The following is a 123,576-nucleotide window of genomic DNA, read 5'->3' as shown; positions in this document are numbered from 1 at the left end:
TCATTATAACATAGTGGTAGTGGGCTCTCATTGGTGTCTGTGTGGAAGGCTCTTCCCAGCTACCACTGGGAGTCTGGAGGAGAATCTGTGCTTTTGTCTTAGGCTGATGAATGTCTGAGAATCATAACCAGCTTTACATGCTAAATGTGTAAAGTTAGATTCTAATGTGTAAAATAGCTGGAGGTATAACTTTATTATCGGGATTATGCTTTAATGTTAACTTCTAACCAGCAAACAGCAGAAACTGTAACATGTGGAATTTCTGTCAGCTCCACAGCTGCTACAGATAAATCTGTGCTTGACACGTTTAATGGGACATTTCAGATTAAGGATTAATTTTTAATCACTTATTGTGTGAAAATAACAATCACTGTAATGTATGTTTACTGCTTACATTTATTTATTACATTTAATAAAAATACATTCTTAATTCCAAAGGAACATTAAATGCTGCTATAATTGGAGCTTCTTCAATGAGCTGATTGGCTGCATGCAGGAAGGATCTTATGTAAATCTGAGCTCTAACAAGGCCTCACCAGCAGGTCTATAAAACATGGAACTGAACACTAGTCCAGACTTTTAGATAAAGTTTAAATAAACTGATAAAGCTTCCAGGATGGGAACATCTACAGATTCAGAATAGAAGAAGCAGTTACAGCAGTTAGATACAGCTCACCTCTCTGAGGATGCAGGTCCAGAAGATTTGAAGTCAATAGGAAGATCCTTTGATCTGTTGCTCTTAAAGGACACACAGCTGGGTTCTGGTTCTGGGTGTTGTTGAAATTTACGTATCAGTGTCTTAACACTGCAGTGAGAAAAAAAAAGTATGTTAACACATTTGGAGATTTAAAAAAAATTTTTTTCAAATACGACTGATCATTAAATAAAGAGCTGTGAGACACAACAGAACCAGACGAATCATAAACTTGATGTTCTAAATGGTTCCCATCAGAACCGGTCCAATCCTCCATCATGTTCCTGATCATTGATCCTCCTGAATAAAGTCCAGCCTTGTTTCTAGAGCAGAAAGAGCTGTTTCTGAGACAAACATGTTGATTAGAAATGACTGAGAGGACAGTTTGGTGATATTAGTGTTGAGCTCTGACATGGAGAAGAATCCTGAGTCCTTTTCACTCGGACCATCAAGGAGGTTCTGATGGAGCTTCATTAAGTCTTGGTGTTGTGTTTGTAACGTACTGAGGTGGAACCAAAGCTGATCCACTGCTGAGTCCAGAATAGAGGTTGTTCTAGACACCTGATCAATAATGAAGTGAAGCAGCTGATGCCCACTAGTCAGAACTGACAGTTTTCTCCATTTTAACCAGAATCACTGATTAAAATCATGATGTGATGAGTTGTCAGCTTCATTTATTCACACAATAGAAATTCATCTTGATTTGAATTTCAAACTGCTGATCTGGGTCGTATTCAGACAGAACATAAATATAAAGATTCTTCCATAAATGTCTGATCAGCCGTCCTTCTTTCTAGGATGAATAATGTTGAACACATGTTGGTCATCAAGATCCAGGAAATGTTCTGGAAGTTGGTGAGTTTTTCCAGATGTGTCCTGCTGGAACCCAGAGCTCTAAGCAACAGGCTGGTGTCACTCAGCTGGTTGTGCAACACTGACTTGCTGTTTGTCAGAACCCACTGGTACCATGCTGAGCTGCTCTGTTCAGTCTGGATGAAGCAGCAAAGAGGAACAGCAGCAGCTTCAGGACCACTTGGTCTCTTCTGGCCTGATATAGTGAGAACGCTGTGTGAAAAGGGCTCTGGACACTTAGAGATGCTGATCTCACCTCTGAGCGTGGCTCTGGCTCTCAGCTTCCCCACACAGAGTGGTTTTAGAGGGAGGGACTCCCTCCTCTCTGTCCTCACACTGATCCATGCTGCTGAATTCACATCCACATCAGCTCACACACACTTTCTACCTTCACCTGCAGAGGAAACACAAATCATTCATCTGCACATCAACTCTGATCATCCTTTACATCATTAGTGCTGGAAAAAGATCAGCTGCTCCTCCTCTGATTGGCTCTTCTTCTCTGCTTCATATCAGTGTCAGTTGAATGCAGTCAGACAGCAGTGAGAGGCAGAGGAAGCTGCCATCAGCTGCTGTACTTCTACTATCAGTCCACTAGATGGAGCCATGGAGCAACATTTCATCCACTCACACTGATTCACTCTGACTGAACATCAGCAACTATTTTATTTCACAATCATCAAACTCTACAAGTGGATTATCTGCTGCATCAAAGCTAAACTATTTAATAATCTGACTGAATCAAACACATTTTAACACTGATGTCATTTTATTTTGAAAGGACTCACAGGAAGCAGCAGGAAGCTGTTGTGTCTGACTTTGATGGGAGACCAGAGTTTTGATTTCTGCTCCAAATCTCTAGAAAAGCTTAGATCTTCATATCTTCTCCACTCAGACGTAGAAACATTCAGATCTCTGAAAAACATTTAAGTGTTTCCTTAATCAAAATTATGTTGACACATCTGACATGTTGTTTTTATTTATTGATTTATTCTTATTTATTCAGTGGAATATTTGGTTCCCTTGTTTGGTTAAGCTCTAGAGGACTCAGATCCACTTTTACTGGTTTTATTGTGACTATTAATAAACCGGACCTTTGACTGTTGGACCTCCTGAGTGATATAAGGAGCCGTAATCTGTCGAGTCAGCAGCAAACTGATTGGTTGTTAGAACCAGATGGACTCTGACCCGGCACACCCTCCATATAAAATACATTCACACTGTAAACATCAGCTGCTGGTGCTGAAGAAGAAGATTTGCTCACATTTACCAAAATGGAGCCAGAGCCAGAGAAGTGGAGCCACAGTGAAGTCCGGGCTTTATTGGACCTGTGAGCAGCAGGAGAAAAACAACATGAGGTTAAAACAATGGAGGCAAAAAGTGAGGCACCTGAAGCAGGATCATAAAGGTCAAAGGTCACAATAACCAGAGTGGATCAGATAGGAAGAGCAGTAAATGGTTTATTTCACTGAACTGGGTTCTGAGGCGTCAGCAGCTTTTAATCCCAAAGTCCAACAGAGATAAAGTGGAACCAGATGATTGGACCTGGATCCGTCTCTGATGTTCAGACTAGAAACTAGCTGCACATGAGGATGAAAACAGACTAAATCAGGGTTTACCACAGATGGTAGATGGACTTCTGTCAGCCTTTGTTAAAGGTCCAAACATCCAGAACCACAGCAGGTTCTAGTAGCTATGATCCAGTACAGTGAACTAACTGGTTCTGATGCTCTGCTGCTGTTCACTCATTTCTACATTCAGCCATTTCATCACTGGTCAACATTCACTTCTAGATGAACTGCTTCATTTCTTGGGTTCTGGTCCAAACTTTAGTCATTTAATCAGGATGTTTTATCCAGATAGTTCTAGAGCAGCATCCCGGACTCCTGGAAGGACTTCTGGGTTTAAAATAAGCTGCAACATTCAGCCAGGAGACCCGGTTCCTCCAGAATCATTGATTTTAGCCACAGTTTCTCTCTCTGCTCATTAAAATGATCAGAACTCAGTAATATCACAGTTTTTCTAACAGCAGATTAAACTCAGTCCCAAAGCTGATGATGCTTCTGTGTTAATAAACAGCAGCTCCATGGTCCACATGACTGGTACCGTTGGGTCCAAAGCATCAGGAAGATCTCTCAGCACCAAGAAAAGGGAACTACTTCCTGTTGACACCAGCTCAGACTCCTCTGCTTCATCAGCTGGAGCTGAAGTTCAGAACTTTGGATCAACAGGTTCTCAGAGTTCTGCTAGAAGGAGGACCAGAACATGTTGAGCTGTAGAGCAGATATGAGACCATGCCTCAGCCTCTGCTTCAGAACCGACCCACTAGATCTGGTCGGGTAGTTCAGTGTGAAGCAGCAGGCCTCTCCAGGTCCATTTCTCCATGCTGATCCCTTCCTGTGTCACTAACAGCATTAAAAAGCAAACTCACTTCTTTTAGTTTTTATGCAGAAATCAAAGCATCAGAAGATCCCAGCTGGTGACAGAGTTTAAGAAGGTGGACATCAGAGCCTTGGACCTGAAACTGGACCAGAACCAATAATATTAACTGGATCAGAACCAGCTTGAGCTCCAGATTCTCTGTGGTTTCATGAACAAAGATCTTTGTTTAATGAAACTTTAGTTTGAAACATGAATTTAAGGAAAACAATGTTCCCAACAAGTTCTTAAACTCCTCAGACTCTTCATTTAGGAAATAAAATACTAACTAATAATTGTCCCTCATGGGTCAAACACTGTGGAACAACAGACTGATCACTTTTAGCAGCAAATCAGCCTTTAAGTCTGATTACTGGAAATATTATTGTTTTATTCATAGATTTATTAGATCAATATTAAACTTCTGGATTATCTGACTTTTAATGCATTAAAATCTAAAATATTGATGAAAACTTTAAAGCTGTTAACATTTCCTGGTCTGGTTGGACCCACCTTCAGGTCTTCAGCTGTTCTTCAATCTGCTCTCTGAACAGCAGATATTTTACAGCTGCCATAAACAACAGGCTGGAGAAATATCAGAACCAGAACCTCAGAAGTTCTGCGTCAGTCACTGTGAATTTATCAAACCAACCATCGTTCTTAAAGGGACAGAAACACATTTTAAGACGATCCACAAAGTTTAAGGAGCTGCAGAACCTCTAAAGAGACGGTTCAGGTTTCAAGTGGACCTTTGTAACTTTAGCAGAACAGCAGCAGAACCTTTAGATCACATGTTTTTCTCAGAGTCCAGAGTTTCTGGTTGGAGGTTAAAAGGTGGTTTTAACTCAACATGAAGGACGTTCCTGTCTTTAAGCTCACAGATATTTAGATTTTAGACGGATCATCTGGAGCCGTGAAGCTCTGATTGGGTCGACAGAGTTCTGCTCATCTAAACATCACATCTGAACATCAGCTGTTCATCATGTTGTTTGGTTCCAGTTCATCAATAATCTAATAATCCTGTAGATTAGTCTTCAGACAGCAGAGATGAAACTTTGTGCTGAAATCAGAAGTGAACATGTTCTCCAGACATCAGAGAGCAGAAACAAAGAGGAAAGTTCCTCAAGACAAAGTTCTGGTAGGAAACAAAGCAAACTTACAGTTTGTTCAGACGGTCCAAAGTGCTGAAGAACAAGATCTGAAGCACTGAGACACAGGTGAGCTGCTACCTGGAAGGAGGCGGAGCTTCAGCTGTGATGGAGGTGGGACAGGTAGGAGGGCGGGGCAGCAGCAGGAGCAGCAGTGGAGTTCCTGGAAGCTTCAAGGTTCAAAGTTTCTTTCTTCTCTTCAAGGAGCAGTTTGGTTTGCAGCTGCCAGGAAGACATCAGGACAGAAAACAACAGTCACTAAACACCAGCTTCATCTGCTGGTTCTCCTGCAGAACGCTGAGAGCTGCTGGAAGCGGCTGCTTCTCCATGGTGGCAGTGTGTAGCTGCGTCCTGAATGATCCAGTAGTTTAGCTGCACATCTTCAGCTTGCAGCTGGTTCTGGTGTTTAACAGGAAGTGAGCCGTGCCGGCAGCTCAGAGAAAACCTTCCAGCAGATTCATTCAGATCAGGTCCACATTAAAACAAGGCAGCTCCCAGTCAGAGTGCTGCAGCTTCTGCTTGATGCTTTGTGTGCACGCTGCTTTCTGCACACAGCATCAATGTGGGCTTCAGAGGTTCTGTCCGTCTGGGTCCAGAGGTGTTTCTCCAGCTTCACTCCTTCAACAGACGCATTCTTCCTGAAAACAGAGGAGGACAGTCGGCTTCTTCCTCACATCACTCACAGCTCTTTAGTTTTCACCACATTGATGTTTAAAAAGGAGGAACTGCTCCATCTGACACCTTCCTCCACCAGGAGACCCGGTTCTGATGGATCACTGCTGGGAACGGACACAAGGACAGAACCTCCTGCAGGTCCAATAATGTAGCAGCCTCTGCCATGGCTTTGACCATCATTAGTGTAGAAAACAAAGAACAGAGGAGAAACCACTGTTAAAAAGTCTCAGAGTTAAAAAGTCCATCAGCCACCAGATCAGAACAGAGTCCAAGTTCTAGAGGTTCTGGAAGCTGTCTGCTAAAATGTGGAGCTGGATGGGATTAAAAGCAGAAGAGAAGTCCATAAAAAGGGAACCAACAAGGTCCTCTGCTTCCTCCAGATGTTTCAGAGCAGCTTTCAAAGTGTCCCTGTCTCACCATCCAGTCCTCGACCCGTCCTGGAAGCAAACTGCAGGAGGTCCAAACTGTCCTGACCCGGTTCCATCAGGTCCTCCTTCAGCAGCTTTTCTAATGCCTTCAGAACCAGAGAGCTGAGAGGTTCTGGACTGAAGACAGCGAGTGTCTCTGAGCTTTAGATCTTAGCTCAGGGAACAATTACTGAGGGGGAGTGGTGGCCCAGGTAGTTAGAGCAGAACTCTTGGTTCTGATAAGGCTGCTAGAACCTGGAGCAAACCTGAGCAGTACCCTTAACCCCTGATTGTTCACTGGGTTCTGGAAAAGCTGCCCGCTGCTCCCTAAGGGATGGTTAAATGCAGAAGACAGATTTCATTGTAAAATTGTAACTTCAAATAAAGATTTCTTCTTCTTCTGAACTGGACCAGGTTCTGCTGCAAAGCCGACTGAAAGGTCCAACTAAAAATGTCTGCTAGCTACAAAGAACCATTTTCCACACATTTCCTCGGGTCCCATCTGGACCAGGACTTTTCCTTTCTTTGACTCCTTGGAAAGGTTCCAACTCTATACACTTATTAATGGACCGGTTCTGTTCAGGGTCCAAATCAAAGTTTAGGAAAACAAACATCTCCTCATCAGAATAATGAACATTAAAATGATTCATTGAACATTGGAGACGTTAGAAAGGTCCAGATTGATTCTCCCATTCAAGGAGTGGTTCTGGTTCTTTGGCTGCATCTCCATCATGTTCTTCTCACCATCCCATCCAGAACCGGACCTGTTGGTGTTCAGCAAACACTCAGCTTTGTCCTCATATCTGGACTTTGGAAGGTGAAGCTCCTTTTGGCCCATTTCCACAGTTCCCTGTAGAGCGTCATGTCCTCCTGGATGAAACAGAGATTTCTCTGGTCATTGTGGTTCTGACCCGTTTGGTGAGCCAAACTTCATTATTTGGAGAAGTGAGGATGGATTCCTGGAGGAAGACCATCTCCTCACAGAACCAGACGTCTGCAGATCCGGTTTCTGTCCCTTCACCAAGATCCACAGTGAGATGTTTAAAACCATCCCAGTCAGTGGAAGAGAAGCGGTTCTGGAGACACGGAGTGGACTCCTCCATGAGGTCCAGAACTGTTCTTCAGGTCAGCAAGAACCCAAAAAGATTAGAGAGGCAGTCTGTGCTCCCAGAACAAGTTTAGAACCAAAGGAGTCTCCAACTAGAACTGTTTTTGACTAAATGTCCCAATTCTGCCAAAAAAACACAAAAGCTGAGAAGAAATTGTGAAAGAAAGAAGAAATAATTGATGTCTTGATATAATCAATCAAAAATGAACTATTTAAAGATCCAGATTCAAAGAATCTATATAAACTGAGCCGTTGACATCTGGCCAAACTGTCTCAGTTGTTCCTGCAGCAGCGTCCAGACACTCCCGTCTCCTCCCTGCAGCTGAACACCTGACCCAGATAATGAGCTGCTGGAAGTCTGAAAGTCTGCTAACAGAGACAGAGACAAGATGGCCGCCTGGACAGAAGGGTTTGTTAGAGCTGCTGTGGAATGTGCCTCTAGTTAATGTCGTCTGACTTTCTTCACCTCTGCTAAACCTAAGTTTTACTAACCTGATCATGACTTAGGTACAAAGAAAGCAAGAAAAGAGCCAAAGCCCAGAAGAAGACACAAAGAAAGAGAAAAGCTCAGCTACAAGGACCATGACTATGCATCAGACATGGAGACTGGAAGAGGCGGAGGAGGGAATCGTGTTCTCCACCATACGGCACAATTGATTCAAACTCCTTCCAAGGAGCTCATGCTCACAAAATAACGACACAAAACACAACAATGGAGAATCTACTGGAAGCCATTCAAGCTTTCCACCTGAGATTTGACCCTCAGGATGAAAAGATGGCCGACATGAAGACAAAGCTGAGCCAAAACACGGTCATGATCAGTAGTCTGGCCAAGGCTCTAGAGTTTAATGCTGCTGAAGTGAAAGATTGTAAGGAGAAGATGGCTGTTATGGAGTCGGAGGTGTCAGTTCTACCAAAGGAAGTCAATGAGCTCCAAGTTAACTGGAGAGAACTGGATGGTTCTGAACCAAGATGGAAGCTGAGGATCAGAGGGATGAAGGAGACGATGGGGGAAAACATTCAGCAGGACGTGGTTCACCTCCTGGGGAAGATTGTTGCAGAATGGGCTGAGAGGATGGATGAATACGTTGATACGGTTCATGGGCTGGGGAAGAAGGAGGAGAAGCCAACCCGCCAGATTATTCTACAGTTTACCAAACGGCAGCATAGAGACGGCAAAAGGAAAATGACTAAAACGTCTCCGCTTTGGGAGTCCACTGGTGTCCGTTTTCCAGAAGATCTGATGAAGGAGGAGCGGCTGGAGAGAGAAACTGTGGCCCCAGATTCTTCAGGCGAGGAAGGCAGGGGACCGGGCCTTCTACCACGGCCCGTTAGGATCCATAAACGGGCGACCCATTTATGCCAAGGACTAAAAGATTTAAAGGTGTTTTCTAAACATGCTGCTGAAGATAGTTTTACAATAAGGCTGTCATTTGTTTTGGTTTAGAAACTAGAGGGATATACACCCTATTCCTTTTCTACCTAAAATAGGAACAAAGTTATTAGCTTTACTTTTTCCAAACAGCTGTTTTTTGGTGTGTTCTGATATTTTCTTAAGCTGTTATTGTTCAAACAGCGTTGCTGATGCTTAAAACAAATCTGTCTTTTATTTCTCTGAATGCAAGAGGACTCAGGGACAATGTGAAAAGGAAAGCATTATTTTTATTTTGTAAAGGACAAGGAGCAAACTGCACTTTTCTGCAGGAAACTCACTCATGTGACACAGACGCCACCTAGTGGTCAAAGCAGTGGAGAAAGGATGTTGTTGAGCCTCGGTTCTAAAGGTTCTAAAGGTTCTAAAGGTTCTGGAGGTGGAGCGTCTGTTTAATAGATGTCCTGGAAAGGTTGTTGCCTCCAGAGTTGATGAGCTCAGTCACTGGATGGTAGTTCTGGTAAATGTTGAAGGATATTTTGTTATAATGGGGGAGTGGTGGCCTAGTGGTTAGAGCATTGTGTTCCAGAGGTTCTGGGTTCAATTCCCACAGACTGCCACTCTGGGTCCCTGAGCAAGACCCTTAACCCCAGATTTCTCCCTGGATGCTGTGATAGCTGCTCACTGCTCCCTAAGGAATTAAATGCAGAGAACAAATTTCATTGGAATGTATGTTACAATAAAGATTATTATTAAATATTTATGGATATGCCAACACTAATCAGAATAAGTTGCTAATGTTAAAGCTAACGGATGTTATTTCTGAATATAAGGAAATTTACTCTTCAGGTTTAATTGTGGTAGGTGGTGATTATAACCTGACAGCAGATGACTGCTGATTTATTCAGGAAATCTGAAATGACTGAAGATGACAGACTTAATGAAATTAACTCAAAGAATTTCACATGTATTGTTTTCTAGATTTATGTGGAGGTAAATGTTCTTCATCCAAACACTGACTTCTACAGCCAATCACTTTACTACCTTTGGAACACAGAGAAATGACTTTTAAAAGTCACAGCTGCTTCTTTGATGAAGTTATCTCAGTAATATGTTCATAGGAAACTCTCCTGAAGTAATCCCTGGGGATTTTCCCTCACCACATCATCATTATCATCATTATCTTTTTTACAGTGTATTCTAATTACTGATATATCTATAACAACGGCACATAAAACAGTTGAACACAAATCGCTTCATTTCACATATTCCACTAAAACAGTACATCCAATAACATCCAATTAAAGGTAATATTATTATTATTTCATTTTAAAACCCTTGATGATCTGCTTTCCTTCAATGACTGTTAGACCTGTATTTTTACTTTATGCTCTAAAACTAAGTCAGTTCACAGATTCCCAACGTTCTGAATAAGCATTGTTACTGAGGTACAGGTATACAAATGACTAAATAATTACAAATGCTGATGCGAGTGAGCAATCAGGCCTTCATCTGACTTAGTAGCTGACTAAGCTGGCATTTAGTTACCTGCAGACAATCTGAAAGCCGTCTACTGTTTTCATGCTGCAGATCCTGCTGAGGATTAGCTGAATATAGCATGATCACACGTCCATTATGACACCATGAAATGCTCCACATGCTGAGGATTCAGTTACTAAACGGCAGAAAATCAGCAGCAAACAATACATTTACTCAGCCAGTTTGTAACTGGAGGCTCTGGCTGCTTTTACCATAGAACACAAGGAGCAGTTGTTCCATGAATCAAAGTCTACAATGGCAGAAAATAGGTAACATCACCTTTATGGTTCCATGTGTTCCATCCACTAAGATCAGCTCCATGTTCAGAGGTCACACTACCACATCTTCATAGAAAACAAGCTTCCATCCTTTTCTGTTGCTGCTATGTGTTAAACTACAGGATCATTGTTATCTGTCAACATCCAGATCATATTTATAATGAAGCAATGCAGTTTGCAGACAATCCCAATGAAGTGTGACAGAGTTTGTGAAAACCAAATGATCTGCTGAAGCTAGATGTGGCCAGCAAGGCAACAGGGATGCAGCTACGCTGTTTTTCTCTGCCCACATCATCCAACCTATTGCTGGGACATTTACAGTAAAGCTTAACACTTCAGGGCCAACCTAAAAACCTGCCTTTGTTACACATGCAGAGAATCTTTATTACTACATATAGACCAACATTTTAAGCTCTGCTCATTTTGAAGAAGATTCTTGACATTCTTTGGAAGAGTTAAATGTGATAGTGATGTGTGTTTGAAATGTGAAATAAATGCAGTTTATGTAAATAGTAAATGGTTTCATATTTATGAAGGTGTGCTGTGAATCCTTGAATAAATAGCTTTTTACCTCTTCATGCACCTTTTAAATTCTTTTTTGTCTGGGCCATCTTTTCAACTACCTTAGTGATTTCAACCAGATGTTGACAGTGAACACCTCATGCGTATACGGAGCTCTAGAATGATTCCAGTTGCTTTATGTCGTTGCCGTTGCTCTCTCTAGCTGCCCTTTTGTCTTCTAATGCTCCAGTTTAGTTCAACTCTGGCTAGATTTCACCGTGTTAACTCCAAACTTGTTGCAGTCCGCCCTCATCATTCTTCCTTCAGCCAAGATGCGGCTGACACTCATGTTTGTGTGGAAGCAGAATAATAATCAAATAATAAGAAGAAGCTGCTGCATATGTCTCTATGCTTGCATCCAAAGCCTTGAGTGAAGGCGTATCATGAAGGGGAGAAGTTGCCAGGTTCCATATTTCATAAACTGTTTCTGTTGGGACTCAACTGGATGGCGTAATGCCCAAAGCTTCTGACCACAGATGTGCTTAATGCCACAATTTCTGCCATGCAGTGAGAGGCGTTTTAGTACCAAATGTTTCCCTCCTACATGCACTCTGGACTGGAAACACTGAGAGCTACTTTTTAGGATCTGATTGAATGTGACTTTGTAAAGAGCCTTGAGATGACGTGTTGTGAACTGCCGCTATAGAAATAAAATCTAATTGAAGTGAAAACATTTTAGTGTGGTTATTGTGGAGCATTACCTGATCACTGCTTGTTCCACAGGCTAAAAAAACATTCTTTGGGGATTTAACAGGACATGAAGTTTCTTTTTCTTTGTCCCTATGTAACTATAAATGTCATCAAATAGTCGGCTTTTATCACTTCCATGCGTTTCATATTCCACATGACATAAATGTCTTAATGTGGGCGTGGCCAGCAGATTTTGTAGCATCTCCCTAAACAGAGCTTAGACACTGAAACAAGGTTTACCACTTTGCAATATACTCTAGTTGCATATTCTATATATTAGCTCTACATGGCAATATTTAGCCCTAAAATCCCTGCCTGGTCCTACCTGATGCCGTCAGTATTTGTTCACCCAGAGCAACTCTTTCCTTTTCCATGTTCTTTTTGATGTAGAAAAGCTGATGGCTGGAATATTTGGAAAAGCTTTCCTCACTTCCCTTGTAATCCAAAAAAAGGCAGAATATTAATTTTGTTTTATTTGTAATATTCAATAGTTTGTTTCTGTTGTAGTTCCATATTTCTGCCAGCAGGGAGCGTATTCACAACTACAAGCTCTACGCGCTTCTTCTTTTGTCTTTTTTCTCTTTGCGCTGATGCCGTTACTGCAGTTTAGAGAGAGTTAGAACAGGAGGCGTCAATATAACTAGTTACTAAGTAAATACTGATTAAAACTGTGTTATATCTTGAGTTATTGATCCCAGGAGATTATCTGCACCTGCCAGGAGGGTTTTTGGTTGCGGGACATCACCGTGTTGTTGTGTTTTGTCGAGTGAAAACTGCGGTGAGTAATGATGATTAGCGCTTAGCATAGCATGCTAACTACTGCTGATTCTGGCTGATTGCTCACTGATTTCATGGAGAAAGTATCTTTGTTATGTTGTTATGCTTGGAGACGATGTTTAAAACCAGCTGGAGACAGATGAAGGTATATGAGTGAATTGAGGATGTAAAAAATTGTGTTTTGTGTAAATTATCTGTGTTAATTGAGCTATTGCTGCATGTGATTTGTACTATTACTATATGCCAACTAATGCTATATAGTTAGCGAGCTGGTTTTATGAACTAAAACAAGCAACAGTGTGCTTTTGAGTTATTGAGAGACAGTAATTTAATGAATGATTAACAAATCAAATGTGATTTAAAATAATTCATATACACCATTTTGTGTGTGTGGGCTGTTTAAAAATTAATTTTATAGCTTTATGTGATACTTTGTCAATTTGAATGGTTCACGTTCATTGATTTAAGATTAAAAAGAGGATAAATACTGAACAGTTGATTTGGGTAAATGTATAAAAAGAGAAAGAGATTAATGTAAAAGCTGCTGCTCTATGCAGGTTGTTTTTTTTGTATGAGTCGGTTTTGATCACTGATCTCTATTATACACTGGAGTGCTAATAGCCGCTGTCAGAGCCATACAGTGTTGCCAACTCCTCAGTAAGGAAAGTAGCTATTGGCTGTGCTAAAAGTCGCTAGAAGTCGCTGAATGACATCGCCTAATTTGCATAATGTACCACATGATGTGATGTGCATGTTATTGACGCTGTGGGAGAAATAACGTTTCTCCCACAATAAGTAAAAACACTCAGAACATATATAGAGCTACTTTTTTCTGTCCATTAATGTTTATTTATTTATTATTATTATTTTTTATTTATTTTTATTTTTTATTGATGTTTATTTTATTACAATACTAACCCTCCTCCTTTACCCGGGTTTGAGACTGGCAAAATGAACCATAAAGAGACATTATGGCGGAGTTACAAAAAAAAAAGTTAAACTTTTGTTTAATGTTTTCTTTTTTCCTCTTGTGGTCCACCAAGGAGCCTACAAATCACGGTAAAACACGAACATGTGGTTGTGTGAATGAAATGCCGGGTATTTATTTAGGATAAAATATTTCAAATTCAGTTATTTATGATCAACCTGTGCCGTCAATCCCGGCGCATGCGCGCTTCATTTGCAGTCTGGACGCTGAGGGTAAACATGCTGTGGCTCTGACTGCAGCGCTGAGAGGGACTCCTGCGGGAGAACGGGGTTGGGACGGGGGAGGCGCCCCACGGCAGCACGTGCCGCTGGAGGACAAGAGTATGGAGCGATACGTGCTTTCACCTAAGAGTCTCCAAAAGTCGCTAGATTTGTCGCTAGTCGCTTTTTTGAAAAAGAGTCGCTGGAAGGGGTCTGAAAAGTCGCTAAATATAGCAACAAAGTCGCTGAGTTGGCAACACTGGAGCCATAGAGAGAAGGAGTTGCGACACTCCCATTGGACTCCGTTGTACGCCTTTTGCCGCCTACTTCCGGGGTATGCAGCCTCGCGTAGTTCCAAAAAGCCATTCTATGGCGTTGGACATCATTCACTTCCATTGCTGACTGTCGAGTAACTTCTGAGGTAAGTTGATTAAATAGCTACCTGTTTTGAATTGTCAACTGTCTATATTGTATCAGAAGTCCTTTATGATGCATATACTGATCTTTTGTTGTATGTACACAGCATAATTATATATATTTCTTTTATCTTTGTAGACGACCGATTGCCTGCTAGTTTGTTAGCTTGACTTGCCTTCTGTGAAGGTAACGTTATATCCAGGGGTAAATTGATTAAATAGCTACCTATTTTGAACTGTCAACTGTCTATATTTTATCAGAAGTCCTTTATGATGCATATACTGATCTTTATTTGTATGTACACAGCGTATTTATATATATGTTTTATCTTGGTAGACCACCGATTGCCTGCTAGTTTGTTAGCTTGACTTCGCCCTCTGTAGAGGTAGCACTAACGTTATATCCAGGCATAAATTGATTAAATAGCTACCTCTTTTGAATTGTCAACTCTGTACATTATATAAATAGGCCTTTATGGTGCATATGCTTATATTTATTTGTATTTGCACAGTGCAATTTATATATATATCTTAATTGCGCTGCACTTACCTATAGACCCAAACATATAAGCATAATGCTTTTGATAATATGTGAATGGCTTAATCTTAAAATTATATTCTTAACATGATCATGTTTCACGTTGTGGTCTGCGGGTGACCACTTATCAGAAGTGAGCTAGCTGCTAGGCGAATGCTGAATGGACCACGGCAGACCTAACGCTACCACGAAGGTAAGCTAATGGCTGAATCGGAATTTATAAGCAAAATCACGGTAATCAATAATACAGCCCAGTCACGGTAAAATGAAAATCATGAGACATCTGTCATCACATGAATCATATGGAAAAGAAAACTTAAGTTAGAGCCGTTCTAGCCTTTCCATACGAACATGAACATAAGCTTTTCCCTCCAAAAATGTAAAACATATAAGTAATATACAGCTTTTCGTTGTCACCCTGCCTCTCAAAATGGAAAACTGACATTAACAAATATGTAATCATGCAGCCAGCGTATGTTTTGGAACTATAGCGGTTTACACGAACCACGTGACTGCCCTGGCGGTGACATCAAAGAGTGTCGCAACTCTTTCTCTCTATGGCTCTGGCCACTGTTAGAACGAGTCGCTGTGAAGCCACCAGCCGCCATATTGGTACTCCCTATTTTCCTCCAGTAACTAGGGAATATGTGCGTAATGCATCGAATAACGAGGATTTTCTCATGTTCAGGGGGGGCTTAAAACTTTTAAAATGTCAAATGCCATATACTTTTATGTTATGTTCTAAAACCTTTAAGTACTGAGAAAGTCATTAATAAATGTCACTACACTGAAAAATAAAATCAAATGTTATTGTGTGTAGTTTAGTGCTAGAAATCACATTTCTTTATGGAACAAATTTAGTTTTAATAAAAGCTAAATTATTAAATGTGTTTATGGGGATTATCTGTATTTATGGGGCTGCAGGTTCTGGTCCTGCTGGGCTCCAAGTCTGAGCTTCTGCTGCAGCCACAGCATCTTCTCCATCCGCATCCTGAGAGTGGAGGACGGCGAGCCGCCACCAGTCCACGCCGTCAGCGCGTGAGTAGCCGGCGCCACCTCAGCGTCTCTGAGCGTCTGCTGTGCTAACGGTGTTAACGTCCCGCAGGTTGTGTCTGTGCGACCTGGCAGGCTCTGAGCGCAGCTCCAGGACCCAGAACAAAGGAGAGGACCTGAAGGAGGCTGGAAACATCAACGCCTCGCTGCTCATTCTGGGCAAATGCATCAAGGCTCTGCAGCACAACCAGCACACCAGGTAGGACCTTCATGGTTCTGGGAACCAGTTCTGGTCCTGGAGCGTCCTGAGTGACCCGCTGTCTGCTGCCTCCAGGCTCCTGCAGCACGTTCCATTAAGGGAGAGCAAGCTGACCCACTACCTGCAGGGCTTCTTCTGCAGCAGCAGCAAGGCCTGCATGGTGGTCAACGTCAGCCAGTGTGCCTCCATGTACGACGAGACCCTCAACGTCCTCAAGTTGTTGAGCCTTAAGTTCTGATATCCAATTAGAACATCAGTTCACTCCGAAACATTTAGCACTGCTGTCTTTGTAAAATGAACTGAACAGCAATCTAATCACAACGGGGAAGCAGCCATTATGTGTTTGACTCAGACGATTCATCAGCCTACCTTCCCTAAGATCACCGCTGCATGACTGAAGAACTTCCCCTGGAGCCGCAGCACCAGAGCGCTCTGAGGTCTCGGTAGAGCCGCTTGATGTAGTCAGGATCCAGCAGAGTGAACGCTGGACTTGCTTTGGCTTGAACGGACATCAGCCTCCATGAATACCAGGTCATCCATGTTGCTGTTCATTAACACCGTGCTAACTTTTCCACTGTGGAGGCTCGCCTTGGTACATTCACATAGCAGAGCCGTCCGCACCAAGTGACGACCCAAGATGGTTTAAAATGTCCTGGTAAGTTCTAAGAGGCCACTTCTTCATGTCATCCTCTCAGTCATGAATAGTTTAAGGCTGCGGCGCTGACCTGCCACTTCCATCGCTCTGCAATTATTGGAAATATTGCTGCAACAGTTTATCATTTCAGTCAAGCTAATGTTATTTGGCCGAGGGAAGCGCTGAAACGGAAGTGGAGCACAAAAAAAACAGAAGTTGGACCCAGAGTTACTTCCGTGTTCAAAAATAAGGTGGATAGAACAGAGAGAAATGTGAAAGGTAGTTTGTTGGCTTTGTTTCAGGTGGAGGTTGTGATCTCCAGGCTCCTCCCCGTCGTTCCTCCTGCTTCCTGCAGCAGGAAGACGCTGCAGAGCAGCAGCAGCTCCCTGAGCGGCTGGGAAGCCAGTCTGGAAGACCTTCAGGTGGGAAGGAGTCGCCTTTAGCCGTGTAGCTGCTGACGTCTCAGTCATCCCTGATATCTAAAACATCCGTCCAGCAGGGTGAAGACCAAGACTCCAGTCTGATGGAGGACAGCATGGAGGAGACGGCTGACAAGGTGAAGAAGTCGTCATTAATAAGAGGCTTCACCAGGTCAGTGGTTTTAGCTGCTCCACATTTCTCCTGACATGAATCCACCTGCTGGGTTTCCTGCTGGAGGCGGCGCCACGTTTACCTTCATTCTGACGTCAGAACCGCAGCTTCGTCCCTCCTCCTCTTCATCAGCTGCTGCTGCAGATTTTTGCAGGAAACCAAGCAGCTTGTGGTCGGGTCTGCATGTCCAGGTCCCAGCCTCTGATATTGAATTTACTCCTTAATTATTTACTTAGTTATAATGATGAGAATAGCAACAATAATAAAAACGAGAACAAATCGTATTTAAACTCCATCCCAGTTTTCTCTGGCGATGGATTAAAGCTCCAAACGCAGCTTTGATGTTTGATTCTGTTGCTGCTCGGTTGGAGAAAACAGGAAGAACGATCGTTTTAGTTTAAAATCAAGTTTGACTGTCAAAATAATTTCTTGTTTAAAGGAAGCGGTCCAATAAAAGCCCGTCTCTAGTTCCTAGGCTGTTCCTGCTGGACCCGATGGATGAAAAGAGATTTTGGACCTGACCTTGAACCTTGACCTTTGGCCTCAGACTTCCCTGACCTGATGAGACCGTCAGAGAGCAGTTCTGACGTAACGGCGTCTCTCCTCAGGTCCGACCCGTTTCTCACTGCCGTCTCTTGTCTCCTGTGGGTTCTGCAGAGGCAGGTGGCGCTGTTGGAGCAGCTGAAGAAGGAGCGAGCGGAGAACCTGCTCCTGGAGGCCCGCGTCAGAGAGGAGGTCGGCCAGGAGTTCTCTGAGCTGTTCTCTGACGTGCAGAAAGACTTCAAGTGAGACGCTCCTTCCCCTATTTTTAGAACCGGTCTAGAAAGAGATGATTAACCGGACCTGTGAGATATTAGTGGTTCTGAAAGTGAAGGCCCAGCTGGAGGAGCTGCAGCAGAACCGGGCCCCCAGAACCGCTCCGAGGGAGATGAGCTCCTGGTAAGATCTGGTTTCTGATGGATGCTCTGCAGGTTCTGGATGTTCAGGGTTTAATTATCATCGTCACAGGAGGCTGAGCTCCTCCAGGAGAAGGCAAGGAGAGCAGAGACGCTCGCTGCTCTGGAGTACCAGACGGCGGGGAAAGAGGAGGCGCTGGCCTCTCTGCAGGCGGAGCGAGGAGCCAGAGAGGAGGCCACCGCCGCTCTGGAGGAGCTGAGGCTGCTGCTAGGGAGGTCCTGACCCAGGAGGTCCAACATCAGCAAGAAGAGCAGGAGGTAGGCGAGGTGTGGCTTTAGTCTCAGACCACAGCTTCAGGGTTCTGGAGGATTCTGGTCGCTCCACATGGAGTTCAGTTAAACTGGTTGGTTCTGTGGTTCTGATCCGGGTTTAAAACCTTCAGGCTGAGCTTAAACCAAGCTTTGTTAAAGAAAGATGGCCTCCAGAACCTCTGATGTTCTGCTGTTGACCCGTAAATGGAGGCTCAGCTTCAGGTCCGGTTTCCTCCTGCTCAGCACCGACTACTTCACATCGGGTCCTGATGGTCCGACTCACGTTTTAAGAGGGTGACAGCTGCAGAATAAACTAAGATTATAGCTACATCTCCTGTTTTCTGTGTTTCTGCCCACAGACCAACCAGAACCAGAGTTCTGATCCTGTGGCTGAGGAACCAAGCAGTGGAACCAGAGCCTCACACCCAGAACCGAGGATGACCAGAGCGTCGCTCAGCAGCCGGGTGAGCTCAGCCTGTTTGACCCGGTGTAGGAGAAACGGTACCCTAAACCATCCATGTCTGTGACAATGACGCCACCTCTGACCTCTCAGGGCTCGTCTGGCTTCCTGTCAGTTCTGGAGTCCTCTGAGATCTCCACGGAGGGCGGCAGAACCAGCCGGTTCCCCCGACCCGAGCTTGAGATCTCCTTCAGCCCCCTGCAGCCCAACCGCATGGCGCTGAGGCGGCAGGGCGAGCAGAACCCCGTCACAGTCAAGATCTCACGCTCGGCACGCAAGAGGAAGAGCGGCGAGATGGAGAAGGTAGGCGGCCGACCCAAACCCAGATGGAGAAGGTAGGCGGGCCCGACCCAAACCCAGATGGAGAAGGTAGGCGGGCCCGACCCAAACCCAGATGAAGAAGGTAGGCGGGCCTACCCGAACCCAGATGGAGAAGGTAGGCGGGCCCGACCCAAACCCAGATGAAGAAGGTAGGCGGGCCGACCCGAACCCAGATGGAGAAGGTAGGCGGGCCTGACCCAAACCCAGATGGAGAAGGTAGGCGGGCCCGACCCAAACCCAGATGGAAAAGGTAGGCGGGCCCGACCCAAACCCAGATGAAGAAGGTAGGCGGGCCGACCCGAACCCAGATGGAGAAGGTAGGCGGGCCTGACCCAAACCCAGATGGAGAAGGTAGGCGGGCCGACCCAATTCAGATGGAGACTGAAGGAGGGACGGTACATGAAGGTCGCTGTGAGAAACCATTGATCCACAGGAAGCTGCTGCTCTGCTGTGACTAGTTCAGACCAGCAGCAGAGCAGACGGTCCGGTTCTGAGCAGCAGGTCCGGTCAGGTGTCTGCAGAACATGTTGGTTCTCTGGAGACCCGGGTAGCTGCCAGTCCACAGCTTCCTGTTTCAGATCCTCATTCAGGTATCTGTCAGTGTCCCGACTTCCTGGTTCTGTTTGGTTCTTCCTACTAGAGAAAAAGGTTCTGGGTTCTGAGCGGCGGACCTGAACCCGGACTAGACCCGGTCTGTAGATTTAGGAGTAACCACAGATGGTGAGGTGCAATAAATCACACAAAAACATTTATCAGGAGACCTTTTCTCTTCACAAAGCCTTGCTCTGTAACATAGAAGAGAAAGTTTAGTAATCTGAAAAACACTTTAATATCTGAATAAACTCAAACCTTAAAACATTTTTAATAGTAATGAGTAAATATGTAATAAATGCGATGAATATGGTAAATAAAATAAAACGTGGAGAATAATGAAAATAATTCTAACAGGAAACCAGGTTAGTTTGCACACACAGATGCCAAATTCCTGTAATTCTGTAGTTTTGTATTTCAGAATAAAAAGGAGCTGCTGTTAAATTAAGAATTAATTTTAAATTAAAAATGTTCTTAAGAATTAAATTATTTCTTAAGAGAACAAACAGATCCGTCTGAGCGCCTCTCTGAGCTGTTGGGAGAAAGACGAGCAGCACCAGTTGCTTTTCCTTCCAGCTGATAATTGTACCAATAACTGAACCACATTAGCTGCCTGTCAGTTATTTAGTGTTTTTTATTAAACCTTTATGTATCCTGGGGAGAGACCTGGGGTCTGTTCTTCGTACGTTGCTTAAAACATCCAAGATCAAATGACACATCCAAGATGATTTCATCCGGCTAATTGGGTTCTTCGAACACACCTGTTGTTTACGATTAGTATCACTGGATTGAGTTATCTGAGATAACTGCGCGTTCATGCATTCGTTTAAAAGGGGAAATGTATCGATAGTAGAAACATTGATCAGCAACGCTGCTATTGGCTGTTCAGTTGGCCAAAGAACGCCCACAGTTTTTCTCCCAAGCAGAACACCAGCTTGGAAGGTTATGCCGAATTTGTGTCATTAATTAAAACGAACACCTCAAAGTCTGTTAAAGCCAGGAGAGAGGGCTGGCAAAAAGTAGCAGACAAATTAATGCGTAAATACTGTCCATGGAAGATGTTTCTATCACTTTCTATATTATGTATTTTTTGCATTTTAATTTCATATTTACTTTTACTTTGTTCTTTTTGTCATGGTGCAGCCTTGCCTGCTGCACCATGGACATTTCATGGCACTCTCCACCTTCCATACAGCTCCTGATTCCATGCTCAGTAATCATCTACACCTGTCAGTCACTAATTAGCCAGTACGCAGCACACCTGTCAGCCTCCCTATTTAAGCTCCCTGCATTCAGTCCTCCCCTGTCAGTTCGTTCTGTTGGTTTCTGTTTACTCTTGTGGGTTTTGCTCTTTGCTGCTCACCTCATCTTGTTCTCATCCAGCCTGAGTTCTCCGCCCATCTGCTGTGACTCTGGTCCTGCTCTCACTCCAGTCATGCAAGTATTCATCCAGTCTTGCTGTTGATCAAGTTCCGGTTCTCAAGCCTCCATGCTGCTGTGCTGCTGGTCCAGCTATCTTCATGCTCCGGCTCCGTTCTGCTCGCCAGCTCCAGCCATTTACAGCTCCAGCCTGGTCTGAACTCTGGTCATCTTCCTCCACAATTCATCATCTTCAATAAACTCTCTTTTTAACTGTACTCTGTGTGTGGTTACGTTCGGGTTCATCTAAAAACATGACAGAACGAACTGACCATTTGAACCCGAAACCCGCACAGAGTTTCACTGCAGGAACCGGCAAAATGGATCCTGCTCTGTTCCCGGATAGCAGCGCAGCGGAGCACATTCTCCAGGAGAACGCGGGTCTCCTCATGGAACAGGTTCGAGGTTGTCTGGATATGATCGCAATGCTCAGTCCACCTTCGAGGCGAGTAAGTGCAGTGGCTCAGGTGCGGAACATGCTGAAGAGTAAAACAGAGCTCTTACCATATTTTGAATTCTCGGGGGTGTACGAAGAGCTCGACTGGAATCAACGGGCTGCAGTTGCCCAGCTCTTCAGCAGGCCACTTCCACCCAGACCTCGGCCCTCTAGCCTGTCCGTCTCGGCAGCTGTTTTTGGCGCTGCTGATTCAGCCTCCTCCACGTCAGCGGCCCCTGCTGCACCTGTTGCTGAAGCTGCTGCTGAGTCTGCCGCTGTTCCAGCCACGGATCCAGCCTCTGTACCTCTCGCTGTTGAGGCTCCTACTGCTACTGTCTCTGCCGCAGCTCCTGCTGCCTCATCACCACCCCGTCCCTCCCGGCGCAGACGCCGGGTCCGCCGGCACATGACCTCCTCCGAAGCCCAGCCAGATGCTGCTGTTGCAGCCGCACCAGCTGAAGTTGACGTCACCTCTCTTCCCCTGGTGAGTCAGTCCGACAGCGTTGCGACTGTCCCAGCAAGCCAGAGCAGAAACCATCTTGTTCCTCCTCAGCTCGGTCACCACCTCCACGACACTCAGCTTGCTCCCCGGGTGAAGTGTTCAGCCGCTGCTCGGAGGTCCACGCCTCGTCCAACCAAAGCGCCCCAGATCCATGAGACCCAGCTGTGGGACTTCTTTTACGGGGATAGGGATGACCTGCTTCCCTATCGGGCCAAACCAACACCAGAGGCTGAGGTCTCCGTAACCCCGCCACCGGCTTCATCAGAAAGCCCTGTCCCTGCTCAGCCTGCAGCCAAAGTCTCAGTTCCTGTCCAGCCCGCAGCCAGAGCCTCTGCACCTGCTCAGCCCGCAGCCAGAGCCTCTGCACCTGCTCAGCCCGCAGCCAAAGCCTCTGCACCTGCTCAGCCCGCAGCCAAAGCCTTAGTTGTTGCCCAGACGGCCACAGAAAGCCCTGGTCCTGCTTCGCTGGCTGCATCAGAGGAGCCTGGTACAGAGAATCTGGTTGACGCCAGTACGGCGTCCGACGCGGGCTCAGAGCAAGCCTTTCTGGCGTCTGAGGCGGCTCTCGAGCACGGCAGTCTGCCGTCCAACGTGGGGACCCAGGAGGGTCCGTCGCCTGTCTGCGATGTGGAGACCCAGGAGGGTCCGTCGCCTGTCTGCGATGTGGAGACCCAGGAGGGTCCGTCGCCTGTCTGCAACGCGGAGACCCAGGAGGGTCCGTCGCCTGTCTGCGACGCGGAGACCCAGGAGGGTCCACCGCCAACATGTGACGCAGTAACCCAGGAGGGTTCACCGCTTACCATCAACAAGGGGACCCAGGCATGTCCGCTGCCCGCCGTCGACGCGGGGACCCAGGAGGGTCTGCCGCCTACCATTGACGCGGGGACCCAGGAGGGTCTGCCGCCTACCATTGACGCGGGGACCCAGGAGGGTCTGCCGCCTACCATTGACGCGGGGACTCAGGCTGGTCCGCCGCCTACCATTGACATGGAGACCCAGGAGGGTTCACAGCTTCCTGAAGCCTGTAGCCAGGCGTTTCCTGAAGCCACTGTAAAATGATGTTTGTCTGTTTTATAACAGCCACCAATAAGAAGGCTGGAAAAAAACTGGTTATTTTTACTTTTGTTGCATGAGGCATGTTTCACTGTTTCTTTTTCTTTCACAAAATGACACAGGGTGCCATCCGTTCCCTAAATAAACAGCTTCTTCAACAAACTAACACGCTTATCACGGCTGGTTTTGTGAGGGGTGCCGGTGCCGATCTCCAGCTGTCAATGGGCGAGAGGCGGGGTACAACCTGGACGGGTCCATCGCAGGGCAGAAATAGTCCAGACTTTTTCCCATTTTACTGTGATATCACCAAGACCTGCTGCACAGGTGCCGTTGTGCCAAACGACTTATCCCCGGCAGAATTCGTATCCCCTGCGTCGGGAGCGCATTCAGCTGGAAGAATCCAGTCAACACCGCCTCATTTCCAACCTATTAGGCGTGGAAATGAAGATGTTTTACTTTTCTTAATGAAATATAGCGATGGTGTCGTTACATTATCGTTCAGTTAGTGTGAAAAAACTGAAAATGTAACACTTGTTAGTGCTATCATAAAGGATTGCTATGTCGGTTGTGGAATGTATTAACTTTGAACTGTTTTTATACACTTTTATGAAGGTTTAACATGTTTTTACATGCGTTTATATGCTTTAAAGTAGAATGTGAGAAGATTAGGGTAAAAAGCGCTGTTTGTGAGCAGAAGAGAGGGTTTCAAGGCCAAGTCAACAGTTAGCAGAGCAGAATGTTTCAACGGAGAGAAAAACAAATCCATAAAAGGTAAAAGTAGCTGTGAGGGAGTAGAAACCGATACTGTATACGTCATTTGCTTGTGTGACTCTGTGAAATTATCCTTTGAAAATTAAATAAAACTAGCCTGAACAGGAGAGAGAGCCAGAGTTGCTGTCCGCAGAGTCTGGCTGGTGCATCTCTCCCTTTGCAAAGGCGAACCTGAATTATGCGTCCATGGCTGATTAATTGTTTTAAGTCCTGCACAACGAATCAACGAACCCGGAGAAGCAAGACGGCTTCAACATGGTTAAAACTCAATTGATCACTCAATATAACACGTTATGAGAAAGTGAACGGCTTTGTGGGCATTTCCAGATGTGTCACCAAAATATTAGCTTTATGTTATTAGATTGTCGCATGTCTGTCTGCTGAAAACAAAAATCCACCTTCCTGAGTTCATCACAGCTGTCTGCTGGTTCTTTTTTTTCTTTTTTGGTAGCTAAACCCGCATGAATGGATCATATAAAGCGGATTTCACGTGTGATCAAATGAACACTGAATAAAGGTACAGCCAAAATTATCAGATTTAATAAGATTTTAAGTCAACCAAGAACATATAGAGATATTAACCATATTAAGAAAACGAGATATGTCGCTTCTAAAGCTAGAACAATGTAGGAGTTTAAAAAAACTATTTAATTTCATTAGAATGTGATGTTCTAATAAAATGCTGGAGGTTAAAAGTTTTATTGATTTCAGACACTCTCCCGACGCAGGGGATACAGATTCTGGCGTGAATAAGCCGTTTGGCACAACGACACCTGTCACCTGTGCTATCCTAGTGCAGCAGGTCTTGGTGATATCACAGTAAAATGGGCAAAGTCTGGATTATTTCTGCCCTGCGATGGACTGGTGACCTGTCCAGGTTGTACCCCGCCTCTCGCCCATTAACAGCTGGAGATTTTTAAAGCACCGACTGCTGTTTATCAGCTCATTGTGAACCAAACAATAGTTTTTATCATAAAGTCCTGAATGTAGAAGTCTGAGCTTTAAAATCTCAAGGCTGACGGCAGCAAAGGACATCTGGGAGGAGATCGGCATCCCGGAGGACCAGAGGCTGAGGAGGACTGATGTTGTCATGAACCACATTAAGAACCTGTTGGATATGATGATTAAAGAGGAGGAGTCAATGAAGAAGAGAAGGAGTCAATGAAGAAGAGGCTCCTAAGCAGCATCCAGACCTGACAGATCTATAAAAAGTGATGATCAACAACATAAAGGCAACAATGCTGTTATCCACCCACACTGGTCTGTAAATGTGTAACATTTTCTGAAGCTTGACTGGTATTCTGGTAAAATGGTAGAAAACTGGTTTTTAGAAGTGGTTTTAAAAAACACTTTTTATTTTACAATTTTGTAAAGAACAGCTGCCGATTAAACTGAATGTTACAACCTTGACATGATTATATGAGTTGTTTTACCGAGAAACCGATAAGAAGCGCCGTGAAAACCCGCCTGTCTGGCTGCGATGCGCGCTCCCGACACAGGGGGACAGAATTTAGCACATCACCTGTTTCCGGCAACTTTAATAAGTGTCAGAGTTTTAGTGAAATATTGAAAATTGATCAGATGAAAAGAAGAGAATGAGCAGCAAATGAATCAAACACAGAAGAAGAAAATATGTTTATTGCTCATTAAAACACATGAAGTAGAACTGCAGCAAATCTACAAAAGGAAGATTTAACGTGAATTATTGTGATTTCTGTATTATTGGCCTAATCCTGCTTCGCTACTAAAGGCCCATTTTTACCCCGGTTTAAGATTTGACAATAAATGAGGAATCATTGATCAGAGGTAGAACAGTTTAAATACATATTTAATTCATAGAAATTAAACATGGAGACAGAGTACATACCATTACAAGATGTTTTCTTGCGCGGTGGATAAGTCTGTCTGTCTGAAGTAAGTTTTACCAAGACATTCCTTTTATCAACTTTAAACTCCTCCTGCATGGCTCAGAGGAAGGATGACTGATCTCCTCTCCTTCTGACCACCCCCCTCAGGGCAATAAATCTCTTACGCTGGAGCAGGAAGGGACAGGCCCCACTCTGCTTTCCTCAGTAACCCCAACTAAGATATATTTTTAATTCTCAACAGAATGTAAAAAGTGTTTAGAAAAATAGGAGCGGACAGAAACAGATAATGTCCAGAGATTGAGAAAAACTGGCCAACATTTCAATGAAATCTGACTGATGAATGAAAGTAAAAAACCAAGAGAGAAAGTCAACATGCTGATATTCAGAGTGAAGCTTTGACTGGAAACAGGCAGAAAAACAACATGTGGATCCTGGAATAATCCCAGCTTCCATCTTTAAAGGACTGGAAGAGGAAGAAGTTTCCAAGGAATCATTTAGAAGAGTTTCACAAAGAAACAGATTGAATCCATGAATGTGAAAACGTGTTTCTGAGTGAAAGAGACAGACATGAACAGACTGAACTATCTGTTCAACAGGGAGAGGCTTTCTCTGACAGGAGGAGACTCTTTAGACTCAATCAGCACAAAAACACTGAGGAACCAGAACTGGACCAGAACCCAAAGCCAGGAAGCAGAGGTTCAGTGAATGTGGTGTTGAAGGTGTGGAGGTGGATCAGTGAGTCAGAGGAGACTCTGTAGAAGGACAGAATACCAGCAGGACAGTCCACATACACTGCTACTCTGTTGGAGACGGAGGAGGAGGAGATAGATGTTGGTCTGCTATTGTGATAGACAGAATAACCAATATCAGAGCAGCTCAGACTCCAGGACTGATCATTATATCCAAACACACAGTCAAACCTGTTTCCTTTCCTCCTGATTCTTCTGTAACTCACTGATATATAAACTTCTCCTCTCCACTCGACCTCCCAGTAACAGCGACCAGTCAGACCAGTTCTACACAGCAGCTGAGGCCAGTAATCAAATCTGTCTGGATGATCAGGATATGACTGAAGCTCCTGCCATGTCACCTTCCTGTTGTCTTCAGACAGTTTGATTTTTCTGCTCACTGTGTTTGTGTCGATTGCGAGTTGACAGGAATCTGATTGAGAGAACAAAGACAATCCAGCTGCAGTTATTGATCATTTATTGACACTTTGATGATGACTCCTGAATGAGTGATGGACAGTTTGAAGATGGTTGAATGTGAGCTGCTTTGTTGTCATGAATCAAATGAAAAACACACTTACACTTCCTCAGACCTGGTGTCAACCATCGGACTCCAGCAGGCTCCACCCTGAAAGGAGGAGGGGGGTCAGACCATCAGTCTCTTTCAGCAGCAAACATGGACATTACATGTCTCTCAGACACACATTGTCCTCCACTGAGAAAGGACCAGTCCAACATTTGGACACGTCCACTTGTTGTAAAAATCCAGAGAAAGAAAGAAGGGCTGAGAGCAGATGATGATGATGATGATGATGATGATGATGATGATGATGATGATGATGAAACATTACAACCTGCAGTGGATGTAGTGAGGACAGTTGGTGGCGCTGTAGCACAACTCATTTGTCCAAACAGAGGAAAAGCTCCAACAGAGAGGAGAAAGGAAATCCCTCAGTAACAACCTGAAGAAACAGCCTGAAGCCTAAAAGGAGATCAGGAAACTAAGTCAACATGTCTGGAAGCTCCACCTGATTTAATAATCAGCATTAAGATACAATCAATCTAAACACTGACACCAACTCTGGATCCCTGTTCCATCCACACTCCCACACACAGCTGGAGGAATGATAGACTAAAGAGCCCTGTGGAAATCTGCTGTGGCCACACTGGAAGATCCAGAAATACAAACATTAAAAAGGAGAAGCTGCATCACATTCAACAAAGAGTTCAACAAGAATCAAAGATCTGATCTCTGAGCTCAGACTCACAAACCAGGGAGAGGCTTCCATCATCACAGACCCCTGACAAACACCTCCAACCTTTCAGCTCTTCCTCTACCAATCAGCACCACCAGGTGGCGCTGCACACATTTACAATGAGACCAAGAAGAAGATGCAGCTTCCTGAATCCAGCAGCTGCAGTAATGGCTTGTGAAAGTGTCCAAGGAGCCTCTGGAACAAGGCCCCCAGCAGATAAAACAGTCCAGAGAGTCTTTGTTTGCATCTTTCCACACAGATTTCCAACCTGCTTTGAGAGGGAAATGAAGTCCCGTTCTACTGATGATGACACGCTCTGATATCACAGATCAGGAGCTGCTGGACTTCTACATTTCCAGCATGGAGGACATAGGAGATTTTACTCCTGATGTCACATCAGGAGTAAAATCAGAGCTCCAGCTTCCATTGAGAAGTTCTGATTGATGTTCAGGTAGGAAGAGCAGCAAAGAAATATCTTGGATCTTCTACAGGATTTTTGGGTCCATGAAGCAGCAGAACTCTAGAGCAATTCAGCAGAGATAGGAGGAAGAACCGGGCCCAGTTTGTTCTGAAGAGGACTGGGAGACAATCTGCACTGAAGCTCATCTGACTACAAATTCAGACACATGGAGGGAGTTTAAGTGGAGAATAATGATGAGGTTCTTCAGAACTCCTGGAATTACAGCAAAGATGGACCTAAATAACCCAGTTTATGCTGGAAAACCTGCAGAACCCACATAGCAGATCACAGCCATGTGTTCTGGTTCTGACCCAAGCTGGATGTGTTCTGGTTGTAGCCCTTTAATCCTCCCAAATGAAGTGAGTGGGCTCTGGGTTCTATCAATCTCTTCAATGTTTCCTTCAAAGTATTATCTGGGAGAATTTCAGGCTTTCCTGTGTGATGTGGACGCTGAATACGGGGATGTACTCTACCACTCTGATGTGCTCTCTCAACCAAAATCACGATGCATTCACTGACTGCCTCAGTGTAGGAAAATACACTCCCATTTTACAGGCTACTTTTACTGAAACATCACAAACAGAGGGCCTACTTTTAAAATGTATCATTAGAGCAAATTCATAAACGATTGTTTTCAACAGCAAACAAACTGAGCTAAACAGACGCCAATGTCAAACTGAACTCACGTCAACAAGATCTTTTTTATTACTATTATTTCAGTTGACATCATCTGAATTTAACAGACGTCAACATATTCTATTTTCCTATTTACTTTTTAGGCCAATTATACACAATTTAAACCTGTTGCTATTTTAACAACCATGTTTTAACAAACATTCTCAATGTGAACAATGAGGACGCGCCTTTGATGTGCAAAGCTGTTCTATGTTGGGTTGTAGAGAAGAAAGAAACAGCAGCAAGTCATCCTGCTCTTGTAGCCTTGACCGGTATTAGTTTTTGATCAGGGTGAGAGTGGAAAACCCACATTCACACAGGTAAGTGAAGGTGAAGGGCATCAGGACTCATGGCTTTGGTGGACACATGGGGAAACTCGCTCTCAACACCAGAATCATGTAATTGTAATTTCCACCAGTCTCTGTTTCAAGTCCACATTTGAGCTGAGCTCAACAAGGGCCTCCTCCTCTTGGATGCTCAGTTCATCGCAAACTGTGTGTGTGGGGGGTGTGGGGGGGGTTGGTCGAGAGAGAAAACCACTGATCTAGGCTACATGGTCCTGATCCAAGCTGTATGAGTTCTGAATGGATGGATCTGAGGCTTCAAAGCAGCTTTTAAAGCCAACATATCACCAGAACCCAGTTCTGCATTGTTGGGTCTCACCTCAGACGGTCAGAGGGACCAACAAAGTTCTACCTCTTCAATCTGCTGCTCACTGCAGCCTTGAAATGCAGATCAACTGATTGGTTGAAGGCAGAACCTCCATCCTACAACTGGTGGTGCTGAAAGTTTGGGCCAGGTACCAAATGGAGAGAAGAACCAACCTGACCAGACTTTAAATGAATGTGTTCTATAGGCGTTGGGAACCTGCAGTAATGTTACTGATGCAATAAAACTAAAGGTAGTAATTAATAATTGGATCATTGTTAGATGGAGGATCTGAGACTTTATGACAACACAGCTCTGACCCAAGACTCTTTGATGATCTGGTTGTTCATTTTCTCTTTTTGTTGTTTAGAAAATGAAAAAAAAAACTCAATAAAATGAAGTTTAAAGTTTGTTTAAAGTGTTTCATCATGTGAATCTAAATGGTGAACTTCTCTTTCACAAATCTATTCAGACTTGCTATTCAGCGCCATTAAAGACCCACGACCCTTTAATTTTCCCTGTGAGTCGTTCTTAGTGAGGAGAATATTACAGAAAACTGGGTAATGATCTCTGCCTGCAGACGAGTCGTCTAATAAATCCCATTTCACCACCAGCTGAAATATTCCTGGACACTAGTGTTAAATCAAGGACTGATCCATTTCCTGGATGAACATCTGTTCTGGTCCATCTTCCATTATTCAACAGAATAAATTATTACCCTCTAAATGTTCTTCTACCATTTCTCCATTTCCATCTGTTCTGTTTCCTCCCCATAATATTCCATGTGCATTAAAGTCACCACATATTACTGATTATCTCCACCTTTAATCTGCAGTCAGATCTAACTTTTTACAAGGATTATAATAGTTAACTATAATTAATTAACCTCATTTATTATTCTCTCTATTACTACATATTCTACATCAGTTCCTCTACTATTTCTCTACATGTTAGATGATCTTTTCTAAATGTTGAACGATCTCCTACTGTTTCTTCCTTCCTGTCACTGAAACATCTCCACTTATTTAGAAAACTAGTTACAGATTTAGTCTTTTACTCATTTTAACCATCTGTGCCAACATGTTTTCACCTCTCATCACAACAACCTCCTGTCATCTTGGAGGAAAAGTCACCATGAATGATGTGACATTTTCTCCATAATCACACATGAACTCTGAGCTGCTGGTTTCAGCTCTGTACCTGGATCATCTAGTCTGGAGTCAAAGGGAACGAAGGGAACCAAATCTCAGCAGCTCCAGATTTTGCTCCACAAATGTGATAAAATAAAAACTGAATAAAGTTACGACCAAAATGATTCTCAACTCTGGCTCATCTAGATTTAAAGATATTTTCATTCAACCAAGAAATAGGAAGGAAATGAGGCAGGTAGGTTTCAAGATATAACAATGTATAAGGAGTTAAGGATCTATTTTATTAACATTTTATCAGAATGGCATGTTGAAAATTATTTGTGGACTTTTTAATAATGAATGTTAAAATTTCACTGATTTTAAAGCCCTGGGACACATTTAATTAGTGCTGAGCAGCGTTTTACATCTTTCTAATGTTATTCTGACATTTTTCTTTGGAGCTCAGAGTCCTGCAGGCTGGAAGTCCTCTTACCATCACCATCATTTCCACCTCAGTGTCTGTTCTAACATCAAGTTTTTTAGTTCATTTTTACACTGCCACAATCTGGATTCTGTACTCTACTTGTAATGATGATTTCAAAAATTAATGTCCAGCTCACTGTGGTGGTGATCGCAGGGTGGGCTCTGGTTAAATGCCTGGATGACCCCAGATCCAATGACCAGGCCAAGTGATGCTTTCTGCTTTCTTTAATAAGGAGATTTAGGTCTCTGTATGTGTGTGGTTCTACAAACTATAATAAACTAATAAAAACACAAATTGTAATCTGATGTTATCACAACCTCTCATATTAGTAGATCACACAAATCATTACAGCCACATGCTGTCTAGTAAACCTAACAGGCCTTTATTTGGAGCCCAAAACAGATCTGGGAACAAATGAAAACTGTTTTTTTTTTGTTTTATGTTCTTCCAGTCTTGTGCCTCAATCACTGATAATGTGGAGATCAAGCAAACAAGGAAACTAAACATGATCAGAATCATCAATTGAGGGGGAAAAGTTAGCTTAGTTAGCCATATCTGCTGTCAGCTAAATGAGCTGATAGAAAAGATCCAGAACAATAAACCTAACAAATTATTCTGATTTGACAATAAACAAAACTCAGCAGTCTTAAGGACGCACGCTGTCAGGAAATACCACATAGACTGCTTTCAAACTCAGTTTGTAAAGATCTTCACTGCTTCCAGAAACATCAATTTTACATCTCTTCTAACGCCCCCTGGTGGTGAGCCTGGAAACTGCACCACAGTCCTGCCTTCAGAACATCACTCGTCTATAGCAGCTAGTTTTATTTACAGATCCTCAGATTATGATTAGTGATCTTTGTATTTTTAAATCTTTCCGACATATCTGGTCTGGATGCACCTGCATAACTTTCCCGTGTGAAACAAGCTCACATGCTTACAGATTTACTGTGTTTCCACATCCAATCCAAGCACGTAGACAGGAGTTGAGTTAAGCCCCGCGTACACTGTACGAGTTTTTGCCCTTTTCGGGCCGATTCTTCAGTCGTGCGTGCATTTTTTGAATCGGGACGAATTTCAGCTTGATCGTACAGGGGGGGAGGAGGGGCGATTGGCCTCTCACGACCACCTCGCGGCCAGGAATCGGACGGTCGGTTGAAATCAAACATGTTTGAAATTCAGTCGGCCGTCGTGAGGTTTTCGTGAGCGCATCCTGCTGTTCAAGCAGAGCTACGACAGTTTACGAGCCGTTTTTCCCCCAACCTCGCGCAGTGCGCACACGCAAACAAGTAGATTTAACTGACTATCGTGACATTGTTGATAAACAAAGAGGAAAAGGCTGGGGTGTTAAATGTGCACGGCCGCCAGCTTACCTCAAGTTCTTTCTGTAAAACTGACAGATCGTAGTAATCACGTTTGATCAGCCATGTCTTTGTCCAAATATGTTGTTGCTGTTTCTTTTTAGGGCTTTCTACACAAAATTGCACATATTGCCAAAGCAGCGCGTTTCTCTCCAGTAATGTTTACAGTAGCCATCGACACTTCCGTCTTCTTCTTCGTCGTCTTTGTCTTCTTCTGTCTACGTTCGGACGTACAGTGTGAGCACTCAGGTCACGTCCGAACGTCGCGCCGTACACAGATCGTGAGCGGTGAACTTTTAAACACCGCGGTTCCGTCGAACAGTTTGAGATGTATATAAGTACCACGACTGAAAAACTCGTACAGTGTATGCCCGATAGGAACTGGATCGTACGAGTGCCTGCAGATGGCTGCAATGGTTGATCAGTCTGATCGAACATTGTCATAAAGTTCCACCATACCTTTTTTCCTCCATACCTGAGAGTTTCCAGTCTCCATTGTGGATCCTTCAGTCCAGCCGACAGCAGCTTCACTCCTGAGTCTCCTGGATGATTGTAGCTCAGGTCCAACTCTTTCAGGTGGGAGGGGTTGGAGCTCAGAGCAGAGATCATTGAAGCACAGCCTTCCTCTGAGACCAGACAGCCTGACAAGCTGCAGACAAAAGTGACAATTCAAGACATGATGTAAGTAGTGCTCAAGAAGCTGCTGCTCTGCTGGTTCTAATAAACAAAAAATAGAAATCAAACTGTATTTTTTCAGTAGGTAATAAAAAAGTAACATCTGACACATTCAAACAGATGAATCCTGACTAAAGCTCCACTGAGATGGAAACTCTGCAAATTGATACAAACTCTGCAGAAGGTTCTGGCTTCAAACTGGACCTAAAATACCAAAGATAAACTGGTTGACCCAGTAGAACCATTGTTCTGGTGTCTAGATCGCTTTATTTTTTTTTTTTTATCTAATTGGAGTCAAGAATTGAAGCTGAGATAAAGAATAAAGCAGTGGTTTGGATCAGTGGCATTAGCAGTGTATGGTGAGTACATATTTCACACTTGCAGAATCAGCAGAATGTCTTTGAGAAATCTCCCATCTGAGGTCAGATCCAGTGTTTCAGTTTGCTCTCTTTGTTCCACACTTTATTAAACTTTTCCCCAAATTTTCCCCACTTACTGCCTCTCATTCTCTTGCTGTCTCATCACTAGTTTCACTTTTACTCTGGGCTCTGGCCTGTATGAGTTTAGGATGTCCTGAGTCAGGGTTTATACAGGAACTAGTAACTCTAATTTAATGCTTTTTAATGCTCTTTTAATGCTCTTAGAAATAATTTTAATGCCATCAACAAGTACCCATAATAATAATAATAATAAATTTTATTTCAAGCGCCTTTCATAACACTTAAGGACACTATACAGGTAAAAACAATAAGTGGTAAAAGCAACATTATCATAGTTAAAAGAAACACAAACTACACACAGGAAAGTAAAAGAAAATCATAATGAAAAGGCAATCTTGAACATGTGGGTTTTGAGTTTTTATTTGAACAAGGGTAAAGACTCGGTATTGCAGATGTCAGGGGGGAATTCCAGAGTGTGGGGCAGACCGAGAAAAAGCTCTGGTCCCCATAGTGCTAAGACGGGCGGAAGGAGCAACAAGGTGAGCGGTAGAAGTATGCGAGAGGGAGTAGAAATTTGGAGTAAATCAGAGAGAAATGGAGGGGAGAGATTGTGAATAACTTTAAAAGTAAGTAGGAGGATTTTGAACTGAATTCTGAACCTGACAGGTAGCCAGTGGAGCTGCTGTTGGACTGGGGTGATGTGATGGAAAGAGGGGGTTCTAGAGATAATGCGAGCTGCTGAGTTTTGTACTGACTGAAGCTTGTGAAGGGATTTTTGAGGAAGACCGAAAAGAAGAGAATAACACTAATCGATTATTCTCTTTATCTCTGAATCGGTCAGTCCTCACTCAGATGTCTGCAGCTGGTTCAAACGCTGCTGCACACATTTTAATGGGAAAACATAAAATAAAGCACAATAGCCCATCCTGGCCTCCCTTCACTGGTTTCTGTTTATCTCAGAGTTCAGTTTAAAGAACTTCTGTTTGTTTTTAAGGTTTTAAACAGCTTTGCCCACCTTACCTAAATGAGCTTCTCCTTCACCTGTACACCCCTGCTGCTCATTCACATCTGCTGACCAACTGCTCACAGTCATACACAGTTCTGCCCAGAAGCTTAGAGGGAACAGGGCCTTCTCTATTGGGGCTCATTAAGTTATAGAACGACTTACCTTTGTACATTTGACAGGCCCCTCTGCTGTCTAGTTTTAAAACCAGACAGTGTGATTTTTACTCATTGGACTTCAACCTTACTGAGATTTTATCTTTCTTGATAATCGTATTTCTACTGTGCCGGCTGGTTCTATTATGTTTGATATCAAGGTTTGTTGTTGTTGTTTTTTTATTAAACTGTTTATTGGCTGTTGTTTTTCTTCAATCCCACCGTTATGTTTAGTAATTTCTGCCAAAAGCTGCAGCATTTTGATTTAATCCGTCTGGATGCAGTTTTTGCAAGCCATACTCTGATTGGATGGAAAAAAACCTGTCTGCGATTGGCTGGTGAGGTGGACAGTTTTTTAAATCACGAGCGCACAGAGTCAAGCGAGCGTACAGCTGGTGTTGAGCGTGGAAGGATCAGGTCGAGAGTGCAAGCAGACACGGAACCGAGCGCGAGGATAGTGGGTTGAGAAGAGTTAGCAGATTTGAGCGTGTGCAATGTTTAAACGCTGCATACCTGTCTCACTGCGCGCTCAAACAAAACACACAAATATCGCTCCAGAAGTTGTTACACAATGATGACTGAAAAATAAGTGGGTATACGCCGTATATTGTAAAAACATATGGCTTTACGATCAACCACAAGCAGTTTAGCGTGTTTGGTTCCGTGCAAACACACGGAATCAGTTGTGTCTGATATAACATTTCTGATGTATTTTTTTTAGAAAAAAATAACGCATTTTAAATGCCACAGATAATCACATTTAATGACTTTTAATGTCAATTAAGGCCTTAATTCTAAGAAAAATAATATAATGACTTTTAATGCTTTTTAATGACCCGTGGAAACCCTGTGAGTAAACTCTGTTGGGCGCGATGACCAGGAAACTGGGACATGGAGAGGACAAACTATCTACCACTCATGTTCTGCTTTATTGTGGGGAATTGGGAGATAATTAAAGGGTTTCTCTCTGAAAGAAAGTCAAGCCCAAACAAGCAACTTCGCCATTAAAAACACTGGTTCCTGGTTATGGGAGTAGCTTTTTCCCTTCAGATTGTTGAACTCTAAACTGCACTCTGCATCAAACTTGCACCATTATTTTGCACTACCAACGTTGCCCAACTTTTTATAAACCACTTAAATAGTACACAACTGAACATTTACTGCATTTTTGCATCATATTATTTTGCACTGCACTGAACTTTTCATATTGATGCCTTTTTGCACCATTACTTTTGCCCGATAAACATGGAAGAACATTATTCAGCACATTTAAATAAAACTGTTGTTTCTCCTGTATTACTACATCCCCCCCCCCCCCCCCCCCCAGTGTCCTGTCTAGCAATGTGGCAATAAGAATTGATGTTTCAATGCCAGATAGAGCTCGACAGATTTTGCTTTCACAAGTGGAGCGAACAGCTTTCACCATAATGCTCCACTTGATTTGTGCGTGTAAATAGCTTTATTGTGATTCCTGCAGGGAGAATTTCAAATTATATGGACACTACAATGGGAGAGTAAAGGAAGAACAAGAAGAGAAAAAAAAAGAAGAGGTGAAAGAAAGAAGAGATAAAAGGGAGAGAGTGATAAAACGTTCTCCGTCTGCTCCATCACCTGGAAAGAGAGATGCAAAAAGAACAGCACAACCAACAGACATAAGGCAACAGATACAATCGAATAACACCTAGATGCCATTACTAAATCATATGTACAATTACTTAAGCTGACATGTGTAAAGTGAAACCTGAAAAAAGAAAGAGAAAGAACATAGATAAATAAATAAATTACAGGCTTTCTGTATTTAAGTGAACACTTAATACCTGGAACCCTGCACCTGTGGGAGTTTGTGAGAGTGCACTAGTATTACTACATTCATATCACGGCTGCACTTTATATTGTAATGTTATTTAATTCCAACTGCAATCTCATTACACTGTCGTAAGCTGTATGCAATGAAATTTTGTTTTGTATACACTCTGGACATACAAAATGAAAATACAGTTTGTCTAAGTCTAATGAGATCCGGGGCTGTTTAGAAAACATCCAGGGCTTCAGACCATTGTGGTAAAATAACATATTTTTCTTTTCTGTCCCTTTTTCTGCTTCCAGCTGTGCTTTGATAGCTCTGCTTCATCTTTATATGTTTTCATCTCTGCTGCTGCTCAATCAGCACACTGCATTCTGGGATCTTTATGTGCTGAGACAGAATAGTCCATTTTAGTAAATGGAAAGGGGAGCAGAAGCTGATGATGCATTATGTTACATTTCTGTTACTTTTTTATCATAAAGCTTAATTATTTTATTTAAACATACAAAAATAATTCAGGGGTAATGCTAAATGGCTGGATAACCAGTGGGTCCCATTACTGGTGGGGGACCAAGTGGTTGTTTTACGCTTCTCTGCATTGAGGTAATGAATTGTTGTCTGTAGATGAATAATATAACAGAATCAGAATGTTTATTATTGTCCTTGTACATCATATTCCACACATGTACAATGAGATTAAAGCCAGCTCCAACCAGTGCACTAATATTAAAATGTCAGATAGTCAAAAATATATACAATATATAGTAGTGTTATGTACATTGCAGATATATATTACTCTATAGATTGTTAAATATGTGTGTAAATATTTCACATTCTAGGACAGAAACTGTAAATATTGTACAGTGTCAAAATTGCATCATGAATAATGTCAATAAACTCACATTTCCATCATGTTTTAACAGTTAATGGACATAAATCTGGTTTCAACAGGATGGAGAACTTTGTACCTGAGAGTTTCCAGTCTGCAGTTTGAACTCTCCAGTCCAGCAGAGAGAAGCTTCACTCCTGAATCCTGCAGGTTGTTGTAACTCAGGTCCAGTTCTCTGAGACTGGAGGACTGGGAGCTGAGAACTGAGGACAGAGCTTCACAGCTTCTCTCTGAGAGGTTACAGCCACTCAGTCTGAGGAGACAGGGAGAAAAATCTGTTATTAAACAATTCATCAGAAATATTGTTGGTTTCTTTACAGTCACCAATGTTTTCCTTGGAAAGATTGATGGATCTGTCTGATTTTACACGTCTTTATGTTGCCTTTTCTTGTGAACTGGTTCATTATAAATAAACTACCTTTAGGTGTAATTTAGGATGCTGAGATGGAGAAAAAGTGAGGAGGCTCAGAGAAACTGTGTTAATAAAAACAACAACTTGCTTTTTAATAATCACCAAGGAGGAAGCGTGTAGAACACATTTAACTTCAATATGAACAGTTTTTTTCTAGCTTACTTGATGGAACATTGATTTTCCCGGAGAAAATACATCAAAGAAAGTTTTAAGGTAAGAGCACTCACTATGTCCTGTAATTCAAGTACAAATCTGTACTTACGAAGGTAAGTCTGATTACATATCAAACCCTAAACCTTTTTAACTGTTCTTAGCATTGATTTACTTGGTCTAAATTTAAACTATTTACTTATTTAGTATGTTATTTATGTAATTTATTGACAGCATGAATTTAATGCTGTCTTTTAACAAAAGGCAGGACAATTATTATTATTATTATTATTTTTGTTATTATTGAATGCATTAAAACTGAAAACTATAACAGCAACAATTCTGACCTATTTTGTTGGGATGGGGCTCCTGAGTATATTTCATTCTTCAAAGTGTTCACAAAATAAAACATTTGAGAATCACTCCTATACGGTGAATCTGTGCCTGGTTTCTGTTCATAGGTGAATGAAGGTCAGACAAAAGTTAACAAATCTATCACTGAACTAACATTTCCATCATGTTTTTAACAGGTAATGGACAGAAATCTGGTTTCAACAGGATGGAGAACTTTGTACCTGAGAGTTTTCAGTTTCCAGTTTGGACTCTCCAGTCCTGCAGAGAGAAGCTTCACTCCTGAATCCTGCAGGTTGTTGTTCCTCAGGTCCAGTTCTCTGAGACTGGAGGACTGGGAGCTGAGAACTGAGGACAGAGCTTCACAGCTTCTCTCTGAGAGGTTACAGCCACTCAGTCTGAGGAGACAGGGAGAAACATCTGCTATTAAACAATTCATCAGAAATATTGTTAATTTCTTTACAGTCACCAATGTTCTCCTTGGAAAGATTGATGGATCTGTCTGATATTACACATCTTTATGTTTCCTTTTGTTGTGAACTGATTCATTATAAATAAACTACATTTAGGTGTAATTTAGGATGCTAAGATGGAGAAAAAGTGAGGAGGCTTGTTTGTATTATTTGTAGTATGATTTTTTGTATATTTCTGTTATTTTAAAAAACTGTTTTGTAAAACATCTTTGAGTGTCCAAAAAGCACTTTGTAAGTTTGATGTATTATTATTATTATTATTATTATTATTATTATTATTATTATTATTATTATTATTATTATTATCATCATCTTGTTGTCCTCACAAATGGTGACTATGTGAAGCTAGACAGTCAGCGAACAATATGAAAAAAGTTTTCCACACAAGGCTTGATTTTCTGGAGTTCTCTGAAGAACCTATATTTATAAATTTTGTTTTGTTGTAACTGAAATATACAGAATAAAAAAACTAATTACTGAACAACATCCATACAGACCCAGCGGCATATGCGGGCATTGGTGTGCCGTGCCCGTCCTGGGGCCCGTTGTTCGTACAGTTATCTGAGATAACTGCGCGTTCATGCGTTTGTCTAAAAGGGGAAATGTATCGATAGTAGAAACAATGATCAGCAGCGCTGCTATTGGCTGTTCAGCATGGCCAAAGAGCGCCCACAGTTTTTCTCCCAAGCAGAACAAAAGCTTTTAATGGAAGGTTATGCCGAATTTGAGTCATTAATTAAAACGACAGGGAACACCTCAAAGTCTGCTAAAGCTAGGAGAGAGGGCTGGTAAAAAGTAGCAGACAAATTAAATGTGTAAGTGCTGTCCATGTTAGATGTTTCTATCACTTTCTACAGTATGTATTTTTGCATTCTAATAATTTCATATTTACTTTGTTCTTTTATGTCAGAGCCTCCACGGGACCCACTAAAACATGGGGACAAGTAAAAGTGAAATACAAGAATATTCTACAAAATGGTAGTCTTTAATTATTATTATACTGTATTTTAAAAAGCAACTTCTTCCTCTTTTTTAAAAGCCACTGTTAAATGATGTGTTTGTTTATAACAGCCACCTAGAAAAAGGCAGAAAAAAACAGAAAAATTGCACTAGAGATCGAGTTCATTCAAAAGGACGTTCAGAGTAAGTTCTAATACACCATTTGACAGTAGTATTGCTGACTTTACATAACTATCTCTTATTGCAGGCAAAATAAGACTTCCCTATCTCCTCCGCTTATAAAGCTGCGATCTAATCCTGTTTACATGAAATAAGCCCATGCTCGCGAGCAGGCTTAAGTTTGCGCACATGTTGCTATGACAACAAGTGCAGGATGTCTTTCGAAGAACCAAACGATCCAAGATCATGCCAAATCGTCAACAATCAAATCCAGCAAACTGAGTTAGTGACGTACGAAGAACGGACACCAGCGCTCATGTTTATCAGCGTGTAGCTTATGCTTGACTTCTGAGACCAGACGCAGCACTACAGTTTACTGTATCTGACTTTTAGTTTGCAGCCCAAACCAGCATAAAACCTGCCCAACTTAAAAGAAAAAACAAGCCCAAATCTCAAACTCTCTCATGTTAAAAGCACAAAACTATTAAACACATCAGAACATGCCATTAGCACACAACTACGCTGAAGCAAAGAAAAAAAATCTGCACAAAACGTACAATCAGGCAACCAAATAACACACAAGATCACTTTAACAATCATGATATATCAACCGGAAAAAAACAAAACTTTTATCAACAGCTTCCCAACATGAGTTGTAAATCTACCTTAATATAAACTTTATTTCTCTTACAGAATATAGCTCAATCAAATATTTCTCTTTCACAGCTTTGAAATATTTTAAGTTGATCAGTAGAACTCAACCCCTCTAGGGGGATTTACACTGACCAATACTATTTCATAGTGACACTTGATTAACTATTATTCTTTTCTTGTGTTATTACAACTATTAATCAATATTTTTCATCATAACTATATTTCACTGATGTTAGATTCGACTCATTTCAAAAATAAATTGACCAGTAAAATAAGTTCAAGGAGATGGCATTTTATTAAAATGGTTTTAGTTTTCTTCCAGCCATAGACAACTACTTTGATATATTTTGTTAGTAAATCTTTCTAAAAGCCCAACAAATGTTGTGAAAAGTTTCCCAATTACCTGCCCATAAACTATTTTTGTTCCAGCTCAATGTGTTCAAAAGAAACCTAATTGTCCGTGGTCCAGACTTCTTCAAAGTCGTCACAAAATAAAACCTTTGAGAATCACTCCTATACGGTGAATCTGTTCCTGGTTTCTATTCATAGGCAATAAAGGTCAGACAAAAGTTAACAAATATATCATTGAACTAACATTTCCATCATGTTTTAGCAGTTAATGGACAGAAATCTGGTTTCAACAGGATGGAGAACTTTGTACCTGAGAGTTTCCAGTCTGCAGTTTGGACTCTCCAGTCCAGCAGAGAGAAGCTTCACTCCTGAATCCTGCAGGTTGTTGTAACTCAGGTCCAGTTCTCTGAGACTGGAGGACTGGGAGCTGAGAACTGAGGACAGAGCTTCACAGCTTCTCTCTGAGAGGTTACAGCCACTCAGTCTGAGGAGACAGGGAGAAACATCTGCTATTAAACAATTCATCAGAAATATTGTTAATTTCTTTACAGTCACCAATGTTCTCCTTGGAAAGATTGATGGATCTGTCTGATTTTACACATCTTTATGTTTCCTTTTGTTATGAACTGGTTCTTTATAAATTAACTGAAGCAACATGAATCAATATTTACCTCATCAGATTTCTCACTATCAGAAATAAAACCAGCAACAATCTGTGTCCTTACAGAGCTTTGTTGGAGGCTTTAACCACTGGCAGCAGCCTCAGAAGAACCTCCTCTGAAGCAGAGTATTTCTTCAGGTCAAACACATCCAGATCTTCTGCTGATGACACTAAGATGAAACCCAGAGCTGACCACTGAGCAGGAGACAGTTTATCTGTGGAGAGACTTCCTGAACTCAGAGACTGTTGGATCTCCTCCACTAGAGAACGATCATTCAGTTCATTCAGACAGTGGAACAGATTGATGCTTTTCTCTGCAGACACATTCTCACTGATCTTCTCCTTGATGTACTGAACTGTTTTCTGATTTGTCTGTAAGCCACTTCCTGTCAGAGTCAGCAGACCTTGTAGGAGTCTCTGATTGGTCTGCAGTGAAAGTCCCAGGAGGAACCGGAGGAACAAGTCCAGGTGTCCATTTGGACTCTGTAAGGCTTGATCAACAGCTCTCTGGTGAAGAGACTTTGGTTTAGGTTTAAATAATAAAGACTCCTTAGATGTTTGTGTTTCTTTCATCAAGTTGACACCAGAGGTGATGAAGGTCCGATGAACATGAAGAGCAGCCAGAAACTCCTGAACACTCAGATGGACAAAGCAGAACACCTTGTCCTGGATCAGTCCTCCTCTCTCCTCTCTAAAGATCTGTGTGAACACTCCTGAGTACACTGAGGCTGCTCTGATATCGATGCCACACTCTGTCAGGTCTGATTCATAGAAGATCAGGTTTCCTTTCTGCAGCTGATCAAAAGCCAGTTTTCCCAGAGAATCAATCATCTCCCTGCTCTTTTTACTCCAGTGTGGATCTGTTTCAGCTCCTCCATAATACTTGACCTTCTTCACTTTGGTCTGAACCACCAGGAAGTGGATGTACATGTCAGTCAAGGTGCTGGGCAGCTCTCCTCCCTCTCTGGTCTCCAACACGTCCTCCAGAACTGTAGCAGTGATCCAGCAGAAGACTGGGATGTGGCACATGATGTGGAGGCTTCTTGATGTCTTCATGTGGGAGATGATCCTCCTGGTCTTCTTCTTATCTCTGAATCTCTTCCTGAAGTACTCCTCCTTCTGTGGGTCAGTGAACCCTCTGACCTCTGTCACCATGCCAACACACTCAGGAGGGATCTGATTGGCTGCTGCAGGTCGTGTGGTTATCCAGAGGCGAGCAGAGGGAAGCAGTTTCCCCCTGATGAGGTTTGTCAGCAGAACATCCACTGAGGTGGACTCTGTAGCATCAGTCAGGATCTCCTGGTTCTGGAAGTCCAGAGGAAGTCGACTCTCATCCAGACCATCAAAGATGAACAGAACCTGGAAGTGTTCAAAGCTGCAGATTACTTTGGTTTCAGTAAAGAAGTGATGAACAAGGTCCACCAAGCTGAACTTTTTCTCTTTCAGCACATTCAGCTCTCTGAAGGTGAATGGAAATATGAAGTGGATGTTCTGGTGGGCTTTGTCTTCAGCCCAGTCCAGAGTGAACTTCTGGGTTAAGATTGTTTTCCCAATGCCAGCCACTCCCTTTGTCATCACTGTTCTGATTGGTTGATCTCTTCCAGGTGGGACTTTAAAGATGTCTTCTTGTCTGATGGTTGTTTCTGGTCTGTGTGGTTTCCTGGATGCTGTTTCAATCTGTCTGACCTCATGTTCATCATTGACCTCTCCAGTCCCTCCCTCTGTGATGTAGAGCTCTGTGTAGATCTGGTTCAGAAGGGTTGGACTTCCTGCTTTAGCGACCCCCTCAAACACACACTGGAACTTCTCCTTCAGACCAGATTTAAGTTGATGTTGACAAACTGCAGCAAAATGTTCTAAATGAACAGAAAAAATGAAATCAGGAAGGAAACCAAATGATCTTCTGAAGATGATGTGAATAAATGTGATTCCGTCTCTTCAGACATCAATAAATGTGTGATTTATCCATCAGGTTAAAGCTTTGTAGAAATCCTCTTACTGCTCTGCAGACGGTCAGCCAGCTCCTCCTGCTTCATCCTCCTCAGGAAGTTCACAGTGATCTTCATCAGTGCCTCTCTGCTGGTCCTCCTCTGCTCTTCATCCTCACCTTCCAACACCTCCTCATCATCTCTCTGACTCTCTGAGCAGTCTGGGTCATCTGGACTCAGAACCTTCTGGATCTTCTTCAGCTCCTTCTTCACAAAAGTGACAATGTTGTCCTCCAGCAGCTGGAACAGAATAATATATGAAGGACACATCAGACTGAGATCATGGATCCAAACATCAGAACCATGTTGGACAGACTGACGGTCCACTGGTCCACAAAGTACAGCATGGAGACGACTGAACAGAATCGATGGAAAAGTAGTTGTTGTACATGTACAGACCATAAATATGGAGTCCAGCTGGGTTTGATGCTGCCGGGCAGACGGACCTCTGGGAACCTCTGAGTTCTGCTGGTCCACTCTGTGGAGGAACCAGAACAATTAGGAAGGAAGTAAATATTCATCCAGCAGTTTTCACAGATGAAATCACCAAGAGCTTCACAGTAAAAGTCCATAAAACAGAAAGACTGAGCATCAAATGAACACGATACAAATAAGTTAAAAAGAGGAAGATGAGATAAAAGGATGAAGACCAGAACCTCCAGAACCACCCAGTAGACGTTTTAAAAAGCGGGTCTTGAACTGGGACTTCAAACTGTCCACACTGTCAGCAGATCTGATGCTGGTGGGGACAGTGACCCAGAGCTTGGAGACAGTGGAGGTGAAGGTTCTGTCCACACAGGTCTTCAGGACAGTGTGTGGGACATCCAGCAGGTTCTGATGACTAGATCTGAGGTGGTGTGGACCTAGAGGAGGTCTGAGATATGTGGCTGTGTGTCCATGTAAGGTTCTGTCCTTGATGTGATGGTGAGTATTTTAAAATGGATCCTGTAGGTCCCTGGAAGCCAGTGAGCTCACATTATATCTGTCCACACAGAGACAATCAGAAGGTAAAGGTCCATGAAGGACATCTGGATGTGAGCAGAGAACCAGAGGATCCAGGTAGTTGGAGATGTTTAATGTTCCTGCTGATCCACTAAGAACCAGCAGAACCTCTGATGGTCCACTTCAGCTCAGCTTGGTTCCATATGAACATTAGATAAGATAAGATAGGCTTTATTGATCTCACGGTGGCGAAATTCACTTGTCACACATCGGCTTAATAAACGAAAGAAGGTGTCAAAAAGAGTAAAAGGTGCATAAGGTATAAGGTATATACAGTGTTTAAAAAAAATAAAAAATAAAAGTACAAGGGAAATAAAGCAGATATTTAGGGTGTGTTATGCCATAATAACGCCATGATAAATAATTGATCTCGGATTGAATTCTGAACAAGGGAGAGAGAAAGAGAGCAAGGACAGCCCTCCTCTCTCCCTGGTTCAGACAAAGAGCTCTCTTCACTTCTGCAGACTTCTTCAGCTCTACAACAACTCTCTCAGAGCAGAAAAAGGAAAAGGCCTGGACCATGAGGCCAAATGGCCTTCTCTGCTGGGACATCTGAAGGAATGTAGCTGTGCCAGCCACGCTTGATCCAGGGTCTGCTAGACTCGACTGCCTGCTTCAGCAGAGGACCTGACTGAATCCGGACAAACAACACACAAAATACAAAGCTAAGTCTGCTGTTTAACATCATCACCGGTAGCAGGAGCAAAGATCCCGCATGCGAAACAGCTCTGTGTATTTCTCCTCAGCCTGTAAGGGAAAGCAAACCCCGATGGAGCTGAAAGAAAAAAACCCTGCTCAAATCGGACTTAAACCGGGTCAGAGAACGCGGCAGGGACCAGACCTCTGACCCCGACCACGCTGTTAGCTCATGCTGCAGAGCTGAACGCTCGCCGCCAACAACAACCAATGACTTCCCTCCTTCAACGCTCCTTCCGTATGGCCAAACTGGACAGAACTGACACGAGACAAAGGACAGGTTTGGACAGGGAGCTGAGGGTGAAGTTAAAAGATTTATTTTGTAAACCATGGTGTTTAGAATGTTGAGAATTAAAAATATATCTTAGTTGGGGTTACTGAGGAAAGCAGAGGGGGGTCTGTCCTTTCCTGCTTCAGCGTAAGATAAACATGGAGTTTTATTGCCCTGAGGGGGTGGTCAGCAGGAGAGGGGGTCAGTCATCCTCCCTCTGAGCCATGCAGGAGGAGTTTTAAAGTTGATAAAAGGAATGTCTTGGTAAAACTTACTTCAGACAGACAGACAGATTTATCCACCGCGGTGAGAACAACATCTTGTAATGGTATGTACTCTGTCTCCATATTTAATTTCTAAGAATTAAATATGTATTTAAACCGTTCTACCTCTGATCAATGATTCCTTATTTTATTGTCAAATCTTAAACCGGGGTAAAAATGGGCCTTTAGGAGCGAAGCAGGATTAGGCCAATAATAAAAATATCACAAGAACAAAAGGGCTAACCGGTAGCTCGCGCTAGCTAAACTGCTATTAGCCTTGCTAACATGCGGTTTCGGACATTTCAAAAGGAGTTTGTTTTAAAGCATAAAGCGTAACTGTTCTGCTCCGTCATCCTTCAATGGTGTTATGAGCCTTATCCCCACATTACTATTGAATATTAATGTTGGTAAAGGCAATTTTGATAACTTTATGTTGTAACCTCTTAGCCCCTGATTCGCTGCAGCGACCCCTAGCGCCTGGAGGTAGAATCTTATAAACAAAGGCAAGCGATTCTGAATTAAATGATTTTACAGGACAAACCGGTCCTCAGAATATTATTTCAACAAATAATGTTTTGTTTAACTTGGGCTTTGCATTGTGAATGGATTGAAATACGTGCCAAATGTTTTTAACTCCACTCCATGTTTTTTCTTTTATCAGACCTTCAGTGAACAAGGATTCACTGAGTTATTCTGATCATAATCAACCACTCTTGTTTGTCTTTTGTTTGTTTTTGCATGTAAATAGTTCCTTAGCTTAGCTTCTTTTTATCTTCATTTTGCTTAGTAGTTTAGTTAAGTTTCACTAGTCTAGTAGAGAGGATTTATTAATCGAAATATTGTGTTAATTCAGGTAAACAGCATTACATACTGATGTTCTCTGGATGTTCATTTTATTTCTGTTATTAAATTCTTGAACTTGAAAAGAAGTTGTCACTCCTTTATTCTATGTGTGTGCAGGTTTTGCTGTTAAAAGATCGCTAGTGCTCGAATTCATCCCTTTCAACCGTTGTCTTGATATCAGCTTAAGAGCTGATCATCACCAGACTATACTTAACAGACAGAGAGTTATTTATGAAACATTAAATAACTTTAAACAGTGTATGATTGCACAACAGGTGACTTGTGTACAAATTGAATGACGTTGGAATTAAGCTTTCCTTCGTGAGAGAAAGTATTGTTTTGTGGTTTTCTTAGCTTAAGGTGATGTGAGGACATAACCATTACACGGTTCCTGTTTTTATCCAAACATCTGTCAAGCATTGAGATTAATCGGTCTGTTATTGAGAGTGTTTAGATAAGAGTTTCCAGAAATGAAGAGCATATTGGCCAAAATCTAAAACGTGCACACGATTGTTCCAGAAATGTTCTCCACATACACACCAATAGTATACACACAAACCCCTAATGTCTCACACAGACACACGCACACATGTAGCCTTTAAAAGGAGAAGTTTCAGATCCGTTGTTAGGACTTCTTTAGATGTATTCTGTGGAATGATCATCTAATAAATGAAGGTCCTCCTGTGGCACGCAGAGATACTGGAACCTTCTCCCGAGTCTTACTTTTTTTAAGTTTTAATAAGTTAAATAATCTCCCACACCTTCCCTGCTGAACTGCTCTCACAACGCACACAGGAACCAAGTCTTGATGGGTCAGACTGGCTCTAGCAGGTATTTCCCAGCGGGTCGTGGAAATGTGATCCACTGTTAGTCTGACATGGAGCCAGGAAGCAGCAGAACCTCCTGATCAGCATCAACACTCCAGACATGAAGACATGAAGGTGTTTTCATCAGAACAGGGCAGCTGATTTCTGGAGATAACGGATCAAACCTCTGTCTGCAAATAGAACTGGAACATCTGAGAGCTCACTGGGAGGAACTGGGTTTCTGTTCTTGACTCTTAAAGAAATGTAACGGGTCATTTCCAGAACCTCAGACCCCGACTGAGGAGACCGGTCCATACTAGGGGTGGTGATTGGCTAAAATATCACAACATGATTCCTTGCAGTGAAATCAGGATTTTATTAGTTTCCCAAAGTAACAATAAAACTGTTGAAGAAAAATCTAGAGAAGCATTTAGACCAGAGCAGCGCCATAGAGATTGAAAAGAGTTGCGACACTCTTTGATGTCACCGCCAGGGCAGTCACGTGGTTCATGTAGACCGCTATAGTTCCAAAACATACGCTGGCTGTCATGTTCTTCTATGGGACAGACAGCAGTGATTGCGTTATTTAACGGTAAATATATATATAAACATACACCCTACTACTTTTTCAGCTGTTATTGCATGATTACATATTTGTTAATGTCATTTTTCCATTTTGAGAGGCAGGGTGACAACGAAAAGCTGTATATTACTTAGATACGTTTTACATTTTTGAGGGGAAAAGCTTATGTTCATGTTCGTATGGACAGGAGTACAGGCTAGAACGGCTCTAACTTAACTTTTCTTTTCCATATCATTCATGTGATGACAGATGTCTCATGATTTTCATTTTATGGCGACTGGGCTGTATTATTGATTACTGTGATTTTGCTTATGAATTCTGATTCAGCCATTAGCTTACCTTCGTGGTAGCGTTAGGTCTGCCGTGGTCCATTCAGCATTCGCCTAGCAGCTAGCTCACTTCTGATAAGTGGTCACCCCCAGACCACAACGTGAAACATGATCATGTTAAGACTAAGAATATAATTTTAACATTAAGCCATTCACATATTATCAAAAGCATTATGCTTATATGTTTGGGTCTATAGGTAAGTGCAGAGCTATTAAGATTTTTATCTACGTCTCTGGGTTAATGCACAGAGTAAGAGTAAGGTTAGCTGCAGAGAGAGTGATGGAGAACAGTGACAGGCAACACTCCCATTGGACTCCATTGTTGCTTTTTGGAGGAAGAATAGTCCATTCAGCATTTACACCCACTTTTTCTCATGAGGCACAAGTTGGCCACACAACAATGATAATTTTAATACTAAGCCATGCACAAAGAATCAAATATATTAAAGAATAACAACTCATTAAGCTTGGATGAATGAATAAAATATTGTTTAATAAAAAATACTGAGTGAGACAACAAGATGTGTGTAAATGTGTGTATCTAACTGGAATAACAAGAACAAAGTGAAGGAACAGGGAGGAATATTATAAATATATTTTTAAAAAAAATCATCCACATACATCAGGCTTCAGAGTGCATCAGGGCTGAAGGGAAGGACAACATTAATAATAAAGGTATAAGCTGGCATAAGATAAAAATTAACAATGTGGAACAAAAAAAATGGGAACAAGCATAAATAATATCAACAAACATACGTACAGTATGTGTGAACAAGAACAACAAATGTGTAAACAGGCGTTAAGAACAGGTATCGTAACCATTTTTTTTGGGGGGGGGGGGGGGGGGCGCTCCACTGAAACCTGTGATGGCCACAACAACGATACTGCTGGTCCAGCAAGATCTGTTGAGACAAGGGCACAAATATGTTCATTAAAGCCAGTTCATTCAGGACTGCCTAGAAAAATACTTTTTCTTGCATACATCAGACTCACACCTGTGGAGTTCCAGTAAGCACAATGGCTAACTTACTTAATAAAAGATGTCAGAGATTCACTAATGAACTGTGTAATTTCTGGTGTAGCGATACCTTCTTCACAGCTGGCAAAATCGAGATAAAAGTAGCAGGCAATGACTGAAAATCGGTTGTCTACCAAGTTAAAAATATATTTATAAATTGCACTGTGCACGTACAAATAAATATAAGCATATGCACCATAAAGGGCCTATTAATATAATTTACAGAGTTGACAATTCAAAAGAGGTAGCTATTTAATCAACTTAGGCCTGGATATAACGTTACCTTCACAGAAGGCAAGTCAAGCTAACAAACTAGCAGGCAATCGGTCGTCTACCAAGATAAAAAATATATATATATATATATATATACATATATATATATATACATATACATATATATATACATATACATATACATATACATATATATATATATATATATATATATATAATTACGCTGTGTACATACAACAAAAGATCAGTATATGCACCATAAAGGGCCTATTTATATAATATACAGAGTTGATAATTCAAAAGAGGTAGCTATTTAATCAACTTACGCCTGGATATAACGTTAGTGCTAACAAAACTAGCAGGCAATCGGTGGTCAACCAAGATAAAATATATATATAATTACGCTGTGTACATACAACAAAAGATCAGAATATGCATCATAAAGGACCTCTGATAAAATATAGACAGTTGACAGTTCAAAATAAGTAGCTATTTAATCAGTTTACCCCTGGATATAACGTTACCTTCACAGAAGACAAGTCAAGCTAACAAACTAGCAGGCAATCGGTCGTCTACCAAGATAAAAAATATATATATAATTAGGCTGTGTACATACAACAAAAGATCAGAATATGCATCATAAATGGCCTATGATACAATATAGACAGTTGACAATTCAAAACAGATAGCTATTTAATCAACTTACCTCAGAAGTTACTCGGGAGTCAGCAATGGAAGTGAATGATGTCCGACGCCATAGAATGGCTTTTTGGAACTATGCGAGGCTGCATACCCCGGAAGTGGGCGGCAAACAGCGTACAACGGAGTCGCGACTCTTTTTAGCTCTATGGCTCTGGACCAGAGCATTTCTGGACCCATTTTAATGAGTTGCTGCAGTTCTGCTAACTTGTCTGAAGCTCAACTGAAATGTAATAAATCCATTGAGATATTTAAGAGCTGAAGAACAGCTGCAGCTCTAAACTCCTGCGAGGGAACAACACCAAGTCTCTGGTTCTGATCTCAGTGATTGTTCCAGCTCCAGCTGAGAAGAACTGAAACTCTTCAGTCACTAAAACTGAGGAAGACTTTCAGATACGATGACAAAACGGTTCAGGAACAAAGAAAGAAAGTCCAGTTGGTTCCATGTTGGATTTGATTCAATCACTATGAATATGGGAGAGGGACTAAAGAGTCCAGTTAGCTCATTAACATGGAACAGAACCAATCAGAGTGAGCTCCAGTCCAAACTAAATCTTTGACTTTAAGCAGAGAAAAGTGTTTAATGATGGCGACTAATCAATGAGGCCCAAAAGCAAACAGATCAGAGCTGTTAAACATGATGTAGCAGCATCCAGGACGCCTCCAACAACATCCATTCTTTCCACTTTCACTGCTGTGGTTCTGGAGAACATCCAACACACACCGCTTCACATATGAACATAGAAATGTGGGAAAAAGAGCTGAGCTCACGTTAAACACATGTTGGAATAAAAACATTTCAGACTGACTCAGTTTCCACAGTTACCGCAGTTAGATACAGCTCACCTCTCTGAGGATGGAGGTCCTGAAGATTTGAAGTCAATAGGAGGATCCATTGACCTGTCGCTCTTAAAGGACACACAGCTGGGTTCTGGTTCTGGTTGATGTTGAAATGTATGTATCAATGTCTTAACACTGCAGTGAGAAAAAAAAATATGTTAACACATTTGGAGATTTAAAAAAAATATTTTTCAAATACGACTGATCATTAAATAAAGAGCTGTGAGACACAACAGAACCAGTTCATAAACTTGATGTTCTAAATGGTTCCCATCAGAACCGGTCCAATCCTCCATCATGTTCCTGATCATTGATCCTCCTGAATAAAGTCCAGCCTTGTTTCTAGAGCAGAAAGAGCTGTTTCTGAGACAAACATGTTGGTTAGAAATGACTGAGAGGACAGTTTGGTGATATTAGTGTTGAGCTCTGACATGGAGAAGAATCCTGAGTCCTTTTCACTCGGACCATCAAGGAGGTTCTGATGGAGCTTCATTAAGTCTTGGTGTTGTGTTTGTAACGTACTGAGGTGGAACCAAAGCTGATCCACTACTGAGTCCAGAATAGAGGTTGTTCTAGATGCCTGATCAATAATGAAGTGAAGCAGCTGGATGCCCACTAGTCAGAACTGACAGTTTTCTCCATTCTAACCAGAATCACTGATTAAAATCATGATGTGATGAGTTGTCAGCTTCATTTATTCACACAGTAGAAATTCATCTGAATTTGAATAAAAACTGGACTGTTGGTCTGGGTCGTATTTGTAATGCAACGAGAACTGGATCCAAGATTCAACACAACAGGTCAGTCAAACTTAAAGATTTATTCAGAGACTCGAACAGTCCGCTCCGGTTCTTGTGGCTCGCGCTCACTGGCCGGAAAACTCCTTGTCGCCGGGAGAGCTTGGCAGAAACAGGCGAGCTGCGGTGAGACTTGAATCCTTCTGTGAGGAGATCACAGCTGTTGAGCGGTTGATGAGTAAGTCGGTTTGACTTGGGGTTTTCTTGAGGCGTTTGTCAATAAGCAATCCAGGTCCAGTATCGGGGAATCCAGCCAACCGAGCAGAGAACACGGGGAAAATCCAAGAGGGGGGTCCAGGTCCAAATCCGAAATCCGGTTCACTAGGAGGCAGTCCAGGGGTAAGGGTTCCAGGAGACGGGGACCAGGCAGAAAGACACAGGCTAGGAGAATGCAGGCTCAAAAAACACTGGTAACGGGTCAGGGTCAAATACTAGGACAGGCAGGTAGAAAAACGCTGGAAAGTTACTTGCACGGGGCTCGAAAACGATCTGGCACTGGAGGCTGACTTGGACGGAACTTTATGCAGGTGGAGACAGGTGAAGCCAGTAGAAGCTGATTGCAGAGGGGTGGAGACTGGACAGGGGTGTGAATTGTGAGCAGAATCAGCTCCAGTGCCAGAATCATTACAGTATTCAGACAGAAACTAAATATAAAGATTCTTTCATAAATGTCTGATCAGCCGTCCTTCTTTCTAGGATGAATAATGTTGAACACATGTTGGTCATCAAGGTCCAGGAAATGTTATGGAAGTTGGTGAGTTTTTCCAGATGTGTCCTGCTGGAACCCAGAGCTCTAAGCAACAGGCTGGTGTCACTCAGCTGGTTGTGCAACAGTGACTTGCTGTTTGTCAGAACCCACTGGTACCATGCTGAGCTGCTCTGTTCAGTCTGGATGAAGCAGCAAAGAGGAACAGCAGCAGCTTCAGGACCACTTGGTCTCTTCTGGCCTGATATAGTGAGAACGCTGTGTGAAAAGGGCTCTGGACACTTAGAGATGCTGATCTCACCTCTGAGCGTGGCTCTGGCTCTCAGCTTCCCCACACAGAGTGGTTTTAGAGGGAGGGACTCCCTCCTCTCTGTCCTCACACTGATCCATGCTGCTGAATTCACATCCACATCAGCTCACACACACTTTCTACCTTCACCTGCAGAGGAAACACAAATCATTCATCTGCACATCAACTCTGATCATCCTTTACATCATTAGTGCTGGAAAAAGATCAGCTGCTCCTCCTCTGATTGGCTCTTCTTCTCTGCTTCATATCAGTGTCAGTTGAATGCAGTCAGACAGCAGTGAGAGGCAGAGGAAGCTGCCATCAGCTGCTGTACTTCTACTATCAGTCCACTAGATGGAGCCATGGAGCAACATTTCATCCACTCACACTGATTCACTCTGACTGGAAGCTTCAGTTCATCACATTGACTAAGTTCAACACATGAAACCATTTCAGCTGATGGTTTATGCAGCAGAGGATCATCAGAGCTCAAAGCATCAGATTCATTATTACTGGTTAGTTTTCAGAGAACTTTGGAGAAAGAACTATAAACAGACTTGTTAGATTTTAGGTGCTGGGAGGAGTTTAATAAAGAAGATTAAATTGTTTGTTCTCATTTTATTACTATGAAAATAAGACTGAAAAAAAAAATCAAATGTAAAATCTGGAAACAGAAAATGTTTAACAACAAACAGAAACTAAAGGATGATGTTGAAGGAATGCAGTGATTCCAGTTTGACTGGAAAGACTAAGAGGAGTTACAGAACCAAAGACGACGGTTTAGAACCAGGAACTAAAAAAATAAAAAAACAAACAGTGAATTATTTTTTAATCTAGCTCTTAGATAATTCAGATTAAGACAAATTAAACACCATTTCTCATAGATTAGTCTTCAGACAGCAGAGATGAAACTTTGTGCTGAAATCAGAAGTGAACATGTTCTCCAGACATCAGAGAGCAGAAACAAAGAGGAAAGTTCCTCAAGACAAAGTTCTGGTAGGAAACAAAGCAAACTTACAGTTTGTTCAGATGCTCCAAAGTGCTGAAGAACAAGATGTGAACCACTGAGACACAGGTGAGCTGCTACCTGGAAGGAGGCGGAGCTTCAGCTGTGATGGAGGCAGGACAGGTAGGTTAGTGGGAGGAGTTCAGATCTGACTGCCTTCTGGTTCTCAGACTCATCTCTGCTGTTCTGCTGAAGAACCTGGTGCTACCTAGAAAGCAGGTGATGTAAAAACTCAGTTTAACTGTCTGCTAACAGTGAATTCAGAGATTTAAAGTTTAATGTCTTGTGATGTTATCATATGGTTGCTGTTTATTCATATAGAGTAATTTGGTTCTGTGGTGCTGACAGTGCTCTATAAATAAAGCTGGGATGGTACTGGGTCTAAAAACTGGAGAACAGAACATAAAGCTGGCTGTATCTAAATGTTCCACATTACTTCTGACATGATGGAGCGAGTCTGTTGAAGCTAGATGCCTTTCTCAGGGTAGGGCTGCATGTGAACGCTGCTACTTTCTGCTACATCACGTTGGCTCCATGCACGGCTCTGCTCAAAGCAGCAAAACAGGAACTATTTCTCTGCAAGTTCATGTTTCTAGTTCTGTTCAGTCTAGTTCTAGAGCTCAGAGACACTTTCTACCTTCACCTGCAGAGGAAACACAAATCATTCATCTGCTCATCAGCTCTGATCCTCTGATGACGTCACAGCTCACCTGGTTTGTAGTTTTTTCTTTCAGACTAAAACAGTCAGCAGAGCGTCTGCAGTGATATCAGAGGCAGGTTGATAAAGTCTTGATGAGAAAGGAGAGAAGTTCTGCTGAAAATGTTTCCTGATGGCGTCCTGAGGAGAAATGAGCCCAGAGAACAGAGCTGCTGGTTGCTTCCTGCTGCAGGAACTGCTCAGACTGGTCTGGCTGAGTGGGAGTCAGAGGAAAGTTCACCTGCTGACGTCTGAAGACATGAAGCCTTCTCATGACTCCCAGTGTGAACACAAACACTCTGCTGCTGTTTAAATGGCTTCATTGTTGTTCTGCTGATCCACGTTCTGTTCAGCTCTGATGGAACCACAACCTGCTTTAACTGGGAACCAACTGGACTCTTCATTGCTGGAGATTTGTCTCCCTCTGGTGGTGAAAAGATAAACTGCATGATGTCTGATTATTAAACCCATTTGCTGCGTTTTTAAATGATCCAAACATGTCAGTGATGGTAAAAAGTGAGCAGAACCACAGTCAGTTCTAAGCTTTCATTTATCAGGACATGAATAAAAGATCATGTGTTCCTCAGCAGCTCTTAAAATGAGGGAAATACAACAGCAGCACAGATTCCATTGGGTCATTATTTAGTGAACAGAACCAGAAGCAGAACCCTGAAGCAGTGAGTGAAAAACTAAGTCCATCCTTTCTGCTTCCACAGCAGGTCAGAGGCTCAGTAGCTGCAAGGAGCTGCTGATCACATGACAATCTGCACTTTAACCATTTTTAGCCCTTTAACACTAAACAAAAATTAGTTGATGCTTTGCTGGAATTATGGCATCAAAACAGAAGTAATCCCTGGGGATTTTCCCTCACCACATCATCATTATCATCATTATCTTTTTTACAGTGTATTCTAAATACTGATATATCTATAACAATGGCACATAAAACATGTGAACACAAATCGCTTCATTTCAGATATTCCACTAAAACAGTACATCCAATAACATCCAATTAAAGGTAATGTTATTTTTTTTCATTTTAAAAGCCTTGATGATCTGCTTTCCCTCAATGACTGTTAGACCTGTATTTTTACTTTATGCTCTAAAACTAAGTCAGTTCACAGATTCACAACGTTCTGAATAAGCATTGTTACTGAGGTACAGGTATACAAATGACTAAATAATTACAAATGCTAATGCGAGTGAGCAATCAGGCCTTCATCTGACTTAGTAGCTGACTAAGCTGGCATTTAGTTACCTGCAGACAATCTGAAAGCCTTCTACTGTTTTCATGCTGCAGATCCTGCTGAGGATTAGCTGAATATAGCATGATCACACGTCCATTATGACACCATGAAATGCTCCACATGCTGAGGATTCAGTTACTAAACGGCAGAAAATCAGCACCAAACAATACATTTACTCAGCCAGTTTGTAACTGGAGGCTCTGGTTGCTTTTACCATAGAACACAAGGAGCAGTTGTTCCATGAATCAAAGTCTACAATGGCAGAAAATAGGTAACATCACCTTTATGGTTCCATGTGTTCCATCCACTAAGATCAGCTCCATGTTCAGAGGTCACACTACCACATCTTCATAGAAAACAAGCTTCCATCCTTTTCTTTTGCTGCTATGTGTTAAACTACAGGATCATTGTTATCTGTCAACATCCAGATCATATTTATAATGAAGCAATGCAGTTTGCAGACAATCCCAATGAAGTGTGACAGAGTTTGTGAAAACCAAATGATCTGCTGAAGCTAGATGTGGCCAGCAAGGCAACAGGGATGCAGCTACGCTGTTTTTCTCTGCCCACATCATCCAAACTATTGCTGGGACATTTACAGTAAAGCTTAACACTTCAGGGCCAACCTAAAAACCTGCCTTTGTTACACATGCAGAGAATCTTTATTACTACATAGAGACCAACATTTTAAGCTCTGCTCATTTTGAAGAAGATTCTTCAAAATGTTTAAAATGTGAAATAAATGCAGTTTATGCAAATAGTAAATGGTTTCATATTTATGAAGGTGTGCTGTGAATCCTTGAATAAATAGCTTTTTACCTCTTGGTGCACCTTTTAAATTCTTTTTTGTCTGGGCCATCTTTTCAACTACCTTAGTGATTTCAACCAGATGTTGACAGTGAACACCTCATGCGTATACGGAGCTCTAGAATGATTCCAGTTGCTTTATGTCGTTGCCGTTGCTCTCTCTAGCTGCCCTTTTGTGATCTAATGCTCCAGTTTAGTTCAACTCTGGCTAGATTTCACCGTGTTAACTCCAAACTTGTTGCAGTCCGCCCTCATCATTCTTCCTTCAGCCAAGATGCGGCTGACACTCATGTTTGTGTGGAAGCAGAATAATAATCAAATAATGAGAAGAAGCTGCTGCATATGTCTCTATGCTTGCATCCAAAGCCTTGAGTGAAGGCGTATCATGAAGGGGAGAAGTTGCCAGGTTCCATATTTCATAAACTGTTTCTGTTGGGACTCAACTGGATGGCGTAATGCCCAAAGCTTCTGACCACAGATGTGCTTAATGCCACAATTTCTGCCATGCAGTGAGAGGCGTTTTAGTACCAAATGTTTCCCTCCTACATGCACTCTGGACTGGAAACACTGAGAGCTACTTTTTAGGATCTGATTGAATGTGACTTTGTAAAGAGCCTTGAGATGACGTGTTGTGAACTGGCGCTATAGAAATAAAATCTAATTGAAGTGAAAACATTTTAGTGTGGTTATTGTGGAGCATTACCTGATCACTGCTTGTTCCACAGGCTAAAAACCATTCTTTGGGGATTTAACAGGACATGAAGTTTCTTTTTCTTTGTCTCTATGTAACTATAAATGTCATCAAATAGTCGGCTTTTATCACTTCCATGCGTTTCATATTCCACATGACATAAATGTCTTAATGTGGGCGTGGCCAGCAGATTTTGTAGCATCTCCCTAAACAGAGCTTAGACACTGAAACAAGGTTTACCACTTTGCAATATACTCTAGTTGCATATTCTATATATTAGCTCTACATGGCAATATTTAGCCCTAAAATCCCTGCCTGGTCCTACCTGATGCCGTCAGTATTTGTTCACCCAGAGCAACTCTTTCCTTTTCCATGTTCTTTTTGATGTAGAAAAGCTGATGGCTGGAATATTTGGAAAAGCTTTCCTCACTTCCCTTGTGATCTAAAAAAGGCAGAATATTAATTTTGTGTTATTTGTAATATTCAATAGTTTGTTTCTGTTGTAGTTCCATGTTTCTGCCAGCAGGGAGCGTATTCACAACTACAAGCTCTACGCGCTTCTTCTTTTGTCTTTTTTCTCTTTGCGCTGATGCCGTTACTGCAGTTTAGAGAGAGTTAGAACAGGAGGCGTCAATATAACTAGTTACTAAGTAAATACTGATTAAAACTGTGTTATATCTTGAGTTATTGATCCTAGGAGATTATCTGCACCTGCCAGGAGGGTTTCTGGTTGCGGGACATCACCGTGTTGTTGTGTTTTGTCGAGTGAAAACTGCGGTGAGTAATGATGATTAGCGCTTAGCATAGCATGCTAACTACTGCTGATTCTGGCTGATTGCTCACTGATTTCATGGAGAAAGTATCTTTGTTATATTGTTATGCTTGGAGACGATGTTTAAAACCAGCTGGAGACAGATGAAGGTATATGAGTGAATTGAGGATGTAAAAACTTGTGTTTTGTGTAAATTATCTGTGTTAATTGAGCTATTGCTGCATGTGATTTGTACTATTACTATATGCCAACTAATGCTATATAGGTAAGCGAGCTGGTTTAATGAGCTAAAACAAGCAACAGTGTGCTTTTGAGTTATTGAGAGACAGTAATTTAATGAATGATAACAAACATGATTCAAATGTGATTATAAATAATTCATATACACCATTTTGTGTGTGTGGGCTGTTTAAAAATTAATTTTATAGCTCTATGTGATACTTTGTCAATTTGAATGGTTCACGTTCATTGATTTAAGTTTAAAAAGGGGATTAAATACTGTACAGTTGATTTGGGTAAATGTATAAAAGAGAAAGAGATTAATATAAAAGCTGCTGCTCTATGCAGGTTGTTTTTTTGTATGAGTCGGTTTTGATCACTGATCTCTATTATACACTGGAGTGCTAATAGCCGCTGTTAGAACGAGTCGCTGTGAAGCCACCAGCCGCCATATTGGTACTCCCTATTTTCCTCCAGTAACAAAAAGTTTAAAAACGTCCTCAGGTTGTGGTTTAAAACTATAATTAACATTTAAACGTCCTCAGGTTGTGGTTGTCAAACTATAATTAACATTTAAACGTCCTCAGGTTGTGGTTTAAAACTTTAATTAACATTTAAACGTCCTCAGGTTCTGGTTTACAACTATAATTAACATTTAAACGTCCTCAGGTTGTGGTTTAAAACAATAATTAACATTTAAACATCCTCAGGTTGTGGTTTAAAACTTTAATTAACATTTAAACGTCCTCAGGTTCTGGTTTACAACTATAATTAACATTTAAACGTCCTCAGGTTGTGGTTTAAAACAATAATTAACATTTAAACATCCTCAGGTTGTGGTTTAAAACTACAATTAACAATTAAACATCCTCAGGTTCTGGTCGCTGACCCAGGATGTCTGGTCCAGTTAGAGGAGCTCCTGCTGAGGACTTTAGATGATTTTATGGTATTTATTGCAGCCAGGATTAAAGTAAGATCCTAGTTCCTGTTCAGGCTAACATCTGTGGCTCTGACCTGAAAGTGTAAAGCAGGAACCACTTTGGCTGAGTGATTATTTCATTTATTTTAACAACTTCAGCCTCTGTTACATGATGAGTGTGAAATATTGCCGTCCAGTTGGTGACTGATTCAGGCCTGGTGTTAGCCGCGCTTCATGGCGTCTAAAGGGACAGCATGAGATCAAATGCAGGAAGGTGATGTGTTCATCCAGGATGACAGAGAAGCTGCAGCTGAGGTGGAGGAAGCCTGGTTCTCCTCCCAGGAGAGAGAGGAGGTCCATCCTTCCTCAGAACTCCAAGATGTTCTGATGCCACGGCTGCAGAACAATCGTCCCTCTGAGGCCCAGGTTGCTCCTAACCTTTGAAAACCTCTGAGTTACGCAGCGAGGGTCTGGAAATGTTCAGCGTCAGGGAGGCCCGCTCTGAGGACAACACAGAACAGCTTGGACCGGGTCAGAACCGGACCTGTGTGTCTGCTGGGTTCTCTGAGACGTCTCCCTGCTTTTAGCCTCCATACGGCGACCTTTACTGGATCTGCTGCTTTTATTCCTCCTTTTCTGACTAGTTTCAGCTGCTGCTTCAGTCTGGAGGAAATCCTGAGCCGCTCGCTGTGGACAGAACATGTGAATCAACCCAGTGCAGCTGCTGTGAACATCTGGACCTGGTGTCAGCAGAACCAGGTGCGTCAGAGGCTGCCCTGCAGGGGAAGCGCTGTGTTCAGGTCAGCGTCTCTCTGGATGTGATTCAGAGGAGGAGCTTAAAGCCTCTGCTGCTTCCAGAGGCCCTGCAGAAAAACACTGGTTATAAAACCCGTTAATGTGGTTTAATTACAGCATTTATTCAGCAGAAATGTCGTTTCAACACAACGATGGAGCTTTGATACGTTTCTGTTAGGAAGCTGTGGTTCAGAAGATGAACCTCCACAGATTATTAAAGCCTAACATCCTGTTGTTCTGGTGGAGGAAACGCGGTCGGCCTGTTGACCTTTGAACCTGTAATCTGCTTTTTAGGTGAAACGCCAACGGCTTCATTTATCTGAAGATGGTTCATTCAGATTAGTTACTTCAACAGGCGAGGTCCAACCTGGACCGCTTTTAGAAATTAGAAATGTCAGGTTTAAACGCCTAAAACATTCGTTAAACACAAAGAAGAAAGACAACAGACGTTAGATTTTAGAAATTAGAAATGTCAGGTTTAAGCGCCTAAAACATTCATTAAACACAAAGAAGAAAGACAACAGACGTTAGATTTTAGAAATTAGAAATGTCAGGTTTAAGCGCCTAAAACATTCATTAAACACAAAGAAGAAAGACAACAGACGTTAGATCTTCTCTAGCAAGGAGAACGACACAGGGACACGCTCAGTTACAAACCCCCTATCCGTTCTGAAGTACACCTGCTGTTTGCTTGCTTTTTATTTTCTCAGGCAAGCAAACTGCAATGTGACCTTTGACCTCATAAACTAGCAGTTCAGTTCTCAGGGAAAGGAGTAACCACAGATGGTGAGGTGCAATAAATCACACAAAAACATTTATCAGGAGACCTTTTCTCTTCACAAAGCCTTGCTCTGTAACATAGAAGAGAAAGTTTAGTCATCTGAAAAACACTTTAATACATGAATAAACTCAAACCTTAAAACATTTTTAATAGTAATGAGTAAATATGTGATAAATGCGATGAATATGGTAAATAAAATAAAACATGTAGAGAATAATAAAAAGAAACCAGGTTAGTTTGCACACACAGATGCCAAACTCCTGTAATTCTGTAGTTTTGTATTTCAGAATAAAAATGAGCTGCTGTTAAATGAAGAATTAATTTTAAATTAAAATGTTCTTAAGAATTAAATTATTTCTTAAGAGAACAAACGGATCCGTCTGAGCGTCTCTCTGAGCTGTTGGGAGAAAGACGAGCAGCACCAGTTGCTTTTCCTTCCAGACGCCGACATGCAGCTGATAATTGTACCAATAACTGGACCACATTAGCTGCCTGTCAGTTATTTAGTGTTTTTTATTAAACCTTTATTTATCCTGGGGAGAGACCTGCTGAGATGGAGACCTCTGAGGTTAAGCTGTCATGGCTGTCCAGGTGTCCACCAGGTGAACTGTACCTGTGGTTTCTGACAGGTGAGCCGTTGCCGGATCTCCTTCAGGCTCGTCTAAATGTTCAGGACGGCTCACAGGAAGCTGCTTTCTAGGCTTCTAGGCTCCAGTCTGTCACAGCTTTAGTTCCAGCGCTGTTAAGTCTTTGAAAATTGTTTTTATCTGATAAAGCTTGATGTAACATAGCAAAGTGTCTTTATTTATTTATGCTTCAATCCTTTTCCTGATGGAGATTCTCTTCAATCAGGTTTTTCTTTATTCTCTTTGGCCTTTAGCAGCAAACCAGCCAATAGATTTAACTCTCTTCATGTGTTTGGGGCTAAATGAGCTGCTAAAAGTAAACTTTCTGCACCAAATGTAATCCAAGGTCTACTTACTCTGTTCATGGAAATGAGTTCATCAAGGACGGCACATCAGACGAGGCAGACTCCACCCAGTGGGCCGTCAGGCTGAGCATCGTTTGGTTTAAATGTATCGATGTTAGAGAGCGACATCAACGGTCTACATAGCTAACACGCTAGCTGCTGTTAGCTCGACTCACACTGCGTCAGCGCTGCGCCCCTCCTTCCAGCCTCAGAGCCTGGAGGGCCGGTTCTGAACAGATCCCTGGTTCTGTTGGGATCTGGGTCCAGGAGACACTGGGATAGAATAGAAACGCATGTTTGCATTTCTATTTTAGTGAGATGTTAGCTGCAGCCATCCTCAGATGTCCAGCGTGTGTCTGCCAGAAAAGTCCAGAAACTCTGGCTTAGAGTGAAAACAGGTCAGCTTTTACTCCACTGCTACATTCCTGTGGCTTTAAGCTTTTAGGCCTTTACTCGACTTACTGCGCGGTTCTGTTGGGCTTTTCTGGTTCTGAAGCTCCAGCCTGTCGGTACTAGTCTCCACTTCAAGGTTCATCTTCTCTTTGCTGATGTCTGGAAAAGTAAAACGTAAACATGGTGAGGTTTCTGACGTAGATTTAGCATGTTGAGAAATCCTGACAATACTAAATATAAACTCTACATTCCTGAGAGTTTATTGTACTCAGAGTTTAGGGTTTACCTTGCTAGAATATAGATCATTAGGAGCTCTGGTTGCTTTGCTGTTTCTGTTGTAGGACGTGACCTTTGACCTGTAGGAAATGTTTTAGAGTTCAGAACCTGGAACGGAGGTGACCTTTGACCCCTGAAGCTCTGTATTCAGAGCTTAAAATCAGTTTAATTCTCAGTATGTAACCAAACATTTCAGGCAGCCTGGTCAGAAACTCTTCCCTGAATCCACCAAGGAACCGAACTGGTTCCTAAACCGACTCCAGTCCTCATTTAGCTCTACATGTGAATAAATCTGGACCCAACACATGTCTGTTGGACTTTATGGTCTCAGTGGGTCCATCTTTAGGTCCATCAGGTGAAATTATTTAATGTTTAACTCTTCATTTAACACTGAAGCTGGAGGAGGTTCGGTTCTGGTCCGTTTGAGGACGTTTCTGCTCATGTTCTCAGCTCTGGTCTTCAGTTTCTGGTTTTTACTGGAGTAGAAGAGAAATACTCGGATTCAAAGTTAACATTTAATCTGCAGAATATGACCAGATTAAAGCTGCTTTTAACCAAATTCTTGTTGTTTTTAAGTCTCACATCTTCAGGAGGAGTAAACGAGCAACAACACATAAGGTACCGTTTGCTTTTCTCTAGTTAGAACCACGTTCCCATCCAGAACCCCTCAGAACCATTTCACCATCAGTCTCCATCATCATCTGCCATGTTTGGTGTTTCCATCTCCTGATCACCATCAGTCGTTAGTTTAACGCCTCCAGCAGCAGAGAAACCATCCGGTTCTGTCCATTAAGGCCCAGGCTGTTGAACCGACTGGGTTCAGCCGGTCTGCCGGTACCGGCGCCGGTCCAGGCTTCCTACGCCGTCCTGACGGGTTCTGACGTCTGGAGGAAAACTTTGATTTCTCTCCTAAATTGACTTTATAACTAAATGGATCATCACTATAAATGGATTTTTTGTGCAGAATCAACAACAAGTGGGACTCAATCATGAAGTGGAACGAAATTTATTGGATATTTCAAACTTTAACTAATAAAAAACTGAAAAATTGGGTGTGCAAAACTAATCAGCCCCCTTGAGTTAATACTTTGCAGCGCCGCCTTTTGCTGCGATTACAGCTGCAGGTCGCTTGGCGTATTTTTGCCCATTCCTCCTTGCAAAGCTGATAGAGCTCAGTGAGGTTAGATGAAGAGCATTTGTGAACAGTTTTCAGTTCTTTCCACAGATTCTTAAGTAATTTCCCTCTGGGATTATTAAAGTATGTCTGATTCTGGATTGGATTCAGGTCTGGACTTTGACTAGGCCATTCTAACACCTGGATATGTTTATTTGTGAACCATTCCACTGTAGATTTTGTTTATGTTTTGGATGATTTTCTTGTTGGAAGACAAATCTCCGTCCCAGTCTCAGGTCTTCTTCAGACTCCAACAGGTTTTCTTCCAGAATTGTCCTGTTTTTGGCTCCATCCATCCTCCCATCAATTTTAAACATCCTCCATGTCCCTGCTGAAGAAGAGCAGGCCCAAACCATGATGCTGCCACCACCATGTTTGACAGTGGGGATGGTGCATTCAGGGTGATGAGCTGTGTTGCTTTTACACCAAGTTTAGCCACTGAACAAAAGACTAAAAGTTTAATCTCAGCAGCTTTACAAACATCGGGACTTCAGTGTTGTGCAATTACACACTGTTTTAAAGTTATTTAATAAATAACTCTGTTATTGTCTGGGGAATATCGGCTCTAGAGCTGATATCAGGACAATAGATGAAAAGGATGAATTCGAGCTCTGATGATCTTTTTACAGCAAACTCTGCACACATAGAATAAGGAGTGACAACTTCTCTTCAAGTTCATGAATTTATTAAAAGAGCCCACCTGCCCCTGTGAATCATGATGCCTTGCTCATGGTCCGTTTCTGTGTCAGCAGGAGGAAGTGGGGACTGAGAACCGAAGGAACACCAGAACCAAGCTCACTCCAAAGAAAGCAGAGGTACCGGCCAGAACCAAACAGCTGAACTGGTCACCTGGAGACAAAGAGCTGATCTGTTGTGCTTCTGTGGTCAGAGCTCTTCCTCAGGTTGTCGGTTTGACTCCCAGAGCAGCAGGAAGGACGGCACGCTGCAGAAGATCGGAGACTTCCTGCAGAGCTCCCCGACTCTGCTGGGCTCCAAAGGTCAGAAACGTGCGACAAGAACCCAGAACCAGGACCGGTGGGCTGAAGCTCACCAGAGTCAGAAACGGGTTTTACTTTATTACCAGAGGCTAATTTAATGCCGTCCAGATTAAGAAGTTAATTCTCTGTGTGGTTATGAGGCAGAACCAGCTGTCATCAGTGATCATTGCCTCTGGTTCTGTTTGCTTCACGCTGGGCGACCCGTGTTCCTGCAGCCAAGAAGATGATGAGCCTGGTCAGCGGCCGTCTGGACCCAGACTCAGCAGCCGCCTCTTCCTCCCTCAGCCTGAGGGCCAAGAGGGGCAGAAAGAAACTCTACAGACCTGAAATCTCCTGCCCCATGGACATGCCCCCCCACCCGGTAAGAGCCCTGAACCGACAACCTCAGCAAGCTGCAGGAGAACCAGCAGAACCCAGACCTCAGTCAACCAGGCCGGTTATATTAGACCTGTTAGTTCATCATCAGTTCTTCTTTCCTCCTCTGGTGGATCTGCTGAGGGTCCAGACCTGTTCCCTGACTGACCATCAGCTAAATTAAATAACTAAAATTAATAAATAAATGACGTTTGATCTGATGGCTGATAACTGCTGCCTGTAGTAAAGTTCTTTATAGCGCCGACATGCAGGATTTAACCCACCCAGAACCAACTGGTCAGGGTCAAAGTAACCTCTGAACACAGAAATGTGTTCTCTTTATATTAAAGTTAAATGAAACATTGTAATTGTTCTTTTAATAATCAAATGGATATGGAACAAGTTTAATAAGTGGCTGACCCCATGTCTGCTTTTCACAAGACACTGGATTTATGTCAGGCTGTGAAATTCAAATAAAAGATAAATCCTGATTACTAAAAGACAAACACTTTGTTGTAAATTTCATTTTTAGAATATTTTAGTCTGCAAGTAAATTTTCTACCTAATAATCCTCAGTAATAATAAACTGGACCAAACTTGTTCTATTATCTTATTGTTGAGGTCATGGGCCGTTTAAAATAAACCAGAGGACCAGAAATGGCCCCCGGGCCCCGTGTTGGACCCCCCTGGTGTCCTGCCAGAAGTAATCAACCCAATCTCAGCTTGAAGGAACTGAATCCCTGCAAAGTGATCACAGCCGTGGACCTGAGACTCTACACTGCTGGTTCTGGTTCCTCCCAGCAGCTGCTAGAACCCAGCGGTTCTGGTTCTTTAGCTCTGACTGGGTCTGGTTCTAAGTGACGTTCTGATGGCTGAAGACCTTTTAACCTCAGATGTTTAACCTCCTGCCAACGTTGACGCCTTTCCTTTTATCTGCAGATGATCAACCAGGAGACGGACGGCGAGGGCCAGAGCGACCATGACATCATCAAACGGCGCCTGCGCAGCAGAGCGGCTAAGTCCTAGCGCTGCCCTCCAGAACGTTACTGTAGAAATGAAGCTGCTGGTGACGGATCGTTGTTCTGAGACGCATTTATTGGATCGGTTCTGTGGAGGCCGACCCGTTAACACTAACCAGCATTTAGAAGTTCATGTTTCACTTTATTAACCAGCAATGGTTCATCTCTAATGTGCAATCTGCTCTAACTTCACCTCCTAGAACACTTTGTGGAACGTTTAACGGTTCTGCTGTCTCACTTTAACCTGAATCATTAAGTTCTGACGGGTCATCCGGTCTCATCAGAGTCCAGAGCCATCATGTCCAGGAAACCATCTGTTCCCAGAACCATGATCCTGGCCGGGTTCTCCTCCTGGTTCCTCTGAGAAGAACCCTGCAAACCAGATGATTAAAGTTCTCACGTTCCTCCTCCACACTGTGGAGAACCGTGAATTCAGACGTTTCTGTCAGAGATGGTAGAAAGCCTCGCCTTGCTTGACCTTCGCTGATCTAACCAAACATGGATGGACTGATGCATGTGGGTTCTAAGCAGGTACCGCTTACAGAGTTCTCCAAGGTGTGTTTTTCATGGTTAGAGCTGCTGACATGTGATGAAGGGTCAGATAAAGACCTCACCTTTACACCTGGGTCCTTTACTCACCTGTAATACAGTGAACGCTCGCTACATCACGGTTCACCTTTCATGGTCTCACTGCTGTGTTCTGCGTTCTGATTGGCTAAACAGTCTCTCTGCTTCTTCTCTACCTGTGTGTCAATAATGTTGCAGTTTAATATTTACACGTACGTAAAACGGCCAAATTTAAGTTTGGAAATTCTCTTGCAATTTCAAGTTTCTCTAAAACCAACCGGAGGCTCGCTTAACAAGATCCATCAGTCTGTCGTAGATCCATCAGTCTGTCGTAGATCCATCAGTCTGCCGTGGATCCATCAGTCTGCCGTGGATCCATCAGTCTGCCGTAGATCCATCAGTCTGCCGTAGATCCATCAGTCTGCCGTGGATCCAGCTGTGAATCTAAACAGCTTGGAGGAGACGGCTTTACTGACATGACGCTGGATCACATTAATGCCCTGATTGAAGCAGACCTGGCAGAAGTGACAAAGCCACCAAGCGACGATGAAGGAGAAGAGGAAGAAGAGGACACAAGTGTGGATGAAGATGAGGAGGATGGACTAACACTTGGTCGCTTAGCAACAATGCTGAGAATGGCCGCTGAACTTCAGCAAGCAGCTCAGGAATGGGAGCCTTTGATGAGCCGTTCATTACGGTTCTCAGACATAATCCATGGTGGCATGTCGGTTTATAAGAATCTTTTTGCCCAGAAGTAAAAAGAGCGACAACAACTACCGATAACTTTGTTCTTCTCCCTAAAAACTCACCTGCACCGTGGCTTTAGAAGAAAAAACGCTACAGAGCGGAGTCAGGATGCAGCGGCTCAGTCAGAAGAGCAGTGAAACACACGGGAGTCACTATTTGTCCTGCTGTACTTTCTATTTTATTCAGAATCATTTTTAATTTTCTCCCATTCTAATCCAATGACTCGGGTCGTGGTGGGGCGATGCTGATCTCCGTAATTTGAAGCCTTCAGTTCGTATTAATGATTAAAATCATTATTTTACAGTGCAGTAGTTATTTGTAAAGAAAAACGTTTATACAGTAGCTGCTTTTATTTGTTAAACAAATGCTTGGGCCTGTAAAAAGGTTTTGTTCTTTTGTTTCATTGTATAATAATTGTAAAATAAATAAAGGTTACTACTTCATATAACGGGTTCTTTTAGGAACGTAACCCCCGTGAGAAACGAGGGTTCACTGTAACCGTATAAGTCTAATAAAAGCTTCCTGAAGGGTCCCGGCCCAGACGGGCTCTGAAAGACAACAAGTGTCTCAGTTTCCAGTCATTCTGCAGAATAAAAACTGTTTTAATGGTCTGAAGGAAAATGGAGCTGAAAGCAACAAAGTCCATTAATGGAGGAAATGAGGAGCTTTTCTGTGCAGTGAGGTTTGATGTGCTGAAGGCAGCAGTGATGGAGCTCCCAGTGAGGACCGTCCTCCAGGAGGAAACCTCAGAGATGTGAGGAACCTGGAGATGAGCTGAGTCCACCATGAGGACATCAGCAGCTTACATCTTAAAGTTGCAGTGTGAGAGTCAAATTTAACTTTTAAAACAAATCTGAATAAACGGTACACCCAGGTTAAAACCTTGTTGCCAGTCCTTGCCTGTCCTGTATCTTGTCTGACTTCATGCAACCACTTCCCTCCCTTCAGCCAGGCTGAGGAAAAGACTCCACCGTCAAAGCTTCAGTGCAGTTCAGCTGTCCTCGTTTCAGCTGGTTGTGCCTCAATGGACAAATAGCTGTCATTTCTTACTTCATGCTAATCTTTGATGTGAAACCAACATCTTTTCTGTCAATAAGAAAAGTTCTTTTGGAGTTTCATCAGTTTTCAGGAAAACGGTTTATAAATGAAGGACTTTGTGCTGAAAGCTTGAAAAAAAGCATGAATTTAACGTCCTGAAGACTCACTGCTGCAGGGAGCAAAGGTGTCTTTTTAAAAATTAAATCTGAGATCTCTTTTAACTAGGCGGTTACCTATGCTTCCTAAATATCTTCAGAGTCCAGACCAAATGTGAAATAAAGAGATGAGACCTTGATATCCCAGAAATAGTCCGTGGGCCAGAATCTGTAGGACGTCTCCTTAAGAAGTTTCGTATGAACTGTCAGGGGAAACTTTCTTCCACCGGGATCAGTTGCTACACATAGCAGTGATCTAAAAACACCAATGTTCCCACGTTTTCACTTTCACATTAATAAATTTAAGCTGATAAGAAAATCTAAACTGTTGCGCTCAGGTCCAAGAGGTCACGTGATTCGAGTTTTGCTGCTCAGCCAATCAGATGGCTGTATTGTCAGCTGAGCGAGTTTACCAGTTCATCAGGGTTGTAAGCATCTGTTTTCAGACGAAGAAAGCCCAATAATAGCATTTTCTGGCGCCAGTTGGCAAAGATCTTGATGGCGAGGAAAAAGAAACAGCCCAGTTCATCCATCCATCCATCCATTTTCTAACACGCTTATCCCTGCTGGGTTCGTGAGGTGCCGGTGCCGATCTCCAGCTGTCAATGAATGGCACGACACCTGTGCAGCAGGTCTTGGTGATATCACAATAAAATAAGCAAAAGTCTGGTTTATTTCTGCTCTGCGATGGACTGATGACCTGTCCAAGTTGTACCCCGCCTCTCGCCCATTGACAGCTGGAGATTTTTAAAGCACCGACTGCTGTTTATCAGCTCATTGTGAACCAAACAATAGTTTTTATCTTAAAGTCCTGAATGTAAAAGTCTGAGCTTTAAAATCTCAAGGCTGACGGCAGCAAAGGACATCTGGGAGGAGTCAATGAAGAAGAGGCTCCTAAGCAGCATCCAGACCTGACAGATCTATAAAAAGTGATGATCAACAACATAAAGGCAACAATGCTGTTATCCACCCACACTGGTCTGTAAATGTGTAACATTTTCTGAAGCTTGACTGGTATTCTGGTAAAATGGTAGAAAACTGGTTTTTAGAAGTGTTTTTTAAAACCACTGTAGTGGTTTTAAAAAACACTTTTTATTTTACAATTTTGTAAACAGCTGCCGATTAAACTGAATGTTACAACCATGACATGATTATATGAGTTGTTTTACCGAGAAACCGATAAGAAGCGCCGTGAAAACCCGCCGGTCTGGCTGCAATGCGCGCTCCCGACACAGGGGGACAGAATTTAGCGCAGCACCGGTGTCCTGCAACTTTTATTTGTGTCCCTGGTCCGACACGCCTGAGTCCAATAATCCGGTAATTATCAGGACTCTGGAGAACCTGACTGCAGACTGAGGAGCTGATTGTTCCATTTGATTCAGGCGTGATGGACCAGAGAACCTCTAAAAGTTTCAGGACACCGGCCCTCCAGGACTGGAGCTGGACACCGTTGGAACAGGAACCTGAAGCTGAAAATGTGGGACTGTCCCTTTAAGAGGAGCAGCAGGACGCCGTGCACGCTGCGGCTCTGTGTGCGCGTTCACACGTTTCCTGTGTCAAAATAAAAGTCCAGAATAGGAAGAAGTTGTGATGTGGAAATGTTCCATGTGGTTCTGTTGTTGGTGTTGGTTCAGCTTCTGGTTTGGTGCAGCAGGAGTTTAGCTAGAAAAGTAAAAACTGGTCTTCAGTCTGTCCAAGTCAGCAGTTTGGAAGTAAAGAAGCTGATTTTAGTCCCAGACTGTCAGCGTCGGCTCTTCTTTCATTCTCAACGTGTTTTCAAGGTTTGGAAAGATGGAGCAGAAATATCATTTCATCATTGCTTTGAGTTTCTGCTGCTGATTTATTCAACTAAAGAACAAAATCTGTCATTTAAAAACATGTCAGAAAGAAGATGGAAATGTTTTACTGTAAATTAGGACTTTTTGAAAGTCAGTGTTGATAGAAAAAAATTGTTTTATTGAAACAAGCGTCAGAATGTTATAATATTGATATAATATAATATATAATATATAATCAATATAATATTGAAATATTGATCAGAGGAACAGAAGAGAATGAGCAGCAAATGAATCAAACACAGAAGAAGAAAATCTGTTTATTGCTCATTAAAACACATGAAGTAGAACTGCAGCAAATCTACAAAAGGAAGATTTAACATGTGAATGTAAAAAGTGTTTAGAAAAATAGGAGCTGACAGAAACAGATAATGTCCAGAGATTGAGAAAAACTGGCCAACATTTCAATGAAATCTGACTGATGAATGAAAGTAAAAAACCAAGAGAGAAAGTCAACATGCGGATATTCAGAGTGAAGCTTTGACTGGAAACAGGCAGAAAAACAACATGTGGATCCTGGAATAATCCCAGCTTCCATCTTTAAAGGACTGGAAGAGGAAGAAGTTTCCAAGGAATCATTTAGAAGAGTTTCACAAAGAAACAGATTGAATCCATGAATGTGAAAACGTGTTTCTGAGTGAAAGAGACAGACATGAACAGACTGAACTATCTGTTCAACAGGGAGAGGCTTTCTCTGACAGGAGGAGACTCTTTAGACTCAATCAGCACAAAGACACTGAGGAACCAGAACTGGACCAGAACCCAGGAAGCAGAGGTTCAGTGAATGTGGTGCTGAAGGTGTGGAGGTGGATCAGTGAGTCAGAGGAGACTCTGTAGAAGGACAGAATACCAGCAGGACAGTCCACATACACTGCTACTCTGTTGGAGACGGAGGAGGAGAAGATAGATGTTTCTCTGTTATTGTGACGGACATAGTAACCATGACGATCAGAGCAGAACAGACTCCAGGACTGATCATTAGATCCAAACCAACAGTCTCTACTGTCTCCTTTCCTCCTGATTCTTCTGTAACTCACTGATATATAAACGTCTCCTCTCCACTCGACCTCCCAGTAACAGCGATCAGTCAGACCAGTTCTACACAGCAGCTGAGGTTCATCAAATCTGTCTGGATGATCAGGATATGACTGAAGCTCCTCCATCCATGTCACCTTCCTGTTGTCTTCAGACAGTTTGAGTTTTCTGTTCACTGTGTTTGTGTCGATTGTGAGTTGACAGGAATCTGATGGAGAGAACAAAGACAATCCAGCTGCAGTTATTGATCATTTATTGACACTTTGATGATGACTCCTGAATGAGTGATGGACAGTTTGAAGATGGTTGAATGTGAGCTGCTTTGTTGTCATGAATCAAATGAAAAACACACTTACACTTCCTCAGACCTGGTGTCAACCATCGGACTCCAGCAGGCTCCACCCTGAAAGGAGGAGGGGGGTCAGACCATCAGTCTCTTTCAGCAGCAAACATGGACATTACATGTCTCTCAGACACACATTGTCCTCCACTGAGAAAGGACCAGTCCAACATTTGGACACGTCCACTTGTTGTAAAAATCCAGAGAAAGAAAGAAGAGCTGAGAGCAGACAGACACCTGGGCTCTGATGATGATGATGATGATGATGATGATGATGATGATGATGATGAAACATTACAACCTGCAGTGGATTTAGTGTCGCTGTGGGAAATTCACGTGCTCTGTGCTGCAGCGCTCTGATTGGCTGAGATCAGAAATGGAGCAGGTTTTAAAAGAGAAGGGCCGACCTCTTCATGAACTAAGTGACCCTCTGTGGCTGGCAGACCTGGCATCTTTAGTTGATCTTACGCATCGTCTGAATACACTGAACAAGAAGCTACAAGGCAAAGAACAGCTGCTGCCACACCTGTATGCACACCTGAAAGCCTTCTGGGTAAAGCTCCGCCTCTTTGAGACACAACTACGAGGCTTTAATGCTGCACACTTCCCTGCTCTGTCTGAAATCACGTCTGCTTTTCCAAAGGCCGACCTTTCTGCTAAAAAGGAGAAATATGTGTCTGTGATTGCATCTCTGCTGACAGAATTCAACCAGCGTCTCCAAGACTTTTCTGTCATTGAAAAACAAATCCAGCTGTTCTCCACCTCCTTCCTGGTGGATGCAGAAGAAGTGGAAGAGAGTCTGCAGTTAGAACTGATTGAAATGCAATGTGATGATTCTCTGCAGAGTCAACATCAGCTTCTCTCCCTCCCTGAATTCTTTCAGAGTTTGGATAATGCCAAGTTTCCTCTGATGAGACGCCACGCAGAAACAATAATGAGCCTGTTGGGCTCAACATCCAGATGTGAACAAAGATTTTCTCTGTTAAATCAGAAGAAAAGCAGACTGAGAAGCAGAATGACTGACAGCATCTCTGTGAAGTCCTTCGTGTCTCAACCACCAAACTTTCTGCTGACATGTCAGCCATCCTTCAATCAAAGGACAGCATCACTGCTCCCACTGACTGCAATGTTCTTCACATTATAGCTGACTTAGAAATACACACAGTATTCATGTGGCAATATGGCACCTCTAGTGTGGCCCTTTGTTTAGTTTTCTGGATTTGGCCCTCACTAAAAAAGTTTGGACACCCCTGGTATAAAGTGTTAATGTTCCCCCTTTTATTTAGGAAGATAAAAAAGGTGAATAAAATAAATCTACTTTAGGACCTTTAAATGAAATAAAGACAAGTAACAAGTGCTTCTCTGCATAAAACACTAAAATAAAAACACTCAGGGTGTCAATCTAAAATCACAGTTCAATAATATTTGCTTAAATGCTGATTAATTAAAGCTAAAGCCAGCAAACACCAAGCTAACCCTACGTTGCAGGCCTGTTTCCATGCTTGTGAATATGGAGACCAAACTCAGTGGTCGCTTCACTCAAAGAGCAAATAATAAACTAAAAAGGTCCCTTGTGCCAAATGAATAATAATCCTAACAGAAACGCTCTGCTCCGTTTAGTCCTCCTCTCCTGTGGAAAAAACTCAGCTCCCACAGTCACGGCTCTGACTCCAATACTAGGCCACCTGCTTTATAAGTTTGTTTTTTATTAATTCTGCATTATTTTAACTACATGCGCTGTGTTTCTGTGCCTCAACGCTCTTACTGCTCCTCTCTCCTCCCTTCCCTCAGACCCAGGTGCTTTTATCAGCGGCCAGCCTTCAAAACGTGAATCACTACGTTTAATGTCCTTCCACTCGTACCAAAATGTCCCAATTAAAGTCAATAGGAGAGTCAGTAGCTGTGTTTCATGCTATTTTGTTTTTAACCACACAGAACCAGCGCTGCTTCAATGGAATGCTGCCTTGCTCTTTAATTCAGGTGAGCATAATTACGTTAAATGTAATTTAGGTGTGGACTTTTAAGGGTATGATATATTAAATAATTATTTTTGCTCTTTAACAATGTATTATGGGAAAACCTGCTCAGTTTTATAACTTTTAATATTATGGGAAGACTGGTCAGTTAAATAAATAAGAGAGAGGACTGGCCAGTTCACACATTGATGATTGCTGTTGTGGTTCACATGAAACTAAGAACCACATGTGTTATTGTGTTATAATTTGTTTTAACTTGTGGTGGGAACTTATGACAATGTGTTGTGGGAAAGACTGATTCTGTATTCCTTATTTTGCTTATATTTGCTGTATTCTGAGTGCACTCATATTATTTTGCTTCGCACACTGCTGAAATGCTGGGAACAGGTCCTGTTTGGGAAAGATGCTGTGGAGGGAGAAATGGCCACTCTCGCTCCACATCTGACTCTTTGTTTACAAGTATATAAAGAGGAGACTGCCCTCTGTGTATTTTATAATTTTGGAAACAGCTACCGATTAAAGTAAATTTTAAAACCTTGACTTGAGTTTTTTTAATTTTTGGTTTTAACCGAGAAATCTATCAGAAGTGACATGACAATGTTCAGCCCAGCCTCCCTCGCTGCAAAGCGCGCTCCCGACACAGGGGAAACAGATTTCCATGGGGGAACAGAATTGCGCACAACACCGGATCTCTCGGCTTCTCTGCTGCGCTCTCTCACCCAAACTCACGATGCATTCAATGACTGCCTCAGGGTAGGAAAATACACCTCTCACATGTACCGTTATTATAATGAACTACAACTATGCAAATAGATGTTTGAACATGTTGTAAACACATTTTAGAGATGAACACTTTTAATAAAGCAAGAATAAATAAATTAACCATGTTTAAACTATTTCTTGTTTATTAGTGTTTACTTCATAGACATTTTACTACATCTCTTATTTAACTAGGCCAGGGGTTTTCTAATTCATTGAATGTGTGCCTCCCCTTGGAATAGGTAAAGATAACTAGCAAATTCATAAACGATTGTTTTCAAGAGCAGACAAACTGAAGTAAACAGACGCCAACGTCAAACTGAACTCATGTCAACAGGAGATGCCAACTGAAATAATAATATTAAAAAAATAAGCGGAAATTAACAGACGTCAACATTTTCCATATTGTGATTTACTTTTTAGGCTAATTATACACAATTTAAACCTGTTTCTATTTTAACAACCATGTTCTCAAGCATTCTCAATGCGAACAATGAGGACACGCCTTTGATGTGCAAAGCTGTTCTATGTTGGGTTGTAGAGAAGAAAGAAACAGCAGCAACTCATCCTTCCCTTGTAGCCTTGACCGGTATTAGTTTTTGATCAGGGTGAGAGAGGAAAACCCCACATTCACACAGGTAAGTGGAGATAAAGGGCATCAGGACTCATGGCTTTGGCGGACACATGGGGAAACTCGCTCTCGATACTCAACCAGAATCGCGTAATCGGCATTTCCACCAGTCTCTATTTTAAGTCCACATTTGAGCTGAGCTGAACAAGAGCCTCCTCCTCTTGGATGTTCAGTTCATCACGGACTGTGGGTGGGAAAGAGAAGGGGTTTCTCACCCACTGGTTTCCCAGTGGTTCCTCTCCAAAATACTCTCAGAACTGATCATGCAGCCCGTTCAGATGCTGATGACCAGTTTCACAGAGTTCAGTGGCAGCGCTGTCTTATATTTCTTAGCGCTTCCCCTGTGAATCTTTGGCGCCCCCCAGGGGAGACACGCCTCACCTATTGAAAACCACTGATCTAGGCTACATGGTCCTGGTCCAAGCTGGATGAGTTCTGAATGGATGGATCTGAGGCTTCAAAGCAGCTTTTAAATCCAACATATCACCAGAACCCAGTTCTGCATTGTTGGGTCTCTCCTCAGACGGTCAGAGGGACCAACAAAGTTCTACCTCTTCAATCTGCTGCTCACTGCAGCCTCTAAATGCAGATCAGCTGATTGGTTGAAGGCAGAACCTCCATCCTACAACTGGTGGTGCTGAAAGTTTGGGCCAGGTACCAAATGGAGAGAAGAAACAACCAGACCAGACTTTAAATTAATGTGTTCGATAGGCGTTGGGAACCTGCAGTGATGTCACTGATGCAATAAAACTAAAGGTAGTAATTAGTAATTGAATCATTGTTAGATGAAGGATCTGAGACTTTTTGACAGCACAACTCTGACCCAAGACTGGTTGATGATCTGGTCAATGTTCTTTTTCTCTTTTTGTTGTTTAGAAAATGGAAAAAATCAATAAAATTTAATTTAAAATGGGTTTCATCATGTGAATCTAACTGGTAAACTTCTCTTTCACAAATATATTCAGTTCCTATTCAACACCATTAAAGACCCTCGGCCCTTTAATTTTCCCTGTGAGCCGTTCTTAGTGAGGAGAATATTACAGAAAACTGGGTAATGATCTCTGCCTGCAGACGAGTCGTCTAATAAATCCAATTTCACAACCAGCTGAAATATTCCTGGACACTAGTGTTAAATCAAGGACTGATTCATTTCCTGGATGAACATCTGTTCTGGTCCATCTTCCATTATTCAACAGGATTAATTATTATCCTCTAAATGTTCTTCTACTATTTCTCCATTTCCATCTGTTCTGTTTCCTCCCCATCATATTCCATGTGCATTAAAGTCACCACATATTACTGATTATCTCCTCCATTAATCTGCATTAACTGATTCAGATCTAACTTTTTACAAGGATTATAATAGTTAACTATAATTAATTAACCTCATTTATTATTCTCTCTATTACTACATATTCTAGATCAGTTCCTCTACTTATTTCTCTGCATGTTAGATGATCTTTTCTAAATATTGAACAATCTCCTCCTGTTTCTTCCTTCCTGTCACTGAAACATTTCCACTTATTCAGAAAACTAGTTACAGATTTATTTAGTCTTTTACACATTTTACCCATCTGTGCTTTTTTAAACACATTTACCACGTTTTTACCTCTCATCACAACAACCTCCTGCCATCTTGGAGGAAAAGTCACCATGAATGATGTGACATTTTCTCCATAATCACACATGAACTCTGAGCTGCTGCTTTCAGCTCCGTACCTGGATCATCTAGTCTGGAGTCAAAGGAAAAGAAGGGAACCAAATCTCTGCAGCTCCAGATTTAGCTCCACAAATGTGATAAAATAAAAACTGAATAAAGTTACAACCAAAATGATTCTTAACTCTGGCTGATCTAGATTTTAAGTCTTTCTGCTCCAATCTTGCACAAAGTCAGCCCACAGCTTTCCACTATTTCTGGGGCAACAGACTGTTGTGGAAATTGTTATTGATGTATTTAACTCTGATCATATCTGGTCTGGATGCACCTGCAGAACTTTCCTGTGATAAAGAAGCTCACATGCTTACAGATTTACTGTGTTTCTACATCCAGGGCATAAAGAGGAGTTGAGTTAGATAGGAACTGGATCGTACCAGTGGCTGCACTCCTCTGTAATTACTCCCACTTTCTTTGTTAACCCAGGATGTGTAAAAGTTGAGTGTGTTCTTTTTCTCTTCGCTGTGTTTCCTTTGTGAGTTAGGGGACAGAGACATTTAAGCGCTTCTAGCCTTGGAATTAAATAACTTAGAGAGACAATTATGCATCTTTTCTCTTGATTAAAAATAAGTGGTGTGCTTACTTAATTGATAATTATTAATATCCACTATAATTTGGCGTTGTCGGACTGTGTGATGAGGGATGAGGACGCTTGGCCAGCCTGAAGACTTCATTCCACCTACGTTTAAAAAAAGGCATTCCTGAAACCTGCCAGCAGCTCCTGGCCGATCGGATCCCAATCCAAAACACTTCTGTGATCATTCCTGCGTGAGACAGTACTCTAAGCCATTTTATTGCACATTAACCATCAACTCCTAATACTTATTTAGTTTCACAGCATTTTTAGAGTGAGAAGATCAGCATGAGGGCCTCGCCTTGTCAGGAGAACAGGGCCGGTCTATTGGTAACAATAGGACCAAGCTAAACAAAGGGTTCTGCGGGTGGTTTTAGCATTTCTACACCTCATAAAGGAGAAAGCCAGGACGAGGAGATGTGCTGCCTCTAGAGAAAAATGGGTTCTGAAACCTCAAAGGCCTCGGGGGTGTCTCCCCCTCTTCCAGACTCTGTATTATATAAAAATATGAGGGGGAAAGGTAGATATTATGGTTTTCCACAGGGTGGAAAACATAAATCAGTTAAATAAGGTTAAAAAGCTGATGGATGGAGACTGGGAGAAAAAGAAACATAGGAAAAAGATTAACAAAGAGGATTTAGTTTAGAGGGTAAAATGGGTAAAATGTTGGAATGAATGGAGCGCAGAAGCTGCAAGAAGAGGAAGAAAGTCTGAACTGAAACAGATTTCAGGGGAAAGGATTTATCTGGAGACGTGGGTAACAGGTGTGACAATGCTGGTGGTGCTGCTGATGTCTCCATGTTTCCACCTCTAAATAGACCTAGTGGTGCTTCAGCCTCCTGTCCATATGATCCATTGCAGGTGGAGCTGCAGGCCCTGCAGGTGGCTGACCAGGATCTGGACTCCTGTCCCCCTCTGTGAAGATCTCAACCTGCTCAACAGCATGAGGACCGAGGCGAGGCTGAGGATCGGCGGTGATGTCATCAGTGTAGGAAAGAAAAAGAAAGTTGACAAAAGAGACACTGATCTGCACAAGGCTGGCCTAACCCTTTTTTCTGAGGAAGATCTGACCATCGTGGACATGGCCATGAACGCCGGAGCAGAGACTGTGTGTGTGGACAGTGGTCCCGTTCTAATGTATGTCACAACTGTGGACAACTGGGACACTGGAAGAACGACTGCCTGCAGGAACCACAGCTGCCTGATGACAGCAACTGATGGGGGATCAGACCCTGGATCAGGAGGTCAACCTCGTTAAGAAGGGACCTGCTAAGGAGTGTGAGGCTACACACACACACACACACACACACACACACACACACACACACACACACACACACACACACACACACACCTGTGTTTAAACTCTGAAATGGTTCCTACTTCTACTGATCCACATAGTTTGCTCACAGAGGCCATCACACACTTAGAATGAGTCACAGCTGTTCCATCAGGCATGGATCTCCACACAGAACCCCTGCTTTAAATAAAATGCCTTTAAAATTGTTTTCTATGATGGAGATGGCCGAAGAAATTTCTTTTGTTGTTGATTCGGATGTAACTCATCCTGTTTTATCTGTTAAATGTATCAAGCAGCAGCCAAAGCTCAGTGGTTGTTATGTTCATTCTGTCTCTGCTTCAGGTGAAACAGGGAAAGTTTCTCTGTTCCTTTAAAGTTTTCTATTCCACAGGGAGTGCAGCTGAAGCATTTTTTGTGTGTGTCTCCTCTGTGTCCTTTAAATGTTATGGGTAGAAATTTGATGTGTAGATTGAACATAACTATCACTTTAACCTCTGATGGACTGACGGTTCACATTCAGGACTCTGACTCTGACTTTACTGCAGTACATTTGGCCTCAGATAAATTTTTGTATGCATACGAATAGAAGCTTCCAGCTGCTCCTGTGTCTTAACATTTTGTCTCAGCAGTAAATGCTGTGACACCTGACAGTGACATAATGATTCAGATGACTTATATAGTACTTCCTTTGTGTCTGATGGACCTGACTTTGATTTGTGGAAACTTTCTTATTTAATACATTGATGATTTGTTAATCTGTGCAGAATCAGCTAGTCAATGCAGGACAGACATGTTGAAATAGCTTTAACATCTCTTTAAAAAAGGCCATGAAGTCTCAAAATCTAAAATGCACTTTGTGTAGGAGGAAGTCACATTTTTGGGCCATGTTCTCTCACATAAAAGCAGGAACTTGTCACTTCAGCGGATTAAAGCAGTTCTACAAATCCCAAAACCAATCACATGGAAGCAAATGATGTCATTTCTGGGTATGACAGGTTACAGCAGAGTTCACATTCCAAACTACTGCAAGCTTGAATCTCCATTTTCTGCTTTAATTCACGGACGGGGACTAGCAGCTGCTGATAAAATCCCATGGACGTCTGAGGCAGAACTGGCTTTCTCTGCTCTGAAAGCAGCCTTGTCCTCTGCACCGGTGCTGAATTTGCCAAACTCTGACAAACCATTTATTGAAATGGGATGAAAAATCTGGTTTCATGTCATCTGTTTTGTTGCAATCTCATGGTGACAAATTGCGACCTGTGGCTTATTATTCCAGTAAATTTGATGCAGTTGCAGCTGGTTTACCTGGTTGGCTGCACTTTAGTGATGCAGCTGAGAAAGCAGTGTTAGCGCCACATGCCATTGTTGGCTACAACCCTCTGACAGTTTTTGTTCCACATTCTGTTTCTATCATCCTCCTGGAACAAAAGACTTCTCATTTATCAGGAGCAAGGTGGCTCAAATATTCTTCAATTTTACTGGACATGCCTAACATCACCATTCTGCTGCAGGTTTAAATTGAATCAGGTTTGTTATATCTTCTTAGTCAGGTGTTTAGCAGTCAGGTCCATTACCACACCACTACTCTGCTCAAACAGCTGAGCTCATCTCTTTAACTGAGGCTTGTGAGTTGGTGGAAGGAAAAACTGTGGTGTGGACGCACAGACTGTGTCATGCATCCCGAGGGGCGATGCTGGATTTGGTTAAAAATATTGGTACACAAATGAGTTTTCAATGGTAACTAAAAATTACAGCAAAAAGTGTTTGATCTGTGCTTCTCACAACCCGTCTAGGGTTTCTGCACAGCCACAAGCTGGATATCCCTCTCCATAATTTCCATTCCAACATCTGTTGATGGTTTTTATTGAGCTGACACCTGCTGAAGGAAAGAAATATTGTCTAGTGGCTGTGGACATGTTTTCTAAGTATGTTGAAGCTTTTCCAACAAAACACGCAGACAGCAGCGCTGTCAGAAAAGCTTTATTGATGGAGATCCTTCCACACTGGGAGTCCATGAGGTCATTTCCAGTGATAATGGGACACATTTTGTAAACAAAGCTCTGCAAGAAATCAGCGAACTTCTTGATTTCCAACTATGTACACACTGTGCTTATCATCCACAATCAGGGGGGGGGGGGGCTGTAGAAAAGGAAAAGGGCACTATAAAGAACAAACTGGCTAAATGTAAAGAAACCAGTTTGTCTTGGTCAAAACCTCTCTGGTTCTCATGTAGATGCAGATGAGAAATAGATCCAGAGCTAATCTCATTCCTTTTGAAATCCTTTTCAGGAGGCCTGGAAGTGCGGGGGGAAGACCTAATATTAACTTATCTACATTAACAACTGCTCATTTTGAACACTCCATGTCAGAACATTGTAAGGTTCTGTCATGTTCTCTTTCTCATCAGGCTGTGAGAGCTGCATTACCCCCAGTGGCTGATAAATCCTGCACCAGTTCCAGCCAGGACAGTGGGTGCTGATCCAAGACACCAGAAGAGCCACTGGAGAGAAAAACGTTGGACTGGTCCGTTCCAGAACCTGCTGGTGACCCATACTGCTGTGAAGGTACAAGGAAGGAACACCTGGAACAATGCCGAATCGTGCAAAGTGTTCAAGGGAACACCACCTGAGCAGCATCCGGGTCAGAACCTCCTGCCTAAAGGGGCTTCCAACGACCGCCCACCTGTACCAGGTAGGTAAAAGGGCAGCCTAAAGCGCACTCTGGAGAGGCAGTGGGATTTATATTTTGTTTCTTGTTTCTGTTTTTAAAAAAGTACAGAAGAAAGTAGAAAGGACAGTCCACTTTGAGCCAAGATCAACATGCAGCATTAACTTATAGAAAATTGAAGATTTTAGAACTGGTGATTGGGATCACTCTTTTTTATCCCTCCTGTGTTTATCGGGGAAAAGGTAGAGCAAGAACAATTTATGATTTACCCGAATAATCACCTAAATCATACCAATCAGCTGACTTGAAAACAGACCCATCACTTCAGTGACTATAATGATCATGCTGACAACATCTGGCGGAAACTAGTGCATCAGACTGTACGTAAAATGAGAAATTACCGTTTTTATTGTTAATGGTTCCCATTGACACTGCCTGTACCACTTTTTTCCCTAGTCATCAATCTGGGAGCCTCCAATGTAACCCTCTGCTGGAGTGTTGTCTCACCATATGTGCTTTTCTAGTGCTGAGGTTTTTTTTACATATTTCAAACTCTACCCTGTAAAAGTAAAAAGTGTAAAATATGCCTTTTTCCCCTCTTCCTCCACAAATGTGGCTCCTATCTTTCCATAGAGTTAAAGGCAGCGCCCTAAGGAAACCACGTCACGGCGGTGTCCTTGGCAGTCGAAGGAATGCTCCTAACAGCGTTCTTTTATCACGCAAGGCCTCAGTCATCCATTCCCCCCAAATGTATATGATGTATGCGATAGATGGTTGTACTGAAACTATAATTTCAATTACAATGTAAAATGTAGTTGACAATAAAGATACATTGATGGATTGTTTCCACAACCAAGGACACAGAGAGGAAGAGAGGAGTTGAGTTAGATAGGAACTGGATTTTACCAGTGGCTGCACTCCTCTGAAGATTATTCCCACTTTCTTTGTTAACCCAGAATGTATAAAAGTTTAGTGTGTTCTTTTTCTCTTCACTCTGTTTCCTGAGTGCTTTAGGGGACAGAAACATTCAAACACTTCTTTCCTTTGAATTAAATAACTTACAAAGACAAAGATGCATCTTTTCTTTTCACATAATTATCAATATTCACTACAAGACCATCATGACGACCCTGCCAGGATTTGCACCATCATCTTGAATCTTCCCACTGTGGGACACTGCATTGAACTATTCCTAATTAACCTTTAGACTTATTTAAATAAACTATACAATTGATCTGACTGTAACCCAGATAGTAAAAACAGAAGAGATGTATAAAATAATAAATATGTTGGCATTGATTGTCATAAGTTATTTTTATTTTGTGGGGAATGGCAGGCGAAAATTTATTTTTCTACAGGAGTACGGTCTGTGAAAGTAGCACAGATGTGGGGGGGGGGGAGAGGAGAAAAAGTGGGTTAAGCATGAGAGGAGACAGCGGAGGAGGAGCAGCTAGCTGGTGTTGAAGTGAGTAAGCTCAGACTTATCGTAAAGAGAAGTTATAATTTCCAGTATGCAAGTTAGAAGTACACAGTAGAGTTTAGACGAGAAGCTGTGGGACGGTGTGCTTGTTTTTCTTTGTCTCTGTGTGACAGCTGTCCCAACTGTCACACAGAGACAGGAAGGGTAACGGTTTTCTGTTCTTCCTTAATATTACTTTACATATTGATTTGAGTAGTTTAGATTCTTATCTTTAAAATTGTTTTCATTAGTCTGACTCTTTAGTTAACTATTTACAGTGCACACATTTAGTTAACTTTGTTTGTCAGTTCTCTTGTATTTTTTTGTTAAATGCAACAAATTAATTTCTTTGAGTTACCAGTTTCCTCTGGACCTGCTGCTGAAATCATACAGATGAGCTCCAGCTGATGTCCTTATATGGCTGTCAAGCTTCCTCAGCGGGTCGTTCCATTTGTTTGGCAGGGGAAGGGAAAATTTGGCCTTTAGTTTAATTTTACCATTTCTTTAATGTTGCTTCTTTTTGTAACTTAGTTCAATGCTAATATTTATTCAATTTAAAGATTTAGTAATGTGCTGACCAGTATTTGTTTAAATTCTTGTGTGTTTAATTACCCCCGTGTGTGAATTAGCAGTGGTCTGATCAGCCACTATTTAAGTTCCCCCTCATGTCTTGTTTGTTAGGTCAGTTTTGTGCTTGAGTTCTTTGTGTTACTTCCTGAGTTGTAGTTTGTTATGTTGACCTCAGTTTTTGGGACCCAATTTATAATTTTTTAACAATTTTTGTAATAAATTAAGAATATATTTTGAATTTTTTCAACGTCTCTTTGGTTGGTCTATGTAAAACCTTCATTTACTCTAGAGTTAGAGTGAAGCTAACCTAGCTGTTCACTAACCTGGACTACTGTAAGCTGGTTATTCGCTGCTAGAGTGAAACTTAAAGGGCTTGCAGAAGATCATTACCACACTGGATATTGAGTGACAGACTCCAGATAGTCACTCAGCACCCGCGTCACTCAGAGTAAATGTGGCAACGTGGGAACTGAGGGCCAGTAGATGTGGAGCACATAGAGAGCACCTGGAAACCACACAACTGCATCATTCCTGAAATGCTGTTTCTTTGGATCGCTTGGAGGTCCTTCTGGACACAGGACGAGGTATTGCCCAGATTCATCTGTGGAAAATCACGATTACACAAGGTACTGAGATGTGCTTTAATATTTTGCTTTTTGAGTGAAGAGGCTCTGGACTGTGGAGTTTGTGGGACTTCTACATTCCTGGACATCTGCACAGGCCTGCAACATCGGGGGTATTTTTGCCGGCATTAGATTTAGTCTTTACCATACTGGGTTATGTGTGAACACAGTGTACACTGTGTATGCAGATTCATTGTACGGTTGGAACAATGCTATGTTTTTTCTGTTTTGCCTACATTCCAAAAACCTGCCATTCCCCTATTATTTTTATCAAAGGAGGGTTACTATGGTCTACTTTACACGGTGTGTAGTGTAACTTAATTTAGTAGTGTCCAATGCTGATTGATCCAAAAGCATTTGAGAGAGATTCAAAGTACGGTTTATGGGTTGGGTTCTGCAATGTTATAAGATGAGTATAAAACTCATCTTTAGAACCAATCTCTTCAAATTGGTGATCTGCACCGCCTAATCTACTTTCAGCAGTTATCATCAGTTATTGCAACCGTGAACTGCAGAAAATACGGGCAGAGCGGCTCTTTCTGAGTTTACTCTGATCCTGTCAGGATGAGCTGAAGCGCGTTAAGAGGCGGAGGGATATTTCAGTGTCACTTAGTTTAGAGCCCAAACAATCGACTTCACTTTCAGAAACAAGCCCAAAAAAACTGCAAACCACAACTCATGAAACTTACAATCGACTTTAGAAATATTAGACCAAAGTCGCATAATATAGGTGGGCTTCGCAACAGTGAACATTCTTTCCAAGTGTTTCGTATCCCTCCACCCCTCTGGTTGGGTAAACAAATGTTCCGGCAAATTCTACATTATAACAAAGAAAAACCTACCAAAAGAAGTGTCGCTCTCATGTCTTCTTGAAGACATTCTTCTTTGAAATGTTGGCTACAGATGACGTGTTTTCTCTCTGGCAAGAAGTTCAATGCCAAATCCTCTCTTTTCAAGGAGGTAATCCAAAAAAAGAACCCATGGTGGATCATGAATCAGAAAGGTGAAATAAAATAATGTTTTTTTCACTTTTACCCGATGTATTGTTACATCCAACTGCCATGCACGTGAACATTGTTGCTTTAACAATAGCTCTCATGAATTTCAATGATGACGTCTTCTCGAAATCCGAAATAATTTTTGTTGATTGCAGTTGAGTACAACAGTTCCTTTTGAATTAGGTTGTAGAGCGCAGTGCCTTACAGCACAGAGACATCACAGAATGTGATGTCGGGCGGCCATTATTGCCCAAATATGGGCAATTACAATTTTATTTTCTTATTGATTAGTTAGTTTTAGGTATAGCTAATGATTCACTGATTTTTCCTTGTTGACTGGACTTCTCCCTTAATAACATTGCTTAAGTGAGTGCTTCATGACTGCAAGTGATAAGAGGTGTAGGAGGGGGATGGGTGGGATTTAATTGAAGAGGTTTTGATCTGGGGTCATAAATCAGTCTTAACTTTGTCATAAAGTACATCTATACCTTTTTTTTTCCTCCATACCTGAGAGTTTCTAGTCTCCAATGTGGATCTTTCAGTCCAGCCGACAGCAGCTTCACTCCTGAGTCTCCTGGATGATTGTAGCTCAGGTCCAACTCTTTCAGATGGGAGGGGTTGGAGCTCAGAGCTGATTTCAGAGAAACACAGCCTTCCTCTGAGACCAGACAGCCTGATAAACTGCAGACATACAATTACAAATTATTTTAACACGAAAAAGTGGTGCTCAAGAAAATTCTGCTCAGTTGAATTTAAGAAATATAAAATAGAAATCAAACAGTATTTGTTCTGTAGGTAATAAAAAGTAACATCTGACACAGATCAATCCTGACTAGAGCTCCACTGGGATGGAAACTCTGCCAACAGACACAAACTCTGCAGAAGGTTCTGGCTTTAAGCCAGGTCTAAACAATGCACTGATATAAAAATGTAAGACTGTCAAACATATAAACGGTGCAAATATTAAGAGGTACAATGTACAGTCTTTGCAGATATAAGATATATTACTGTATTGATTGTTAAATATGTGTGTAAATATTTTTGTCATGTTTCTGAGAAGCTTGAGAAGAGGCGGGTCCTCCTGGACCCCCTCATGGAGCTTGGTCCCCGCGTCACAAGTTGGCGGAGGACCCTCCTGGATCCCCTTGTTGGACGCCGAAATGGCGTGCTCTGCGCTTGCGTCGGACGCTGAACTTGTGTCGTCCAGATGCTCAGCAGCAGGCTCCTCTGATGCAGCCAGCGAAGCAGGACCAGGGCTTTCTGTGGCCGGCTGGGCAGGAACTAAGTCTTTGGCTGCAAGCTGAGCAGGAGCTGAGACTTTGACTGAAGCCTTCGGCGGAGAAGCAGGATCCTTGGCATCAGAGGCATGGGTGAGTTGATTTGGGAGTAGATCATCTCTGTCTCAATAAAAGAAGTCCCATAGCTGGGTCTCGTGGATTCGGGGCGCTCTGGCCAGATTCTCCTGGGCAGCAACAGCGACTACACCCGACCGACTCACCACTCACTCACAACTTTTTAACAGATAATAAACAGAAATCTGGTCTCAACAGGATGGAGAACTTTGTACCTGAGAGTTTCCAGTCTGCAGTTTGGACTCTCCAGTCCAGCAGAGAGAAGCTTCACTCCTGAATCCTGCAGGTTGTTGTTACTCAGGTCCAGTTCTCTGAGACTGGAGGACTGGGAGCTGAGAACTGAGGACAGAGCTTCACAGCTTCTCTCTGAGAGGTTACAGCCACTCAGTCTGAGGAGACAGGGAGAAAAATCTGCTATTAAACAATTCATCAGAAATATTGTTGATTTCTTTACAGTCACCAATGTTCTCCTTGGAAAGATTGATGGATCTCTCTGATTTTACACGTCTTTATGTTGCCCTTGTTGTGAACTGGTTCATTATAAATTAACTGAAGCACATGAATCAATAGCCATATTTACACTACCCTTGTTAAACTGATCCGAGCCGAGACCAGTCCGAGCTTGGATCAGTTAACCAAGCCGAGCCTCGTTCTGACGACTGTTTACACACCAAGCTTATCTCGGTTCCTTGGTTGCTCCTCGCCTCCTAGTGACGATCTGTGGTACTACTGTTTTCTGGGATTGAAGACAAAGCAAATCAAAATGGCGGTGCCCGTAACATTCAGGAAGTTATGCTCAGACAGAGTCGGCGTTTGGGACGTGGATAAGACAAACGAACGTCTAATAAGGATTTACAGACGCAGGAAACAACGACCGACACTGAGGTTCATCACACTGCTAAGCAGAATCATCTCTGGAAATCATGTGGCACGGTAAGGAAGCTAGTATTATTATGAATGTCTGAAATTTGTCTGAATGAAGTGTGAATTGGGACGTGCAGCCAGACATGGCGGAAAACCCACGGACAGTCAGCTGACTGTAAGGGGATGACGCGGTCTGCTCATGCGCTCTTCGTTATCAGATAACCGGGACAAAAAAAAAAAAAAACAGTCCGAGACCTACTCAGGAACTGGTCTGCAGTTAGCGCGGTCCGGTTCAGTCTGCTTACCGTTTACACTCAAGAGTTATCTCGGTTACCGAGCTCGGACTGGTCTCGTCTCGGTTATAAAGGGGTAGTGTAAACGGGGTACATATTTGCCTCATTAGCAGATTTCTCACTATCAGAAATAAAAGCAGCAACAATCTGTGTCCTTACAGAGCTTTGTTGGAGGCTTTAACCACTGGCAGCAGCCTCAGAAGAACCTCCTCTGAAGCAGAGAATTTCTTCAGGTCAAACACATCCAGATATTCAGCTGATGACACTAAGATGAAGATCAGAGCTGACCACTGAGCAGGAGACAGTTTATCTGTGGAGAGACGTCCTGAACTCAGAGACTGTTGGATCTCCTCCACTAGAGAACGATCCTTCAGTTCATTCAGACAGTGGAACAGATTGATGCTTTTCTCTGCAGACACATTCTCACTGATCTGCTCCTTGATGTACTGAACTGTTTCCTGATTGGTCTGTGAGCTACTTCCTGTCTGTGTCAGCAGACCTTGTAGGAGTCTCTGATTGGTCTGCAGTGAAAGTCCCAGGAGGAACCGGAGGAACAAGTCCAGGTGTCCATTTGGACTCTGTAAGGCCTGATCAACAGCTGTCTGGTGAAAAGACTTTGGTTTAGGGTCTGAGGACTCCTTAGATGTTTGAGTTTCTTCCATCAGGTTGACACCAGAGGTGATGAAGGTCCGATGAACATGAAGAGCAGCCAGAAACTCCTGAAGACTCAGATGGATGAAGCAGAACACCTTGTCCTGGTACAGCCCTCCTCTCTCCTCTCTAAAGATCTGTGTGAACACTCCTGAGTACACTGAGGCTGCTCTGATATCGATGCCACACTCTGTCAGGTCTGATTCATAGAAGATCAGGTTTCCTTTCTGCAGCTGATCAAAAGCCAGTTTTCCCAGAGACTCAATCATCTTCCTGCTCTCTGGACTCCAGTGTGGATCTGTTTCAGCTCCTCCATCATACTTGACCTTCTTCACTTTGGTCTGAACCACCAGGAAGTGGATGTACATCTCAGTCAGGGTGCTGGGCAGCTCTCCTCCCTCTCTGGTCTCCAACACGTCCTCCAGAACCGTAGCAGTGATCCAGCAGAAGACTGGGATGTGGCACATGATGTGGAGGCTTCTTGATGTCTTCATGTGGGAGATGATCCTCCTGGCCTGCTCCTCATCTCTGAATCTCTTCCTGAAGTACTCCTCCTTCTGTGGGTCAGTGAACCCTCTGACCTCTGTCACCATGCCAACACACTCAGGAGGGATCTGATTGGCTGCTGCAGGTCGTGTGGTTATCCAGAGGCGAGCAGAGGGAAGCAGTTTCCCCCTGATGAGGTTTGTCAGCAGAACATCCACTGAGGTGGACTCTGTAGCATCAGTCAGGATCTCCTGGTTCTGGAAGTCCAGAGGAAGTCGACTCTCATCCAGACCATCAAAGATGAACAGAACCTGGAAGTGTTCAAAGCTGCAGATTTCTTTGGTTTCAGTAAAGAAGTGATGAACAAGGTCCACCAAGCTGAACTTTTTCTCTTTCAGCACATTCAGCTCTCTGAAGGTGAATGGAAATATGAAGTGGATGTTCTGGTGGGCTTTGTCTTCAGCCCAGTCCAGAGTGAACTTCTGGGTTAAGACTGTTTTCCCAATGCCAGCCACTCCCTTTGTCATCACTGTTCTGATTGGTTGATCTCTTCCAGGTGGGACTTTAAAGATGTCTTCTTGTCTGATGGTTGTTTCTGGTCTGTGTGGTTTCCTGGATGCTGTTTCAATCTGTCTGACCTCATGTTCATCATTGACCTCTCCAGTCCCTCCCTCTGTGATGTAGAGCTCTGTGTAGATCTGGTTCAGAAGGGTTGGACTTCCTGCTTTAGCGATCCCCTCAAACACACACTGGAACTTCTCCTTCAGACCAGATTTAAGTTGATGTTGAATTGGAGCAATATGTTCTAAATGAACAGAAAAAGTGAAATCAGGAAGGAAACCAAATGATCTTCTGAAGATGATGTGAATAAATGTGATTCCATCTCTTCAGACATCAGTAAATGTGTGATTTATCCATCAGGTTAAATCTTTGTAGAAATCCTCTTACTGCTCTGCAGACGGTCAGCCAGCTCCTCCTGCTTCATCCTCCTCAGGAAGTTCAGAGTGATCTTCATCAGTGCCTCTCTGCTGCTCCTCCTCTGCTCTTCATCCTCACCTTCCAACACCTCCTCATCATCTCTCTGACTCTCTGAGCAGTCTGGGTCATCTGGACTCAGAACCTTCTGGAACTTCTTCAGCTCCTTCTTCACAAAAGTGACAATGTTGTCCTCCAGCAGCTGGAACAGAATAATATATGAAGGACACATCAGACTGAGATCATGGATCCAAACATCAGAACCATGTTGGACAGACTGACGGTCCACTGGTCCACAAAGTCCAGCATGGAGACGACTGAACAGAACCGATGGAAAAGTAGTTGTTGTACATGTACAGACCATAAATATGGAGTCCAGCTGGGTTTGATGCTGCCGGGCAGACGGACCTCTGGGAACCTCTGAGTTCTGCTGGTCCACTCTGTGGAGGAACCAGAACAATTAGGAAGGAAGGAAATATTCATCCAGCAGTTTTCACAGATGAAATCACCAAGAGCTTCACAGTAAAAGTCCTTAAAACAGAAAAACTGAGCATCAAATGAACACGATACAAATAAGTTAAAAAGAGGAAGATGAGATAAAAGGATGAAGACCAGAACCACCAGAACCTCCCAGTAGACATTTTAAAAAGTGGGTCTTGAACTGGGACTTCAAACTGTCCACACTGTCAGCAGATCTGATGCTGGTGGGGACAGTGACCCAGAGCTTGGAGACAGTGGAGGTGAAGGTTCTGTCCACACAGGTCTTCAGGACAGTGTGTGGGACATCCAGCAGGTTCTGATGACTAGATCTGAGGTGGTGTGGACCTGGAGGAGGTCTGAGATATGTGGCTGTGTGTCCATGTAAGGTTCTGTCCTGGATGTGATGGTGAGTATTTTAAAATGGATCCTGTAGGTCCCTGGAAGCCAGTGAGCTCACATTATATCTGTCCACACAGAGACAATCAGAAGGTAAAGGTCCATGAAGGACATCTGGATGTGAGCAGAGAACCAGAGGATCCAGGTAGTTGGAGATGTTTAATGTTCCTGCTGATCCACTAAGAACTAGCAGAACCTCTGATGGTCCACTTCAGCTCAGCTTGGTTCCACCAACCACATGATGAAGCTTTCCTTCCCTGCTGAACTGCTCTCACAACGCACACAGGAACCAAGTCTTGATGGGTCAGACTGGCTCTACCAGCTATTTCCCAGCGGGTCGTGGAAATGTGATCCACTGTTAGTCTGACATGGAGCCAGGAAGCAGCAGAACCTCCTGATCAGCATCAACACTCCAGACATGAAGACATGAAGGTGTTTTCATCAGAACAGGGCAGCTGATTTCTGGAGATAACGGATCAAACCTCTGTCTGCAAATAGAACTGGAACATCTGAGAGCTCACTGGGAGGAACTGGGTTTCTGTTCTTGGCTCTTAAAGAAATGTAACGGGTCATTTCCAGAACCTCAGACCCCGACTGAGGAGACCGGTCCATACTAGGGGTGGTGATTGGCTAAAATATCACAACATGATTCCTTGCAGTGAAATCAGGATTTTATTAGTTTCCCAAAGTAACAATAAAGCTGTTGAAGAAAAATCTAGAGAAGCATTTAGACCAGAGCATTTCTGGACCCATTTTAATGAGTTGCTGCAGTTCTGCTAACTTGTCTGAAGCTCAACTGAAATGTAATAAATCCATTGAGATATTTAAGAGCTGAAGAACAGCTGCAGCTCTAAACTCCTGTGAGGGAACAACACCAAGTCTCTGGTTCTGATCCCAGTGATTGTTCCAGCTCCAGCTGAGAAGAACTGAAACTCTTCAGTCACTAAAACTGAGGAAGACTTTCAGATACGATGACAAAACGGTTCAGGAACAAAGAAAGAAAGTCCAGTTGGTTCCATGTTGGATTTGATTCAATCACTATGAATATGGGAGAGGGACTAAAGAGTCCAGTTAGCTCATTAACATGGAACAGAACCAATCAGAGTGAGCTCCAGTCCAAACTAAATCTTTGACTTTAAGCAGAGAAAAGTGTTTAATGATGGCGACTAATCAATGAGGCCCAAAAGCAAACAGATCAGAGCTGTTAAACATGATGTAGCAGCATCCAGGACGCCTCCAACAACATCCATTCTTTCCACTTTCACTGCTGTGGTTCTGGAGAACATCCAACACACACCGCTTCACATATGAACATAGAAATGTGGGAAAAAGAGCTGAGCTCACGTTAAACACATGTTGGAATAAAAACATTTCAGACTGACTCAGTTTCCATAGTTACAGCAGTTAGATACAGCTCACCTCTCTGAGGATGCAGGTCCGGAAGATTTGAAGTTAATGATGGCACCCTTTGACCAGTCGCTCTTGAAGGACACACAGCTGGGTTCTGGTTCTGGTTGATGTGTTTCTGTCAGTGTCTTATGAATCCTGTCAAAATAAAACTTATTTTAATACCTACATAGAGACACCACCTGGTTCTGTTGGTCTGGGTCGTATTTAGACAGAAAATAAATGTAACGATTCTTCCATAAATGTCTGATCAGCCGTCCTTCTTTCTAGGATGAATAATGTTGAACACATGTTGGTCATCAAGATCCAGGAAATGTTCTGGAAGTTGGTGAGTTTTTCCAGATGTGTCCTGCTGGAACCCAGAGCTCTAAGCAACAGGCTGGTGTCACTCAGCTGGTTGTGCAACACTGACTTGCTGTTTGTCAGAACCCACTGGTACCATGATGAGCTGCTCTGTTCAGTCTGGATGAAGCAGCAAAGAGGAACAGCAGCAGCTTCAGGACCACTTGGTCTCTTCTGGCCTGATATAGTGAGAACGCTGTGTGAAAAGGGCTCTGGACACTTAGAGATGCTGATCTCACCTCTGAGCGTGGCTCTGGCTCTCAGCTTCCCCACACAGAGTGGTTTTAGAGGGAGGGACTCCCTCCTCTCTGTCCTCACACTGATCCATGCTGCTGAATTCACATCCACATCAGCTCACACACACTTTCTACCTTCACCTGCAGAGGAAACACAAATCATTCATCTGCACATCAACTCTGATCATCCTTTACATCATTAGTGCTGGAAAAAGATCAGCTGCTCCTCCTCTGATTGGCTCTTCTTCTCTGCTTCATATCAGTGTCAGTTGAATGCAGTCAGACAGCAGTGAGAGGCAGAGGAAGCTGCCATCAGCTGCTGTACTTCTACTATCAGTCCACTAGATGGAGCCATGGAGCAACATTTCATCCACTCACACTGATTCACTCTGACTGGAAGCTTCAGTCCATCACATTGACTCAGTTCAACATGAAACCATTTCAGCTGATGGTTTATGCAGCAGAGGATCATCAGAGCTCAAAGCATCAGATTATTTATTAATGGTTAGTTTTCAGAGGACTTTGGAGATGGAACTACAAACAGACGTGTTAGATTTTAGCTGCTGGGAAGAGTTTAAGAAATAAGATTAAACTGTTTGCATTTTACTACCATGAAAAACAGACTTAAACTAAACCAAGTGTAAAATATGAGTATAGAAAATGTTTGAGAATAAACAGACACTAAAGGATGTTGTTGAAGGAATGCAGTGATTCCAGTTTGACTGGAAAAACTAAAAGGGGTTACAGCTCCACAGATGACGGTTTAGAGCCAGGAAATGAAAATGTTTCTGTCCTTTTTGATAAAAAAGGCAATGAAGATTATTTTTGATTCTAGCACTTAGATAGCACAGTGACTATTAATTTTGAAGGCATTTAAATAATTCACATTAAAATACATAAACATTTTTCCTGTAGATTATTCTTCAAAGAGCAGAGATGAAACTTTGTGCTGAAATCAGAAGTGAACATGTTCTCCAGACATCAGAGAGCAGAAACAAAGAGGAAAGTTCCTCAAGACAAAGTTCTGGTAGGAAACAAAGCAAACTTACAGTTTGTTCAGACGCTCCAAAGTGCTGAAGAACAAGATGTGAACCACTGAGACACAGGTGAGCTGCTACCTGGAAGGAGGCGGAGCTTCAGCTGTGATGGAGGCAGGACAGGTAGGTTAGTGGGAGGAGTTCAGATCTGACTGCCTTCTGGTTCTCAGACTCATCTCTGCTGTTCTGCTGAAGAACCTGGTGCTACCTAGAAAGCAGGTGATGTAAAAACTCAGTTTAACTGTCTGCTAACAGTGAATTCAGAGAAACTCTGGTTCTTTTCTCCAGAAAGAGGGACCAGTCTGACTCTGAGGAACAGACTGAGAAGACAAGCTGCTCCCTGCAGGATCTCCATGAGAAACTCTGACGTTCTTCTGCTCAGCCTAGAACATCAGTCTGAATGTGTTCCTCACTATTAAACCAGATTCTTTGCTTCACTGTTGGACATTTTTCTGACCCACATGTGATGAGCTATTATCCCCACATGTAGTCACTGTACTGGAATAATGTTAACCTGAATTATTTTAATCTGTGTTATGATTCATAAACACATAATCATGAATAAGTTCCATGTTTCTGCCTTGTTCTTGTTCTCAGATGTCCTGAAGGTTCCTCATCAGTGATGCAGAAAACTTCATGTCTACAGAGTGTTGATCAGTCAGAGAAATGATTGAAGTGAAACAGATCTTACCATCATGATGTGAGTTTGTGGAGTTAAAACCAGCGAGGCAGTTCTATTTCTCTGATCTCAGCAATAAAAACACTAATAATAGCAGAACTTTGTTTGCTATTGTTGACAGGCTGACCAACAGCTCACCAATCATCCCTCCTGATGGAGACCAGCACCATCTATCTCCACCTCTGAGAACCTGCTGATGTCTCCTGAGCCTCCACAATCATTACAGCATCTAAATGACTTTAACAAACTGAATTATGTCTTCTTGACAGAAACACATCAGAAGAGAAAATCCACAACTTGCTGCCTGGATTTGTTCCCTCTGAGTTTCTAAAAGCAGTTTTTAGCTGTGATGCCCCTGAAATATTACAGATAGTAAATACTTCCCTCCAGTTAGTTTGTTTTCTAAAGGCTGAAAACTGCAGAGATCAAACCTCTGTTAGAGAAACCAACTCTAGATCCATGGATAATAAGTCCCTACAGGATCAGAACTAATCCACTGGTTCTGGAAAAGATCATTGAAAATGGTTGTGATGAACAAATGTATGACTTTGTGATGAAATGAATCTCTTCAGTGATTTCTAGTCAGGCTTCAGACCACAGCACAGAGACTGCACTGCTAAACGTTTACAATGATGCTCATCTTGACTGGAATGGCTCCAGAACTCCTCTGTTGGTTCTACTGGATCTCAGTTCTGCTGAACACAGTTCATCACAACATGTTGATGATCCAACTAGAACACTGGCTGGATTATCTGGTTCTGGGCTAAACTGGTTCACACCATATTTGGCAGACATGGATAACTTTGTGTCATTTGGTAAATAAATATAAATCTGGACCAACAAAAATTAAACGTGGGGTTCCTCAAGGATCCATTTTCAGCCACTATTATTTCTCCTCCATCTGATGCCAACAGGTCAGATTCTAGAGTTCTCCAGCATCTCCTAACATCCATGCTGACTACATGTGACTTGTAATCTCCATGTTGCTGCTGAGCCTGGCTCACTGCACTCACTGAGTCAGTGTGTCCATAATATCAATGAGCGCATCAGTCACAATATGCTACAGCTTCATGCAGACAGAAAACATCATTTTTAGTCCAGAACTGTGAGGATCTAGATCAGTGGTCAGCTAGACTCTATGAAACATGAAGCTTTGACCACATTTCTGTTATTTTAGTCTCTCTGCACTGGCTGCCTGAACATTTTAGGATTCATTTTAAAATGCTTTTATCTGCTTCTAAAGCTCTAAATGGCCTTGCCACACATTAGCTGTCTGAACTAGTACATCCTGCACATCCTCTGTTCCCTCAGGTCACTGATCAGCTGATCCTGAGTCAGCCAAAGATGAAGCTTAAGCTCAGGGTGACTGAGCTTTAGCTGCAGCAGATCTAGAATTATGAAACAACCTTCCCTTGGACATCAGACAGTTCTCCTCCCTGTGTTTCACATTCATTTATAAAACCATCTATTCTCATTGACCTCTGACACCATCAGAGACTTTAAACTGTTCTGATTATCATTAATAATATTTTGATTCTCTTTCCTTTTACTTAATTTTTTACAGATTTTATGATTGTTGTATTATTTTAGCATAGGGCTGTGTATTTGTTTTAGGTCTTATTGATTTTAATTTGCTTACTTTATGTATAAAACACTTTAAAACAATCACAGCTGCACATTTAAAAAGAAAAACAGTTAAAATAATAGAATCAACATTGTTTTAACTGTAAAAACCAGAAGTCTCATGCTGTGTTTTAGGCCAAAGAGTAAAAATGTGTTCAAGTTTTAAAGTTTAATGTCTTGTCATGTTATCATATGGCTGCTGTTTATTCATATAGAGTAATTTGGTTCTGTGGTGCTGACAGTGCTCTATAAATAAAGCTGGGATGGTACTGGGTCTAAAAACTGGAGAACAGAACATAAAGCTGGCTGTAGTTTTAGTCTTGGATCTAAATGTTCCACATTACTTCTGACATGATGGAGCGAGTCTGTTGAAGCTAGATGCCTTTCTCAGGGTAGGGCTGCATGTGAACGCTGCTACTTTCTGCTACATCACGTTGGCTCCATGCACGGCTCTGCTCAAAGCAGCAAAACAGGAACTATTTCTCTGCAAGTTCATGTTTCTAGTTCTGTTCAGTGTAGTTCTAGAGCTCAGAAACACTTTCTACCTTCACCTGCAGAGGAAACACAAATCATTCATCTGCACATCAGCTCTGATCCTCTGATGACGTCACAGCTCACCTGGTTTGTAGTTTTCCTTTCAGACTAAAACAGTCAGCAGAGCGTCTGCAGTGATATCAGAGGCAGGTTGATAAAGTCTTGATGAGAAAGGAGAGAAGTTGTGCTGAAAATGTTTCCTGATGGCGTCCTGAGGAGAAATGAGCCCAGAGAACAGAGCTGCTGGTTGCTTCCTGCTGCAGGAACTGCTCAGACTGGTCTGGCTGAGTGGGAGTCAGAGGAAAGTTCACCTGCTGACGTCTGAAGACATGAAGCCTTCTCATGACTCCCAGTGTGAACACAAACACTCTGCTGCTGTTTAAATGGCTTCATTGTTGTTCTGCTGATCCAGCTTCTGTTCAGCTCTGATGGAACCACAACCTGCTTTAACTGGGAACCAACTGGACTCTTCATTGCTGGAGATTTGTCTCCCTCTGCTGGTGAAAAGATAAACTGCATGATGTCTGATTATTAAACCCATTTGCTGCGTTTTTAAATGATCCAAACATGTCAGTGATGGTAAAAAGTGAGCAGAACCACAGTCAGTTCTAAGCTTTCATTTATCAGGACATGAATAAAAGATCATCTGTTCCTCAGCAGCTCTTAAAATGAGGGAAATACAACAGCAGCACAGATTCCATTGGGTCATTATTTAGTGAACAGAACCAGAAGCAGAACCCTGAAGCAGTGAGTGAAAAACTAAGTCCATCCTTTCTGCTTCCACAGCAGGTCAGAGGCTCAGTAGCTGCAAGGAGCTGCTGATCACATGACAATCTGCACTTTAACCATTTTTAGCCCTTTAACACTAAACAACAATTAGTTGATGCTTTGCTGGAATTATGGCATCAAAACAGAAACAGAAAAACAAGATAAAAACCAAGAATCCACTAAAAATACAAACTAACACCAAATAATGATAAAAATCCATCAAAGTAACAAAGTAAACTGTAGTCCTTAATATCAGCACACTGCTGCTGCTAAAATGAGCCGTTGTTCTAATGCAGATTATTACTAGAGCTCCTAGAGAATTATTTCTCCTTATTTTAGTGCTGCTGAGCAGAGTGTCGACAGTCTCTGGTTAAAATCAGCATCAGCTGAGGATGTTCTGAAGATCCAGGTTGAAACCCTGATTTCATTTCAAACCATCAAAGTGAATTTAAAGTCAGAGTCAGAGAAAAGAGCAGAGAGGAGGCAGCTTGGTCCAAACTCCTTCTTTCCACCTGCAGCTGTTTTCCAGCTGTTCTCCACAGGTGGAGGCTGGATGTTTGGGAGGAGAGAAGCGGCACATTAAAGCTCCAGATGTTCACAGCTGGATTCTTCCCACAGCAGCTGGAACAATTGCACAGATGAAATGATTGAGTCCTGAAAAATGGGATGTTTGGATGTGATCAGGTCTGCAGATGCCACTGACTGGGATTTGTGAAGAAAATGTCTCTCAGAGCTGTGAAGAGCTGTGCTTCTTTAGAGGGAAAGCTCTGAAATCTTCACTCCTCCCATCCAGTGGTGTTCAGGTGGGCTCAATGGAGCGCACCCAGCAGGACTTGATCTGAATCAACTCCATTTGATTTCTAAGCACAAAGAAAAAGCCTCTAACAGTTCTGTGTGTATTGATGGAAAATGGCTTTTAGTAAAAAGCTCCAAGTGTGGATCAGATTTCTGAGCTTCAGCAGCAACCAGAACTGTTGCTTAAAGCTGAAGTTAGAAGTCAGAGAAAAGCTGCAAAAGAAAATCAAAGCAGCGACTCAGACGTTCTTTCCTTCCATGAAGCTCATTGATTGTTGGCAACACATCACACACAGCACAGTAGAAACATGAAGCTTCTGCTTTTAAAAGCAACTCATGGCTTTCATCTTTTCAGCTTTTAGTGCAACACAAACATCTGGACTAAAACTGATCTGAGAGCAGCTTCTGGTTCCTGAACAACGGCTCTGGAACGTTGATTTCTGCACTTTTCCAGCATCTGGAACATTCCAGCTCCACAGTTCACATGTTAGCTTGCTGTCAATGTTGCTAGTAAACCTTTAGTACGTGTTCAGTGGACAATTTGGATTCAGCTTGACAGGAGAACACCTCCAGATGTTACTCAACACATTTCATTAAGATATGATGTGGAATTTCACATTTAAAGCTCATCAACATGTGACTTTACAATTCTATTGATCAAAACTGCTGAGGTTTACATTGCCACACTATGTACATACTAATTACACAGAAAATAAAACAAGGTCCAGAAAAAGCTGAACTAGAAACAGGTAAGTATAAAATGTTGAAATGATGAAGAACATTTCCATAGTTTGCTGCCACAGAACTTTGGTTCCAACAACACAATAGACGGTTCCAGCTGGATTCCCTCAGAGCTTTCAGGACATCTTCTTGTCAGCCTAGGCACGGCTCATGGAACCATCTGCCACACGTGTCCCTGGATCTGCACAACAACTTACAGAATATACACATTAGGGGACAAGGAGGTGGCTTTTGCTGGCTTCATACTATCTTTTCATCGTCACATTTGGTTATTGAACAACTACAGAACGGGTCAAGCTATGTTCCAGAAAATGAGTTTTTATCAAATCAATAAATGATTAAAATCTGGGAGTCAGCCCCAGGTAAGATGGCCGCCACATCAGCTCAGCTACTGGGAAGCTTAATGAAATGAACTCAAAGAATTTCACATGTATTGTTTTCTAGATTTCTGTGGAGGTAAATGTTCTTCATCCAAACACTGACTTCTACAGCCAATCACTTTACTACCTTTGGAACACAGAGAAATGACTTTTAAAAGTCACAGCTGCTTCTTTGATGAAGTTATCTCAGTAATATGTTCATAGGAAACTCTCCTGAAGTAATCCCTGGGGATTTTCCCTCACCACATCATCATTATCATCATTATCTTTTTACAGTGTATTCTAAATACTGATATATCTATAACAATGGCACATAAAACATGTGAACACAAATCGCTTCATTTCACATATTCCACTAAAACAGTACATCCAATAACATCCAATTAAAGGTAATATTATTATTTTTTCATTTTAAAACCCTTGATGATCTGCTTTCCCTCAATGACTGTTAGACCTGTATTTTTACTTTATGCTCTAAAACTAAGTCAGTTCACAGATTCACAACGTTCTGAATAAGCATTGTTACTGAGGTACAGGTATACAAATGACTAAATAATTACAAATGCTAATGCGAGTGAGCAATCAGGCCTTCATCTGACTTAGTAGCTGACTAAGCTGGCATTTAGTTACCTGCAGACAATCTGAAAGCCGTCTACTGTTTTCATGTTGCAGATCCTGCTGAGGATTAGCTGAATATAGCATGATCACACGTCCATTATGACACCATGAAATGCTCCACATGCTGAGGATTCAGTTACTAAACGGCAGAAAATCAGCACCAAACAATACATTTACTCAGCCAGTTTGTAACTGGAGGCTCTGGCTGCTTTTACCATAGAACACAAGGAGCAGTTGTTCCATGAATCAAAGTCTACAATGGCAGAAAATAGGTAACATCACCTTTATGGTTCCATGTGTTCCATCCACTAAGATCAGCTCCATGTTCAGAGGTCACACTACCACATCTTCATAGAAAACAAGCTTCCATCCTTTTCTGTTGCTGCTATGTGTTAAACTACAGGATCATTGTTATCTGTCAACATCCAGATCATATTTATAATGAAGCAATGCAGTTTGCAGACAATCCCAATGAAGTGTGACAGAGTTTGTGAAAACCAAATGATCTGCTGAAGCTAGATGTGGCCAGCAAGGCAACAGGGATGCAGCTACGCTGTTTTTCTCTGCCCACATCATCCAACCTATTGCTGGGACATTTACAGTAAAGCTTAACACTTCAGGGCCAACCTAAAAACCTGCCTTTGTTACACATGCAGAGAATCTTTATTACTACATATAGACCAACATTTTAAGCTCTGCTCATTTTGAAGAAGATTCTTGACATTCTTTGGAAGAGTTAAATGTGACAGTGATGTGTGTTTGAAATGTGAAATAAATGCAGTTTATGTAAATAGTAAATGGTTTCATATTTATGAAGGTGTGCTGTGAATCCTTGAATAAATAGCTTTTTACCTCTTGGTGCACCTTTTAAATTCTTTTTTGTCTGGGCCATCTTTTCAACTACCTTAGTGATTTCAACCAGATGTTGACAGTGAACACCTCATGCGTATACGGAGCTCTAGAATGATTCCAGTTGCTTTATGTCGTTGCCGTTGCTCTCTCTAGCTGCCCTTTTGTCTTCTAATGCTCCAGTTTAGTTCAACTCTGGCTAGATTTCACCGTGTTAACTCCAAACTTGTTGCAGTCCGCCCTCATCATTCTTCCTTCAGCCAAGATGCGGCTGACACTCATGTTTGTGTGGAAGCAGAATAATAATCAAATAATAAGAAGAAGCTGCTGCATATGTCTCTATGCTTGCATCCAAAGCCTTGAGTGAAGGCGTATCATGAAGGGGAGAAGTTGCCAGGTTCCATATTTCATAAACTGTTTCTGTTGGGACTCAACTGGATGGCGTAATGCCCAAAGCTTCTGACCACAGATGTGCTTAATGCCACAATTTCTGCCATGCAGTGAGAGGCGTTTTAGTACCAAATGTTTCCCTCCTACATGCACTCTGGACTGGAAACACTGAGAGCTACTTTTTAGGATCTGATTGAATGTGACTTTGTAAAGAGCCTTGAGATGACGTGTTGTGAACTGGCGCTATAGAAATAAAATCTAATTGAAGTGAAAACATTTTAGTGTGGTTATTGTGGAGCATTACCTGATCACTGCTTGTTCCACAGGCTAAAAAACATTCTTTGGGGATTTAACAGGACATGAAGTTTCTTTTTCTTTGTCTCTATGTAACTATAAATGTCATCAAATAGTCGGCTTTTATCACTTCCATGCGTTTCATATTCCACATGACATAAATGTCTTAATGTGGGCGTGGCCAGCAGATTTTGTAGCATCTCCCTAAACAGAGCTTAGACACTGAAACAAGGTTTACCACTTTGCAATATACTCTAGTTGCATATTCTATATATTAGCTCTACATGGCAATATTTAGCCCTAAAATCCCTGCCTGGTCCTACCTGATGCCGTCAGTATTTGTTCACCCAGAGCAACTCTTTCCTTTTCCAGGTTCTTTTTGATGTAGAAAAGCTGATGGCTGGAATATTTGGAAAAGCTTTCCTCACTTCCCTTGTGATCTAAAAAAAGGCAGAATATTCATTTTGTATTCTTTGTAATATTCAATAGTTTGTTTCTGTTGTAGTTCCATATTTCTGCCAGCAGGGAGCGTATTCACAACTACAAGCTCTACGCGCTTCTTCTTTTGTCTTTTTTCTCTTTGCGCTGATGCCGTTACTGCAGTTTAGAGAGAGTTAGAACAGGAGGCGTCAATATAACTAGTTACTAAGTAAATACTGATTAAAACTGTGTTATATCTTGAGTTATTGATCCTAGGAGATTATCTGCACCTGCCAGGAGGGTTTCTGGTTGCGGGACATCACCGTGTTGTTGTGTTTTGTCGAGTGAAAACTGCGGTGAGTAATGATGATTAGCGCTTAGCATAGCATGCTAACTACTGCTGATTCTGGCTGATTGCTCACTGATTTCATGGAGAAAGTATCTTTGTTATATTGTTATGCTTGGAGACGATGTTTAAAACCAGCTGGAGACAGATGAAGGTATATGAGTGAATTGAGGATGTAAAAAATTGTGTTTTGTGTACATTATCTGTGTTAATTGAGCTATTGCTGCATGTGATTTGTACTATTACTATATGCCAACTAATGCTATATAGTTAAGCGAGCTGGTTTTATGAGCTAAAACAAGCAACAGTGTGCTTTTGAGTTATTGAGAGACAGTAATTTAATGAATGATTAACAAACATGATTGAAATGTGATTTAAAATAATTAATATACACCATTTTGTGTGTGTGTGGGCTGTTTAAAAATTAATTTTATAGCTCTATGTGATACTTTGTCAATTTGAATGGTTCACGTTCATTGATTTAAGATTAAAAAGAGGATAAATACTGTACAGTTGATTTGGGTAAATGTATAAAAAGAGAAAGAGATTAATGTAAAAGCTGCTGCTCTATGCAGGTTGTTTTTTTGTATGAGTCGGTTTTGATCACTGATCTCTATTATACACTGGAGTGCTAATAGCCGCTGTCAGAGCAATAGAGAGAAAGAGTTGCGACACTCCCATTGGACTCCGTTGTACGCCTTTTGCCACCTACTTCCGGGGTATGCAGCCTCGCATAGTTCCAAAAAGCCATTCTATGGCGTTGGACATCATTCACTTCCATTGCTGACTGTCGAGTAACTTCTGAGGTAAGTTGATTAAATAGCTACCTGTTTTGAATTGTCAACTGTCTATATTGTATCATAGGCCATTTATGATACATATACTGATCTTTTGTTGTATGTACACAGCGTAATTATATATATTTCTTTTATCTTGGTAGACGACCGATTGCCTGCTAGTTTGTTAGCTTGACTTGCCTTCTGTGAAGGTAACGTTATATCCAGGGGTAAATTGATTAAATAGCTACCTATTTTGAACTGTCAACTGTCTATATTTTATCAGAGGTCCTTTATGATACATATACTGATCTTTATTTGTATGTACGCAGCGTAATTATATATATGTTTTATCTTGGTAGACCACCGATTGCCTGCTAGTTTGTTAGTTTGACTTCGCCCTCTGTAAAGGTAGCACTAACGTTATATCCAGGTGTATATTGATTAAATAGCTACCTCTTTTGAATTGTCAACTCTGTACATTCTATAAATTGGCCCTTTATGGTGCATATGCTTATATTTATTTGTATGTGCACAGTGCAATTTATATATATATATATATATATATATATATATATATATATATATCTTAATAGCTCTGCACTTACCTATAGACCCAAACGTATAAGCATAATGCTTTTGATAATATGTGAATGGCTTAATCTTAAAATTATATTCTTAGTCTTAACATGATCATGTTTTACGTTGTGGTCTGCGGGTGACCACTTATCAGAAGTGAGCTAGCTGCTAGGCGAATGCTGAATGGACCACGGCAGACCTAACGCTACCACGAAGGTAAGCTAATGGCTGAATCGGAATTTATAAGCAAAATCACGGTAATCAACAATACAGCCCAGTCGCGATAAAATGAAAATCATGAGACATCTGTCATCACATGAATGATATGGAAAATAAAACTTAAGTTAGAGCCGTTCTAGCCTGTCCATACGAACATGAACATAAGCTTTTCCCTCCAAAAATGTAAAACGTATCTAAGTAATATACAGCTTTTCGTTGTCACCCTGCCTCTCAAAATGGAAAACTGACATTAACAAATATGTAATCATGCAATAACAGCTGAAAAAGTAGTAGAGCCCTGACATCAAAGAGTGTCGCAACTCTTTCTCTCTATGGCTCTGGCCGCTGTTAGAACGAGTCGCTGTGAAGCCACCAGCCGCCATATTGGTACTCCCTATTTTCCTCCAGTAACTAGGGAATATGTGCGCTACAGCATCGAATAACGAGGATTTTCTCATGTTCAGGGGGGCTTAAAAGTTTTAAAATGTCAAATGCCATATACTTTTATGTTATGTTCTAAAACTATCAAGTACTGAGAAAGTCATTAATAAATGTCACTACATTGCAAAAAAAAAAAAATGTTACTGTGTAGTTTAGTGCTCAAAATCACATTTTCTTAATGGAACAAATTTAGTTTTAATAAAAGCTACATTATTAAATGTGTTTATGGGGATTATCTGTATTTATGGGGCTGCAGGTTCTGGTCCTGCTGGGCTCCAAGTCTGAGCTTCTGCTGCAGCCACAGCATCTTCTCCATCCGCATCCTGAGAGTGGAGGACGGCGAGCCGCCACCAGTCCACGCCGTCAGCGCGTGAGTAGCCGGCGCCACCTCAGCGTCTCTGAGCGTCTGCTGTGCTAACGGTGTTAACGTCCCGCAGGTTGTGTCTGTGCCACCTGGCAGGCTCTGAGCGCAGCTCCAGGACCCAGAACAAAGGAGAGGACCTGAAGGAGGCTGGAAACATCAACGCCTCGCTGCTCATTCTGGGCAAATGCATCAAGGCTCTGCAGCACAACCAGCACACCAGGTAGGACCTTCATGGTTCTGGGAACCAGTTCTGGTCCTGGAGCGTCCTGAGTGACCCGCTGTCTGCTGCCTCCAGGCTCCTGCAGCACGTCCCATTCAGGGAGAGCAAGCTGACCCACTACCTGCAGGGCTTCTTCTGCAGCAGCAGCAAGGCCTGCATGGTGGTCAACGTCAGCCAGTGTGCCTCCATGTACAACGAGACCCTCAACGTCCTCAAGTTGTTGAGCCTTAAGTTCTGATATCCAATTAGAACATCAGTCCACTCCCAAACATTTAGCACTGCTGTCTTTGTAAAATGAACTGAGCAGCATCTAATCACAACGGGGAAACAGCCATTATGTTTTTGACTCAGACGATTCATCAGCCTACCTTCCCTAAGATCACCGCTGCATGACTGAAGAACTTCCCTGGAGCCGCAGCACCAGAGCGCTCTGAGGTCTCGGTAGAGCCGCTTGATGTAGTCAGGATCCAGCAGAGTGAACGCTGGACTTGCTTTGGCTTGAACGGACATCAGCCTCCATGAATACCAGGTCATCCATGTTGCTGTTCATTAACACCGTGCTAACTTTTCCACTGTGGAGGCTCGCCTTGGTACATTCACATAGCAGAGCCGTCCGCACCAAGTGACGACCCAAGATGGTTTAAAATGTCCTGGTAAGTTCTAAGAGGCCACTTCTTCATGTCATCCTCTCAGTCATGAATAGTTTAAGGCTGTGGCGCTGACCTGCCACTTCCATCGCTCTGCAATTATTGGAAATATTGCTGCAACAGTTTATCATTTCAGTCAAGCTAATGTTATTTGGCCGAGGGAAGCGCTGAAACGGAAGTGGAGAACAAGTAAAACAGAAGTTGGACCCAGAGTTACTTCCTTGTTCAAAAATAAGGTGGATAGAACAGAGAGAAATGTGAAAGGTAGTTTGTTGGCTTTGTTTCAGGTGGAGGTTGTGATCTCCAGGCTCCTCCCCGTCGTTCCTCCTGCTTCCTGCAGCAGGAAGACGCTGCAGAGCAGCAGCAGCTCCCTGACCGGCTGGGAAGCCAGTCTGGAAGACCTTCAGGTGGGAAGGAGTCGCCTTTAGCCGTGTAGCTGCTGACGTCTCAGTCATCCCTGATATCTAAAACATCCGTCCAGCAGGGTGAAGACCAAGACTCCAGTCTGATGGAGGACAGCATGGAGGAGACGGCTGACAAGGTGAAGAAGTCGTCATTAATAAGAGGCTTCACCAGGTCAGTGGTTTTAGCTGCTCCACATTTCTCCTGACATGAATCCACCTGCTGGGTTTCCTGCTGGAGGCGGCGCCACGTTTACCTTCATTCTGACGTCAGAACCGCAGCTTCGTCCCTCCTCCTCTTCATCAGCTGCTGCTGCAGATTTCTGCAGGAAACCAAGCAGCTGGTGGTCGGCTCTGCATGTCCTCTGATATCGTATTTACTTAGTTATAATAATAATAATGAGAACAAATCGTATTTAAACTCCATCCCAGTTTTCTCTGGCGATGGATTAAAGCTCCAAATGCAGCTTTGATGTTTGATTCTGTTGCTGCTCGGTTGGAGAAAACAGGAAGAACGATCGTTTTAGTTTAAAATCAAGTTTGACTGTCAAAATAATTTATTGTTTAAAGGAAGTGGTCCGATAAAAGCCCGTCTCTAGTTCCTAGGCTGGGCTTTTCCTGCTGGACCCGATGGATGGAAAGAGATTTTGGACCTGACCTTGAACCTTGACCTTTGGCCTCAGACTTCCCTGACCTGATGAGACCGTCAGAGAGCAGTTCTGATTGGCTGTCAGTGAAGCTCTGTAAACATATTGACTTGATCTACTTTAGTCCTCTTTCTATTAAATACTTACGTAAATCTATCTGCAGCCAGTTGAGTTTCATCTTTTTCTGCCGGATTTGATCCACCAGACAAACTGTTTCTGTCTCCTGATTTATGGACTGATAGAAAGAAGCTATTTAGTGCCTGACATCACAGCATTGTGAAATGACACAATGTGTTTCTTAGGTAGAACTTTTGCTTACTAACCAGAAGCTTCTAGTAACTCTGGTTGACATTGACAAATGTCACAATGTTCCTATATTTGTCAGAATTCACCTGTAAAAAAATACCAGTTAGAATGAAACAATTGTCATTTCTGACCTAAAAGGACAAAAATACCCATGGACAACATCTACTAAATTACATAAATAATTACACTTGTATAATAAATGTTCACATATATATATTGAAACTAAACATATCTTAAATAATGACATCAACAGATATTTCAAAAATCAAATCCATACTTGAGTCTTTCTCTAATGTCTTGCTAATAGATGCATATTTCTTTCTATGTCGACCATGCAGACGAATCACCATGGAATAGTTTCAACAGTGAACTTTACCCATCATCACCTGTGGGTGGAGCTAATGAGGTTCTTAAATTTATCTTTAGAACGCTGTCCACACCTAGTTTCTTTCACCAACCAGTACCTCAGTAACTTCTTTGGATCAATGGTCAGTGAATTACAGAGCCGGTCCAGCTTTGTCCACCGGTCCAGAAAACCACCTTCAGAGTCCCTCAGCAGCTTTTCTCCCACAGTCTGACCTGATGGGTCCCAAACGGTCCTCCAGATCCAGAACCATGTTAGCGATCCTGATGACTAACAGGACGAGGCGCTGCTGGACGTCCACCTGCTGGAGGATCTCTGCAGCAGAGCGCAGGCCGTCGTCCTGAGGCGTCGTGATCAGGAACAGAGGATGAATGCAGGAGAGACGAGCGGAACCACAGGATGAGGAAGAACAAATGTGAGGAAGATGAGGGAGAGGAAGGCTGGCGGTGAAAGTGGGCCTCATCCATGTGGGAGCTCAGGAAGTCTTTGAGAACGGCGGTGAAGCAGGAAGTGCTGATGTGTGGTGTGAATGATGGAGAGGCGGCCATGATGCAGTTTTAGCATCACTTCCCTCACATCTGGGCCCTTTGTGCCGTCTGAGCTGCTCTGCCTTCCTCTTCATCATCTGCATCCATTACTAACCTCCTCCAGACTAAACGCTGAGGTCCATGAACCACCCAGTAAGGGTGTGCAAATTAATCGTCATGGCGATGCATCGCGATTATAGTTTTCGCGATCCAATGCATCGATTCTTGACGCCAAGTATCGATTATCAATTTAAAAAACGACTAAAAAAATTGCATGAATGGTTGGCGAACATCAGCCAAAAACAAGTGGAATACAACTTCCAGTCCAGTAGATGTCGCTGCGGATGTGTTGACGCCCGCTGCCTTGTGTCACAAGCATTTCCGGCCGCGGGATACTGCGACCAGTCATTCATAAACAAAACATGGAGGAGACTGAGAACATTCGCCCGGCTCCATCACATTTCAAGTCAGATGTTTGGACGCATTTTGGCTTTACAGACAAAGAAGGTAAAAACAAATTGATGTGATGCACACAATTTGCAAACACTGTTACATTGTAATGAAATACTGTTGGAACACAACAAACTTAAAGGCACACATGCAGAGGCGCCATCCTGAAAAATAAGATCCACCAGCACCGCAAGCACTGATTGAACAAACAAGCTAGCCCCAACATCTACACGCGCAAACATTTGAATGTTTTTTAATTTCATTGGTTTAAAGGATCACTGAGGCCATGTAAACGGCACTGATTTTCCTTATTTTGTTATTTTAAGTTTTATAAATCCTAAGCACTTTTTGTCAGTGTGTCCACTCCAGTAATAGTAATATTTGTTTTTTATAGCAATACCTCCAAAAGTCGTTTCAATAAATACAGCTATGTATGAATTCAGTTGCATTCAGTTATGTATCAGTATCATACACAGCCAGTCAGCCACTGGTAATGGCTGTATTTTTTTCTAACAGTGTTCAGTGAAAATATCGTGATGCATCGTGATAGAATCGCATCGTGGCATGTGAATCGTGATTCAAATCGAATCGTGACTTCTTTGGCAATACCCACCCCTACCACCCAGACGGGTCAGCAGGGTCTCACTCGTCCAGCCGGGTCCGCTTTCAGACGTTTAAAGGTTTTAGTTCAGGTTTCATGTCGTCTCTCTGGGTTTTAAAGTCCGTTACAGGATGCTGAGTTACAGAAGCGCCTAATTCCCACAAATGGAATAAACTAATTGATCTTAACCCCAGTTTAACTTTGCTGCAGCAACACGGTTCACAGATTGTCTGAAATCGTCAGTAAAGAGAAGATGAAGCTCAGCTTTGGTTCCTAAATCTGCGTCTGAAGGAAGAGTTGGGGACCAAAGTGCTTTGGACCGTTTACAGCACCGAGACGGTAGAAACCTAAAAACAGAGCCGGTGTCAGCTGCTGAGCACGGTGGAGGACGGGTCATGGTTGGGCCTGTTTAGCTGCCTCAGGACCCGGGTCACTGAGCAGAACCAGATCTGAGTCCGTCTGTCTGAAGCTCGGTCCAGAATCACGTTGATGGAGCCAGACGTTTATTTCAGGGGTGGGTCGGTTTTATTAGAAGGTCCGTTTACTAATGAAGGAAAATATTCTGTTCCTGTAACCTGGTACCTAAACACTGCAACAAGGAACAAAAAGTAAAATGAGTTTATTTCTCCTTGATTGAGCAGCTAAATAATCTGATCTGCTGATGGAATCAGAATTTTAACCCCTAAACTAAGATATTCAGATTTACTGCAGTAGAAATAAGACGATGGAGATGAGTTGGATTCTAAGTTCTGCTGAACTTGGACGGGTCCAGTGGTTGTCTGGGCTTCTGTTGCCTTTCTGGTACCAGTCTGCCGGTTCTCCTCTGATATCGAGACAGTTTCAGTCACAAACTCTCCTCAAAAGTTTGTCTCTCGGCGCCTGAATATTCTGGGTCGGTGCTGTTCTGTTGGTTCTACCGCGGCGCTGACCCGCTGTTCCTAATACAGCTTTGTTGTTCTGGCTAAAAGCAGCATTTCTGCTTTTCCAGATGTGAACCTGCAGCTGTTTAAGTTGGTTCTGATGGTTCACCTGGACCCAAACCTGGAACCCTGCAGCTTTAGGGACCGGTTCTGAGTCCTATTAGGTCCAGCCACACCAGTAAACAGGAAACGGGTCACAAACACCAGCATAGATGGTAAAGCTCCATCTCCACATCTGGACCGAACCGTGTCCCGTGAACCCGTTCATCTGGAGCGACCCTGAGATGGAAGCGGGCCTCGCCTTTATCTGGGCCAGCAGTCAGAACCCATCTGTTCCTCGGAACCTCTGGTTCTGAAGTCCATTCTCACTGTTATGGTTTCATTTCCTTCCAGACCGTCAGGGTCAGGCCGGGTTTATCTGGACCTCTGGGTGCGTTTGGAGCGGCTCTGGTACCAGGACGGCCTCGGTGGCCTCTCAGCCTGAGGAGGAAACAAACAGTTCTGGTTCCGGTCGGAGAAAAACATGCAGCCGGTGCTGAGAGGTGCTCCACGGTGGCATTATGATCCGGTTATTTCTGACATGTTTCAACAAGCCGGGTCAGACGGGCCTGCAGAACATCAGCAACATGTCAGAGTTCCTGCCTCTCCACCGGTTCCCTGCATGAAACAGAGACTCCTCCTTCCATCCAGACTGCTCAGCTCTGCAGGGAACCGGACCCAGATGGTGAGATCTGGACCGGGTCAGACCGGGTCAGACCACGGCGTGTTTGTCTGATGGATCCATCACGGCTAAATGCTTTATTAATCAAACACCAGCGCAGCTCCTAATGAGGCTTCAGGAGACGATGTGTGATTGGGTTATTGATGCCGTGTCAGCTGGTACCAAATGTTCTGATCCGCTGGTACCAAATGTTCTGATCCGCTCCAACAGGCCAGTAGGAGCTGCTTTAGTTCATCAGAGGGTTGAGAATCCGCTGCTGGCGGCTCGCTGCTACAGGAAACGCTGAGATGCATAAAAAGGGTCTGAATGCAGCGTTTAGCAGCGAGCAGGACCGGCCCGGTTCGGTCCAGATACACTCCAGGGATGGAGGCCCAGACGATTCGGACCTGGACCTGCAGCAGATGGTGGCAGTCAGGACGGTGACTGAAGGTTTTAAATGATTTACTGCAGACGTGATGAATGTTTTCCACGTAAAACGTTCAGGACTGAGGTTCCTTCAGGAGAACCATTGGTCCGGACCGTCTAATGGTCCAGGAGTCAGAACCCGGTTTTTCTCCTGATAAACTATTATTGTCATGATTTTCATTCAGACTGCAGGTAATTCCTCAGAAAAAGCCTCGTCAGCAGCTTTAATCTGACTGCAGTTTCCTGTCAGCGGTTATCAGCACTAAATGGACTTCTCCCCAGGACCCGTCAGGTTCTGATGGGTCCGAGCTGCAGGTGGATGAATTCAGCCAGACTGGATCTGCTTCAGCATTTAGAGCAGGGGGGTTCAAAGGGTGGCCCGGGGGCCATTTCTGGCCCCTGGACTGATTTTGTGTGGCCCATAACTGAAACAATTATTTGACGCAGCAGCACATCTGAATGATGAAGACTTTTTATTCTTAATTAGGGCAAAATTGTCATAGATAAGTTAACATTTGAGAATGTTGGGCAGAACACAATGACCCTAACGACTCCCAATTGAAAAGGGGGGGACCAGTTTCAGTTCAGTTTGAATGTTATCTAAGCCATAACAAGACCTTTTTTTGGGCAATAATATAAAGCTTGGAATGCCACATTACTCCAGACTTTTTAAATTGAGAAAGCTTCCTGGATGGGAAGCTAAACGTCTTCAAACTCCAGAAAAAAGTCCAATTGTTTTGTTTTTTTACTTTTTTGGGATGTTTTTATTGTTAATTTTCCTTTCTGACTGACATTCACTCTAAATTAGGGGTTAAAGCAAAAATAATCAATTTGACTGAATTTTTTTTTCTATTCGGTCCATCTGTTACAGGGCCGTGGACATCATGCCACATTAATTACCTTATGTGCTTTTTGTGCAAAGTACACTTTAACCAAATCTGGTACTTTTAAATTATCCGTTGACCATTCCTGTATCTCTCCACCTTTCAGCTTCAGAGCCTTGGTGTCATCCTGGACAGCCTCTCCATCCTCTCCTTCACTTTCCACATCCACAACATCACCTGGTTCACTTTCATCTCTGCAGCATCAACTTCTTCCTTCACACTTTTAACTAAATGGTTCAGTCCACTCACCGCTCCACTTAAAAATTTCAGCTCCCTTCCCTCCCTGTCCCTCAGAAAACCTCCATAAACTATGACTAGTACCAAAGACAGCAGCTTTCATCACTACTTCATCTACTTCACACCTGTATTCACATTCAGGATAAATTAATCCTATGATCATACAAGGCCAACCCCAACCTGGACAATGCAGGACACATAACTGCCTAACTTCCATAACTATTACTTAGCAAATAGGCTACAATACATCTCTAAATGGATAAAAAATAGTCTTTTAGATGAGCCTTGGTTAGATATAGAACAGGAAATGTGCAATAATATCATGATTTCAGATCTGCCGTTTATAAGCTCAAATATAAAACGGCATACATGCTTCAAATATATCAACATTAGTTCTACTCTGACAGCATGGTGGGAGTTCCTCAAAATGACAAAGTCATCCCTTATCCCATGCAGTCGTACACCTATCTGGAATAACCCTGATATCCTACAAAATAATAAAATGATAAACTTTACATACTGGAAGAATAAAGGTATTAAATATCTGGAACATCTACTTGACGGAACCGAGTTCATCAATTTTGCTAAACTAAATATGCAATATGGCATTAGTAAAAATAAATTCTTGGAATATGAACAACTTAAATCTATAATTAAAAATAAATATAAGCATATTAATGGTGGTTTACAAGTCCCAACTAATATAATAGAGTTCTTAGATTTAACCCCCCCCAAACTACTGTCTAAATCATACAGGACACTGACTAAAATAGATGATTCGATATCTCTTCCTATAATGAAGTGGGAAAAAGATTTATCAGGCACCTTTGAACAAAATTTCTGGGCTCAGACATGTCTAAGAACTTTCAAATTGACTAGAAACACCAACTTACAACTAATACAATACAAAATCCTTCACAGAGTACATTATACAGGACAAAGATTATTCAAGATGGGTCTGGCACAATCTAATATCTGCCCACACTGCATAGGCAATCATCCTGATAATTATTTTCATGCGTTATGGTTATGCACACCAGTCCAGAGGTTCTGGACACAGATATGTAAGGACTTATCAAGGTGCTTGAGCTGTAAGATTACACCATCCCCATCAGTTTGCCTGCTCTGTAATTTTGAGGAAAGTCCTCTGAAAAAAGAAATAGTTTACATGGTTTTTACTGCTTTATGCATCGCAAAGAAAACTATCCTCATGAATTGGAAAAGTAAACAAAATCTCAGTATCAATCAGTATAGAGATCTTTTGTTGGATCATATTAATCTAGAGACAGCATCTGCTTCCACATCTGATTGGTCTTTTTGGGCTCCTCTGATCAACACCATCACTTAGTGGAATAGGGGGCGGTGGGTTGCTTCCTGCAGGGCGCAGTGGCTGGATGAAGGGGTTCCTGGGGCCCTGGGGGCACTTGGAGTAGGGCGCCTGGTGGATCCGGCTCCGGGGTCTGTTGCCCCCATCTGGGAGGAGTTTGGGAGGCCTACGGGTGGCCTACAGCAGCCGCTTGCGGCGCTCTTTGGGAGCTGCGTGTTGACGGACGTGGGTTACTGACCTGGTAGCTGTGCTGCCGCTGGGTGGGGCCGGGGTGGGTCTGGGGGTCTGGGGTCCCTGGGGCGCGCCGCCCTCGGGCGCGGGCCCCGGCGGGGCCTCGGGGGTTCCGGTTCCGGGGGGTGTGCCGCTTTTGGTGTGGGCCGGCGCGCGCCCGGGTGTCCGCCCCTGCACGGGGCCTCTGGTGCGCTGGGGGGTCTCGGGGCCCGTTGAGCTGGTAGGGGGGCATGGTCATTAACACCTCTGGGCAGATGCTCTTCTCCTTTATTGGAAAGGCACTCTGCCAGTGGGGGGAGGGGGAAAGGAGGGGGAGTAGGGATCTACCCAGCCTGGATGTCTACTGTCGAATGTATGGTGAGTTGTTTGAACGTTAGTGTTGGGGAGGGATTAATCCACGGGTGGGGGGGGGGGGGTTGGGGGGGGGTTGACGTTCTGGTGGGCTTGTGTCCGGCCCCCTGTCCCGGTCCTGGTATGTGTCGTCTTCCGGTGCGGGTTTCACCTGGGGGGTGGGGTCGGGGTGGCCCGTGCGGGCCGGCTGGCCAGGGTCCCCCCCTATTATTATTATTATTATTATTATTAATTATTTATTTATTTATTTATTTATTTAGTTTAAGTAGGCTTGGTGGGTGGGCTGGGGGGGGCTTAGGTGTTGGTCCTGGTGGGTGGTTGGCTGGCGGGCCCTGCGGCCTCTCCCTGGCCCCCGGGCTACGGTGGTGCCGCTGGCGAGGCCCCCTTCTCTGAGTGGGGCTTTCGGGGAGCGGGGGTGCCTATTGGAGTCAGTAGGGGAGCTGGCTCCCTGGGTTGGCTTCCCAGTCATTTGCTCCCCATCCCCGGACTCCTCCCTCTGCCTGCTCCATCACGCCGCCACACATGCAGGTCATGAGGGAGGGGGCGTTACTGGAGGTTGCCACTTTCTGGTGACGCCCCTCTCCCCAATTTTATTTTGCATCTTAGACACTTTCACTTCAAACATTTTTCACATCACACACTCATATAGGCCATGGTAGGGGGGGGGGGGGGGGAAGACGTCTGGGAGGGGGCTTATGTTGTGTGGGCCTCACCTCGGACGGCTCCCTTCACCTCCTCTCCCACTTAGACATTGAGGGTTCTGGGCAGTCACACGGAAGGGGTGCGCTGGCAACAGCTACCTTCCGAAAGGGGGGTGGGCTGTGCCGTGCATCCCCTTCGGCGCTCCCAGTTTTTAAACGCACTTGAGAACAACATGCAACAACACAACATTTGAGCAGGCGTAGGGAGGGTCGGGGTCTTCTGCACACCCCCGTTCTCCGATGGAGGCAAGGAGTCTGGGGCCTGGAGGAGGTGCGGGCCACTGTGTCCGGGGTCTTGGCGGGGGGCTGCGGTGTGCAGTCAGCGGCCTACCAGGTCTGGGGCTGATGCCTCCGCTCCCCCCAGGGGGCGGGGGGCAGGGATGGCAAGGGTAAGGTGGGGGGAGGGAGTGGGTTTATTAGGTATTTAGGGGGAGGGGGGGGCTCTGGCCGGGTGGCTCGTGCGGGTCGTGTTGGCCCGCCCTCTTGGGGGGGCCCGGTCCGGGGGGCGTCTGGTCGGGGGCCGGGGCCGGGGGTCGGGCACAAGCAGTCGTATAGTCGATTTGGGGTGTCCCCCCCCCTTTGGTCAGTGTTGGATGTGAGTGTTATGTGGGAATGTGTGTACAGCGTCTTTTTTTTTTTTTTTTTTTTTTTTTTTTTTTTCTGTGTGTGGCGAGTGGGGCACAAGGGAGGGATGGGGTGAATGAGTTTTTTTTTTTTTTTTTTTTTTTTTTTTTTTTTTTTTCAGGTATGGGTGTGGTCCGCTCCCTCTCCCAAGAACATCTCAAGTCTTCGATAGGTGCGGAGCCCATCCCCCCACGTCCTGCCCTCCTCCACTTCGTTGGCGGGCGCCTTGGCCCCCTGGCGCATTAGTTGGCTTCGGGTTTGGGGCGGGTTCCCGGGCGTGCGCCGGCCCGCTCCTGGCGGCCTCTTCGCGGGGCCTGGCCCCCCGGGGGGCGGCCGGGGCCCTCGTCGCGGGGGCGGGGCGCCCCTGGGGCCTCTGGCCCTCAGGGCCCATGGCCGGGACCACTTCAGCGGGGCTGGCTGCCGGCGGAGCCCACGGGCTCGTCTCCGCGGCTCTTGAGGGCGTCGACATTGCGGTGGCTGGGGGATTTCCTCGGGGTCGTCTCTGCTCCTTCCTTGGGGGGGGGGGGTTGCAGATATCCTGTGTCGGCCCCTCCTGGGCGACCTGCTTTAGGGACCCCTTTGGGAGTCCGGGGTTACGGGTCCCCTGACGCCTGCCTCTGTGCTCGGGGAAGGTGGGTCTTTGGTTCTCCACAATCACTATCAAGCTATTTCTGGATAATCTTCACCTAAACTAGTGCACTTTCACATCTCCCACTGGTGCTGGGTCCCAGGTATTAAGTGTTCACTTATATACAGTAATCTTATAATTTATTTATTTATTTATTTATGTTGTGTCACTTTCTTTTTTCAAATATCACATTACACATGTCAGCTTACATAATAATATATATGATTTAGCAATGGCATCTAGGTGTTATTAGAGTGTATCTGTTGCTTTATGTCTGTTGGTTGTGCTGTTCTTTTTGTGTCTCTTTCCAGGTGATGGAGCAGACAAAGGACATTTTATCATTCTCTTCCTTTTATCTCCTCTTTCTTTCACCTCTACTCTTTTTTTTTTCTTTTCTTTCACTTTTTGTTCTTCCTTTACTCTCCCATTGTCATGTCCATATAATTTGAAATTCTCCTTGCAGGAATCATAATAAAGCTATTTACAAGCATAAATCAAGTGGAGCACTATGGCGAAAGCTGTTTGCTCCACTTGTAAAAGCAAAATCTGTCGAGCTCCATCTGGCATTGAGATATCAATTCCTATTGTCATAGTGCTAGACAGGACACTGGGGAAAAAAAAAAAAAAAAAAAAAAAAAAAAAAAAAAGAGCAGGGGGGTTCAAAGGGTGGCCCGGGGGCCATTTCTGGCCCCTGGACTGATTTTGTGTGGCCCATAACTGAAACAATTATTTGACGCAGCAGCACATCTGAATGATGAAGACTTTTTATTCTTAATTAGGGCAAAATTGTCATAGATAAGTTAACATTTGAGAATGTTGGGCAGAACACAATGACCCTAACGACTCCCAATTGAAAAGGGGGGGACCAGTTTCAGTTCAGTTTGCCTGTTATCTAAGCCATAACAAGACCTTTTTTTTGGGCAATAATATAAAGCTTGGAATGCCACATTACTCCAGACTTTTTAAATTGAGAAAGCTTCCTGGATGGGAAGCTAAACGTCTTCAAACTCCAGAAAAAAGTCCAATTGTTTTGTTTTTTTACTTTTTTGGGATGTTTTTATTGTTAATTTTCCTTTCTGACTGACATTCACTCTAAATTAGGGGTTAAAGCAAAAATAATCAATTTGACTGAATTTTTTTTTCTATTCGGTCCATCTGTTACAGGGCCGTGGACATCATGCCACATTAATTACCTTATGTGCTTTTTGTGCAAAGTACACTTCAACCAAATCTGGTACTTTTAAATTATCCGTTGACCATTCCTGTATCTCTCCACCTTTCAGCTTCAGAGCCTTGGTGTCATCCTGGACAGCCTCTCCATCCTCTCCTTCACTTTCCACATCCAGAACATCACCTGGTTCACTTTCATCTCTGCAGCATCAACTTCTTCCTTCACACTTTTAACTAAATGGTTCAGTCCACTCACCGCTCCACTTAAAAATTTCAGCTCCCTTCCCTCCCTGTCCCTCAGAAAACCTCCATAAACTATGACTAGTACCAAAGACAGCAGCTTTCATCACTACTTCATCTACTTCACACCTGTATTCACATTCAGGATAAATTAATCCTATGATCATACAAGGCCAACCCCAACCTGGACAATGCAGGACACATAACCAACACTGTGATGACGTCATACATTTTAATTTAACACAGACCTCACATTACAATAATCAGTCTCTGCTTCCCGCCCCACGACCCTGTATCAGAAAACACGTAACTTGCTTTTAAAGATGAACATTTTTTTATCAGAACAATGTTATTAAAGTTTTGCATAAATGTAAACATTGTTGAAGGTAATCTTGGCTGCTGTACATTTCTGTCTGGCAGATGTTTTTGGGTTGGAGTAAAATGAGTCCATAGATCCACAGGAGGCTTTTTAACATGTTTCTACTACGACTTGCTTCTATAATGTTGCTTCACATCGCGCTCCACTTCGTTTAAAAATAACTTTATAAAAGCTCTCTGAGAATTGTCGTTCTCTGGCCTCACCCAATTAGATCTTGTTCTCCACTCCATGTTTTAGCTGCTGTTTATTTTTGACATTTTTTTTCAGTTTCCTTAATAATCTGTTTGCATCTTCTTATGATTCCGGGTCTGTTTCCAGTGGCTTCACCACGGCCCGTCTCCCCAGTCCAGGAATTTGGTCACAAAGGAAGAAACAAATATCAGAGACCAAACACTTCTACATTTATTTCATTCTGGATTTCCAAAAAGGGAGACAACACTTACAAACTTTTACCATCAACTTCATGTAGCCTATTACCCCCGAAGCGTCTTCTGCGCGGTTGTAAGCTGTTGTCTCATCGTCCAACCCCAAACATGTCCTTTAACAACACCTCAAGGACTCCCAAAGGGGTTGGATTAACAGCCCTGCAGACATTCAATCTCCAGCAGACATGTGCTTTCTGACTCTTCAGCCATTAGTTGTAAGTAATTGACCTGGCCAGTTTCTAGGAGTTAAATGAGATAACACTGAGAATCAGGAGATAGTTCTGAAAACCGTATAGTATTCTGCAAACCCCCCATAAATAACTCCTGTACTGGAGCGAGATTGTGCGAGACTTCCGCCTGATATAAAAGCCTGAATAATTAGTTAATAATAGGACAACACTGTGTATAAACCCAGAAGCACAGGAGGAAGCCAGGAGGAAAGCAGTGAAGGTGATATTAGCGTGGTCGTCCAGGTGGAGGCGCTGTGAGCCCATGAATCCCCAGTGGCTGTGGGTTGTAATAGAGCAGCTTTGTGCTGCTTTCAGCTGCTTTCTTCATGCAGCAGAATGTGGAGCAGTTAGTCGGCTGCTGGAAAAACTCTGAGTCCCGCTGTGTTCCTCAGGCTGTGCTGCAGCGTCTATTCACAGGCGTCATCCCACTACTGAGCGCCATGGGGGCTGTTACCTGCTCCGTTTCCCACCTGGGCCGGTGCTCCCCTCCTTATACCACCTGCTGGTCCCGGGCTCCCCCAGGAGCACCATACCGGTACCGAACTTAGTGCGGACACCTGGTCGGTATAGTCCAGAGCAGCTCAGAGCTCCTGAGCTCAAACGCTCTGCCAGCCTCAGCCTCCCGCTAGCTTGATTACAGGCGGGCACCACCCAGCGACGTCCTCAAGGACTTTTAGGGCTTTCACCTGTGATCCTACTGACGTCACCATTTACGTCACAACAACCAAAGTTATTTTCTAATAGACTTTATTTGATGAAATTAGGATTAAATGAATCTTCAGTCTGATGATTCAGCATTTTTAGCTCTGAGAAGAAAAGACTTTGACTCCTGATTATTATTAATCATTCATTTTTAAAAACCTCTGCTTCATTTTATTTTAATACCAAAGTGGTTTCAGTGTAGAAGCAGGGCCGCTCTCATTAGTCGGTTCTGTTCTGCTTTAATTAAACCAAGTCCAGAACTGGATTGGGTTCATTGGTGCCAGAGAGCAGCTCTGTGCAACATCATTATAGCACTAAAACCGTTTTATTCCCCTTCTTTCACTTTACTTGTTCCTCAAACATGTTTAACATGCTTCATAAGCTGGACACAGTTTTATCTCTGGTAAAAATGAGAGAAAATACATTTATCAATAAAATTTAAATATGATCGACATGTAAATATACTGACGTCACTGTTCAATAAAAATGCCAATTTACGTCAACCCAAAGTACTGAAACGGTTTTTAATGTTGATTTTCTTTTCTGACTGAAATTCCCTTTAAATGCACCTTTTTCTCAGAGATATGAATTACCTGACACAGCTGACCAATAGGAGACAAAGACACTGATGTGTGGCAGCCTGGCCTCTGTCAGTCTGGCCCAGGGCTAACAGGTACCTGAAGCTGAAAATGTGGGACTGTCCCTTTTAAGAGGAGCAGCAGGACGCTGTGCACGCTGCGGCTCTGTGTGCGCGTTCACACGTTTCCTGTGTAAAACTAAAAGTCCAGAATAGGAAGAAGTTGTGATGTGGAAATGTTCCATGTGGTTCTGTTGTTGGTGTTGGTTCAGCTTCTGGTTTGGTGCCGCAGGAGTTTAGCTAGAAAATGAAAAACTGGTCTTCAGTCTGTCCAAGTCAGCAGTTTGGAAGTAAAGAAGCTGATTTTAGTCCCAGACTGTCAGCGTCGGCTCTTCTTTCATTCTCAACGTGTTTTCAAGGTTTGGAAAGATGGAGCAGAAATATCATTTCATCACTACTTTGAGTTTCTGCTGCTGATTTATTCAACTAAAGAACAAAATCTGTCTTTTAAAAACATGTCAGAAAGAAGATGGAAATGTTTTACTGTAAATTAGGACTTTATGAAAGTCAGCGTTGATAGAAAAAATCTGTTTTATTGAAACAAGAGTCAGAGTTTTATTGAAACATTATAAATTGATCAGAGGAAAAGAAGAGAATAAGCAGCAAATTAACCAAACATAGAAGAAGAAAATCTGTTTATTTATTAAAACATGAAGTAGAACTGCAGCAAATATACAAAAGGAAGATTTAACATGTGAATGTAAAAAGTGTTTAGAAAAATAGGAGCCGACAGAAACAGATAATGTCCAGAGATTGAGAAAAACTGGCCAACATTTCAATGAAATCTGACTGATGAATGAAAGTAAAAAACCAAGAGAGAAAGTCAACATGCTGATATTCAGAGTGAAGCTTTGACTGGAAACAGGCAGAAAAACATGTGGATCCTGGAATAATCCCAGCTTCCATCTTTAAAGGACTGGAAAAGGAAGAAGTTTCCAAGGAATCATTTAGAAGAGTTTCACAAAGAAACAGATTGAAGTGACGAGGTCGTCACTTCCTGTTTTCACGGTAGGAACGGCGGTCTGTTGCTCCAGACTCTCGCTTTTATCTTTAATCTCTTTGCTGTAACATCTGTTTTTAACACATAAGCACTTTTAAAATATTCTCTGTAGCTGCACATCGCGCTTGGGAACTCCTCGTGTTTCACACGGTTTGCTTTTTTGGTGTGGTAAAAGGGCGCTAGCCTAGCTTTTAGCCTAGCCTAGCTTTAGCTCCACAATGGCTTCCCCCTTACTCTCTCCTCTGCTTCTCTGTCTAAGTCTTCTCCCCCTCTTTCCTGCTCTCTGTGTCAGATGTTTAGTTATTCCTCTGCCTCCTTTAGTGATAATGCTACTTGTAATAAATGTAGTGTTTTTGTAGCTTTGGAGGCGTGTCAGAACTGCAGACCCGGCTCCGTGCTATGGAAAAAAACAGCTGATAGCCGCCCCTTTGATAGCGCGGAGCCACATAAAGTAACTTTATGTAGTGGTCCTCCAGCAGCACTGCCGATTTTTCTGGGGAAAACCTGGTCTGATCCGGAGAGACGGCATCCATCCTACTTTGGATGGTGCTGCTCTTCTTTCTAGGAATCTGGACGAATTTATTAGTTCTCCTAAATGCTGACAACCCAGGGTAATGGGTTTCCAGACCAGGAAGCAGAGCCATAATTTAACACACCTCTCTGCAGCTTCTGTACTATTACCCACCCATTACCCCATTGATACCCCATTGAGACAATGTCTTTCCCACGGCCAAAACTTAACAGATAAAAAACTGATCTAAAAAGGAACAAATCATAAAAATCGAATAAAAATCAATACGGCTCACCTTGAGTCAAAAAATAAAACAATTAAATGTGGTCTATTAAATATAAGGTTTGTCCCTCCAAAGGCTTTTAGTTAATGAATTGATTTCTGATAAAAAGATTGATTTATTTTGTATCACAGAAACCTGGCTACAAGAAGACTGCGTTAGTATAAATGAGTCAATTCCCTCCAGATTTCCACATTCCCAGATCTGTGGGATGAAGATGAGGAGTGGCAACCATCTTTCAGTCTGATTTATGAATTAGTTCTTTTAAACATTTGACCCTCAGTTTCCCTCTTCCAAATTGCAAAGCAATAAAACCTCTTCTGTTTGTTGTTTTGTAGGGTTAGGGTCCACCAGGCCCTTACACTCAGTTTTCAGATCAGTTGTCAGACTTCTTATCTGATTTGGTGATAAACACTGACAAGGTTATTATAGTGGGGGATTTCAACATCCATGTTGACATAGAATGTGATAACCTATAGTGTAGCCTTTAAAACTATCATAGATTCAATTGGTTTTGCTCAAAATGATCATAAACCGCTGCACTCTTGGCTCCATACTTCAGACCTTGTGCTGACATATGGCATTGATTGTGAAGAATTAACAGTATTTCCTCACAACCTTGTCCTATCTGATAATTTTTTAATCTAACTGAGTTCTCCACCCCCAAAAGAGGGTTCAATTATAGTAAATATTTACCAGATAATGCTGTATCAAACTTTAAAGAGTCTGTCCCCCTTTTAATATCCTCAATATTGCAGAAATGCCCTGCAGATGGCAGTAATGTTGTTTCTTCCCATTCACAAATAGATGTCTTTGTAAACGGTATGACTTCGTCATTGCGTTCTGCATTAGACAATGTAGCTCCCTTGAAAAGGAAGGTGATTATTCACAGGAAGCTGGCTCCCTGGTTTAATTCAGAGCTGCGTTACTTGAAGCACAATGTTAGGAAATTGGAGAGAAAATGGCACACTACACACCAAGAGGAATCCTACCTAATCTGGAAAAACAGTCTACTGTTTTATAAAAAGACCCTTTGCAGATTTAGAGCAGCATATCTTTCATCATTAATTGAGGAGAATAAAAATAATCCTAGATTTCTCTTCAGTACAGTTGCCATAGCTCCGTTGATCCATCCATTCCTTTAGCTCTTAGCAGTAATGATTGATTGATTGATTGATTGCTGTATTCAATAGACTTGTGGTCCACAAAGAGATAAAAAAAAACAATAATTTTTTTTAAAAAGCTAATAGAATAAATAGAAAAATATAATAAACACATAAATAGATCTCTTATAAAACACTTGCATACCAATGTTTCCACAGAGCCGACTGGAATTGTACCGCACTGAGAGAGGGATGAGAAAGCATTACAATAACACTATTCAATGAGCTGCCCAAACGACACATAAACCTGTATATCAGATTTCTCACAAGTGCCTGGAATGTTTTGACATGCGCATTACAAAACATCTCACTTGCACTGCTGAACCTGGGTTTTCTTAAGCAGAATTCTCATATAATCATTATAAGCAACCTTAAGCTTCTGCATACTAGCTTTTTTAAAATTACACCACAAGGGAGCTGTATACAAGGATGTACAGTAAGCTTTAAACAGGCTTATTTTTACCTCATCAGTGCACATATAAAATTTTCTTCCCAGAATGTTTGCCCGGGCGTACAACACACAACACTGTCGATAAATGTCATCATCATCACAGAGCTGGTCTGTAATGTAGTGACCCAGATATTTAGTTTTGGAACAAACATTTAACTTTTGCCCTGACAAAAAAAATATGGGAAACAAAGTTGTTTGTCTTCTTTAGTTCTACAAACTAGTACAACAGTTTTTTTAGCATTATACTGCACATCAAATTTCAACCCAAAATCAGAGCAGATATTCAGTAGCTGCTGAAAACCAGCACTGCTGGGTGTGAGGACAGCCAGGTCATCAGCATACATGAAGTGATTGACCAAAGTATCACCAATCATACATCCCATTTTACAGAGGTTCATTTCTTTTGACAAGTCGTCCATGTACAAGTCAAACAAAGCAGGTGAAAGAAGCCCACCCTGGCGCACACCATTACTCACTCCAAAGGAAGCAGAGATGTTATTGCCCCATTTTACATGCATTTTCTGATTAGAATACCAGTAAACTAAAATTCGTATGAATATATCTGGAACCCCTCTCTGTTTTAGTTTCTCAAATAACTTGTAGTGATTGACACGATCAAAGGCCTTAGAGACATCAATGAACCCAATTAGCACAAATTAATTTTTTCTTAAATATGCTCTTGCTGCCTCTTCCAGGCCATAAATACAGAAGTCAGTACCCAACTTAGCTTTGAAACCAAATTGGT

General features: G+C 42.6%; 3 protein-coding genes and 4 long non-coding RNA genes across 8 annotated transcripts in view; 4 read left to right on the top strand and 3 right to left on the bottom strand.

Annotated features, from left to right (window-relative positions):
* Positions 1-1,897: 1,897 nt before the first annotated feature.
* Positions 1,898-5,371, bottom strand: LOC118561903. Its single transcript, XR_004930357.1, has 3 exons — positions 5,125-5,371; positions 2,811-2,874; positions 1,898-1,940 (listed from the first exon to the last, which is right to left on the bottom strand). It is a non-coding gene; the product is annotated as an uncharacterized LOC118561903 (long non-coding RNA).
* Positions 5,372-12,465: 7,094 nt separating this feature from the next.
* Positions 12,466-67,197, top strand: LOC118561878 (kinesin-like protein KIF20B). 2 transcript variants are annotated; one of them, XM_036134139.1, is made up of 11 exons: positions 12,466-12,520; positions 15,586-15,699; positions 15,767-15,913; positions 16,850-16,969; positions 17,044-17,138; positions 60,013-60,127; positions 63,160-63,201; positions 64,507-64,572; positions 64,647-64,755; positions 64,971-65,116; positions 66,049-67,197. In XM_036134139.1, exons 3-11 carry the CDS (start codon positions 15,878-15,880, stop codon positions 66,133-66,135), a joined length of 816 nt encoding a protein of 271 aa, XP_035990032.1. In that variant the 5' UTR covers positions 12,466-12,520; positions 15,586-15,699; positions 15,767-15,877; the 3' UTR covers positions 66,136-67,197. The 2 variants fall into 2 exon arrangements, with proteins under 2 accessions (XP_035990032.1, XP_035990031.1); XM_036134138.1 differs by lacking the exons at positions 63,160-63,201; positions 66,049-67,197 and having other exon boundaries at positions 64,971-65,318.
* Positions 49,259-50,503, bottom strand: LOC118561904. Its single transcript, XR_004930358.1, has 2 exons — positions 50,386-50,503; positions 49,259-49,329 (listed from the first exon to the last, which is right to left on the bottom strand). It is a non-coding gene; the product is annotated as an uncharacterized LOC118561904 (long non-coding RNA).
* Positions 67,198-71,192: 3,995 nt separating the features above from the next.
* On the bottom strand, positions 71,193-92,690 carry LOC118561873 (NLR family CARD domain-containing protein 3-like). Its single transcript, XM_036134134.1, has 9 exons — positions 92,602-92,690; positions 92,033-92,158; positions 90,099-90,177; positions 89,711-89,939; positions 87,785-89,567; positions 86,684-86,857; positions 85,624-85,797; positions 71,862-71,908; positions 71,193-71,713 (listed from the first exon to the last, which is right to left on the bottom strand). Exons 1-9 carry the CDS (start codon positions 92,688-92,690, stop codon positions 71,193-71,195), a joined length of 3,222 nt encoding a protein of 1,073 aa, XP_035990027.1.
* Positions 77,466-81,507, top strand: LOC118561901. Its single transcript, XR_004930355.1, has 3 exons — positions 77,466-77,693; positions 78,361-78,777; positions 81,207-81,507. It is a non-coding gene; the product is annotated as an uncharacterized LOC118561901 (long non-coding RNA).
* On the top strand, positions 88,357-95,842 carry LOC118561897. Its single transcript, XR_004930351.1, has 3 exons — positions 88,357-88,383; positions 94,233-94,335; positions 94,436-95,842. It is a non-coding gene; the product is annotated as an uncharacterized LOC118561897 (long non-coding RNA).
* Positions 95,843-102,027: 6,185 nt separating this feature from the next.
* Positions 102,028-123,576, top strand: part of LOC118561876 (kinesin-like protein KIF20B) — a 366,850-nt gene continuing 345,301 nt past the window's right edge. The window contains exons 1-5 of the mRNA XM_036134136.1: positions 102,028-102,082; positions 104,344-104,457; positions 104,525-104,671; positions 105,606-105,725; positions 105,800-105,859. Coding sequence (XP_035990029.1) covers positions 104,636-104,671; positions 105,606-105,725; positions 105,800-105,859 — 216 coding nt within the window. The 5' untranslated portion in view covers positions 102,028-102,082; positions 104,344-104,457; positions 104,525-104,635. The remainder of the gene's footprint in view (positions 102,083-104,343; positions 104,458-104,524; positions 104,672-105,605; positions 105,726-105,799; positions 105,860-123,576) is intronic.

The sequence above is a fragment of the Fundulus heteroclitus genome, unplaced genomic scaffold, assembly GCF_011125445.2.
Source record: "Fundulus heteroclitus isolate FHET01 unplaced genomic scaffold, MU-UCD_Fhet_4.1 scaffold_75, whole genome shotgun sequence".
In the NCBI taxonomy this organism is placed as follows: Eukaryota; Metazoa; Chordata; class Actinopteri; order Cyprinodontiformes; family Fundulidae; genus Fundulus; species Fundulus heteroclitus.
Note: the sequence above shows the minus strand (reverse complement) of the source record. Positions and strands in the feature narration are given on the sequence as shown.

What these genes read in the sequence shown, in the direction of transcription:
- LOC118561873 (XM_036134134.1), bottom strand. Translation starts at nt 92,690, where the DNA reads ATGGATCAGTGTGAGGACAGAGAGGAGGGAGTCCCTCCCTCTAAAACC. An exon ending in AGCTGGACTCCATATTTATG is followed by an intron (nt 89,940 to 90,098) that starts GTCTGTACATGT and finishes ATTCTGTTCCAG; the next exon opens with CTGCTGGAGGACAACATTGT. An exon ending in TGGAGACTAGAAACTCTCAG is followed by an intron (nt 71,909 to 85,623) that starts GTATGGAGGAAA and finishes TCCTCCTTTCAG; the next exon opens with GGTGGAGCCTGCTGGAGTCC.
- LOC118561878 (XM_036134138.1), top strand. Translation starts at nt 15,878, where the DNA reads ATGCATCAAGGCTCTGCAGCACAACCAGCACACCAG. An exon ending in CAGCACAACCAGCACACCAG is followed by an intron (nt 15,914 to 16,849) that starts GTAGGACCTTCA and finishes GCTTTGTTTCAG; the next exon opens with GTGGAGGTTGTGATCTCCAG. An exon ending in TCACTCCAAAGAAAGCAGAG is followed by an intron (nt 64,573 to 64,646) that starts GTACCGGCCAGA and finishes TTCTGTGGTCAG; the next exon opens with AGCTCTTCCTCAGGTTGTCG.